This window comes from Homalodisca vitripennis, chromosome 3 (assembly GCF_021130785.1).
Source record: "Homalodisca vitripennis isolate AUS2020 chromosome 3, UT_GWSS_2.1, whole genome shotgun sequence".
Lineage (NCBI taxonomy): Eukaryota > Metazoa > Arthropoda > Insecta > Hemiptera > Cicadellidae > Homalodisca > Homalodisca vitripennis.
This window is the reverse complement of record NC_060209.1, coordinates 32,319,646-32,428,335: the sequence shown is the minus strand read 5'-3', so window position 1 is coordinate 32,428,335 and position 108,690 is coordinate 32,319,646. Positions and strand designations below refer to the sequence as shown.

Sequence of the window (108,690 nt, the reverse complement as noted above, 5' to 3'; positions counted from 1 at the left end):
TTATTCCATGTTCTCAATGAAACTTGTGTTGTTCAATTGTTGATACATCTGAAATATTTGTATATCATTTGAATAAAACTTCATTAAAGTTAAGTATTCATTTCTAGAGTGTGTTATTTTTTTTAATACAAACATCAAAATAACATTTCACCTACATATCTTACAACATAAAATGATAGTAACAATTTATAAACTGTACAGAAACTAGTTTATTCTACGTAAAGGATATTTAATTTTTACTTTTTAACAGATCATTTAAATTTAGAAAGTATAGAAATGTTATTTTAAAATATACGTGTTTACATATTACTACACACATTATAATGCTTACATAAACGTTACAACAATTAAAATACTAATTTGGTTTTTTAAAACTTTTAATTTTGATTCGTGCACAATTTTTTGTTTGATCTGATTGGCTTTGGAGTTCACAATATAACTATACGCAATTCTATCATGAATATCTTAATAACCTTTTCATTGTTTGGAGTATAATGCAACACTAAAATATATAACTCATTAATTAAAAATAAAAGAATGTATGCTTGGTGCCTTCCATTGCCGAGTGAAGTTCTGCCTGGCTTGTGCATGAAACAGGAGCGGTACACCGAAGTTTCAAAAAATAATCAAGAAATCAATGGAATGTTTATTTTATATTTAATTTATACCCAATCTTTTTGGCATTATTATTCCCAGAAGACACCTCTTTTCACATATATATATATATATATATATATATATATATATATATTTGTTTTGCCATCAAATTAAGGTTAAATTTACTCTTTTAAAATGTTTATTAAATTCATAATTTTGGGGAGATTTAAGTACTTGAGAACGTCTACTTATTTCACTTTATTCCGAAATTTATTCTTTTCTCATCAAAGGTTATAAACTAAAATAAATATTTTTAAATACAACAGTGTTTTTTTTTTAAATATTTTAAAGACTTTTTTTACTATTTTTACAAAACTGTTATTAAATATGAGAGGGGAATGGATCACTATTAAATAATTATTAAAACAACCAAAAACACAGTCAAAAATTGTTACTGTGCGATATGATATTATTCAAATGCTTAAACAGAACAGCTTAATTCATTAAATTGTAATTTTAATTTGAGTATTATTACAAAGAGTATAATACAACTATCTCTAATTTTTTGACATGTAACGAAAACTCGAAATAAATTTCTGAGATTAAAAACAGTAAAACATCTGTATTGCTCAAACTAAGATAATATTACTTTAAATATATTCATATATGGCATTAAGGACAACTTTTGAAAAGCTAAATAAAAATAGCTATTTTTTTAGAAAAATATGATGATAATAACAATTATCAGTGCCGCTGAGTGGAGGGGGGAGTAATGGGGCAGAACTCTCTGGTGCCCCACAGGGCCTCTAAAAACCTATGAAAATGTATGAGTTTTCTCAACATAAATATACTACCAATAGCTTTGAATGATTTAAATTTATTGCTTTTATAATATTAGTGGAAAATAAAACATTTTTGTACACATTTTTTTATTTTTGCTTTTTTAATAATACCAAGAAATATTTGTTTATTTAGTTGAACTAAGTTAAAAAAAAATTGTATTTATTTTATTGTGATTAAAAAAACATTTGGAATTGGGACTCTCAAACAGGCATATACTCCAGGTCCCTAAATCCTCTCAGGGATAATCCCCCTGATTATATCAAATCCGGATTAAAATATATTGTTAAATATCTATTAGAACAATTAACACAAACTTTACACCCTAATACAGCAATTGACTATATCCTTATATATAATTTTTTTTAAATCTAGACACTGTAAATATATTATTTTTATCCAGTTGCACAGTTTACAAATCAACATGGCATTGGAAAATGAAATAAAAATTTTGTTCATAACTACCACTGAAGTTACACATAAAAACACATATAACTTACAAACAAACATATGTCTGCTGGGATCGAAGTGAAGGAATTCTAAATTGCATTGCTGAAAGTGGTGTTATGGTTGTGTACCGCTCCTAACCTGTTACAACGGTCCAGCTGAATGGTGTGGGTGACCAGGGCAGTGTCAAGTCTATCACGTCCAAGCAGTACAACAATCCCGTGGGCCTGTACAGCGAGCAGACCATTGCCGAGACGTTGTCGGCCCAGGCTGAGGTGTTGGCGGGCGGGGCGGAGTACTTGGGTCAGTATCACTTTACGATAGCAATAACGACAAATCTTATACCTTATAAATTAATGAGCTTGATCTAATAGATATTGAAAACATATATTTTTGTTTTACATCTCATAGAATGCTTGTGACAATTTTAGGATTTCCAGATTGAATTTTTATAAGTAGTTACACTGTACTAAATTTGTAAATTTGGTGTATGTTAACTCCATTTATTGTCTTAGTTTTAAAAGTTTTTAAAATTGTCCCTTTCTAAAAAAAAAAAACAGACTCATGATGTTACATGGCACTGGCTTTATTTTAAGACAAATCCCAATCTCAGTTAGCGATTATACAGTGTGAGTTAAGAGTATGGATACGCTCTGTTTAGTTTGTCATGGATAAAGATGGAGGGATGGAACTCGATACACCTTTCTAGGAAATAAAAGTTAATTTTTTATTCATTGTTACAACTTTGCCTGTTTCCCCAAAATGGGATTTTGGAGGTGAGGCTTAAATTTTTAAAGTCTTATTAAGATCTTTCTCATTTGAAAGATTAATTTTGTCTTTATTGTTTACAAATGTATTAATTAATTTAATTAGTTGTGAAACCTTATACATTTTTTCAAGTTTCAAAATTTGTAATATTTATTCCAAATTATGAATCTCCCTTTAAACTATTCTTTTCAGAATCCATATATATATATATATATATATATATATATATATATATATATATATATATACAATGGTAGCACATTCACCGGCAAGTGAGAGATCCGGGTTCGGACTCCCGGCGGAGCAAGTACTTTTTGCGATTCAATGTTTAATTGAAATTAAATAAGGCAATTGGCATTTATACAATTTAATGTAAACACAAGTCGTTTGACAGGTATTTGGTCTTCCGATCATATGTTTAGTTTGCTTATTTTAAACGCATATGTGAACAGATACGGCCAAATACGAAATAATTGAATCGGAAAAAAAGTAAGCGCTCTGTGGTGTAATGGTAGCACATTCACCCGGCAAGTGAGAGATCCGGGTTCGACTCCCGGCGGAGCAAGTACTTTTTGCGATTCAATGTTTATTTGAAATTAAATAAGGCAATTGGCATTTATACCAAATTTAATGTAAACACAAGTCGTTTGACAGGTATTTGGTCTTCCGATCATATGTTAGTTTGCTTATTTAAACGCATATGTGACAGATACGGCCAAATACGAATAATTGAATCGGAAAAAGTAAGCGCTCTGTGGTGTAATGGTAGCACATTCACCCGGCAAGTGAGAGATCCGGGTTCGACTCCGGGCAGAGCAAGTACTTTTTGCGATTCAATGTTTATTGAAATTTAAATATATATATATATATTCTGAGAAGAATACATATTGATAATAAAATATTCAAGAGTTGTATTCGTATTCATATACAAGTATTTATTGGATAATAAATATTGAATACTATTAGTCCGAATGAACGAATACTGTAGGTTTTAATTTAATTTTTCTAGAGAAATTGTATTTATTTGAATTCATTTTGAGGTATTTGAATATGTGAATACACAGACTTTATTAAAAAAAAAAATATTCGAGTTACCATCACTAGCTTGAATCCATATTAAATAGTAGTTTCTCTGGTCACTGTTTTAGTAATTAAAAGGACAGAATATTTAGGTGCCAGCTGCGCATCTGAGGCTTCCTTTTTAACATGAGACTAATTAAGTTTAAAACTTCCCTATAAATATTAATTATCCGAAATCTATAAATGTTTCATTTACAAAACTTGGATTTTAGTGTTAGTAGTAATGGTTTATTATTCATATTCAATACAGAGTTTATTATAGAAAAAGTTAGATTTTTGGTACCGTAATTACATTTTATGATACACTGTAATAAGGTATTTAAAAGTTAATTTTAAAGTATTCTACAATATAGAGCCAAATTATAAATTTAATTTTGGTGAAAGCATTCCTCAACTGTACATTCCTCTGAATGTTGGTTAATATAATAATGTGTATCTTCATACTATTATAATCATAAAATAAACTGGTCTATTTTCAGTGTGAACTTCATGAAGAATGAGAAGACATACAACGCAACCAACAGTGAAGTTTTAAAGATGGTACAGGAAATTGATAAGGAACCCAAGGAACCAGAACCAGGTAAAGTTATTAATCATTATGAAAGTAAGAGGGAATGATAGTCAGCTGCTGATCGTGGAGGTTCCTTTCTAACATTGGGCTAATGTTTAATACTGAGTTATGGGTAAATAAGAACACATCTCAAATCCTAGTTGTTTCACTTCAGAAACTTTTATTTTAGCATCTCGGTGCTAATGAATTGAAAAAAATTATCGTCTTTTAATACTAAACTTATAATTTATATTCAATATAAAGTTTCTTATAAGAAAATCTATACTGAATATAAATTATAAACAATTAGTATTAATTGATAATCATATTTTTAACAATACATTATCATTAAGATATTAAAAATCTAGGTTTCTGAAGTGTATCATTTATGGTTTGAGATTAATTCTATTTATAACACAGTTTTAATCTATTTCCTCACGTTAAAAGCGTTAAAACCTGGAGCTATCGTGTATGGCCGACAGTTGGCTAGCGTTCACTCTAAACAGTTATGGATGTTCTCTTTTACATTATTAATTGAAATATGTAATTCACGCTTCAGTAGTATTTAAAAATCCAATGTGCATTGAGTTGCAAAATTTCTAAATAAGATTAAAAACAAATTAATGGACATGATTCAAAACAATTTTTTGATAACAGCATAAAAATTGTACGTAACATTGAATAAAAATTGAAATGATAATTTGTGTCACAGCTCTCACGTACTGACATGATAAGAAAATATTTTTAAAACTAACTAACTAACTAAGGCAAATAGTGTATATGTAATTGAACTTAAGTTATGTAGAATATATATATATATCTAATTTAATATAATCCAATTAAATACAAGGGTAGATCAAATATAAAGGGTAATTTTGCTCTTGTTCTTAGAATGCAGGTCCTAACTGGGTAATACAGTAGATACTGGGTTTGTGAGGATTGGGGAAAACTATTCTGGTTAGTGCTCCCTTCAGCATTGTCATCAGTACAGCCATGACTTTTTTGGACTATTGGAACTTTGTTTGTTGATTTTCTGCATGATCAACGTACAGTGAATGCAGCTTATCACTGTCAGTTGTTATGGTCAGTAAAAGGCCTATCAAAAAAAAAGAAGAGCCATGCCCATCAGAGATGTCTTCTCCTGGAAGAAACGGGTTAGAAAACCCATGAACACCCTCTTTATAGCCCTGATTAGTTACCTTGTTGTGACTATTTGTTCTTCGAGCTTTTTGAGAGCAATGAAGAAGTCGAGAAGCACGCGTGCAATTGGCTTAACAACTCGCCCTCAAACTTTCTCTGACCAGGGAATACTGAAACTTCCAAATCGGTGATAAAACACACGGTAGATCACACTGGAGAGTATATTGAAAAATTTTAAAAGAATAATAAGTGTATAAGGTCCTCAAATAAAGGTAAAAAAATAAATTACCGTTTATATTTGATTTACTCTTGTATTTATGTTGATAAAAATGTTCAAACTTAACGACTTTGTATATTTATTTAATAAAACAATTTACTGCCTTCAACAAGCACTAATCTTCAATATTAATAAATGGTTCTTACCAGTTTCAAGATTTAACAAAATTTATATTAAAATTAAAAAATTATAGTTAAAAGAAATTTAAAGTTTCAAAGTGTTTCATCTTTTAAGCTGAACAGGAATGTTTTGCTAAAAAAACTACTATAATCTTCAGAGATTTTTAAAAAACTTTTCTCAAAAATTCTTCCACTAAAAGGGTTTAGGAAATTAATAAACTCATCCAGGAATATTGAGAATGAAGGATTTGCACCAAATTGTTAAAATCATCTGGGGGGGGGGTGGGGGGGGGGGGGGGTGGGGGGGGGGGGGGGTGGGGGGGGGGGGGGGTGGGGGGGGGGGGGGGTGGGGGGGGGGGGGGGTGGGGGGGGGTAAATTATTGGATTTTAATTTTCAGGGTAGCAATACAATGGTATATAGCAGATTACGTATCTATATATTTTAACCTTAAAACACTTAAAATTAATAATAATGCACCATAAAACCTGGTACTAAATTATGAGACAAGGTCTTACTTTAATAATACAAAATTTTACTTGTAACAGCGTAAAACCTCGTGTGGGTTACAATATATGTATAGTACGTATAATATAACAACGTGAGATAAAATAAACATAGATTGATCATTTCCAATATGTAGTAAATATATTGTATTCAATTTCACTTTTGATTGTTTTCATTGTGTCCAAAGATATTTTGTCGAAACTCCAGTAACGTAAACCAGTATTTTTTCATTAAAATGTGAATTATTTGTGAATCTAGATATTAAATAAACAACATCTTTACAACTAAAGATATTACTGTAGATTACCGCGAGCTAAAATTCACGCCAATTTCGCACAGGCCAGAATGGCCCATGAAGACGGGCAGAATAAGTCTTAGAAGGAAAAGGTTTTGCCTTAAAAACTGCATAACAGTAAAAACTAAAGTAAATTGAATATTAATTAGATCTAGCTGTCAAATGATTCATTATTAACAAAATAAAAGCTTCCGATAACGCATAATCTTGATTATGCAAAACAGTTGGAAATATTTGAAAATGTTAAAATATTACTTTTAATTAAATAAAAAAAGTGTTTTGTTAACATACCTTTTGAATAAGCAGGGGTGCTCCAAAATCCTTCCCGCCTTGAAGCCGGAAACCCCACGGTTGGGCGTCTGATCTTGAAAGGCGCACAGTAATGAGCCCTGCCATAAGGATCACTGACACTTAATTTTAAATTTAAAGTACGATTATAATACTGGAAATTCGCTCCTGTTATAAAATATACTGTAGCGATCGTTGTGTTAATGTCGAAGGTCGTAGCGCGACTAACTTGTCTTATTTTAACTCACTTTAACCTGAATGTCCGCTATTTTTGAATTTGGAACCCAGACTGCTGTTTTGATTACTTGCGCACAGACTAAAAGAAACTGTTCTGCGCATATCCTTTTACCATGCAGCAATGACGTCATGTCCGACTACCATCGATCTCGATGTTGTGTAGTCGATTTTACAATCGATGGTTGCCTAGTAAATTAATAAATAATATGCAATAATTTACATAAACCTATTGAAAATCAATTAGTATACCAAGAAGGAAATGTGTAAATTCATATAAATCAAATTACAGACTTGTTTTACTTAATAAATTACGTTAAAAACGAAACGTGTTGAAAAAAAGTATAAAACTTTAGTTTTGTTACATTGGCAACCACTGTCAAAAACTTCAATGACGTCAAGATCAGCTGGATCTGATGTTTAAACATATGATTATGTTTGCGTTTGTGTAGTCAATATTTTATAACTAACCTTAATCCTGACTGAGTTGCTATTTACTAAAACATTTATTAGATTGATACGTTATTATTGTATTAAAGTTATAGTTTGTGTGATTTGAATGTATGTTCATATTGTTGTGCATGTATAAATAACTGATAAGTTGTAAAAGAAGAAACTTTTAGGGTTGAGTAGCCTACAATGGCTGAAGAGGTATCTGATGATGGTTTGACAGACTCTCCAAAGAAAGGTAAATTAAATAATGTAGGATTTTACAAATAGGCTTTAGGGAGACAACTGACATATTTATGAACATGAAATAACAGTGAAACTTATTTCTGTACTAGGTTTAGAGTGACTAAGACAGTCCTAGGACCAGGGATGTCAACTTGACTGTAGGAAATAATAGGACAGAGGTTTTTAGGGGCATAGCTCTACAAAAAGGGGGCCCATATTTCTGCTTGCCCCCATGCTAAAATTGTAAAATTTAATGTCTCAAAATGAATTTATGCACTTATCCAGCATGTAAAAACCAAAAGAAACTCTGTTAAAAACAAATGTTAAATAAATTATGATTATTATAGGCCTACTTAAGTATCTTCATTATGCACTAATAGTAGTATCATCACTTTAATCTATATTCTTGCGAAATGCTACAGTTAAAAAATGTTTTATTGACTAACTGCAGTTTTAATTTTTTGTGCCGCGTTACAGTTCGATGCAGAATGCTGGGAATGTGAGCTGACGCTTTTGATCTAGTCATTCAGTTCCACTTATAGACACTTGCTGCATCGCTTACTCAAGTATTTGAATATTCTGGACAATTAGTGTCCCGTTAGGAATTGTGTTTGGGCCCAGGAGGTTTCTTATGAAGTTGGGACTATTACGAACAAAATACGGACAGTTGGGAATCCTGCTTTGGACCCTGGCACATCGGTAAAAGTTTAGTGACATATTTTAATAATATTTATGTTATTAGTGTTTAATTTTTAATATTTAATTTCCAGAAAGTGTGTTTAGGCTCTGATAAACCATATATTGCAAAATAATTATTATTACTAGGTTCTATCTCAATTAGTCCATCAATCTAGAGGACTGGGGAATCAGGATTTGCAACACCCCACACTTCTAATGCCCTGGAAAAAACAATCTTCCGAGATAGTATTTAAAGTAATTACGTAAGCACTCGTAACAGTTAGATTTAAGATTATCTAGGCTATTTACCTGCATACCTACCTATATGGTGTGATAACAAATAGTAGATAAGAAGAGAGGATTACTATGTTACCTTAATTTGAAATGTTTAAATTATTATTTTTAGTTGACTTTAACCTTCAGATACCTTTAATCATCTCAAATGCTTTAATACATTAACTTCATAACACATTTGAATAGTAACATACAGTAGACTCTCACTAATCCGACAGATATCAGTCGACGGTATTGCTGTATTAGTGAAAACGCTGAATTATTGGAAGGCCATAAATAAAAATCTACAAAATGTGTGTTTTATTACACCGAACACAATTCAAAATTACTATTTCAGTTCTCGTGTACTAAATTTAAATGATAGGCGTTAAACTTTTTTTGTATTCTTTTTACGTACAGTATGTAATAATAGGTTTTTTATCAGTGTTGTACCACACTAGAAGTAAACATTACCTTAACTTATGGTAGGTCTATTCCATTGGAGTAAAAAACTTCAGATTTTCTTTTGTTTCTTGGCTTGAAAAGATACTTTTAATACTTTCTCTTGAAGCCTCTTTAAAACAAGAATATCACTAACAGATATGTCATTTTCTTCTGCCCACTTCACAGTAGTTGCAAAGGCATTCGTTGCAGCATTGGGCTAAAGTCAGTAAAATAAACCACTCTTATCTGCGTTACTTGATCGGGAGTAAGTCTAGTTACCCAATAATTTGCCTAAAACTTTTCCTTCAATGGTTCAACTACAGCAACATCACATGATAGATTTTCACCCGTTGTACTTAACAATCAAATTCCGAAACACTTTTTGAATTTTTCTAGCCATCCTTCACTTGTGCTTTAAAATCGTTTTTCCCCATTATTTTCTCATAGAATACCTTTGTCTTTTCTTAAGGAATCTTCCTGCTGAAATTGGTGTATGTCTGTTTTGTTCTTGAAGAAACTAAGCATATAGCTATACTCAACCAGAGTAAATTCGCCTTTTTTCATTGTTTTCCTGAGACTTTTCTCATTGTCACTGCTTTTGCTAAAAAACAATTTTTTCGGTGTTTTTCTGTATGTCATGGATTGTTGCGGGACCGACACCATATTCTGTGATGTTAGCAAGCTTATTGCCTTTATCAGGTTTCTTTAAAATCTCGCTCTTCTGAAGCAGAGTTAAAATTTTATGTTTTTGTACACACTGAGATATTTTTAACTTATTGCCTTGAAATATAAAGTAAGTATAAACTATAACAAAAAGCACAGTAGCAATAACATGAATATCAATGGTTCTGTTAACGTGAACACAGGGTAAACCACGAGACAACCGAGCAATCGTAGGTTGTTTGTTAACACAGTTTTCAGTAACGTGTCTCAACTTGAATCCCCCACCCACAGCCGTCAAAATACGCCGGATTACTGGAGTGCCAAACTGGCGCAGTGCCAGATTACAAAGGGTCTACTGTAATTGAATAGTAATTGTAGAGAATTGCACAGTATGAACTCTGATTTCCGTATATCTGATTAGCTTCATATTATAGCTATACTTTTTATATTTGGTGTATGATTCCATACCTAGACAATCAACTTGCAAAATGTACATATGATGCCAATTTTACTTAAATAACTAATGTCTAGACTATGTAATGCAGATGCTCATTTTCTGTAACTTATTAAAGTCCTTTATATTTTAAGTAAAGCTTTTAAGTTCAGCATAAACACATCAGAAAGTATCCTGGAGACAAACAATAATTATTGTTTGGTGGTCTATGACATTTCTATAATAAAAAAAAAAAAACTTAAGTAGCAATTAAAAAGTTAAAATTGTTTTGTGGCCTATGATATGGGCAATTTTGTTGGTTAAAGCATGCTGTTATTTATCTGTAATATGCCTATTAACAAATTAACACTATAGTATGTCTGGTGTATTTTGAGAGTTGCCAAGATCTTTCAGCATATAACCGCAGTGATTGTGTTAACTGCATGAATTAAAACTAGACAAGCACAGTAATTTAATACATTAAGTAGTAAAGATCCCTCAATACATAGCCATAGTGAAGGCTTTAAGAGGCTTGTATTTTCCAGTGATAAATGTATCTCTCTGTAATGTAAATTTGAAGTATGTTTTAATGTAACATGTATAACAATTTTTCACCAGTATAGTAAAAAAGTTATAAGCATTACTTTTAACATAGCTTTGGTGGGAAAGGTTTTTCAATGGGAATATTGAGTTCCGCTCCACTTCAACTATCTCTTTTTTTTTGTCGAGGGGAAAGAGGCAATAGTCTCCGCACCTAGTCCTAAAAGGACCTTTGTGCCTCTTTTACTATGTTTAGACTCTCATAATCTGACACTTATACAGAAGCCAATGAAATTTGTGGGCTCCTGTTCTCTGATATCCTTAGGATTAAGAAGATACGCCCCTAGGAATGTTTGCCTAATTTTACATATGGAAGGACAGTTTAGCCACGCATGTTCCACTGATTCTTTTGCTTCTCCTCTGAGTCTGCATTTATCAGTCTGGTTTAGAACCACCTTCATCAGATCTTTCCTAAGGGACCCATGTCCTGTCAACATCCCTAACACAAGCTGTATATTCTCCTTACTTTTTTCTAGGAGAGCTAACATAAGGAGAGATACACATTTTTTATTGTCTTAGTCCAGATACCTTTATACAGTTTAAGGATCTAATCCTCTTTTCCCAACCTTTTACTAGGGCTTTGCTGTAGGAGATCTCCACATCCACAACCACACCCTGGCTCTGGCCCTAACATAAGGGTTTCTGTACCTATTTTGGCAAGGGTATCTACTTTTTCGTTTCCCTTGAATGCCTTTGTGGCCCGGCACCCAACCGAGTGTAACTTTGTTCCTCTTTGCCAATTCCATTAGTACATTCTCACTATCTGAAAGGATTATGAGGACTATTCTCCTCCTTTTGGTCTCATTTGTATGAGTCTTCTGGCGCATGGCTCAATCGCCATGACTTCCGCTTGGAAGACCGTGGCTTATTATCCCAAGAGTACTGCTAAGTTTATTCCTGATCCATACATACCAAACCCTGCCCTAGAATCAAGGCGTGATCCATCTGTTAATACTACTTCTGGATTCCTTTAGTAGGGTAGGCCTCCTCATTACTCCATTTCTCCTTATCTACAATAGAGACTAATGGATTTTCAAAGGAGTATTTCTTAATCATACTCTTTGATATGTAGGTTATCATTTCAGTCTCAGGAAATTCCTGCGTTATTATCACGTGTCCTTCTAAGGAAGTAGGCTTAATCACCTTTGTACTCAGATGCTTCATGGGTCTTCTTCACCAGAGTAGTGTATCCCAGAACTGCTTCAAAGGCCAAAGTTGGACAGGAGCTTATTGCCCCAGTGATATGTAAGCAAGCTAGCCTTTGACCCACCCTCTACTTAGTGGAGTATCTGAAATCTGAGACAATTAAGGTGCACCTGATGAGACAATGAAAACAACTATCTATCTAGATTACACTTGAATTTGAAGTCCAGGTGTCTCTGATGTTGAAATGATGGAAAAAGTTTGTTTTGAGTTCCTTCTTGGCTGGCTTTCTGGATCTCTCCAGACAAACATGGACTCCAGGTTCCAGGAGTCAAGTCTGTCCCAGTGTCAGAGTTTCAGATACTCCACTTAGCAGAAGGTGAAAAGGAGCTGACACAACATTTGCAACATTACTTTGTTACAGTGTATTCAGAAATTACTATATAACTCATTAGTAAGCACACATATAGCCAATATCTTTTTATAAATTAGGCTACATAAATATGTATAGTAAAAAGCATTTGGATTTCAACTGTTTGTAAATTTTATGGAAATATAAAGTAAATATGAAATGATTGCAGGTCCTACATTGTCAACAAGCACGAGTAGTTTCGAAGCTCTGGACCCACATGATCCAAACCTCAGTCGCCTTGCTACCACAATGTTCCAGAAAACAGCTGACTACTTGCTTGGTGAAATGACCGTTACACATGTAGGTCCTGTTGTGTTCATGTGAAACCTAATTATTTCTACATTTAGGACCTATTTTGTCTGGAACATTTCACTTTAAATGTTCCATTTTAAATGTCTACCTTTGGTAGACTGGAGCATGTGCGTGACAGTTAGGTAGTTAGTTAAAATAAGTTTCTGTTACCCATTTGTAATAAAAAATATTAAAAAAACCAAACAAACAAAACGTAAGTGTGGTTGGTATAATGCATAAGTACCTTAAATACACCAGGCTTATGTACCATACTTCTTCAATATTAGGTTTTAGATAACTAGTTTTAAGTGTTTGTATAGATCGGATGATACTGGAATTCTTTATTTTTAATAACGATAAGTTGTACTATTTTGGGTGAACCAACTGTACAAGGAGGATCAAAAATTGCGCATGTAAGGTATAAAAGACCTCAGCCTATCTATTATTACAAATATTTTATCTATTTAAGTGAACTCTTCTCAAATTATAGAACTCATTTTGTTCAGTGTGAGTTTTGTAGCCACTTGATAAACTAGACAGATTTCATGTTTAAAATTAAATAGTGTAGTAACATTTCTGTGTATGGAGGGGAGCGGAGCTGAAAAATTCAGGAGCAAGTGGTGAAAGTGTACAGTAAGAAGTGTTTTTGTTTTTCAGTAACTTGTAATTCAATGAGTTTAATTGAGAACATGAAACAACGAAAGATAACCCAAGTCAGGAGGACTTTCTACCATGATAGATTTGAAGATGACTTTACATGTAGGAATTTTAAACCAAGCAGCAATTGATGAAATAGCAACATAAGAAATCCACACAACCAAAAAGTTCAGTAATTGGTCAGAAAAATGATGCCCACAGTTTTTTTGAGATGCAAAAGATAAAAGGAGTATCCTCTGTTAACCTCAGTTTTAAAATAAAAATTAAATCAGTGATGATACAGAAGTGTTATTATATACAACTGTAATCTATGAATTATCTTTATATTTTTAACATAGTAACCAAACAGATTTAATTTGAACTTGGCAAAAATGAGGATGAGTCATGCACTCGAAATGACACCAAATGTCAGGAGGCCACAACACTTGTTTTGGTTCACTCTTCCAAGTCCCTTTCAAAGTGTCTCAGTAGGGTCCAATTCATTCCATGCTCCATAAAGGCAAAGAGTAAGATGCTTTTAAGAATCTCATAAAACTGTAGCTTTGATTCTCCTCATTGACAAAATTTAACAGACTTTATGTGGCTTGCTTGGAGAAGTGGTATTGTGTTGACTACTGTTTGTCTCAAAATTCACATAGGCAAACCAAAATATTCTTGCCAGTAACAAAAATTCTCGCATATGTCTGAAAATTCTTCTTCAAAGTTATACAGAAAAAGAAACTCCATGGCAGATATCATTCTCTTAGATTTTTACTTATCAGTAAGCAGATAGTAGTCATTGAGTAGTATTTTCAGTTACTATCTTATGTATAAGACAAAAATTTCAAAAAAATGATAAAAAAGTTCCCAAATTGAGAAGCAATGGTTCTTACGAACTTTTCGTACACTTTGTTCAGTAGATCATAAGCCTGCCACTCCTTTCTTCATTGTGAATGTTCTTCCATTGAAAATATCTGACCCTCCTGATGGGTTCAATTCTGATTTTTGGAGGAGGCTATCTGAGCTTTTTTTTACCATTATCATTACTGTAACATGTAATTTCATGCATTTCAGTACAACAAAAATTAAAATGTTGATAAAGAACTTTACTCATACTCACAGTTTTGGTTCATAAAGTTAAATTAATTTTATGGCAACAATACAAGAGTGAATAATTTTTGATTATGATAATTTTCAAAATCTTGGAAGGGGCCTTGATCACCATGGCTCCTCATCTGATTAACAGACTAAATCTTCAATCATAATGTTTGGACCACAAACCACAAACAATTCACAATGAATCTCAGCTTCTGAGTGATATTTCACCCAAAGTAATGATGTTACACAACGCCATTTTTCTATTATGGAACTGCCATATGTTTCGACGTTATAACTGGGCAACACCTGAACATACAATGCTCTACCTTACACATTTAAAAGCATACGGAACCACTGTAACACCGATGTCAACATTGCGGCGCTACCCTCACTACTTCTCGTGTTATCCATAAATCTCTGTTACTTTCTGGATAACCCTCGCAACTTACTGATTGTTATCTTGACAACAAAGACTACTATACTAACAGATACTATATTCATCTTCCAAAATTTAAGACAAGTCATAGTGTAAAATAGATAAGGTTGGACCAGCAAAGGTGTTCTTCTACTCAAGACAACACTTAAGTCCATCAGTTTCACGTATCGTTACCTAGGCTTCCATACAGGAATGTAGGTCCAACAACTTCTCAGCCTACAGTTCCAGACCCACCCTTTAATGATAAGTTCTTGCTTTCCAATTTGAAAAATAGAGTTTCAAAGGAAAACTGTTTGAAGGCTTAGATTCTGAGAAAGTTCTTCTTCTTCTATGGAGCGGCCTACTGCCATGCACTTAAGCCTCAAGGGCCTTTTGCACACCATGAGGCCTACCAGTCTATGATTTCAGCAGTTCCACAAACCGCTGAAAACAACCTATCAGGTTCTCCTGGGGAAAATTCACCACCCTTGTCCAAACTACCAAAAATGGCATACTGCTCCCTTGCTATTGAAGACCATCAAAGGGCAAGTGTTTCGGCAGTTTCATTCTGCTCATCACACATTCTACAGAGCGGATTCTCCTGAAGGATGCTCCGACTCTGTGAAGATGCTTCCTCATGTGATCATGTCCCGTGATCAGACATATAACCCGAGAAGATGTTGATCTATTTAGTGAGAGAAGGTCAGACGTCACTCTCGAGGAAGGCGACTGTAGTACCATTCTGCTCATTCTCATGCCCGGATGTAACCTCCACCTTCTCTCATGTTCAGTCCTCACCCATTTTGAGACAGCAAGACAGCCCCAAAGGATTCACACTTTGGAATACCGCAGAACGGTTAAGGGTGAAAGTTACTTTAGAACAGTGAATTGTAGACCAGAAAAAAATCATTTTATTATGAAGGCATGTCTAGTCTGTAAAACAGTTATGTAGTTTACAGTTAAAGGGTGTGTATCTAGAAAAATTAAAAAATACATTAGTTTAAAAACTTATTCATCCTGACTCATACTTAAAACAATTTATATAAAAGTTAGAGCAATAGTTAACAAAAACTTGAAATTGCCTGAACAGGTTTTAATTCAGAATATGTTGCAGGAGGATTATAAACTTCTTGAAGCAATGAACCAAGCAACAGTCACAAAGTATTCGGATATGAGACAAATAGCTGGCAACATCAGTCGTACCATGGGAGAGCTCAATGAGAAATGTAAGTTGAATAAATACACACTCAGAATCCAAAACATCCTTAATCTTACAACTTCATAGGGTTAGAACATATTATATAGGTTGCGCACTGAACTTTCTGGTGGTTGAGTATACAACAGGTGTACTTACTTCATATAACAGTGCAAAAGCTAATCAATCAACTAGTATCTTTCAGACCTCACTCTTATGTTTTTGTGGTTTGGTTCCTGATATAGGTGACTGGAAAGACAATGTTTTGTACAGGTATATTGTACGAAACTGAGAAACATTATAGAATGAAATAAAATAGTTAGATCCGAAGTCTGTTCGAAATTAAAATATTGAATACAGACGTGTTAGAATTAATACCAACTCACCAACGTGGTTTTCCTCCTCTGGCACAACACGGCTGGTGTATCCTCTGTTGGGGCTCCCATAAAGTTGACCCAGTGTCCATGGGTGGATGGGCAGTTGGCGACACTGCTGACGAAGTCAATGGCATTGGGGGAGGACAGGTGGCACAAAGGGAGTCATTTGTCTTGGACCAAAAAAGATTCCACCACAAATCTAACGAGTTTTACAGTATCTAATTGGAGAGCAAGGAAGGTTTTGAAATACCCAGACTTGATGAAATAGACCGCTCCCAGAAATTCTAGCGAAAGAGAGACATTATGGAGGTCTTGGTCCAACTGCACCGGCCGGTCAATTTACCAAGTTCGTTATGCGAATCAGGCTATGTCACTTGATGTTAATTTAAATTGGTTTGGCCAATGGGGAGCATCACCTGATTCCACAGCAAACATTGCAGGAGCTATATTGCACTGATAGTCAGATTAACCCTTTGCGATTGGCATTAAACTTATATGATTATCCTCTCAGATCACCTGACCATGGCTGTTCTCTGCATCAGGTTGGTCAGGTCATAGATTTATGACCACGTCCTGTTTCTTAGCTCCGTGGGCCACTTTTTTTCAGCAAATAAAAATACTTCTAAAACAGATCAACCTATAACAAATTACTTGGTTTGTTTTAAAGTAAATAATAAGTATCGAATCGATAAAGTTTCAACCTTAAAGCTAATAAACTTTGCTAATAAAATTTGAGTATTTCATTTAAATCTCAGTCATTTAAAAATCTATTGAAAGTCAAATATTTAAATCGTGTAAAGTGATGTACATAGTTACGCAAGCACTAAGTGTTGACACAGAATACAGCCAGCCACTGTAACTCTCACTGTTTATAACTTTATTTTGTGTTCTCAGACAAATCCCTGCAGCCATACCTAGATCAATTAGAGGATAGTGTGACAAAGTTGGAGCAGGCTGCATTCAAGCTGGATGCTTACACAAGTGGATTGAAGCAAAGTTCAATGCCCTGGAGAAAAGACAGTTGTAACTCTCACTGTTTATAACTTTCTTTTGTGTTCTCAGACAAATCCCTGCAGCCGTACCTGGACCAAATAGACCAGTTAGAGGATAGTGTGACAAAGTTGGAGCAGGCAGCATTCAAGTTGGACGCTTACTCTAAGCGGATTGAAGCAAAATTCAAGGCCCTGGAAAAGAGATAGTTGTAACTTCCATTGTCTATACTGACTGTAACTTTGTTTTGTACAGTGATTACACTTAATATGTGCTTTGCAATGGAACATTATTCGTTTGTAAAATTTGTAAATAATACGTAATGGTACTCGTCAAATATTGTGCTTTCACATCATGTTCTTTAAGTACTGTATTGTACCGCATTCTATGAGTCACAGTTTTCAATCCAAGTACCCAAAATTAAGAACCATTTTTTATCAGGATACAAATAATCAAGAATGTATAAATAACTAGAACATTGGAATTAAAACTCTAAAATGTCAAAGAATTGCTGGATTGCATATAATAAGTATACTTTATTGCAAATGTGTTAACGTTTTATATTATAAACGACAATGTGGAATACGCAATTATACCCAATCAGTCACAATATTTTGAACACGTCAGGACAGCATACATAGGCTGTAATCTCTGTTCTTGAATTTAAAGTTATATACCGATGTTGGAGATTACACGTTATTGTTCCACGCTATCGTTCTTTTGTTCCACTAATGTGTGTAACTTTTCACACAATTGTTTTATTTGTTTTGTGAACATTGTGTGGTTGTCAGATGTTTGTAATAGGCATTCTTAGGAACTAAGAACCAACACTGTGTTAACAAAAGACATACTTGTTTGTTCTCTGTACTTGTACTACTTCAAAATAGCAAAGTACACTTGTGTTCACACTATTGTTGTGTCTTTTGTAAGTGAAAAATAGTTAATTAAAATTGTTAGCAACCATATTAGCAAAAGCTTTATTGAGTGGTAAATATTTATATTATTAGTTCATTACAAATCTATGAAGGAAAGTGCTATAAAACATTATATTGTATTTTTTTACAAAAACCTGTAGTTGCTTCTTGAGTTAACCCTGGTTCACTATACTGGCCTTCATCAACAAATGACCAACAACCTCAAATAGTGAAAAGAGAGCGGGTAGAATTGGTATAAATTGTAGAGTGGTTTGTTCTTTACCTGTGATTGATAGGTTGCTATTTATATTTCTAGTCTTGGCAATACTGATTGTACATCTGGCATTTCCTTTGGAAACTGTACATCTGTATGTTTAGTATTGCTTCCATGATGACTCTTAAACAATATCAGGGTGTCATATATAGGTATCATTAGGGTAATGTGGATTAAACTGTTATCATACACTATTTAATTCCCATCTGCTGGTATAGTATTGTTACTGTGGGGTTTATTTTTTATATGCAACTCGAATTAACCTGTGATATTTTAGTCTGTAATTATTTTATTAACATATATTCAATGTTATTATTGGGTTTGTGGTATTTAGATTCAGAGTGAGTTTACCATTGTACCATGTGTAAATATTTACTGTAGAATAAAGTTTTTTTTTTTTCACTACCACCTCACGACAGTGATGACTGCGACATGTTCAACGTGATTTGTGTGAAAGCCATGGTAAATGGCAAGTGAAATTACTTCTACAAAATAATCAAAACAACACGATTATCTAAATGCCAAATACTTAGCCGAGTTGAAAGGCGCTCTAATCAAGCTACCATCTACTGAAAGTATGAGAATCTCTAGTCAGCGCATCCCAGGACCAAAAGACAAGACAGCTCCTAGAACAGTAGAAGATGGAGGGCCATAAATCTACAAAGTTTCTGAGACATATCTGCGCTCTTGCTGGTATGATGGTCCTGACAGTGTTTAGAAGCCACTGTGGTTGAGTAGACTGCCAACATCAACACAAGCCATCGTAGCGACCCAAAAAAATGCTGATCAAGATACACTTGCCGTTTTTGCTGATGGAGTGTTAGAAGCTAGCCTAAGTAGTGGATGCTACTGCCATTACCAACACCTTGGAGGCTCTGATGTAGAAACTCACAGTGTTGATGACAGCAAAGATAAGTGAAGTCGCTAACACACTTGAGTCAAAGGAAGAAAGGTGAAGTCAAAGGAGACCAACATGATTATCATACTGGCCGCTCTGACTCGTGGTCGATTTCTCATCCGAGATCTAGTTCCCGCTCCAGCAGCCAACATCAAAATGGCATGTGCTGATATTACACAAGGTTTAGAGACATGAGCAACAAATGGACTGAGCAACCCGGAGGATCACTAATGGTGGCTAGCTATCCCGTACTAACTTCATCCCACCATCTCTTTATTAAGGACAGAGTGACCATACAGAAATCCATCTCAGATAAAAAATAAAAATAACTCATGAACATTTTTGTGCGATTATTTTTCATAGCTTCGATGTGGACTAATGTGACAAGAATGTTTTGTTGAGCTTAATGCTTTCAATAGCATCGAAGCACCATCCTACATTATTGTAAGGAACTGGTATAATGTTCACTCGCTCCAGGACAGATCTCTTGAAAGTCATCCAAAATCGGGTATTAAGCAAGAAAACGTGAATGTTATGTTTCAACTGATTAGGCATGTGACTTATCTTAAAATTGAGGAATCTTTGGGCACTAGAATGACAAACATAACAAGATATATATTTTTTAAGGAGAGGCAAATACCCTTTAAACCTTATTCTGCATGTCCTCATGGGCCACTGGCCTGTGCGAGGATCTTACCAAACAGAATAAGGGGTAGAGTCGATACAGTACAAGGTTGTTGGTACTAATAACAAGTCCAATGGTCACAGATAAGATTTGAAGCTTCGCTATCTCTATCTCAGATCCAAGTTGTCCTATTCCATTCACCCATCAGCACTTCCAAGTTCGCATGCATGCGTTTTGCATGATAATTTGGCCGTAAACAAGGTTTATTCACTTTAAATTTTGTACAACCTGACAAACACTCAAAGGAAAAGCCATGTTAATTTTAGTGCAAGAAAATGATGAAAGAATTAGCTCAAGGTGTATCCGCCTTTTCTATCCCTACCACTGTTGGACAGTCTGAATTATATGCACTTTTTTCTGCTCATTGTTACACTCAACCTGGTCTACTACTACCTTTATGGTAATGTATACATTTAAAAAAAATTTTTATTACAGCATAATATGGTGCTTAATATGATGTTGATTAGTTGGAAATTTTAAATATTTATTCAGACAAATTAAAACTAACTGTTTATTTAATTCAAAACATAAAACAGTAGTAATTGAGAAACACTTTTACTTTTTAGCCAAGAAAAGCCTTTTTTGGAAAGTTATTGAAAGATTTAAATACATTTTTTATACAATTCCCTTATATAAAGAGGCAATAAATTGCCATTGCCCTAAGCGCAACGCAGCTGTTTGAACTTGTAAAGCCAACAATTTTACATTGGTCTTATGGGTAACCATGATGGCAACGAGAAAATGGTAGAGTAAACAAAGTGAATAGTAATTTGACATTTTAACATGTGATATCAGTGGCATAGGAATGTCTCATAGAACTTGGCTTTGGGGAGGGCAATGAATTTTTTTGAAGAACACACCATCCAACGGGGTATAGAATAAATCTAAATTTGATCAAATTACATTTAAGAACTGTATTTCAAGCAGTTAGATGGATGCTATATGAATATTCTTTGGAGGGAGGAGGGATCTATCTCCAACATCTTCCTCTAGTTACACCAATGGGTTACAGTAATGTGATGAGGCTTTGTTGGAGTGGTCAGCAAGACTTTTTTTACGTTCTGTTGGATCCTTCGAACTCAGTTTTGTTAGATTATGTTGAGTCAAAAATATATAACATTATTATATTAAACATACGAGTACAATTAAAAGACAAACATTTGTATAAAAGTATAAATATACAACAGTATAAAAATATAAACCATATGGAGGAACATGTACTTGGGGAAAATAAGAGGCAACATGAATTTTGTATATTTTATTTAGCTATCACTAAGGGTTGTTGTAAAATTCATCTTTTATTTGTTTGTTTCTGTATTCTTCAGCAAATATTAAGACAGTAAAAGAAAGTGTTTCCCATATTTTATCTTAGTTAAAAAAATGCATTGAAAAAATAAAAAAAGACGGTATTGTTATAATAAATTACAAATACTCAGACATAGTTTTCACTTTTTTTAATTTTGAAGGATAATTTCAATTTTAGTCTTCAAATGACAGTGTGTTCTGCCTTTTATGCTCAACACTATAAAAAAATACTTTTGGTTATTTCAATAACAATTTTAGGTAAATACACAATTTATGTTTACCTTCATGTTAGTATTTACCCGCCCCACATCATTGGAATGGTGCATCAAAAGCTGCTTATAACAGTTGTTCAAGTGACATATGGATCTACCCATATGAGACCGAAAAAACTATCGACTGTAAGGCTCTTTGAAGACGAGACAAATCTAATAAAAGTTGTTTTTGGATGACGCACATCAAAGCAAGTGGTTACCTATTACTTCAGCATTACTGTCATGTTGCGACAGTGACATTAGAAGAATGGTAAGATGGTCAACTCAGAAAAATTCACAGATTTACATTTTTGTGAAGTATTTGGAAAAGTCAATATGAAAATATTTAACATAAGTACAGTAACTAAATAAACAAGCACAAGGTATATTGTACAATATCTGAGGTTTTACAGTAAAACTGTTCTTACACTACTACAAAATGAAAAAAAAAACAAATCCACTTACTTTCTATTAAAATAAACATAAAAAGGTAAGACTTGTATATAAAAAATAAACATACCTGTATCACTGAACATAGGAAAAAGAAAAAATATATTAACCAAAACAATGGAGTATTAAAGGTCCTGTCGGAACGTAACTAAAGAGATACCCCATATATGGACAGGTTGCATTTTTACTTTCTGATCCTAAATCTAATAGAGCTATATCCAACTTCCTTTGAGCAAGAGGAATCAATGTATCAATTTTTAAAACAGTAAAACATGTCTATCAAGAGTTTCTAGATTTCTATCACACAGACAGATGGGCTGCCCTTCTTTCTTTTTAACCTTTAAATTAATAGAGTTCCTTAGACCAAATCTATGAAACAAGTTTCATGTCTCAAGAACCTTTCTGTCAATGGTTATCATACAGACGGATAGACAAACCACCAGACATACTGGAAGAATGTCCGTTGTCCTTTTGACCCCAAAATCAATAAGAGTTCTTTCTTGGATCAAGAGGAATTTAAGCACCAGTTTCAAGTGCCTAGGATTTTTCTGTCAAGGGTGATTGGGTATATGATCTGCCCTTTGACGTTGTGGGTCCAAAACCAATAGGGTTCTTCCTTGGATTAAGAGGAACTCATTTACCAAATTTCATATCTCCAGGAATTTTCTATTAAGAAATATCACAGAAGGACGGAAGTAAAAGTATGAGGATGATATGTGCTCGGGACTTGCATCCTGTGCAGTGACAACGCCTGGACTGGACTCCAAGCAGCTTTTGGGTATGTTTGAACCCTCTTCTTTCCGTTCTTTATTTTTGTATTTATTAATACCTCCCCCACCTGACGAAGAAGATAGATTCCAATACTCAAAAAATTGTGTTATACCTTTTATAACCTATAACGATGGCAAATGTCCGAAATCCTGTTATCCTTTCAATCCTTCCATCGTCAGTAACAAACTTTAAACAAACGAAAAAAAAAACTTATTACATTGGCACCAAAATAGTTGTACTGTCTTGAGATTCCTAATATTCCAGATCTCATTCCAAATTGAAACATGAATAAGCCCAAAGGCATCAGCGGACACTCCTACTGGTCAACCTGACCTGTTGTTGATGATAGCCAATAGGAAAAGATGATAGCCTTAAAGCATATCAATTGCTTTCATCAAATTGAGGAATACTAGTACAAAGTTATAGTTTAATGTTATATGCTTGAACAAACACCTGGAAAAAAACATGTATATAAACTGCATCTCAGTTTGTACTTTTATTTCATCAGACGTTCCATGACAGAGAAACAATTAATAGCTTGCATTTCTCAATTATTTCACAACTAATTACTTAGAAACTTAATATCTATATTTCAAAGCTTCTTGAAAACAGTCTGATTCCACTATGAGCTACGATCCAGCTTAAAGGATCCATTATGGCTTTACTCCAAGATCTTGATGGGAATTCCACTGGAAGAAAGTTCATTTTAATAATACGAAAGTATGTTTTCATAATACTTACAATATCAACAGAAGTGTCAGTCCATAATAGACTATGGCTACTTTAGAGTCAACTACTTTTTCCCTAAGTGTTTTAGAAAAAATAATATTGAATTCTTGTTCCTGGTATAACCAAATCATCAGAAATACTATTTTGTTTTTACTTTGTAGAATTTGTAATGTAAAATTACCTTGTATTTTTTGGACCGAATTTCATTAAGAAACTTAATAAGGTCAGTTCAAATTACAAATTAGATTAGTCTGTTGATGCTGAAGATTTAATGAACAACTTTAATCAGTTATAGGAATGTTTGATATATTTTTGTAAACATTATAGGGTTTCTTCTAAATTTACTTCCCACTATCTTTTTAGCTGACTAAATGAATGACGATGTGCAGTAACAGTGTTTCTCAGGTGAGTTCAGAAGTTTATAGGAGCACTTATCATTAGAAGTCATACAGTCTCTGAACCCATGGAGCTAGGATCGTCCAAATTCTTAGAGGCCAAGACTTTCAAGAGTGGTTTATTGTAATTATTGTTACAGCAAAAATCTTTTACTCTACTTGTTCCTGAGATTTTCCAGGTATATTCAAGTTGAAATCATCAGAATGTAAACATAACTTGCTATGTAAACTGTATACTTATTTAGTAATTACATTCTTCAAAGGTAATATAAATAGAAGAGGTTTATTATTAATGTCTTGCAGTACTCCTTTAATGCTTTGTTTCAAGATCAGTTAATATTTTAATATTGATTTATAATTGGTTTTATGTGAGATCACAAACTGTAGTCTACCAAAGATGTATGATCAAACCAACACAAAGCATTACCTCTAACCCCAATCTCGCTTAACATTGACAGCTTGATACAGTGATCAGCACTGTCAAATACTTTTGATAGGATCTTAAATATCCCGACAACCTTCTCCTTTGTCAATTGAATTAATGATAGCGTAAAAGTAATCCACTTCTAAATGTTATAGTAGATTTAAGTTTATTAAAGTCAAACTGGTCTAAAATATTTTGTTTTTCTAAATATGCTATCAATCTATTTTGAACAATTTTTTCAAAAACTTTTGATAGAACTTGTAGCAATAAAATCGGTCTGTACTGTTTTAAATAAAGGGACAATTCCCTTGGAAATTGGTACAATTTTGAATATTTTAGTAACAGCGGGGATAGGATGGCGCCTTATGTTCAGTGTAATGTATTTATGCCTTCCGATCCACATAGCTTAGCTTTTACCACAGACAGTCGATGTAGGGATATAGTTTTTGTTTCTCTGTCCTTTTATATTTTCACTCACCCGCTGAGCAGAATAACTTCCTCTGTTTCACAATATTGTAATATCTGTGTCAATCTAGACTTAAAAAAAAACTATGAAAAACTGTTATCAAGGTCTTCTTTTGAAAAATCTGACATTTTATTCTTTAATATATATTGTAATATATTCATTATATCATAATGGCCTATACTCTTGAAGACTGCCGCCCCCCTCCCAGGACTTTGCCACCACTCCCCCTCCACTTATCATTGAATCTGGTAACCTAGTAAAACAATTAATTTATCCAAAAAATATCCCTACATTTGCACTTGGGAAACGATTGCCGCCCAGCAACAACAAATTTCACATTATTAACCACAAAAATAGCAGCACACCATCCAAAGAACATATCCTCTTACAGAACCTGCATTTCATGCCTCGCAACCTTGTCCCAGCACAATCTGGCCTCTGGCCAAAATCATTGTCACTGAACAGTTTCGGTTTTTATAATGTATAGTTTCCCATGTGATGTTGCTCAGATTTTGAATTGGTTGTGGCACATGTTCTGGTTCAGTTAAGTGTAAATGCCTCATGTTGGTTACAGGATGTGTCGTGGTCAAAGTCACAGGTCAATAATGTATTAGGGCTGGTGTCGTGGTTCCTGATCTAAATTATTGTCATCCAATGTAGGTGGGAAAAAATGTTGTGGTGTTAATTAAATAAAGCACAACTCCGACAACACATGTTTTTTTTCACTTCACTGTTTGTCAATTCCCCAAGAACATTTGAATATCGTAATTTGATCTCTCACATCACCTCTGTAAACAGTCTAAGGTTTCACGTGAATAACTGCTTGTAATTTAATATTGCTTGATGTTTAATCTCTGTATTTAATTGGTTTTCATACTGTGTTCGGTTAAAACAGTATTGGGTGGATAATTTCTTCAAGAATAACTTCAAGGTGTTTCAATCTAGAGTTTAATTCTAAATGTTTTCGTGGAAAACGTTTATTATGCCACTAAATCCATAGTTGTTTATGTTATTCCACAATCTATCTATTTATAGATGGAAAATACATGTTGCTCATTAAATGATCACCTATATTTAGTTAAGTTTGTGATTAACTGCAAGGTGAGTCAGCTGGTGTGTAAATTTAAGCCTATGTATTCGTAAGGCTGGTATGCAGAAGTGGCTTCAGTCCAGATTGACTACTCTGCCAGTTAGGTTTAGTGTGCAAACGTAACTAACCACATATAGGGGAATCGGTTTTATCGTAGATAATAAATTACTGTTATTATTTGCTGGTTCTATTTTTTAAACAAAACCCATCACGTCGGTTTCCAAAACTTGTTACATAAATGTTTTGAGGCGTCAAATGCTACCTTTGCACATATATAGTACATGCACTTGGAAAGAACAAACCTGTTCTTAACATTGAACGCTCCAGACTCTTGAACAATAGTATAAGGTTGTATATTCTTTAACAAATCTATTATACAGAACAAAACTATAAATTTGTGTACTATAGCAGCTACCGTCAGTATAGATGAGTGATAATAACACACTTTAATTAACTATTAAATAAAGACCGATTTGCGTATGCATGTACTATTAGTTTGTCTTAATCCATCAAATAATTGGGCATTTCTTAATAATATACTAATATAAATTAAATTAGTATATTAATTAGCATCCATTATAATTGCACACGTCGTCTGTTAATTACTATTGAACATCTGATGGTTTCCAATTGTGCAACTTCCATTCAGAATACAGTGTTAATCATTCCAGTATTCCTTCATTGTGGTCTTTAATGTCAGAAAGTACTCACTCACTTTTCATTCGTTAAACTCAAATGAAGTACTATAGGCATATTTGTTTCTAATGTAAAAATCTTCTCTTTTTCTGAAAAGAATATCCACTGTGAATACAGCGAATAAATCATTTACTTTGAAATTTATGCACATCATTTGCACGTATTACGTAAATTAACTGTCAGCCCAGCTGAATTCAGATTTCAACAATATTCTTTTCCGGCGTTGTACTTTAATGGTGCGCTCCACCACTCTGATGACCGCTGATGCAAGGGTTTTAAATCTGCCTCATTGCAGGCTCATTTCTTGAGCTATTACACACATATTGATGTCATTTAACTAACTAAATGTTTGCGTACACACCTAACCTTTTGAAATTCCAATTTCGATTCAACTTAACCTGCACATCAAGTGTAAAGTTTTTCAATTGAGGTTATTTTCAACGTTTCATAAAATAAAAACATGAATTTTTATTACAAAATTGGAATATATATATACGGGCGTGGAGTGGAATGTTGTAAGCGTAAAACTGCAAAAGTTTGTAGAAAAGTTCTGTACTTATTAGGCAGCATGAAAGGTCTGTAAGTGCTATTCAACGCTCTGTCAGGTGGCGCGCATGGCGGCTACCACCGGAAACTGTCGGCAACTCCCCCACCCATATCTCATGGATATTTCCCCTCATCAGCTTGGCTAGGTTATAACGTGTGGCCTTTCATTTAGGTTGTATCAATCGTGTTTACAAGTATGATATAGCTTCAAAATGCCAAATTCAAGACTGACAAAGAAGCGCCGTTTGCCACTGAGTACAAAGAGGAGAAAAACTGTGGCCAATATCTAAACGATTTATATTGTGAAATATACATTACTTGATTATATTTTTTCTATTACTTTTTAATATTGAAGTGCTTAAAAAAAGCAATGTAAGTGACCCAAATAAAATGGAACAGCACAAATTAACCTGTAAAGCTAACTATAGCGGATCAAGTTGTGGCGGTTGGAGCGAAAGAGATCTGTAAACGTTCCGAAGGCAAAATTAGGATCAGATTCACAAAGTACTTGGGTGATGGGGACTCCAAAGGTTTTTTCAGTCTTAGAGAGCAAACCTTATGGACCTAATGTTAATATTGAAAAGCTTGAGTACATAGGCCACGTACAGAAGCGTCTTGGAACTCGTTTACATAAGTTGAAAGAGGGGAATAAAGGCGTAAAGTTGGATGACGAAAAAGGATATGAAGGTAAGGGACGCCTCTCTAAAAATGTAATTGATAAGATGCCGGCATACTATGGCTATGCTATTAGAAATAATAGTTCAAGTGTTGCTGATATGAAGAGAGCCATTTGGGCTACATATTTTCATAAGCTTTCAACTGACGATAGGCCCCAGCACTCTTTATGTCCATCTGGTCCTGACTCTTGGTGCGGTTTCAATAGATTTATAGAAACAAATGAAGTGTTAAGCACAAGCACTCTATACCTGAAGCAATCATGACAGCCATAAAGCCAGTGTACAAAGATTTAACCAAGGATGAACTACTAAGGCGCTGCCTACATGGGAAACCCCAAAACCCTAACGAAAGCTTTAATAGCTGTATTTGGCAAAGGTTACTCAAGAGTGGGTTTATGGACTTGAAACACTGACACTAGGAGTTACTGATGCAGTGATAACATTTAAGGAGGGGTCACTTATTAAAGCCAATGTGTTGGACAGAGCTGGAATAAAACCAGGTAAATTTACGATTGATAAGATAATCGACCGGGAAAGAATGTTAAAGGCAGACAAGGAGACCGAAGATGAAACTAAAAAGAAGAGAGTGAGAAGGAGAATTCTGAAGAAGAAAAAAGAAGATGAAGAATACGTGCCAGGAGGATTTTAAAGGTAAATTTTAACCTATTAAACATAAGTTCTTCTTTAATCACGTGTTCTGAAAACTTGTTTTTTTTACACAGCACTCATCTGCACTGTACCAACACAACACACTAGGATTTTTAATTTCTGATCATCCAAATCAAATTTATAAAATAAAAAACTTTTTCTTACTTAAATTTTTTATTTTGCCAAACAAGTTAGTCTGTGATGTTACTGATAGGATTAGGTGAGGACATTATTGCAAAATTTGAAGTCAATTGGCCCAATAGTTTGTCAAATAAGTTTACCTAGGTTAAGTACAGCATTGCCATTTAAATAACATAGGAGCACGCTAAGCGTTATTCTCCCATTAACGCAGGAAAAAGTTCGACAATTTATCTGCATTATGTTAAATTAAGGCTGCGCTCTACCACTCTGGTGAACGCTGATGCAAGAGTTTTGAATCTGCCTCATTGTAGGCTCATTTTTTGAGCTATTACAAACATATTGATGTCATTTAAGTAACTAAATATTTGTATACGTGCATTAGTTTTTGAAATTTCAATTTCGATTCAACTTAAGCTGCACATCAGGTGGAAAGTTTTTAAATGAAGGGTATTTTCAACGCTTCATAAAATAAAAACGTGAACTTTTATTAAAGAATTGAATACAGACATTCGTAGATTGGAATATAGTAAGCGTAAAACTGCAAACGGTTTATTAAAAAGTTCTGAAGTTAAGGTAGAATAAGGCAGACATGAAAGGTCTGCAAGCGCTATTCAACGCTCTGTCAGGTGGCGCGCGTGGCGGCTACAGCCGGAAACTGTAGGCAACTCTCCCACCACTACCTGCTGGATATTTCTCCTCGCCCGCTTTCGCTAGGTTATAACGTGTGGCCTTTCAGTGTTGGTGTATCACTCGTGTTTACAAGTTCGATATAGTTACAAAATGCCAAATCCAAGACTAACAAAGAAGCAACGTCTGCCACTGAGTGCAAAGAGGAGAAAGAACCGTGGCGAGAATCTTAGACGCTGGCGTGAAGAACATACAGGGAAGAATAACATCAGGTAAGAGAAAGGGGGTTTTAAAGAAAATCACTACAATTATTTATATTGTGAAATATACATTACTTAATTATATTTTATTTATTAATTTTTAATCATGAAGTTTTTACAGTAGTATACCTAAGATTGTGGTTACTACCAAATATAGTAAGCCTTAGATCATTGATATAAGTCGGAATGGCAAACAGAAAATTAATGATAATTCTCTATAAGCAAAACATTAAATTTATAAAAACGTAATTGTGAGGTTTAATCGTAATGAACTATTCTTTTGAAACTAATTAACTAAATAAAAACAAGTATAAAAAAATCTTTGTCGCATGACGAGATTGATCCAGGGACATAATTTTACTTACAAAACGTAACTAATTACATTAGCAGATGCTCATAAATTTTATAAAAATTTACAATATTGATAGTAAACGTTTCCATCATGTTTTATAATAAAACTTGAGTGGTCTAGACTATATTTCGTAATCACCAAAGAACACGAACAGTCCAGAAAACAGTAAAGGTAATCAATCAACTCAAAAGTGTTATTTTGTAATGCACTGAATAGCATACACCATTTCTTATTCCAGCTTGGAAGCTTCCAACGAAAGTCAACCAGAAGTCCATCACGGCACTCCTAAAGAGGATGAACCCTCGTTATATGTAGAAACTTCCAATGAAGAGACAATGTACAACACTACTTGCAGGTAATGGATACTTCACGTCTATTTTCACACGTTACGATCTTTTCTCCGTACGTACCTTCAATTTTGTTGATTTATCATATCTATTCATACATTAATAATCAAGTTGCTATCTTGCACAAATGAAAAATTGTAGTCAATATTTTGTTTTTAAAAATGCAACACTGTAAAACAAGTTTGTAGAAACCATGCGATCATGACAGGCATTTCGTAAAGCTACGACCCCTGTTACGAATCAAAGAATCAACATGCCTTTGGACAGTTCGAACTGACAGTAGGCCTACACCAAAACATATTTAAATCATAAGATAAGAAACTTTGTCCCAGGAACCTTTGATGACGATATATACGATACGAGTATACGATATAGAAACTCGTAACACGGAGTTTTTGTTGTTAGTATGACTCCCGGATGTGAATAAATCGGCTTTATGTTAATAAATACATGATAATAAAATATATAGTATAAAATCACTCTAAATGAGCTTGCTCTCGATATTAAATTCTCATTTTTTATCCTCTGCCATAAAAATTTCAATATTTTACAAACCAGTCATGTTTTCAAAAGGACCTGGGGTTTTAATGATTTGCGTTCACCCACTTAACGCAGAATCACTGACTGATTGGAGAGCTTTTATGTCGTCGGAAAGCCCAGAGATCGATAGTGAAAGTCAGTGGCGGATGCACTGGACGGGCACCCCCTCTCCACAATTATATGACCTACGGCATTATTACAATAATTTTTTTTACTGGATTTTAAATGTATAAAACTGTAAAATAAACGAATAAACTGCAGATTATCTCTTATATCAAACACACTGTATAATAACTCAGCATTATAAATTAAAGAGTTAGTTATGTGCGAATTAAATGGTAACTCCTTGTTACTGTCCTTTAAAAGTTATGTATAAAATATACTAATTGGTTTGGATTTAATGTTAGGACGATAGTTTCAAAGATCAGGAATCAGCAGTTACAAAACTAAAGATTGGAAACAAGGGGTTGTTTGGAATTTAAAAAATCGTATTGCAATAAAATATAACATTAATGACATCGACTATTTGGATACATAGCTATTTCCTAATTAGTATTTACCAAATACATCAAATAAAAATCAATACTTTTAAAAAGTTTGTACCGTTTTGGTTTTCTAGCCTGTTAGGTTTTAGCCAACAATAGTTTTAACGTAGATACTAAAAGTGTCATATAGCCTACCTACATACAGTAATGTTTCAAAAAGTCTAAAAATAATTATATGTAAAAATAAAGATTTTTGACTGAAGTAATAAATTTTTCCACAATCTGTCTTCATATAAGTTCTACAGATAATCTACATTTTAATTTAGGAAATATTATTCAGCTTTAAAATTAACAAAGTTAAACTATGAACAGCCTTACTTTTCTTAAAGTATTTAAGTAACAACAGTATTCATAGTAATTAACGTGTGCAAATAGTTCTATTAAAGTTTTCTGTAGGCGATATGACAAGTAGCTGGTTTACTTACAAAACATATTGACGTTCACCAGAAATACGTAGTACAATCTTAGTTCAAAATGATTACAATATGCATAACCACATTTATTAAAATCATCTATAGGAGCTGATTGATTCGATTTTGGTGTTAATATTAATAATTTTATTATAAGTTTCCATACATTTTCCAAGGCATAACTTACTCCGAAGAGGGATTTTTAATTAAAATCCATAATACCCGGGGGCATTTATGCAGTTGAGTATTTACCCTGAGTTTGTAAACACCTGACTATTTTACACCCCTAATCTAAGGCACCCCAAAGGCGTCCATGTTATAAAATTTGCGATGCTTCCGGCCTATTTCCCTTTCTTGTATGGGGTGAAAGGTCTGTCACTTCCCATGGAGTGAGAACTAGCTCTTTACAATTCTGGGCGACCCTGTCATACATATTAGGGGTGTCACCCGTAATATTTATGAATGTACTAACTCTGCTTAACGATAAAATATTCCTAGGAATAAGGCTTGTACAAAGAAAAGTTAGTATATTTATAGAAAAGTAACTATAGTGACTACTAAGACAAATAAAATGGAATGTAACAAGGCTGGGCTATAACACTATAAACAAGCTGGATTTTGTTAGATATAAATAACCGCAATTATTATTAAGTTAATACTTCAAAGCACCAATCAATAATGTTTCCAAGAAACACCCTATTAGCAATTTTGAGTCTTGGTGTATTACACAGGGTATCAAATATTAGGTGCCCTTAAAATTTACGAGAGGCACATATCCCCCCACATTTTGTCCCTAGTTACGCCCCTGACTACTAGCCCCCTCCTACCACAGCAGTCGTTAAGTGGATCGCACTCCGCGACACTTCTCACTTCTCGTTGTCAGTGAGTAAACCACATCTGCGCGTGTCTCTACTTCTCGCTCTCGCAGGCGTGTGTGACGTGTGTTGTGTGTGTGTTGTGTTGCGGCGCTGCCGTTTCTCAGAACAGTGTTGCCATTTTACTCGCGCGTGCGCGTTCGTTTCACTTACACACTACGTTTACTCTACTTCTGCAATGAACGATCAACTCGACATAATCCAGTGTTTGAAGGAGAAACCCTTCTCCTCCCTGGCATTACACGAGAAGATAGAAATAATGCAGGCGGGAAGGCCATGTCCACCCTTGACCAATATGATTTCCCGCGTGAGAGATCGATACAGAGAGTACAAGAGACAGTTCAGAATGACTAACTACGCTTACTTCAACTGGATGTGCGGCAGCGAAAACTTGATGAAATTATTTTGCTGGCCGTGCTTACTCTTTGGCACCAGTTTCAGTTCAGTCGGGTAAGAATCAGTTGTAGGATTGAGCTGGTGAGGTTAGCTTATTAGTCCTCTAACCTCTAAATATGTTATTTCCACACATCGGGTTTGATTTTACTCATTATTGTATGTTTACAACCTAATAAGTTAATTTTATTTCTGTTCCGCGCGTTGATTAAATACAATCGTTTAACAGTAGATACAGGCCAACTTGTAAATAACTATATTGGTTAAATGTGAGCATTCCTACAGTTACTGATCAGCTACTACATTCCGACCAATTATCAGGTGCAATAAGCTTGTTATTTCATGCCCTTACTTGCATGGTAAACATGCAATACGCACTTTTTTATTCCTTATCTCACATCACATTATTACTGAATTGCGATTGTGTTGTGAACATTGTCGCAGCCACTCCCACAGAGACTCAGTCTTTCAGTCATTGAAACAGCGCTGCGTAGCGACGGTGTGTTCAACTACTATTGCTACATTTACTATTGCACTGCACTGAAGTGTCCGCCTTGGTTTATTCAGATGTAGTATTTGAGCTCCTGTTTTTCGCAGATACTACATGGCGTAACACAGTTGTTCTCTTTATTGCATCACAACTTTGCAGTACTCAATTGTCTGTATATTGTCATAACCATTCTGGTTTATAGAGAACCTCAAAACAAAATACTAAAAGTAATTTTGTGATGGAAAGAACATTAAATAACCGAAACAAATTAGTTAATGCAGTAGGTTTTGGTCAGATTTCGTTATATGCCCCCAACGCTTAAACTTTTTTTAATGAATCTTAAACCTTATAAAACGATGTAGTTGAGTGTCATAATTACCATTGCATCAATCAACAAGCATTCTGGTCGGTATTGTTGTCGCTGTTATCTTATCTTTCTCGGGATTCCCGATTACGGCAGGCCGCGCGGCATCACAACGCTTCATTTCAACTCTGTTATCTGTACAGTTAAGTAGTGTACTTCGTTTAGCGTCAACATTATTCAAGATGGATTTACCTTCAAATATTTTCGAAGTTTATGAACTGACGAAGTCAAAAGAAAGGTGCGTGTCATTTTTTCAGAATATAGATATTTTGCCAAGAGAAAAACTTTGTGAAAATGGTCATAAAATGACGTTAAGCGTTACGGATGGTCGGGAACGTTGGCGATGCAGGAAAAACACGTGCCGTCAAGATATTCAATTAAGATCCAACACTTGGCTGGAAAATTCGCGTTTGGGCTTCGACAAAGTGCTATTGTTCATTTATTGTTGGAGCCATAAACTTACGAGTGTTGATTTCTGTGAGCGGAAACTGAAAATTAATCACAACACTATAGTCGATTGGAATAACTACTTACGAGAGGTGTGTGCAGCTAAATTACTAGCCAATCCGCTTGTAATAGGAGGTCCTGGACTAACAGTGGAGATTGATGAATCTGTATTCGCCAAGCGTAAGTATAACGTAGGTAGGGTGCCAAAAAAACAGTGGATTTTTGGTGGTATTTGTCACGAGACAAAAGATTGTTTTTTGTTTGCTGTTGAAGACAGATCTGCTGCTTCGCTTATGCCCATCATTGTTGAAAGAATTGCTCCAGGAACACGTATCGTGTCCGATAAGTGGCGATCCTATAATGGAATAAGGAATGCTAATAGTAACTACGATCACAATACTGTCAACCACAGTGAAAACTTTATTGATCCTGAAACTGGTGCTCACACAAACACTGTTAAAAGAATGTGGGGCGTGGCTAAATCAAGCTTTCGGCGTCAGTATGGCACTCATTCGAAATTGCTGGACAGCTACCTTTGTGAATTTATGTGGCGGAAGCGACTCACTGAAGGCACCAACCCATTTGAAGCTATACTTCAAGACATTGCGGCTTTTTGGCCACCTCAGTAAGAACTTTCAGTAAAATTGTTTTTGTTCAATTTAGTGTGGGAATAAAATTACTCATTGATTATTGAGTTTTATCTTCATATACTAGCTTTTTTTCCTAGCTAGTAACCCGCGCTGATGTCAACGAAAGAAAAACATCCCTCGAGATAGTACCTATCAATAAAATATCAAATTCTAGAGGGGCTGATCAGAAATATAAATTGAATTGTAATGGAAAGGCAATTATGTACCGTGTAAAAAACTTAAATAATCATGTGATGCCGCGCGGCCTGCAGTAATCGGGATTCTCGAGAAAGATAAGATAACAGCGACAACAATACCGACCGCAATACCTGGAAATGCTTGTTGATTGATGGAATGTTAGTTCTGTTACTCAACTACATCGTTTTATAACGTTCTAAGTTCATTGAAAAAAGTTTAAGCGTTGGGGACATATAACGGAATCTGACCTAAGTTTTTTTAGGAGTAACGTACTTTTTATGCCGTTTTTGTTGTATAATTTTTATTAGTATTTGGGATGGGTCTAACTGTAGTAATAAAACTAAAAGATATAAACCAGGATTGGTAATAACCTAATTCCTTGTGTAGTCTATGCAAGCTGCTGTTTATAATTAAGGGCATAAAAATTCGGCGACCGGACCATACTGAGGCATGTTTCTGTAGGTCACACTAACCATATACTAAACCGTCATGATAATTCTAAATTCAATTAGATTTGTATTATGTTCTGTTCCATAAATGTATTATTACGAGAAAATTTGTATAGGTCATATTTTAATTTTTGTATGATTTCTAATACACCGTAATTTATTTTAGTATAGCTGACATAAAATAAACCTAAATTTGACAGTTTTAATTTTGCATTTTTGCGTACATGATTTTGAAAGGACGGTCTACACTTTTTATGCTCGTTAAAGCACTAATTAAAATTATTGTTAGATGTAATATAAAGTACTATGCGTTCTACGTAACACTGGAAAATTGCGGTTATATTCACCAATAATACATCTTTAAGTATATTTTGAAAATTATTATCAAAATGAATCCAAATTCTTTTAAAATTTTTCTCGTAAAGTTTATACTTTAGGCTACAACTAAAGTATCAAGAAAATTTAAAATTGTTTCGATGCACATTAATTATATTTTTGAAATAAGACGCATACCGTATTCTACGATTAAAAATAAGGCCGTGAAAGTGATTTGAGGTTAACTTTGTTCTTATGGGGTTGATATCAAGATGGCATGCAGTACAGTCGGCTTCACACTGTCCTCCAGTATTTTTCAGAATATTCTCAGAGAATTTCCAGAGAGTTAAGCTAGCCCTGTGTGTATACTTTAATGACGTTGCTAATGCATGAAAATGTTATTTTGAGCAATAAAGGATTTTGATTTGATTTGATTTGAATTAAATCGTACATGCAACCTTCGACAGAGATTTTGACAGTGACACTGATTGACTGGTCTTTTCACGTCCAGTCTCGTTGCTTTGCCGCCAGTCTATTTTGACCGACTTGCAGTGTGGTGGGTGATTCATGTAAACATAGCTTTAATGACGTGTCGCATCGTTAGACGGTCGCCGTAAAAGAGTTGGCTTCCTTATACGTTGAGCGGCAAAATTGCCGCAATTTTCAGATGCTGAATATAATTTTTAGAATGATGTATTCCATTGTTGTTTGTTATTTAAACCATGTTTTGGTACTTGTTCTGTTTTCTTTTAAGTTTCTAATTTTATTATTTAGTTGTTAGTTGGAGTTTAAAATAGTAAAAAATGTCTTTTTATTGCATGTGAACTGCTTCTACTATGAATCAATCAATCAATCATATTTTTATTGCGTTCAAACAATGTTACATTGTATTTGCAAATGTCAATAAATAAAGTTAAAAATCCTGCAATTTGCTATTCTAAGATTCATTTACTGCTCGCATACATACATTACATTACATTCTCCCTCTCATTCATACATGGCTTCAGTATCGGTACTAAGTTACGAAATTTAGTGATCACAGCGGCGTAACATGAACTCATCTACAGAGTACACTTCAGACACTAAAAGGTCCTTTAATCGAACTTTATACAGGGTTGGGTTGTTGAAATTTTTAATGCTCTCAGGGAGATTATTAATTAATCTGACACCAGCTTGTGAAGGAAGTTGTTCAGTGCCAGTGTTCTATGATGTTGCATCTTGTAGCTGTCCCCACCTCTAGTATCATACCTGTGGACGTCCCTGCCACGCACTAACTCACTTCAGAATCGGCAATACAGAGCTACATCCAAGATATAGAGGCAGGGGAAAGTCAGAAAACTATGCTCCCTGAAAGCATTGCGGCACGACTCTCTAGGATTCAATTTGCACATGATTCTGATGACTTTTTTCTGAAGCCTGAAAACTCTGTTGAATCTGATCCTGGTACATCCACCCCAAAGGCGTATGCCGTAGGTCAAATGAGGATATAAAAGGCCAAAATAGGCCATCTTTAGAACGTCAAAAGAGCAAACCTGTGCCAAATTCCTCAGGGCAAAAACGCCTGAAGCAATCCTTGCACATACATGCTCAACATGATCGGTCCAAGTTAATCCTCTATCGAGATATATTCCTAGAAATCGAATAAATTCCATGTCCTCTAAAAGAGTGTCCTCTACCATGACAATGGGTCGAATTTCGTTAACTTGTTGACGGAGACAAAAACTTATATAATTCGTTTTTATATTATTTGTTTTAAGATTTAAGTGCGAGAAATACTGAATACAAGAATTCAGTTCAACAAAAGTTTCTATTTCCAGAGCGGTATTTGATTTTGCTCTGACGCAGAGAGTCGTGTCATCCGCATATTGGACTATCTTTCCATTCTGAATTGATAGTCCAAGATCGTTCACATAAACTAAGAACAGTATAGGTCCAAGGATAGATCCCTGGGGGACCCCCTGATTCAAAGGAACTCTTTGTGACTGAACATTGAAAATTTCTATAAACTGATATCTGTCACTGAGATACGATTTCAACCACTTCAGTGGCAGACCACGTACCCCATACGATTCCAGTTTTCGCAAAAGAGTAGCATGGTGAACACAATCAAAGGCCTTCGAAAGATCGAGAAATACACCAATTGTGTGCTCCCGACCCTCAAAACCCTCCACCATCACATCCACAAGGCTTGTGATAGCATCAATTGTTGACATGTTTTTTCGAAATCCAAATTGGCTTGAAGACAAAATGTCAAACCTATTGAGGAAATCCATGAGTCTTGCAAGAAAAAGTTTTTCAAATACTTTACTTCAAACTGGCAGAATTGAAATAGGACGATAGTTGCTTACGAGGCAAGGATCGGCCTTCTTGAAAACTGGAATCACTTTGGCTGTTTTTAGCTGGGCTGGAAACACTCCTATTTCAAAGGACATGTTAACCAGTCTTGTCAGTGGTTTCAAAATGTGATTTAGGCAACGTTTGATTAGCCACATTGACATGCCATTGATGTCTCATGATTTTTTTGTGTTGAATCCCCGCATCACCCCCGCCACCTCGTCCTCGCTAGCAGGAGAAAGCACCATGATGATACCGGTCCTCTTATAGGTTCCAAACTAGACCGACTGCCGCTCAAAGGCAGTTTCGGCACCGCGGTTGCAAAAAAATTACTAAACTCCCTGGCCACTTCTTCAGGGGTCTGTAAAAGTTCATCCCCAACTGTAATTTTTATTGGTTTCGAAAATTTGGAAAAATCTGGTTTTAAATTTGAGTTAATAATTTCCCATGCTACTTTCGATATGTTATCTGCTCTCTTCAGTCTACTTTCAATTTCATATGCTTTAGCTGCTTTCCTGTAAATTCTCTTATAGCTTTTGGAAAAGATTTTAAACCACTCATCTTCAGACTCCCTAAATATGGAGTAGTTAAAATTTTTCTCTTGATTTGAAAATGCCCTGGGTAACCCATTGGATTTTTTTGAAATTTTATTTTATCCTTGAACATTTTGAATGGGCAAGTGGCGTCAAGATGTGTGGTTATGCAATAACTAAATGCGTTGAATGTCTCATTTGGGGATTTTAAATTCTTTAAGAAAGTTCAGGATTCTTTTGAAAGAGGCTGACAGAGATGATCAACATTTCTGGGATTTAGAGACCGTTTGAGTTTTTTAGTTTGGTGTTCGGGTTCCGGCCTCACTCCAAGGATGGTAACCTCCTGCGCAAAATGGTCAGCGATGGCGGTGTCCAATACAGAGACCACAGCAGTAGAAATGTTTGTGATGACATTGTCAATGGCTGTGCTCCATGTAGTGGTCACTCTAGTGTAAGTTCACAGCCCACTCCAAACCGAATGAATTCAACACGTCTCGAAGCCGCTGGGTCATGGGGTTGGTGTGGTCTAAGACATTGATATTGAAATCGCCAATTATAATGAAATGCTTGGACTTCAGTTGAAAAAAGGACAAAAGTGATTCGAGTTTCTCAAAAAATGTATCGGTGCACCCTCTGGGGGATCTATACAGTCCGACTATGTTTTACCTTTTCAGGGGATTTTAGGGAAAAACTTATGCCACTAATTTCAAAGTCCAATTCAGAACTATAGTTTGCTTTAAAAGGCTCAAACTTTAAATGATTTTTTACAAAAATGGCCACACCTCCCCCTTTGAAAAGACTGTGATGAAAAGAGTTTGCCAATTGATAATTGTTAATTTTGAACTGAGAAATTGAATTAATGTTGTAACTTTGCTCTGTAACAACAAAAACATCAGGATTCAATTCCTTGCATAGCAGTGACAGTTCACTCACTTTGTTCTTTGCGATCTGGGCATTTTGATATACCACAGAAAGCTTATTTAAATTAAATTTAGGGTTTGTTAGTTTTGCATGATGCCAATTTTTGTTGTGGTTTACGGTGGTATAATACGAACACAATTATTATATTAATTTAATTTAACTAAAAAAATGTTGAATATAAATAATTGTCTAGAGAGTTACCGGACACTCTGTATGTATATATATATATATATATATATATATATATATAAAAATAAAGGAAACAAAACAAACAAAGGTATATATATATATATATATATATATATATATCACCAATGCCGAATTATGTGGTATACAGCAAACTTGTATGCATCTTGTATAAACATTTAGTCTTAATTGGATCGTTTTCAAGTTATGAATTTTCCAAGTTTTTGGTTGAAAAGCAGTTGAAACGCAGAAATAAAATAACTAAATTTTAATATAACTCCCGTTATTCTAGCTCTATTAATTAGGTTGCGGTCAACTTTGAAACTCAGATATCCGTACTTTTTTGTCCGAAAGTAGACATCTTGTATTTGCATTGGTCTTGATTTGTGATTAAACTCAGAAATATTTTGTCAATATTTGATTAAAGTTTATTCTTCATATAAACTTTATTTGTTGCTGGATATTTTAATAATCCCTGTATAAGCTTCCTACTGATTTTGTGGTAGATCGGTTTTACTGTAAACTGTATACACTCTGACCTTATTATTGCCTTCCTTTTATTAGTTCATACGTTCTATAAAATAACGATTTTACTACCAAATATTTCAAAAATTTCCTGGGAGAGGAATATCAGACCACCCTACTCATACGGAGGGTTTCAATACACCCAACTCCCCGGTCTTCTAGTCACCCCCTTCCCCCCCAGAGAAGATTTCTGGTTCCCCTCTGATGGATATTCCTCGCCAGCGTACAGGGCAGTACTAAAATAAACAACCACAAGTGTAATAAGTACGATTAAATCTTACCACGTTCTTAAAACAAATTGCAAATATAAAAAACTTTTCACGATGTTAGTAAAATAATACATAAAACAAACAAAATAAAAAAAAGATTCATACTGTGTAGGAATTGTTATCCATATTATTTTCTACACGCCTCTGACTAAACTTTTGTTTTCTGCAGGTCAAAGAAAAACGTGTGGGTGTCCTCAGGGTTTAGCAACCTCGCAGGCCTCATCAACTCAGCCAAGAGCCATGAACTGTCAGGGGTACATGCCATCAACGTCAGTAAGATGGCAGAATTTGAGCAGAAGCGACTGAACGGCACGTGCGACGTCATGGATGTAAGTAACACGAACTGTCAGGGATACACACCTTCAACGTCAGTACATTGGTAGAATTCGAGCAGAAGCGACTGAACAGCACGTAGTACGTCATGGATGTAAGTAACACGAACTGTCAGGGATACACACCTTCAACGTCAGTATATTGGTAGAATTCGAGCAGAAGCGACCGAACAACACGTGGGACATCATGGATGTAAGTAACATGAACTGTCAGGGATACACACCATCAACGTCAGTATATTGGTAGAATTCGAGCAGAAGCGACCGAACACAACACGTGGGACATCATGGATGTAAGTAACATGAACTGTCAGGGATACACACCATCAACGTCAGTATATTGGTAGAATTCAAGTAGAAGCGACTGAACGCCACATTGGACGTCATGGATGTAAGTACCACGAACTGTTAGGGATACAGGCCATTGACGTCAGTACATTGGTAGAATTCGAGCAGAAGCGACTGAACGGCACGTGGGACGTCATGGATGTAAGTAACACGAACTGCCAGTGATACTCGCCAAGGTAGATTTGTAATAAAATTTATTAAGCTCTGTATCTCTACCCATGTACCATCCTGTTTATGCTCGTAAACATGCTGAACGAAAATTGGTATGGATGCTCTACACGGTATCGGATCTACCACTAGACCGTCTAGACACCTACCTAGGGCCGCGGCCTGAGAGGCCGCACATGTATACAGGGTGAATAAAGAGTTAGGACCCCCTCCCTTGTAATGACTCATTTCATACACCCATCTCACATTCATTTCAATATTTAATTTAATTTAGAAATTTATTAGTAATAATAATTAAATAATTAAGGAATAATTAATTATAAATTGTCTCAAATTTTAATACAAACAATAATAAATACAAAATTAAATATATCAAAATTAATCAAAATTCACCTTATTACATATAAAACTCAAAAGTTATAAAGTAAACTAAAGTCAGTGATACAGTGTGCAGGGATGATTGTTGAGTGAAGAGAGCAGAGGTTTAAAAGTGGAGAGGAGAGGGGGATATAGAAGAAGTGAAGCAAGATTATTATTTCAAATAAAGAAACTGGTTAATTTTATTCAGCAGTATTTGATTCAAAAGAAAGTTTAATTTATTAAATTCATATTATCACTGAAGTACAGAGAAGCAGAAGACAGACATTGGGTGAGAAAATTCCTTTTTAATTTAACATTGATCCATTGGAAGAACATAAAACCCAGGAACATTCGATTTGGCTAACAATCCAAAATTAATATAATTAAAATTTAACAAAATTATTTTTCAAATTACAATATCTTTTATTAAAAACAATACCTAATATTTCTATTTCATTAAGCCAGCACGACCACCCTGCCCTAAAATTTAAGAACTGTATTTAACAAAATTTACCATTATTGTATCCTCCATCTTGTTTTAAAATTCAAACCTGTATGTCAATTTATCGTCATTAAAGTTCACATTTGTATCATACTGAGTTATTTATAATTTATAGCTATAATCATCAGAATACAAATTAAGTTTAACCATTTATTTAAAGTGTATAGTAGTAGTATATTACACCCTCTATATTTTTAAGTTTATATAAGGAGATATACTTTGGGTAGTGATGCATTGTGGAAAGGAAGTTTCATTTGATAATTTTGATCAATGTTTTGCATCTCCCTCAAGTGACCACTTCAAGAACATAATCAAACTTTAAGAATGGTAAAACCCAGAGATCGCTATCTCTTTCTCATCCAAAATGATCTAATGTTACCAGAACAATATTTGTAATAACTCACCACGTTGTCAGATCCAATCAAATGTTCAAACTGAAGCACTCCTACTATTTGGCAGTGGAACAAGCGTGGGATGAGCTTCTCTCTCACGTTTTGAAAAATCTGAAGTGATATTTGGTTGCAGGCCTCAAAAATCCTGTTTCCTAAACCTTCAAGTCTTCTACGGGTGTTTTGTAAAGACTCCATTAACATTTTGACGACCTATTATTTTGGATTGGAAAGGGTTACCGATCTCTGGTTTTTACCATTCTTTAAGTTGGTTTATGTTCTTCAAAGTGAGGGGCGACTTTAAAAGGGATTTTTTTACATTAGAAATTTTGAGTTGCCCCCAAAATCCCGCATTTTTAGGGGACACAAAAATGTTTTGCAAATGAAATTTATTTTCCACATTGCAGCACTACCCAAACTATATATCCTTATATAAACTTTATAAAAACATAGACGGAGAAGGTCCTGACTTTTTATTCAACCTGTAAGGCATTAGAATATCATTGCCTACTGTGTAATGATCACACAAAATCACAGCCCGAAATGTATTATTAAGTTATGTAGCAGAACATAAGTTCTGCAGTACGCGTTGTATTTTTGCAAATGGTTTATTTTACACGGGATACTATCTGTGCATAGTATCCAACGGCTCAAAGAGACGGCTAACGGGGCTCTGGTGAAGCTACGTCAGGTCTAGCAAGCCGGTAGTGGATAAAAACTTGCTTTCAAAAATAAGAACAGCCTCGGAAAGGATGGAAATTTACGGCAACGACCCGGCAATTGTTTAAGGTTAAGATTTGGTACAATAAATGTTTGTGACGCTTAGGAACAAGTTAGAAGAGGTAGTAGAGATGATGAAGAGAAGAAGAATAAACATAATGGGAATCAGTGAAAACAAAGTGGAAAAGGTAGTGGAAGTAGAGAAGTGGGACAGGGATACAGGATTTGGTGGTCTGGAGGAGAAATTGGAAGAAGAAATGGAGTAGCTATAGTCATGGACAAAAAGATGACAAGCAGAGTGATGAAAGTGGATGTGGTAAGTGAAAGAATTATTAAGGTTACGGTCAGAATGGAGGGGGAGATAATGGACATAATACAGGTATACGCACCACAAAAACAGGATGCACGGACGATGAGAAGAGAGAGTTTGAAGAGGATCTGGAAGGACAAGTAAAAGAAGAGAGAACAATAATAATTGGGGATTTTAACGCACAAGTGGGTAAGTTTAGACAAGGATATGAAGAGGTAATGGGATGTTATGGAGTAGGAACAAGGAATTTAGAAGGAGAAAATTTACTGGATTTTTTGTTTAAGGAATGATATAGTGATAGGGAACACCTGGAACAAGAAAAGGGATAGCCCACAAATACACAAGATACAATTGGAATGGTGAACAGCCAAGTTTAATAGATTATATATTAGTGAGGAAATGCCTGCAGCCATACATGGCAGATGTAAAAGTTATACCAGTGAAAGTATGGGAGGAGATCACAGGCTGGTGGTAGCTGATTTTCAAAGAATGAGGTTTGGAAAGGATACATGCAAAAGACTAACAAAAATCAAGACATGGAAGTTAAAAGATACGAAAGTTAGAGAGGAGTTTGTAAATAATATTAGAGGAACGATACCCAAGGGGGAGGTCAAAACAGGAGAGGAGGAATGGACAAATTTCAAGAATGCTATAGTCAAAGCTGCAGAAGAAAACATGTGGACGAACTTCAGGTAAAAAGAAGGGATAAAGAGACCCCTTGGTGGAATGAAAGAATTGCTGAAGCAGTTAAAAACAAAAATAGAGCTTGGCGAGAATGGTTTAAGGATAGGTCAAACGAAAAGAGGGATAAATGGAAGAGGACTTGCAAGGGCATCAGCAAAGATGATGAAGGAGGCAAAGGAGAGGACATGGAAGGATTTTTGAAGAAAAACTTAAATCACAACTTTCAAAGGAAATAAGAAGATTTTTTATGGGGTGATAAGGAACAAGACGAAACCTAAAGAAATGTTGACTAAGGTGGTGGATGTTTCAGGGGAAATCAAATGGGAGGAGAAAGAGGTTTTGAAGACGTGGAAAGAGTATTTTAAGGAACTACTGGAAGGAACAGAAAATGAAGAGGAAAGAAGAGATATGACAGAGGAGACAGAAGATGAAGAGGATTTTAGTATGTGCGAATTGGAAAAAGCGGTTAAAAGAGATGAAAGAGGGGGAAATCTGCGGGAATAGACGAGCTGACGGCTGAGATGATAAAGGCGGCGGGCCCATTGGGAATTCAATGGTTGTACAGAGTGATGAAGAGTGATTTGGAAGGAAAAGAAGATACCAGAAGACTGGAAAATGGGAATAATAGTGCCGATTTTTAAGAAAGGCAATAAGCAAAAATGCGCGAGAATTACAGGGGAATAACTTTGTTGTGCCATACACAAAAAATTTATGAAAAAATATTGTTGCAGAAAATTAGACCAGTACTGGAAGAAGAAACAGGAAGAGAGGAGCAATGTGGTTTTAGGAAAGGTAGGTCAACGGTGGATGCTATTTTTGTGATGAGACAAGTGTTAGAAAAGAGGTGGGGAATACGGAAAAGATACAATGGTAGCGTTTATAGACCTACAGAAGGCATATGATAAGGTACTGAGAGAAAGGATATGGGAGAGTATGAGAAAGAGAGGATTGCGTGAGGGAATAGTAGAAAGAATAAAGAACCTGTAGGCATATGTAAAAAACAGGGTGAGAATTGAAGAAAAAATATACAGAAACTTGTAAAACAGAGAGAGGAGTAAGGCAGGGAAGCATATTGTCACCTTTCCTTTTCAATATTATAATGGATGAAAATTATTCTAGAAGTACAAGGAAACAGAGGAGCAGAAGAACTTAAGACAATAGCATATGCGGATGACATAATGATATGGGAAAATAGGGAAGAAGAGTTAGAACGAGAGTTAAACAAATGGGCAAAAGTGGTGAAGAAATTTGGTTTAGAGAATGAACATACAAAAATGTAAAGTAATGAAAGTAGAGAGAAAGGGATGGAAATAACAAAGACGTGTTAGTTGAAGGAAAAAAGACTTGAAAAAGGTGAAGGAATTCTGTTATTTAGGAAGTATCATAACAGATAGGGGCACAATAAGAGAAGAGATAGGAAACAGAATATGGAAGAGTGGAAAGTTTTTCAATATGGTGAAGAAGATTGTGTGGAGTTGGAAACATTGGGAAAGAATCAAAAGTATTGATGTATAAATTCTTATTTCCAACCAATTTTATTATATGGAGCAGAGACGTGGACGTGGACTAAAAATGATTTAAGCAGATTGCAAGCTGCAGAAATGAGATTTTTAAGAGGGATAGAGAAGGACTACAAGAAGAGATAGAATAAGGAACGAAATAACCAGAGAAAGATTGAAGGTAGTTTCACTGCAAGAGACAATGGAAGGAAGAAAGAATACAGTGGATGGGGCATGTGAAGAGGATGGGAGATAATAGAATTGCCTAGAATAGCACTGGAGAAGGAGGAAGGAGGAAGAAGACCAAGAGGAAGACCGAGAGGAAGATGGGAGGACCAAGTGTGGAAAGACATAGAGAGAAGGGGACGACTACCGAAAATAAGGTGGATGAAGAGGAGACCTGGAAGGATAGACTAAAGTGGAGGAGGCTGTGTACGATGACCCGTGAGAACGGAAACGTCTGACGATGATGATGATGATGACTTATCTGTGCATACCCACTATACAGTAACTCACTTGTTTTCCATGTAGTTTTTACATATTATTTTATAATTTAAATGCATCGTACAATAAAACTTGTTAAATCGATGTACCACCACAGTTGTATAGTACTTCTACTAGCACTACCAAAAGAGCATTTTAGAAAAATAAATTTGAAAACATTAATGCTTGGTCTTTGGGGCATACTGAATTGACGAAAGTAACGTACGTAGCAGTTTTTGTGAGTTAGTCCTACTAAAATGTGTGGACTTCGCTACGGTAAGAATTAGTTCACACATAATATGCATGTGCACTAAATAGATAAGGTTGGTTTGGTTTTAAGCGATAAATTTATACATTTTACCTTCAGCCTTATGTTGGTATATTACCAGCAGTTCCAGATAATGCTGTACGGTACAGGGTGATCACGTACAATGGATATATACAGGAAACTGTAAATGAGCTACCATTGTGATTTTGGAAACAATTAAAGTGACAGCAACCCTTAAATGGGTATTAGAAACGTTTAAAATATGTATTTCTTTTTAACCTGCTGCTATTTTCTAATGGTTTAGTTAAAGTTTTTTCTTGCAGAACGTTCTGAATTTTATTATCTTCCATGGAAAAATTATTTTTTTAAACTTTTTCAATCGACACCTTTTTTATTTCCCTCAATAAAGAACGAATACTAAAGCTCGAATTATTGAGATTCCTTATGGAGAAAACATTGAGAAAACGCTTTTTTAAAGATATTTTAAATGTGTAAACGGGAAAGGAGATATAGTCACGCTCAAAGAGTTTACGATCCTTCTAATTGTATGAGCACAAAATGACGCTTTGTTCAATTGAAGCCTTTTCTTTCTTTTTTTTCTCTTAGGGCAAGAAGCTTATAAATTGCACTTAGTCCTGTAAGAACCTTTGCGCTGCTTCCAGAGTTATAGGATGTTCAGGATGGGTAAGGTTAGGAAGTAGGGGCCGCCTCCTATCGAGATCCATGAGGAAGAATTAGGGCACTACATCTCAAAGTCATCCCGGAAGAAGGGAAAGCCAGCTCTGAACCAGCCTCTCCAGTCAAAGTAGGCAGGGGGTGGCACACCCTTGTTGAGGTTAACAAGAGCCTCTGAGGTAGGGGAACAAACCCCACCAACTCCAACAGTCATCTTCCACAGTAGACTAGACCTATCGAATTGCCCATGAACCCCAGAATCTCAACATTTGCGGTTAGTGATGTGCCGCTACTGGACATCCATAAGGTTGCCCAGATTGAAGTGGCACACCGGTTTTTGCTGTGCCTAGTGGTGGGTACAACTGGTAGGTATAAACCAGCCAGAAGTGAAGGTATGAAACCAGCCTGCTGGGTGAAGCCTTTTCTTTACTTGAAACCTATCCAGCTATTAAAATAAGGTTGTGTTCGCGAAAAAATGCATTTTTTAATGAATAATATTTTATAAATGAACTGTTGAATTTGTGGGTATCTCGTTTAAATTTACCATCATTTTGATATAGGAAACTATTGGCCATAGATCACATTTTGAACAGTGTTCTAGTAGAATTCTATATTTTGTGGTGCTCTTAAGTTCAGGTCTGAGTGCAGCTATATTTTTTATTCTGATTCTGTTTTTACAATCTTCAATAAAGAACGTAATGCGTGAATTTGATTGCAACGTTAAGACATATAATAAAATTATTTAACTTTCCGCTAACACCTTATAGCACAAAAAAGTCAAAAAATGCATTTGACATTTTTTGTCTATCTACGAGTGGATTCGGATATTTTTAATTTCTCATAGTTTTAAATTCTATAAGAATTTATCACAGTTTGAAATTCTATAAGAATTTCTCACAATTTGAAATTCTATAAGAATTTCTCACAGTTTGGAATTCTATAAGGAGTACTTAGATTTGAACGTAAGGGATATGCCAATGTCAAAGTTTTTAAGACTCTTAAGTTAAGTTAAAACGTGTTCATTCGTTTTACTATCAGAATCAGAATCAGAATCAGAAACATCTTTATTCATATTAATACACATGGTGTACATAAGAATGGTGTCAATCCAATATAATACTATAGTAATAACATTATTAACATTAAACATCATTGTTAACAATAGTAACAGGTTCACAATTCATTATATAATACAATAGTTTCATACTTAAAATTATTAAAATTACAAATTAAAATTTTAAAAATTAAAGTTAAAGAAAAAAAAAAAAAAAAAAATGTAATAAAACTGTTTTTATCCATGTTTTCCACCATGGATTTCAAAAAATTCAGAAAACGAATACAGGGGAAGGTTAGTTAAATATTTTTTTTAGTTTAACATTGAATAAATTATTATTTTCCAGTAATTTTATGTAGTTTGGCAACAAGTTGAAGAATTTAGCTCCCATGTATTTTGGTTTTTACAAAAAAATTCTAAATTATGTCGGATGACTGCCATATTATTTCTATTTCTTGTATTATATGAGTGGTTTTTACCACATTTTTCAATATCATTTATTCGATTTTTTCACTGACAGTATAGTGTGATATATGTATGCACTATAGACAGTCATGATTTCTAATTGAGCAAAGTGGTTTTTTACGGATTCATTCCATTGTAAAGCCGAGCATAATACGAATTGCCTTTTTTTGTACAGTTAGGATTGAATTTAAATTTCTAATTGAAGTTGATCCATATAGGGCAATACCAAAAACAATATGTGAATGAATATGGGAAAAGTATACTGACTTCAAAGTATTGTTTTGTACATAATTTTGATATTCTTCGAAGAGCATAAAGACCAGAACCCATTTTTGAAAGTACACTGTCTATGTGTTTTATTCCATGACAATGAGCTATCCAATGTTAATCCCAGAAAATTTTTAACCTCCTCGACTTTTGGCTATAGAAATTTGATCCATTTGTATACTAGGATTAATTTTGTTTCTACACCGGTTAGTATTAAATTCAATATAGTTTGTTTTTGGTTGGATTTAGAATTTAAATTATTTTCTTGGAAAAATTGATTTAAATTGGATAGACTAAGAAACGCATCCATTTCAATGTCCATACTTAGATGGTGCGCTTATTCGCAGAGTGGCATCATCAGCATATAAACATAATTTTTCCAATTCAGGAAGACCTTTAAGGTAGCAGAGAAATAGCAGAGGTCCCAATATGGAACCTTGAGGAACCCCAAAAATGGTTTGTTTTAAATTTGATTTGTAGTTGATACTAAAATTATTTTTTAGTGTTTTTTGATGAGCTATTTCCACAAATTGTTGCCTATTTTGTAAGTATGATTTAAACCAATTGTATTCATTTTCTTTAATACCTAGTAATGCTAATTTAGACAGTAATGTGGTGTGTGACAAACACTATCAAAAGCCTTATGTAAGTTCCATGAACACTCCTATCACTTTATCTCCTCTATCAATAGAATTCAATCACGCCGCCTTCTAGAAAACTCAGTGGCAGCTGTGACAACAGATTTCCTTTTTCTGAAGCCGTGTTGTATGTTATCAATTAAATCATTTTCTTCTAGATAAACTGATCAACTGATCAGCCATTGCTCGCTCAAAATATTTTTGACATAACTGGTAGCAAAGCAAGTGGCCGATTAATTTGCAGCATCCATCTGATTCGCCTTTTTTGAAAAGAGGTTTAATTTTTGTTATTTTAAGTTTTTTCTGGAAAAATTCCAGATAATAAGGAAGAATTAATTATATGAAAGCAAGGGATCAATTAGAAATTCCATTACACTTTTAATTAAAGGTACTGGTATGTCATCATATCCAGTGCTATAACTGTTATTTAAACTGCTAATAATTTTTACCATATCTTTTCTATCAAGTAATCTACATTTGAACTGATTTGTATATTCTTGTATATTAAAGCTTGAAGTGGTTAAATTAATGTTTAAATTTACTTTGTCCCTAATTATGTTAATATAATACTCATTAAAAACTTCACAAACTTTTTTAGGATTTGTTATTGTAATATTGTTTGTGCCTTAGTTGTATGTTTTTTATGTTTAATTTAGGCTGACCAATTTCGGAATTAATAATTTTCCAGGTATCCCTTTGACAATTTTTGGATTTTTTAATTTTTGTATCATAGTAACTTTGTTTTTCTTGTATAATTTTTCTTTTTAAAAAGGTTGTATTTATGTTTGATGAGCTCAATTATTTCTTTGTGATTTATTTGTTCTGGCCCAGATTACTTTCATGGATTAAATTCCTTTTTTCTATTTTTAAATCTTCAGTAAACCAGGGTTTTTTATCTAAGTGTTTACGAACTTTTTACTATTGGAAAAAAAGTATTAAAATATTGTAAAAAATATACAAATAAATATGTCATATTTCAAATTATCATTAGCTGTATATAGTTGTAACCATTTCTCTAAGCTTAATGCTTGTTTAAAATTTTTCATATTTTCATCAGAGAAAATCCTGGGAGTATTTGAATTCATAGTTTGGTGGCTTTTTTATACTAAAGGTATGATCGTATACCCTAATGAGCTGACCATCGTGATCCGACAACAAACGTATTCAAGCACTCGGACTTGTATCTGTGATTGTTTAAAATTTGTTAATACATTGTCAATAGCTGATTGTGTATTTCTGGTGATCCTGGTGGGAAAGTCAACCAAGTTATTTCATATCATACTGTTTTAGAATTTGCTCCAATTTTTTCTGAGAATTATTTTTTTCTAAGGTATTGATATTAATGTCTCCAGATATTATTATGTATTTATACTTATTAATTAGGATGCTTAAGAGGTAGTTCAACTTTCCCATAAATATATCTATGTTTTCACTGATTGGAGACCTATAAATTCCCCCCAACAATATTTTTATTTTTCCAACCTGAATTTCAACCAGGCACAATTCAAAGATTTGATCCTTTAAAAGGGATTTAATAGCCGGAAACATAATTTTTTTTACCTTCATAATGTTTTTTTGCTAAAATAATTTACACCTCCTCCCATCATACTATCTCTAGAATAGTGAGCATAAATGTTATAGTTAAGGACATTAAGTCTGTTAATTTCATCTATTTTCATTTTGTGTTCTGTTATAACTAATATGTCTGGTTTTATTTCGTCAATTGTTAATTTCTAATGAATCAATTTTGGGAATTAAAGAATTTATGTTTTTGGTGAATATTGTTATACCAATAGGGAGTGTTCTCAACATTATTCATTACCCTAGTAACATCCTACTATTGAAATTATCATTAAATGAAGCATTGTGCACAATGCTTTCACAGATTTCTACATATGGATCCTCCATACATGGGTCCACCATTACTAGAACTAATTTCTAAGCTAACAGTTTTGACATGGTCTTGAAAGTTAACTTCATTGTTTACATGGCTTAATGGTGTTCCTCTAAAAAAAAGATTTTGGCTGGAGGGTGAAGGATGTGCTTGAGTCTGTTTGTTTGCATCCACAGCTGGACTTTTCTGATTTTTTGTGGCTCTTCAGCATAGCTGTCCTCCCCTGGCATTGTTTTGGCTTGTGTTTGGCCGCAAAGATCACTAGCCGATTTTCTATGTTCCTCTGATTCACAGATGGGTCCTTTTTACTAGATACTAACTCTTTTAGCTTGATGTTGAAAACTCATCATGACTTAAACCGTTCCTTAATACCCTGTATGATTTTTGAAAGTAGGATGAAATGATTATTTGAGCTCCAGTTTGCTTTCGGAACTCAAGAAGGTTCTTTGCAAAGTGTTCTAGCTGAATCCTGTCCCTCACACATCCTATTGGGGAGCAAATGAGTTTTTTTCAAATTGTTGGCCAAAAAAGTATTTTGTCATAAGTTTAAAAGCCTTGTTATAGTTGGTGACTGTAGGTTTATCGAAGAAGTGGTCCTTTGTAATCAATACTGAAGATTGCAGCTCCATCGGTTACTTTCTGCTGAGCGAGATGGTCTTCCACACAATGAACCGTTGCAGGTCTCCCAAAGTGTCTTCTGAAAACCACCGCTACGCCAGCACTCATCTGTCTAGGGTCTTCAAAATCTGACGAAATGCTGTGCGCAAATCCAACTCTCTGGTTCCTTGTAGTGTATTCTTCAATTAGACACTCCATATTTGTTTCCACAACTTCGATTGGAGGGCTCTTAACTGTTCGTTTTGGGCTAGAGTCCTGGTATACTTTAAGTTTACCATGCCAGATACAAATTTTATGAATGATGAGATGTGCCAACTTCACTTTTCCTTGTTGGTTGAGGTGGAGACCTTGTCTTGTGAAATGGATTCTCTTGAAGTCATCCAGACATAACAAATGTGCATTCTCTACTCTGTAAGCTAGTTCAGCAATGTAGTTGTTTACTTCTCTCAGTCGATTGTTTACTGGGTGCTTAAGAGGGTAGTCGTATCTGGTTGGGATTTGTCGTTATAAAGGCAGGCCTAGATTTACTAAGTTGACTGAGTTTAGACTCCAAATCCTTGTATATCTCGGAACAGTTACCCTGAAGACTGTTATTACTTCCACCAATGATTACAACTGGATATTTTTTCTTGAGTCATTGCTGAATCAACCACTTGACCAAGAGTTGTTATAGCTCTTACATAGCCGAAAACATTAAACTTACCTCCAGTTATACTTTCAATTTCATTAGCAAGGCCCTTCCCTTGGCTGTCTGAGCAAATAGTTAAATTTGTTTTGGGGTACATTACCACACATTTTCTTGAAAATACTTTTTTTTTATGATTTTGAGTCTTTGTTATGCAATTTTTACCATTAAGTACTTTTTTTGAAGTCCTGGGCTTGTGGAAATTTTTGAAGTTGGCTGTATCTGATTCTTTTTGTGCACTGAGGTTACTTTCAGATTTAGATGGTCTTAGTAAATCGTAACGATTGCTTGTGGGTAACTGAAATTTGGCTGGGCCTAGCTGCTTTTGTCCATAATGCCGTGAGGATGCCACTTTGAACCATTGACTGTCGCCTCCCTGCCTTCTTTCTCCCCTCTCTAACACATTGGTTGTGTATTGTCCCTCTTCATGACGTTTTCCAGGCTTTTTGATCATTAAAATCATATAGTTCTTCTTTTGTAATTTGTAAAGAGCTGTAAAATACATACGCAATTAATGATCTTTTGGTTATTACTTCTTTTGCATAAGAGTGGCATTTTGCAAAAAAGCCGAAGTTCAAAGCTGAATCCATGGTGATGTCTTGAACTAGGGATTCACATTCCAACATACAAAGACCCCGCAGTCAAAGCCATTCGACTGCTGAGGGCTCTTAAGTAGACACAAACTCGGAGGTTTCCATGTCAAGACCCAAGTGACTTGCCAGTTTCTGTGCTACAATTTTTGCTGCCGGTAGGTTAAGGTTGTTCACTGAATCCAGGTAGAAAAACTTGTTAGCTGCACGATCGTAAACTAATGTGCTCCAATGCGTCCCATGGCCAACTGTGTACAGATCCTCTGAATCATTTACTGGCATAATAATCACGTTCTTGGATTTCAAGTCGTGATGTTCCGTTAAGAAGGAAGAATCTGTCAGATTTTTTTAAGCCGTGTACAATCAATGGGTTGAGAATAATACAGGACTTTTTCTGAAGAAACCTGTTATTCAAAATTTCTAGGTACGGTTTGTATTGTAAGATCAGTGAGGTATTTTTTTACTTAATAGCTCTTTTGTACGATCAAGGTTATTTTTCTCCGTTGTACCACCCCTATCAGTCAGGAGTTCTGTTGTTAGATCACGCACAGCCTCCTCTGCATCACTTTGGTTTGATTGGGATTCTTGTGGAGTTATGCAGGAATCTGTTTACACTTTCAGTTCCATTTAAACTCTCAATTGGAGTGGTGATTGACGTTTCACTGTTAGGGGCTTTGACTTGTAGAGCTTTCAGCAGATGACATGGTGCGACCCTTCTTTTTCGCACCAGCTGAAAAATTAAAAAGCGTTAACATCCAGTTTCAGACCTTTTTCCTTATGTACTTCTCTAGATCGCCTTTGCTGCGTACAGTTTTTTTCCTCCTGGTGTTATGTACGACGACGTCAATTCTCCCTGCTGTTAACCCAGATGGGCGCTTCTTTTCCACCCGTTCCCAGCCTGGTGGTACATTACCTGACAAGCTGTTTGAGGGAGAAGCCATTTACAATTTTTGTTTTCTTTTAATATCATTAATAACTAAAATCAAAATAAATATATTTAAAAATAATACAATGAAACTAAAATACAACTTCACTCAAGACACAAGAAAAAATATTTTGTCAAAAGATAACTAAAAAATGGCTTATATTTAAGGGAAAAAAAATATTCTAACTAAGTTTCAGAGTAAAAATTTAGTTTACAGTTTTAAGTTCATTAATATTAAGTATCAAATTGTAATATTTTATCAACAGTTTTAAACTATGAAAACTATCTTTACAAATTATATTTTACAGTAATTTTTTATTACATAGTTAAAACAACTTTTTATTCCAAAAACATTTTATCTAAATCAACCAAATCTTTTTATCTAAAATTTAATTACTATTTACAGTTTTATACGTTTATAATATATGTTTATATTATAAAGTTTTAGAAAAATAATTAAAAAAGCAAATTGAAATATTCTTTAATATAAATATTCTACTTAGTTTATGCCAAGTCAAATATATAAATTAGTGACAAATTGACTGTGATTTAAATAAATAGAGTACAACTACCAGCTAGTAATCTACAAAGAACAACAATGATTTGGAGAAAGAGTCTGTCAAAGCTATTAGAGATAAGCTGCAAACTGGTGAACAATGTTGTAGATAAGAAGCCTGCAGTTGTCTGGAACAGGTTGTCTGTATGACGTCACAAGGCTGATAGTCAGTTTGAATCCGGCAGTGCCACTGGTTTATAATAAAATATGTTTAATTTAAGTTTTGAGATTTAAAAAATAGTTTTTTTTAAGTAGCTTTTGTAATCAAAAGACTTTTTTAAATGTAATGTTCTCTGTGTGACTATGTTTTAATGCCAATTAAAGCCAATTAAGCACTTCTCTTCCACATCATGTTTTAGGCCTTTCCTTGAGTGAGTTAAACTTTAAATAGATAATTCCTAATTAATAACTGTTCAGTCAATGAAAATTTACTACTTACATATGTAGTTACATATTAGTTTCACTTATTCAAATAACACTTCCACTTTGAATACCACTGATTTACAAGTTAAATTTAAGTTTAAACAGCTTGAAATTGTATCACTGTTTCATGTTAATTCATCATCCATTCATCACTATAGTTTTGTTCAAAGTCTAAAAAAAATGGCTAAATCATATCAACATCAAAAGGTATTATATTTACTTATGAAGTTGTGGATTGTTGAAAAGGAAAGATGCTTGTTATTGTTGCTTTTATTGAACCCCTGTTTATGGACCCAACAAATTAGCCCTTTGCGCAAGTGCAGTGAAGGGCAAAACTTTGATACGACTGTAGCTTTATAGCTATTTTATTAAGTTCATATTAAACGTACGAGCCCGTATATTGTAGATCGGCTAAAGTCTTGGTTCTGGAAAGTTAATATTTTACAATACATGATTTGAACATTGTGAAGAGTTGTGAAAATTTCTGTGTTCACTAATTGTTTCAACCCGTTTCTTGTCAGCAGAATGAAGAGGGCAGAGGTGAGGTTTTCATCAAAACTGAGACTGAAACTGATTTCGTTGTCTCCTACGATGACCCCCTCCGCAACGTCACGGACATATGTGAAGAGAACAGTCCTACGTGTCAGAACATGCCACCCGACAAGAAGAGGAAGTCCTTTTCTTCACCTATCCCTCCCTGTTCTTTGAATGCAGGATTTAAAACCGTGTATCCAAGTGGTTCATCTGCAAACTTAGAGACGGAGTTTGATCTGTGGGCCAGAAGTGTTGCTCATCAACTGAACAACATGGACCTGAAAACGGCTCTGCAGTTGCAGTTGAAAATGCAGCAACTATTGACAGAAGATAGGATTAGTCAAGACTAATCCTCTGGGCTAAATCCTCCTGGAAGATGCCCTCAGACATCCTGTAAACATGTTACGAGTACTATGTGATAATTTTAAGAAGTAGATTTAATACAAGTTTAATTCTTTTCCTAAGATTTTGTTTAGTTTATAAATTAGTTTTATAGTAAAATGTATTGTCCATTTTTAGAAATGAACAGTGTTATTATGTAAATATTTGCATTGTACAGTATTATTTTTGAAGAATCAATTAAAAATTATGAGGTTATTTCTTTCAATCCCCTTTCATTTATTTCTCGGACATAAGATCCGACACAACACATGTGTCACATTTGTTTCTTGGACATGTTTGATGAAACTTTGAAATGTGAGTGGCTTCATTGACATAGTTTATTTAGGATTTTATTTAAGTATCCTTTCTCTTTACACAGTGTCATATTTTCATTCCATATACAAGAAAGTAGCCAGGAAAAATATTGGGGGGGGGGGGGATGGTGGAGATCCAGACAACTGATATTTTTCCTAGTAGACAGAGAGTAACATCCCATTTTGTTCCTTAAACAATTCTTGACCCGTTTCTTTGTTGAGAACAATCTTTCAGCAGTACATTTCAGTAATACTGAATTATTTAAGTAATAATAGTAACCTTTACTAAAAAAGCAATTGATAATATGAGGGGGGTCCGAACCCCTTGGACTCCCTTGCTGGCTACATCCTTGTAAACTCGTATAATAAACAAGCTAGGAATACTCCACACGTGTCGCGTAACATGCTTTGCTTAAGTTGTTTGCAAATTTGAGATTTGTCCTGTGGACAAATAGACAGACACTCGTACAAAAACGCAGATAAAAGAGAGCTAGCATGGCGATTGGATACGTACCATCTTAGAACTCATTCTTCTCTTTGTATAAATGTAGTTTCATGCAAAGTTTTAACTTTAAGTTCTACAAAAATTTAATTCTATAGATGAAACCTTTTTCGATATATCTTGTCACATGATAAATTCACATTTTGTCATTACTTTAACAAAAGAGTGTGGAGAGTGTGCTACAACACAACTTTAACATTGACTTTTCACTCAGTTTGTTTACTTCATTAATAAAAATGTCACATGTTAAATCTCATATGGTTGTACTTAGTTTATTCACAAATTTATTCATTCTGCTATTTTCCTTTTCTGTCATAATAACAATGTAAAAATATTTGCTAATGTTGCAAATAATCCCATACAAAGCCCCATGGAGTGGATGCACCATCCCTGAACTCAGAACTTCGATATAATCAGAAGAATAATTCTCATAATGTTCCTAGTGAGTCTTTTTTGGAATCAAACCATGGTGTGAGTTTGGTAACTTAGGCCTACCAAAGTTTGCAGTTAGGGTGAGTGATCCAATTCCTTCTCAATCTATATCTGGTTCGAAATTGGATGTAAATTTTGTGCACATAAACACTCAGTCAATTAAAAATAAAGTTAACGAGTTGGATGTTTTCCTTGAGGATGTCAATTGTGACATACTTTGCATTAACGAACACTGGTGTGTGGACGATGAAATATTGCTTTATCAACCAGCAGGTTTTCTACTAGCTGCTCGTTATTGTAGGCCTACTTCATTTGGCGGAGTGGCAATCTTTGTGAAAAACACTTTTTTACATGCGTTTGAAGTTGTTGACATCCATTGCCTGTGTGAAATTAAGCAATTTGAAGTCGCTGTGATAGTTTTTCCTACTTGGCGCTTACTGAACTGTGTCTGTATATCGTACACCTGATTCGTCAGTCGACATCTTTTACAGAGAAGCTGGCTAATCTTATTGACTTTGTAAATAAATACAGAAATTTCATGATGATAATTGCGGGGCGATATAAACATGGATCCAAAAAGTGACGACCCTAAAGTGCAAAACTTTGTAAATATTCTACGATCTCTTGATTTTGTCTGTTTAAATTTCCAGCCCACCCGCCTTGCCTCCTGTCTTGATAATTTTATCACTAACCTACACCCCTCAATGCTTACCTGTGAAATTAACCAACCTCATCTTTCTGACCATTGTGCATTATTACTTTTAAATTATAATATGCAACACCTAACCTCATCTTCTGAATATTTTCAAAATAGTCCACGGTACATTTGAAACACATAGGCCGTTGAGCAAACCTTGTCTAGATAGACTTAAGCATAGGTTAAGATCTGTAACCTGGGATAGCATCTTTTTAACAGTAACTAATGTTGAGTTAGCTTTTCAAACTTTTCTGCAAGTTTTATCTGATGTGTTTGAATGAATCATGCCCTCTAAAAAAGAAAAGTCTTGTCAACCATAGTAGGCCTAGATATAAGTCAAAAAGCTTAAAGTTGAACTGGTACACTCCTCTGCTAAGGGAAATAAGGCTATTGCTAGACTTAAGTCATGAAAAAGGAAGGACTGATCCTCAGTGCATGGCAATTCATGGTAGGCTTAAGAAAATGTATAGGCAGGAAATTATTTTGGCTAAAAAAAGAGCAAATGAAAAGTTTATTTTTTGAGTCACACAATAAATTGTAAGGCTGCATGGAAAGTTATAAACGCTGAAACAGGTCGTGTGCCTAACAAAGCCAAAGAAAAAATCCCAATAACAGCTGATGATTTTAATAGCTTTTTTATTAATGTTGTTAATGTGTTAAAAAATAGCTGTGATATTTTAGATGTAGCAAGTTCTGTTGATATGTTGAAATCGTCAGGTATTAAACCCCCTGGCCTGTGTAGTTTTAAGTGGACAGTTGTAAATAGTAGAGATGTATATAGTTCTGTGTATAGGTTAAGTAATTCCAGATCAGAAGATGTCTATTGGACTTTCCAACTTTGTATTAAAGGAAATATTAGATGTTATAATCTATCCTTTAACACAGCTGATAAACTGGGTGCTTACTGATGGAATATATCCACAGTGCCTTAAAATAACAATAACGGTACCTTTGCATAAGAAGGGTGACAAAATGAATTTAAACAATTATCGGCCTATTGCCCTAGTACCCGTTATATCAAAGTTAATAGAGACTATTGTGAAAAACCAATTGGAATATTATTTGAGTACAATAATTTGATTTCTTCATCTCAGTATGGGTTTTAGGAAAAATCTGTCAACTGTTAAAGCTGTAGATAATATTGTCTCTTATGTATTGAATAACTTTGAAAATAAGGAAGAAACAGCTGCTGTGTTATTAGACTTAAGTAAGGCATTTGACGTTGTACCTCATGATGAACTCATTCAAAAATTGAAATATTATGGTCCTGGAGAACAATGCTTTGTCTTTGATTATGTCTTATTTGAGCAATAGACTTCAGCTTGTCAAAGTAGGTGACCAGAGATCAGGACTTAAGAGGGTGGCAAGCGGGGTTCCCCAGGGCTCAGTCTTGGGCCCCTTCTTGTTTTACTGTCTTCATTAATGATCTCCCTAAATTTGTCCCTGGTAAAGGTTGTTTTTGTATGCTGATGATACTACTCTGTTATCATCAGACAGAGACTCAAAATTAAATTGATGTCATTATGGGCTATATGAGGGAAAGGTCCTATCTCTGGTTCTCTGCTAAATAAATTAACTGTTAATAATAACAAGACCGAGGAAATTGTCTTTAGTTTACGTAATGCTGAAAATAAGTCTGTAAAACTACTTGGTATCAATTTAGACTCAAAGCTTAACTGGGGAATCCATACAAACCATTTATGTATTAGATTAGCAAGAGTGATATTTCTACTAAAAAAACTAAAATTGTATACAAGTCTTAATCTAGTCATTAGTGCATATTACGCTTTTTTTAATGTACACCTTCTGTATGGGGTTTTTAACTGTGGGGCAACTCTAGTGGAGCCAAGACTGTGTTTAAGTGGCAAAAGAAAGCCATACGCTGTATAGTAGGAATTAGCGACAATGAGTCCTGTAGGGCCATTTTTTTGAAGAACTGGGTATACTTACGCTTCCATGTATATATATATTACACAGTTTAGTTTTTGTTAAGGAAAATCTTTGACTCTTTCAATCTTAGAAGCTTTAACCATGAATACAACACTAGAATTAAAAATACAATTGATGTAACAATATGCTAGGTTAAGTAAAACTCAACAGAACTATGCAATAACCGGAGCTAGGCTATTCAATAAGTTACCATTAAGTGCTAGATCAATTTCTGTTTGGTAGGTTTAAGAATGTTGTTTGCAGAGTGGCTCAAGAGAAAAACGTTTTATTCTGTAGATGAGATTTTTAATGATAATTTTTAGTGACTTACAATTTTAAAAACTTTTAACGTAGATATAGATTGTATTTATTTTAGGCTCTGTAGGCCTACTTAGTGATATTTTTAATATCACACTTGACTTTGTCAATACAATTTTGTAATTGTTGGACGACAATAAAATGATTCTGATTCTGATTCTGATTCTGATTCTGATTCAGTGCTGCCAACATATAAATGAAACTTCATGCAAAATGTCAAGTCTGATATGTAAGTTTGGTTTTGAGGTATCTGTGGACAGACATCAAATAATCCAAAATACAATTTTCCACTAATACCCATTTAATTATTCTTAAACTAATCTTAAAACTTTATCTTAGCTATTTTTAAGGTTATGCACTGGTAAAATGCTTCTTAAACATATCTTATTTCTTCTCTGTTCTGACAGATTTAAAAAATAGGTGCTGTGGTGTGGTTAAGTTTATGGATTTATTGCGCTGTTTTATAAAACGTATGGTTTTACGTTATATCTTACGTCTTAGTATATGTTTTAGAAGTTGACCCTGATGAAGTAAAATTTCGGATTTGTCTTCATCTTCTGATTTACTTGAATAATGTATCCTACAAACTTCCATACAAAATCCAATGCAATTGCCCAGATCACCATCAAATTAATTTAAATCTGGAAGGTCTACTTGTATGGATCGTAACTTTTTATGGCAATAAGGGTCATGAGTAACTTATGGTTAGAAGATGTACATTCCAGAGTTCCAATATTCCTTCAAAATAATAAAAATTGTATTCATAGCATATCTGCTGATTTATACTCAATTTGTAAGTCCTTACTAACTTGTGTTATTAATGAATACACAAGTAGTGGTATATAGATAGTGGTAGTATTGTACTTACAAAAATAAAACAAAAGTACAAAACCTCTAGATTACTGATTTTACCATTTAGAAATATAATTCTTAGAAGTAATAAAATTTACTCACTGTTACACTTCCCTGGAATTGTTTGAACCAAAATTGTGTAAGACATATACAAAATCATAGCCTATTAAAACGTGTTTTATATTTGACCTGTCTAAAAAATAATATAATGTGCTTTCAACCTGTGATACATCTGAAGTTATGGAATAACCCATTTAATTCATTTTATAACATATTTTAACAAATGTTCACAAAAAAGGAAAGTCCACAACCAAAGTAGGACACATTTTGTTTGGATCAATTTCAGGAATAAAATAAAAATAAATAATAATAAAATATTATTAAAAAGTAAATGTTAAGCTCATATTAAAATAAATTCGAGAACTTCATGCGGAATGCAGTAAAATGCCTTTCCGACCATGTAATGTCCTAGTATTGACGAGTTAAATAATTTAAAACCAGTAAAGTAAGCAATTGAATTTTGATATATTTGAACCTATTTATTATATTAATTCACTGACTACTTAAAAAAATTTTAAACTATTGCTTTTTTTCTAATAAACATGCAGCTTGATACTAATTATTATAACTATAGAATTTTTTACAATAAAATTACTAAAGAAAACAGGATTTTTCCGGCAATTTGCTATCATTTTAGTGATACAACAAATCAGAAACACTACGTTTCGAGATCTGCAATATGATCTCTTCCTCAGATAGATAACTAACCTTACACATAACTACAATCTAGTTTAAAATAAACAAATGTTACCGGAGCTTTGTGACACACACAAGTCAGGAATCACAAGCATTGTGTTATGTGTTAGTTAACTCCATTAACTCTAAAATGTGCTCTTAATAAAAGCAAAACACAACATTAGTTATTAAAATCGTTTCTGCCATGACGATTGCCATTTACTATTGGCCTCTGGTCAGTTTTGGTTTATTATGCGTCGAGTGCAGATATACTGTGACCTGTATTCTATAGCTTAGTTTTAATACTTGATGTTGATTTTTGTGTTTTAAGTGCAAGAGTTAGTAAATTAACTCTCTTGTGTCGTCTTGTTTTGGACTGTCTATTCAAAAACCTTTAAAAACAAACAGAATTTTATTGACGTCAACAAAAACTCGTTTTATTTTGATGTGGCTTTAATAACTGAGATACAGCCATTCCTTCTTGAAACTTAGATCGGCCGATGTATTAACACCTTAAGTGATAACGAAAAAAAAAATACAAAACTGTTTGAAATTGCTACTGACTGAAGAAAACACAAATTTTTATTGGTCTAGTTCAATGGTTGGAAACAGTAGAAATAAAACGTTTGCTTGAATGCAGATGACCACCATGTGGTTGATAACGTGAAATAACACTAGGTTGAAATTGCTAAACACTAATATAGGATGTACATACTGCTAACAAAAGGTCAAACATGTAATATATATATATATATATATATATATATATATATATATATATATATATAGATTTTCGCAAAGCTCAACATTTGGATGAATGAAGTAAGGTTTTGAGAAATATTTTTAACTAGAAAAACATATGTTGCTATAGGTTAGCTCGAAGATTACATGATCACTGCCGAATTCCCATCATCCTCTGGAAAGCTGCAAGTTACATGAGTCTCACTGTCCCAAGGCTCGCACCAATTTTTTATCTTTACAAGAATGCATCAGTGAATTCGGCATTGCTCATTAGTTTGTCTCGTGAGTTCATTCTATTCAATTACCAACTACTACTTCTAAATATGGATATAATAACTGGTTAGTATTTGTGAATATTTGTCATATAATAATAATAATTCTTTTATTGCATTTTGACAAGACATTGCATTGCAAAAGTCAGGTTTATATTATTAGTTAAAATCCTTACTATACACATTCATACTTACAATACTCATTCAAACTTACATCTCTTGCCCATTCACGTTAACAATCATTCAACATGAGATTCGGGGCTCTAACTAATTAATATTTTTTTAAATTTTGATTCTAATTCTCCCAGCAGCCAGCCATGAACTCTTTGACAGAATAAAACGCATTCGACACCAGTAGGCACTTCAGAAGAACTTTAAACTGGTTTAAATTATACAACTGTATAAAACCCTCAGGGAGCCGATTGAGAAATTTTACTCCAGCCTGTGACGGCAAGCATTCGATAGCCATTGTCCTATGCTGTTGTGCACAGTAACTCTCCCTGCCTCTAGTTTCATAGGAGTGAACATCAATACCCCGTATAAGAACACACTTTGATCGATAATACAGGGTGACCTCCAATATATAGAGGCAGGGCAGAGTCAGCAATTCAAGCTTCCTGAAAGCATCCCTACACGACTCTCTGAAGTTTAATTGGGAAATTATTCTGACAGCTTTTTTTGTTGTCTGAATACTCTTAATTAATAGATTGTATTTGGCACAGCTGCCCCAAAGCCTTAAACCATATGTCAGGTATGGATAAATCAGGCTAAAATACGCCAAAGACTGACTTTTTGTGAACAATAGTTGGCAAGGTTATGCAGGGCGTAGATGCCTGAAGTAACACGAGAACAGATATAGTCAACATGATTGTTCCAGGTTAGAACTTTGTCGCGGTACATCCCTAGGAACTTGGTGGAGTCAGTATTCTCTAAGAGCTCATTTTCTACAAAAACTTCCGGGTGGCTTACATCTTCATTTTGTCGGAGACGAAAGTTGATGTACATTAGATTTTGTACTGTTTGTTCATAAGTTGATCTCAGAAAAAGTTTGAATGCAGCAATTAACAGCTTTTAATTTTTGTTTTAAAAGTGTTAATTGGAAGGTTTCTAATGTTCAAGGGCAATTTATTAAAAAGCTTTATACAAACAAAGCCAAAAGACTTTTGGGTTTTACTCAGTCTAGCATATCTTACATCCAATAGATCTTGACCTCTGGTATTGTAACAGTGGATTGAACCTCTTGAAATAAAACTATTTAAGTTTTCCTTGACATGGGTGAGACTGTAGAAGATAAATAGACTAGGTACCTAATGTGAGTATTTTAAGCTCAGGAAATATAGTTTGACATGAATCTCTATCCCCCAGACCTTTTATACACCTGACCACTTTTTTTGCCACATGAAAACTTCTTGAGGTCCACTGGAATTAATTAATAGGGAAAAGATAAAATAACTTTATATTATAGTGAATTCAAACAATTAATATAAAAATTACAAAAGAAATTCATATTTTATAAACCGTATTGAATCAAGATATTAAACTTTAAACACATTAAAGTTTGTGTCCGAGATTTAAAATTAAGGAATTCTACTTCCGTTATCCCCCGCTTTCGCCCTTCATCATTCTCCTTTCTTTATTGGTACTCCAACTGTAAACACCTCGTCTTATTTGTTCATGCAAATAATCAAACTTGTTTTGTATTTATTGGTTCTAAGTAAAATAAATAAAAAGAGTGTACATTTGTTTAATGTAATGTAAGAAACAAATTTTCTTATAAAAAGATATATTTCTATAGCGAATTACAAAAGAATTGGTGAATTTGAGCAACCACGTGTTGAGTAAATGTAAACTAATTGTAATAAAGTGCTTTTTTACAAAGTTAATGAGTATTAGAGCACTTGAAAGTATATAGTGGAGATTAAATATTTAATAATTAACAAGAGTGGAAAGATGAGTATACTAATGAAGATGACTGAACTCTTATAGAACATTCAAATATTACAAATTGAAAACAGAATAGATATACTTGGAATTTAATTGATCTTTGCCAGTATTAATGCGAGACTTAAACAGGCATATATTATAGTGAATAATATTTAATTGGCAAAGAAATACTTTCAGATATAAAATAAGAATTTCTATTTAATAACATTCAACAATAACCACCTGATACTCTTTCAAATTTAGGTTCAGCAATTGTGTAACAAATTGTCTCTATTATCTTGGAGTAAACAGTACCTACTTGGTAAGTGTTGAAATTTAGTTTGTTGGTGTTAATTTGATTCATTGAACTCTCAATTTATCCAAAATGAAAATATGTAGAGAGCAAAAGGGATAAAATAAATAAACTAACTATAATTTTAATTACAATATTATTTGTATTTTTTACTTAAGTGTTAAATTTATTTTAATTATATATTACATAAATAAATATATGACCAAAGGGACAAATTAGAGTTGATGGAGTGTAGTCAGAAAGAGACGTCAGTAGTTGTTATCTCATACAATTTCAGTACGAGTTATACTGAGATTATATCTTCTTCATTAGTATCTTGCAGAATTTTCTCTACATGTTCCTGAAAAATAATTATTATAAATGAAAATCTTATTCATAATTCCTATAAACATTTCTGGAAAATGTGGAAAGATTCCGCTAAGACACACAGTTGCAGCATATGAACATTTATACTTTGCTATAACAAACTGCAGACTCCATTTCAATATTTTCCAAAATGCATTACTAAGTCGTGTCTGTAGTTTTCAAATCAACCTTTTTGACAACCTAGACAACATTCGGTAGCAACTATATTAGTTTGAGGCTCTCCGTTATTTACGTCCATTTCATAAAACTAATCGTATTTTAATATTCTATTAAAATGAGTAATGTTTATTGTATAAACTGAGGGAGGAGGCTTTGTTGTGTACAATTCTCACATACTCTATTAAACTTTTTTCTTCTATACCTTTCACGTGTGCATGTCTTGTTTTCATACATTGTCACATTATCAACCAGCAACATATGAGGTTGAAGTGAATTATGCAAAGCCTTGGCAAAAACTTTGAGATGAGCTCAATGATTCCTTGTTGAGCTGTTGAGGCCAAGTCCTAAAACTATAATCTTGCAACGTTGTTACAGTCCACGCAGGGAAACATGCCAAATTGTGGTTGTAAATTGTGATAACTGTGAACATGATTAATTTGTATATACAAGTGTAATACACAGAATGTTCAAAAAATTATTAATAAACATTTTGTTTTCTTTGATGTCTTCACTAATTTGGATTACACTATGTTAAAGGTAGTATAAAAGCTGCTATTTCTATTAATAACTGCTATTTCAGACCTGCGAGAACAAACTTTACTGTACAACAATTTGTGTACCTGTTACAAGACCATAACAAACAGTTGTAGATAAATTAGAAAATAAATAAAATAATGGTGTGTAAGATCATTATCTAAACAAAGTAGTCGTCTGTCTTATCTATTACAATTTAACACTACAACAAATTTATTTAGAATGTTGTTCAGTTACAAAATGATTTAAATGAAATATAATTTAACTGTCACATACAGGGTGACAATTAAGTCTGGAACCTCTTTTTTAATTTTTGAACCACAATAGAAAGAAATACCAAAGTTCACACGTGCTTACTGGTGATAGTAACGCACACATCTGCTCAATTACCGACCGGATAATCCCTTTGGGGGGACGGTCCACAAGGAGTCAGACAAAATTCTTAAATAGCAGCATAGGTCAAGTTTGGTATCAAATTAAAGGTCTTACTTAGCAGAGTACAATGCCCGCAAATTGGACTTCAAAAGGTGGATTCATTCAGTAGTTATAGCTATTTTTGATTTTAAAACAATTGAACAATGTAAAATTATTAAATATTACAAGTAAACACCAATTTTTAAAGTATCTGTGATCAAAGTAAGTGTTCAAAATGTTCCCCTCCCATCATCTGACAATGTAGTAATCGAAGCCAGGAATCAATAATTATTACCAATAACACAACTACTGTTAGAATGTGAAAGTGGCAGATTGAGTCATACACAGCATCCACAGAAACGTAACGTTTGGGCAGGTATTATAGGAAATAAAATTATGGGCCCATTATTTATCAATGGTAATTTAAATGGTGAATCGTATCTAGCTATGCTCCAAAATGAGATAATTCCTGCACTACAAGCTGCTCTTGGTCGACAATTTTCAATGAATTTATTTCCAACAAGATGGCGTGCCACCACACTTTTGCTCTCCTTGTTAGAGAATACTTTTGATACAAATATTCCTTCACAAGATGGATTGGAAGACGTGGTGCAGTAGATTGGCCTGCTCGTTCCCCTGATTTATCTCCGCTGGATTTTTTTTTTGGGGATAAATCAAAGATAAAGTTTATCGTACTAAGCCTCGAGATTTTGGCGCACCTAAGAAAATCTCATAGACCAAGAAGCTCAAGATATTCCTCGTTGACTACCTTCAAAAATGCAGTGGATGGCTTTTACAACCGCCTAGGACATTGCCAGACGATGGGAGGGGAACATTTTGAACACTTACTTTGATCACAGGTACTTAAAAATTGGTGTTTACTTGTAATACTTAATAATTTTACATTGTTCAATTGTTTTTAAAATTCAAATAGCTATAACTACTGAATGAATCCACCTTTTGAAGTCCGATTTGCGGCATAGTACTCTGCTAAGTAAGACCTTTAATTTGATTACCAAATTTGACCTATGCTGCTATTTAAGAATTTTGTCTGACTCCTTGTGGACCGTCCCCCAAAGGGATTATCCAGTCGGTAATTGAGCAGATGTGTGCGTTTACTATCACCAGAAAGCACGTGTGAACTTTGGTATTTCTTTCTATTGTGGTTCAAAAATTAAAAAAGAGGTTCCAGACTTAATTGTCACCCTGTATAATGCAATAACACTATACAGCACTTTTTCTTCCAGATTTTATCAATAGTTGATTTTTATAACGTAAAACTAAAAGACTTAGTGTTTATAAGTTTGTACTCGCTGGGTGACAAAACAACCTATTGATGAATTAAAAAGTAAGAAAAAGTTTAGGGTCGGCAGCTGACTGGTTTGCAAAAAATAATCCATTAAGCTATTAGTTTTTAATGCAACTATAGATTATGCTAAAAATAAATAGAAAGTAGTTTCATTTACTTTTATATTTTAAAAATCTAAAAAGTGGTTCTTTTTCTAATAACGTACATATTTTTGTGAAAAAGGCAACAAATAATAGAACTACTTACATTGGTTTGTGCGGCTAGACGAGCTGCAAAGAAATGTCTTTTGCTAATCTGAAACAAAAACATGTATGAATACAAAATAATACTATAGATTTAGATTGTATTTTTTACTAGTCGATCATGTTGGCTAAACTCAACATCACATATCTGCAAAATTCTGACTCGTCTTCAGGTTAAGAAAAGCTCTATAATTCATCGCTTAAAAATATTTGATCACTAAGTTATTTATAGTTATAAAATATTATAAATTGCATTAAATTTTATACATAATAACCGTGAAATTAGAACATTTAATGTAATTTAGAACATATCAATGCACAAACAGACCAACACAAAAAGGGACTTTAATTTAAACTATGTGTTGATAATTATAAACTTTCAAAAATTGCAAAGAAAGCATTTCTCTGAACATTTTCATTTAAAAGTTACAAAGATAGAATTTTAATTTTGTACAACCAAAATTCCTTTTATTTTCATAAAATAAAACACCTTAATAATGAAATTTTTACCATTTTACCCCATAAAATTGTTCTAGCCAATCTGCACGAAAATTCTCATTAAAAAAATTATTTGATTTAGTTTGATGTTAGATAAATTGACACTTTACAAACCGTACTTACTGGTGGAAAGTAATCCTCTTCAGCCAAAAGTTTCTCTGGTCGACCCTCAATTGGTAGGCCAACCCCATCATCACACTTGTTCTCTATTTCTCGGATCAGTCGATACACTGCAGAGTTGGCTGCGTCAAACTTTGGAGGTTCATACTTGCGGAAATTCAATCTGCAAACAATTTTAATTATTTTATCTGTAACCAATCTATTTTTATTTATAATAGTAAATAGAATTCAATTTATTTAAACAGTCACATCCAAATAGAACAAATACACTGTTAAAGTATAGAAACATAAAAGTAAACCATTTACTTTAAATGATATAATTGATTACTATTCATGTTTCATTTCCAAGCTTCAAATTTAATATGAGCATATGGCAAATTTAAAAGGAACTAATTGTCACCTGCGACGAAACTTGTGTGCTGTTACACACTCAAGTTGAAAAAGGCAACTGTAGGAAGAGAAATGAGAGGGCACTAGAGGAGACAACGATGTTGTTATCGATCAGAAAGATAGTAGGGTAAGTTTTTTGCTTACTGCTTATCGCATAAACGTTGTCCATGGTCAATGCGTAATTAATACACAATATTATTGTGGTATACTGGTTGCCCCAAAATTGTCATTGTGAGGGAAATGAAGAAATAATCAGCTATTCCTTCTGTTTCCTTCTTCCCTCTTAACTTGTAAAATTATAACACTTTTTAAGTCTTCTATAGGGATTTGTAATATTAGGCTACTTGAAGTTCTATTTATGAATTTTAAAAAGCACAACACCCCTTTTCAAAATGCAGAATGAGGACAACAAACAAGACTTTTCATGCAGGACACCTTTCTGAGAAGCTTGTTAAATTCATTAAGATAAAATTAGAATAAAGGATACAAAACTGAATATAATTGTATGAATAATACAGGATCTGATTAGACAAAATTTATTTCTGATCAATCTATCTAAAATTATGGTTACCTTATTCTCTGAATGGATGAAAAAGTACTCACGTTTCATGTGAAATAAGACCTACATTTATTAAAACTAGGTCAAGTTACCAAATACAGTACTTACCCAATAGTAGAGCCCACAAGGGCCTCTGATTGGTTGATGATGATCTCTTCAATGAAATCTTCATTGTACACGTCTCTTATTCTACCAGACACTTACCCAATAGTGGAGCCCACAAGGACCTCAGATTGGTTGAAGCTGATCTCTGTGATGAAGTCTCCATTGTAAGCATCTCTTAATTTACCATGCACTTACCCAGTAGTGGAGCCCACAAGGACCTCAGATTGGTTGATGATGATCTCTTTGATGAAGTCTTCATTGTAAGCATCTCTTAATCTACCAGACACTTACCCAATAGTCGAGCCAACAAGAACCTCAGATTGGTTGATGATGGTCTCTGCAATGAAGTCCTCATTGTAAGCATCTCGTGGTTTGTACCACTTTCGGCCACCAGGCAACACAATAGGCCTCTCCGCCACGGTGCGTGGAAAATTCCTGATCATTGGAGGCTTACACACTGATCCCTCCTGAAAATATACATCTAGTTTACTCCTGTATTCTGTACAAGGACTATTATTATTAGAATTTGTTTACACTGTTAAATAAAACTTTTCATCATAAAAGTCAGATTGTGTTTACACGTACATATATCTAGTTTTTATGTTATATACTCTAGGAGAGCTAATAACAGAAGACATGATGTATTAGGCAAGAACGGACAGCAAACACTTTTTTAAAGACCTATATTTTTGTACGCAAGGCATAATACTGTTGTTACAGTATATCTAAAACGCTACACTGAATCATTTTTAATTCTCAAAAATTTTGAATATGTATAATGATGAAACTTCAAATGGATTCCATTTAATATATTTATAGTGTTCAATACATAAATGTACCTAATCATATTAAGTTTTAATTGTGATTTGCGTTAACCATAAAATCATGATAGGGATTTTCCAAATGCTTAGAACTAACTCTAGAAATGCTTAGGTTATCTTATTGTTCAGTTATGGTGCTGATTCATGCGTTGTTCATTACCCTACTATCTTGTATGGCTTAATTGACTTACAAAACATTTATATTTTCTAATCAAACTACTTCTGATAATAAGTTATAAATAATTGTCTGAATTTGAATGGAGTTTTCACGTATTAACTGATGTATGCACTGCCACTTTATTTTATCTGTAAGATTGTGCACTATAAATTATTTATGAAAATAATTGAAACTTTTAGAGTAATCAAACTATTAAAATATGACTTGTTCAATGCATACTTGCCCATAATTTTATTTGACCTAGATGTATGTTTCATCTTCAAACAACATCTTAACATCAACATTGGTCATGGTAAATGTAAAGGTAGAACATCAGAAATGTAATGTGGTTGAAATGATTAATTTTAATGTCTGTTTTGAGAGTAATAATAATTATTAATAATACCATTCTTTGGATTATATAGTATTTAGCAATTCCATATAAAAATTATGCAAATTACCAATAAAGTAAAATTGTTATTTTTATGTTAACTTAAAAATCTAATTTGCTATATTACCCAAACTTACACCATCTTCTCTTTGGCGTTGCTTTCCCATATTTTTGCAGTTTTCATCATAACCATTTGGAAGAACGTTTGTTTCTTCTAACTCTGTTGACTCACAAATGTTTGTCTCCTCTATTACTTCATCAACAGTTTCAGTCTTTTCTTCTTGGACATCTTCCTCTGCATTCTCCTCTGTCTTTTCTTCCACAGTAACATCAATCTAGAACAGAAAGCATTCCATACCACTTACATTAAAAAGTACATCATGTTACTTTATGTTCTTAATACATTTTTGATGAAGAAACTACAGGAAATGTAAATTTATAAGATGAGATGAAAACTTTAATTGTAATTATCAAAAATACTACATTACTACATCAAGTGGACTGTAGGTCAAATATTGACAAGAACTGAATTCTCAGTTATATCAGTATTTATTGGATGGTAGTTGGATTTCATAAGAACGAGGCTTGATTATAACAAGATTTTTGTTTGTGTAAAGTAATGAATACAAATAAAATCTTTCCCCACAGTGTTTGGTAAACAATCAGTTGTATTGCTCCAGGACCTCAGAACCAACTAAATTGTGTAAGTACATAACCTAGTATTTTGTAAAGTCGATAGATTTATTTCTCCAAATAAAAAACTCAATTGTCAGCCACACTAGCTTTGGTGGAAGTCGAAATGTAAAAAAAGATTATAGATGTTAAAATTGTAAAAAAGTTAAACAATTTTTTGTCTACTTAAAACCAACTATGAAACACTTAAATAAAAATTAAATCAGCATTGAAGAACCATATGTATATTGACTATTGACTATATATGTTAGCCATATAGTTTTGTGTTCCAGGATGACGGTTTCTACCACATAGTGAGTGACAGTGGGGATGCAGTAGTGAACACGCAAAGTATTTTTGATTAGAATTTACTAATGCATATAGCGTTCATATGAAAATTAATATAATAGGAATTAAAGGGCAACTGAAATTTATGTAAATATGACGTTTTATAGTAATGCCATTGATTACAGTATCAATAAATAAACATTTGGTTATCTTTTTTTATTTGTTTTTACCAATATAATAGCAATATATTAATGCCATAAAGAATTTCACAAATAATTTACAAAGTCATGTTACAGTGAATGGAATAAAATCCCATTAAAATTAACATTTTAGAATAAAATAAAACAATAATAAAAACATGACACGTTAGAAAAGAAATTAAAGAGTTGTTAATTTTACTGCAAAATCTATTTTTTGTCTAAATTTTATTTTGCCCCAGATCTATTGCACACATACATTGTACAGTTTATTCAAATTGATTTCAAATATTTTACTGTTGTACCATCGTAAACATTAAAAAAATGACACAAAACAAATTACATACCTTCCACTGAAGATGTGAGTTTGAACCTCGTTTATGTTCTAGAGCTTCCTCTACCTAAAAAATGTCCAAATAAGTTTACACTGCAAGTTTTACAATATCAAAGTTATCAGTGGTTACTAAAATAGTGCTTGTGTATAATATATGTTCAGCAATAACTATTATAGATAATATAACTAATATAATGTTTCGTTTTATAAAACTTTATGTAAATATCCATGAGTCTATCTTTGTCTTAGTTCCAGAATGCAGTTTCTAAAATATCTAATATACATTTAATAGTTGGGGAAGAATCATTTTATTTAATTTAGGTATTTTAACTGTTTTTAATCTCTATATATTTTATTTATTGTTTTATATTCATAAAGATATTTAACATGTAATGTAAGGAATGAAATCCATGAACAATCTACAAGGCATGGTAATCGTCTTGATGTACTCTTTACAAGATTGGAAAAAATTAGATCTTGCCATACTATACGTGTATTTGACTATATAATAAGTTACTGCTCTCAACCAAAGGTTTATCTTTTAGTCTCTTTAAATGTAAGTTACATAGATGACTGGCTGCTCATCCCTTCTACAGTATCGATGAATTTTTAAACATGCCAGATTCAGAAATAACTGTATTGTAAGTCTATTAAATATGTAAGATTTATATATTTTATTTATAGATTTAGTTTAAGATTTGATTTGCTATTTATCAATGCTGTTTTAATTTAAGAATTACGTATAGCAAAATAAGTTTTATCATAGCAAAAATGATGACCATGTCGATTGCTATATGCCTAAAGACAATAAAGATTTTGATTTGATTTTAGAGCAGAACTTTATTACTAGATATTAAGAAATAATATATTTCTTAATATCTCATTTTTGAAAAATGCAGATATTTACTTAGTAAAAAAAGATAACTAACAATCCCTGGCAATCTCTCACCTCCTTTTTATCTGCTGACTCCTTGGCCTCAACTATCTTATTGAGTTGCTCTTGCAGAGCCTGCAGGTTGGCTTGCAGCATGTTAGGCAGCTGCTGTATCGACTCTATCTGTTTCTGGATAACTGCTAACTGCCTCTCGAACTCGCTCTTGTACTCTGTCTCTTTAGTGCTCTCTTGTTCCTCTCTCGTCACATTCTCTTTTGTTTCCTCCTCAACTGAGTCTTCCTTTTTGTCTTCAGATCCTTCTTGGAACCGGACTTTCTGAAAGTTTATCTATTTGCAGTTTGCACAGGACAAAAATCTAATACATGAGAGTTTGAAATATCAGATCACTAATAAAATATAAGTTACTGAAGTTGTAAACGATTCCCTGCCACTCTTGACCAACTGAAATTCATACTACCTACAATTTTACGGCAGCATATATTAAGAACTGAGACTATTTAGTCCAAATGTCTATAGAATGTAGTTTCACCATCGGTGTATAGTTACCAGATGTGTTTTAAAATGGCAATAAATAGATATACGCTACTTTCCCCCTTAACAGTTTTATTAAAAAATTTAAATATATATAGTATTCCTAAATATTTGTTGTGTTTTTTTTACAGACAGGTTTGTAGAGTTTAGATATATACTTTTTTATGCAAAGAAAAATTGTTTTTAGTGGCTTTATTCAATAGACAATAGACAATAGACAATATTCTTTTAATGACATATTCGTAGAGAACAGTACATTGTGTCAATACAAAGTGTTTTAAAAACAGGTTCAGGTGTTAAAAAATTCTTTTTCTGTGTAGTAAGGATTTTCTTGCAGCCATATGGTTAGTTGATTCTTGAGCCCCTTGATTGGTTCTTTCTTGAGATGTTCTGGCAGATGGTTGAAATAGACTGCACCTTTATATGATGGCTTCTTCCCATATAGACTGAGGTGGTGAGGTGGTAGTGTGAAGTTCGCAGCATGTCTAGTGTTGTGGCGGTGTATGTCTCTGTGTCTGGTCTGTGCTGTGGTGACTGCATGTAGGACAACTTCTCGAATATGGAGTGACACAACTGTGAGGATCTTGAGCTCCTTAAAGGCATCTCGACAGCTTTCTTGTGGGGCAATGTCTGCAAGACACCTTATTGCTCTTTTTTGTTGTATTAAGAGCCTTTCCATGTTGGCATTACTTGTTCCCCCCCAGGTTGCTATGCCATACCTGAGGTGGGATTCAAATAAAGAAAAATATGCTGTTTTTGCTGTTTCCAGGCTACTTATTTGTTTTAACCTCCTTATGACATAGGTGCTGGAGGCGAGCTTCTTGCAGAGGTGATCTATGTGGGCTGTCCAGGCCAGGTTGGAGTCTATAGTTACCCCAAGGTGTTTGGTGTTATTTTTGGATTCTATGCCCGGTAATGCTATGTTGGCGTTGTTCTTATTTTTTGTGGTAAAATTTAGCTGGACTGTTTTCTTTTCGTTCAGGACCAGTTCGTTTGTGGTGCAATATAGTCTAGTAGTGTTGAGGGTGGTGTGTATGTTTCTGGTAAGTGTTTCTGCTGATCTATTGGCCAGTGTGAGCACTGTGTCGTCGGCGTACATTACTGTATGGCAGTTGTCCTCCAAACAGCCAGGAAGGTCGTTAGTGAAGAGGAGGTACAGCACAGGGCCCAGGACTGAACCTTGTGGGACTCCTCGTTGCGCAGTGGTGGGTTCAGATTTGATTTTTTGTTTGATGCCATTTTCTGTGTGTTGTATCTCCACAAGCTGTTTCCTGTCATATAAGTAGCTGTAGAACCACTTAGCCTCTGTCCCAGTCACTCCAAGGGTGTTTAACTTTGTGAGTAGTCTGTTATGACTGAGACAATCAAAGGCTTTACTGAAATCTAAGAAAAAACTTGTTACAGTGTTTCCCTCTTCTAGTTCGTCGATTACATGTTCTACAAGTTGTATCAGGGCAGTAGCGGTTGACCTCCCCTTTAGGAAACCGTGTTGTTGGCCTGTGAGGAGGTTATTCTCTTCTAGGTGGAGGAGTAGCCTGTCGAGGACTACCTTTTCTATTATTTTAGAGAAAGTCGGGATAAGTGAGATGGGTCTGTAGCTACTAGTGTTGGTAGTTTCGCCATTTTTGTATTTTGGATAGACTTTAGCGGTTTTTAGTAGATCTGGGAAGATTCCTTGTTGGAGGGATTTGTTTGTGATATCTGCCAGAGGGATGGTTAATTCTTCTACACAGATTTTCGTCAGTTTTGCTGATATTTCATCTATACCCGAGGAAGTTTTTGGCTTCAGGGAGTTAATGGCATTTTTTATGTCATTGTGGGTTACTGGTCGAAATTGCAATTCATAATTTACTTCTGGCAATGGGTCTTCGTTTTGTGGGGTGTTAAGCCTGTTATGGTGGGTTTGGAGTGTTCTTTCCGCTACTGTGGCAAAAAAGTTATTGAAGCAGTTTGCAATGTCTGTTGGGTCTTGGGTTGTTCCATTGTCGAGTTGTAGTTTCCATTCTCTGGTTGTGTTAGGTTTCAAATTTCAATTCAAATTTTTAGTTTTTATATGTTGTCTACTAAGTCATTTTCACTATCCATCTCCGTGTCATCATTAGGCAAACGAAGCCAATGGGCTATTTGTATATCAGATATTTCCAAGATACAATAGATACTAGAAATATAACCATAAAATACTCCACGCCGGAAAACATACAACACATGGTTGCTGTCTGCACTGTGTGACTACAGCGAACTCACCCAGGTGCAAACTCTCATGACATAGGACCAAGGAGTGCTGACATCTAGTAGAAAATGCCGGAACTAATTGTGCACCATGGGGTTGTCATAGACATGCTTCTTGCACAATATTATGGCAAACAACAGGATAATCAGGAACAATAATAACAATGCATAATATTACGTAAAAACTGTGAAGTGGTTAAGAGTTGAACTTACTGTACTTGCTACTTTTTAAAGAACTTCAAATTTAAAGAGTATACTTGGGAAATATTTACAAGTTACAAGATTATAGTTAATATCATTAAGCTAAACATAAAACTTTAGAGAGATGTTTCATGTAGACTACCCTCCAACTCTACATTTTCAATTGCTAAACCCCCTTTCAAGGCATGTTCCCCTCACCCGAATCCTATGAAGTGAAGTTTGGGTGAAGTTTTATTTGACCCAAATCAAATAAAACACTTTTATTGCTGCGGGACATATGCTAATGTATGATAATGACATGGGTAAAATTAAACATTTTAAATTAGTTTGTTGTTAAAGAAATAAAAAACCAACAATGTAACAGGTATTAATATTTTAACAGAATTCAACACACAAACACCCCTCAACAGATGCTATTTTCATTGCCTTTAATTACTAATATTTTATATATTGTTCAGACCATTGAGAAAATTTTGGAATAATCATGCTCAAGAATTTTGAAGGAGGCCAAGTTTTGAGTGACATTTGATTTATGAATGTTCTCTTGGGCATGCTTTATCTATTCTACAAGATAATTTACAACATACAAAAGTCCAATTTAAATATTTATGAAAAGGATAAACAATGAGAAAATCCTTAATGTTGCTAGAACTTTTATCATAAAAACTCCCTTTAAGCACTTCAATCCCTCAGGGGTATACCTAAAACTGATTTTTATTTCCTATAGAACAAAAAGAATCCCCAGTTCATACCCAAATTCTTGTTTTTTCTTCATTTTCCTTTGTTTTATGACAGTTTTGTGAACTTTAAATTTTAGGTCCATTAACCGAATAATTCAGACTTTAGATCGCACTGTAGATTAGTAATACGAAAAGGACTAAATTAATAACATCTGGTCTAAGAACACATCTACTCAGCTCTGATCAGCTAAAAACTGAAAATAAAATCAGAACTTTTCTACAGTTTTTCACTGACAGGAACTGGCCATGAGCATGTTAAGCTATAAGTCTTTTAATTCAGTTAATTACCGGGAAACCATACAAATTTATTTCTGCTAATTTCCTTTTTCTAAACTAACAAACCTGAAAGCAATATGAATATTCCTCAATCTGATGAGACAGGCAGCGTTGATAAATCAATTCCTAATTGTAGTTGGAGAATTACACCAATTGAAACCATTAAATAACAATGAGAGTAAAACAATATATAACTTGTTTCAGCAGGATGGTGCCACCTGCCACACTGCCCGCAAAACAATTATGTTACTCCATGAACGGTTCCAGGATCGTGTCATTTTTTGGAATTCCGACCATCTATGGCTACCAAATTTAATGTGGAAATTCAACGGGTTTTCGTCGAAGTGGAAGTGGAATCTTGTTGTGTAGTCATTGAATGTCATGGACAGAGTTGTTGCGTGCCAGCACAGTAGAGAAGGCCACATGCATGACATAATATTTCATACATGAAATCGGAAGGTTATATAAACATTTTGATGTATTTATTTTTAGTTTTTTATTAAAATAAATCTCTTAATTCGGTATACAAAACCAGCAATCTTTTTCAATCACCCTTTTTATTAAAAAAATCATAAGTTAATTTTAATGTTACTTTGAATTTAACAAAACAAATCCAATTTGAGTGATTGTATTGTAAAAAAAAAAAAATAGCTTAGTGTTACATAGTAATTCAGACCAATGAATGTAGCAATTCTTTGAATCAATGGCGTACAGAATTTTTCAGCCTGAAATATGATTACTCAAATGGCAAATTTGACAAAATTGGCAAATATTGAGTGATTTAAATGATCATGCCTAAATGTGCACCTAATAATAAATATCTATTTCGAAAACATTACGCTTATTAGCAGGAAGCAAATTAACTTGTATTAAGTTTCATATTCTGTTAAAAAAATATAACACAATCATAATCCTCATATAATATCAAGGAACCTTTAGTTTCTAAAGAAATAAAATGATCACCTCATCAAAAACACTTTCTGTGGACACTGCCTCTGTTATAATAGGTCCATCCTCGTCTGACACTCTCAGCAAGTTCTCGTCATACACTCGCTCTTCTCTCGAGTCTTGTGTTGTCAGTTCCTCTACTATATGTACACTCTCTGACCATGTTGTTGTAGATGACTGTACCGTCTCTTCATGATGTATACTCTGTTCTTGTATATTCTGTATGGTTTTACACATAATGATTATTTACATGTGCTACAAACGCATTTCAATGTATTGATTTTAATGACAAATACCATACGAACGTTGTTCATGCTTTTGTTAGGAGATAATTAAATATTTAAAAGTTAAGTTTTACCTGTGTAATTAATACAAACAATGTTTTTACTTCACTTAATGATCATTTTGAAAACAAACTGATGAAAAGTTTAGACTAATTAAGATGATGAAAGATTTAAATTCAAACAATATTAGTTTTTACTCTATTAATAAATAATAATCACAGGTTAGTATACTATGAACTTATTACAGTATAGAAGAATCATGAACTTATTCACAAAATAATATATTTTTAAAGATTAGTTTTTTTTAATTGTACTACATCTAAGTATGAGTAAAGTAAGATCAATATATTGTTCAAATAAAAGTATAAACACAGACAGAACTTCTACTAAAAGAAAATGTAAATAAAATGTTAACTGTTAAGTTCTGAAGCAGTGGATTTGTGTCGACAAAGGAAAAGAAGGAATTAGTCCAGGATGGAAATTTTAAGTACTCTTTCTCTATTTTATAATCTGTACAATACTAAATACATATACATATTTAAATATGATCATTTTCAATGCAAGTTAAATAAATGGAAATTTGTAATTACGAGGAGTATTAGAAAAATAAGGTTCCCCATGCCACCGAGACAGAATGCGATATATTGGGAGAAATCTGGTAACACTGTCTTACTCACCAGCTGACCCTCTCTCTATCCATACCACTCGCGCCTCGCTACGTCCAACAGTGCCGGCCTAGCTGCTTTCGAAGATGGAGCTCCCTATCATTGTTGCCGCCAGATGCGAAATTCGTGCTGTGATACGTTTTTTGAATGCAAAACAGATTTCACCTATTGAAATTCATCGTCAGTTAATCGAAGTTTATGGGGAAAACTGCATATCTGTTCAACACGTTCGGAAACGGTGTAGAGAATTGAGTGAAGGCTGCATGGAAATTCATGATGAAATCCGAAGTGGACGGCCTTCAGTTTCAGATGGAGTTGTTGAAAAAGTTGAGACAATATTGGTTGAAGATCGGCCATCCCCCCTACAGCCCAGACCTAGCCCCAAGTGATTATCACTTATTCCCAAAATTAAAGGAACACTTGGGTGGCCAACGCTTCAGTACCGATGATGAAGTCGAGAAAGAGGTTACTCGATTCCTCAAAGGATTGGCGGCAGAATTCTACAACATGAGGATAGAAAAGTTGGAGCATCGTCTACAAAAGTTTTTGGACAGAAACGGTCATTATGTGGAAAAATAGCTTAACTTTTAAGTTTTAAATTGATGTACAACACTAGGTAGAAATATAGAGCTGTCTATTTTAAAAAATCATGGGAACCTTATTTTCCTAATAACCCTCGTATAACTTTGAAATGTTCTATTGTTTGTTGATATATCACAATAAAAGAAACACTATTGTTACTTATTGCACAGCAAAGAAAAATGTAATGTGTAAGATAAAAATGCAATTAATTACATTTTTCTTGTTCACATTTATATTAAATGTGAAGATCAGACATAATCTTTGAAATTTGGATAAATAGACGAATTCATAAGAGTGATGAATATAATTACACCTTTACTAAAAAATCGGGTTTGGAGAGTCTGCTGTGTAGAAAATAATAAAGAAATGATTTTTCTGAGATGATTATTTAGCTCTGATTGCTGTTAGTGTGTGATATATTTGAGCCACAACTGAATATAAAGTATGTTTTTGTGCATTCAACATTTTTTCTATGTAGAAAATATTGTTTTAGACCTTATGTGACTATTTCAACCATATTATATCTTGTATTAAGGTTCAAGGAGAATTATGTTATAGAAATGCAACAGAATAAATCTACATGATATGGTATTAAACAACACTTAAGACATTTTAGTAAAATTTTATGATAGGTGGGAGAATACAAAACAAATTGCCTTTACAGTTTTTTTACCTAAATACACGTAATTAAATTATTTGAAGACATTTACTGTTTACACAACTGTTATACAATATCAAAGTGTCATTAATCTGTGATTGTTTTCTTTCTAGTGTATTATCTGACCATGATTTATAATAATATCAAAAAACTTTCTACGCAACTTTCCAGTAGTAAATCATTCAGCTATAGTAAATTGCTTGCAATCTCTTTAAATATTGGAGTATTATGATTATTGAAAACAATGAAATAAAAATATTATATATTTATCCCTAAATAATGTTTATTGTCTGATTTAGAATATTGGTTTCATTAAATATTATAGTAATTGTGTTTTTATTATTTTTAGTAAATAACAGTAAAATAATTTGTGATTTTAAATTTGAGTATGTTTAAAAATACATGAATATTGAATGTGTTATAATACTTTTCTGTTAATTACTAAATAAAATATAACCACAAAACTTGAGAAAAGCAAATTTGGAGTTTTAGATTTTCATAAAAATGTATATGAAATACAAAATTGGCTTTACAGAAAATAAATAATTTTCTTTTTCCTTAAAAAGGTTAATTTACAATTTTAGTTCAACCTTTACACAGTGATATTTTTTTTAATGATACTACACACAAAAACACTAGTTAACATGCACATGCCACTGGAATGTCTGATGTGACCTGTGGAGGTAGAGGTTGTGGTGGCTGTGGCTGTGGCTGTACTGGTGTCTCCGGTAGTGGTGATTCAATCCGTTTTTTCCATGGCAAATCTTCTACCGGTGTCAGTTTTGGTTTAGGTTTGGGTATTGGTCTCTTTGGTGTTTGTAAGAATGTCGAGAACCTCTTTGTTGGATCCTTTTTCAGTTGTTCCTCCTCCGGTTCTTCCTTCTTTATACGTTGTTCTTGCAGCTCCTGTGAGCCAGATCATGGTAATGTGCATATGTGTGAAACTAACAACTGACATTCGCAAGGCAAACACAATGTACATAGAAGATTATATATCAGAGTATAAGTATTGTTGTGTTTAAAAACCTTTATCAATATCTATTAGTCCTAAAGCTTTATTGTCCGTGGTTAATAAATTGCATGCCTATCAACATGGTATCTACAGTAGTTAATAAATCAAGTTGCATGAATGTAAGTTTATAAATTGTAAGTATGACTGCTAGCTTAGCTTAAACTTAAACCGTAAAAATATAACTTTGTTCGAAATCCCTGAGAACTATTTGTAATACTCAATGTCAAAATATTGTCTGTAATGCAACATGTGGTTTACAAAGTCAATATAATTGAACTTTTTCGTTATTCCAGGGAATAAACTATATTTTTATAACACAAATAATTTATACAACATTTAAAAGGTAAAATCGCCACTCCAATAATCCCAAACAGCTGAATTTTAGAACAATGAGTTATAGATAGGGGAGAGCGGGGCAAGTTGATACGTGGGCAAGTTGATACAGATGTGACTGTGAGCTAACGCGCATGCGCAGGGCGGACATGAGTCAGTAGAGGCTGTTGTTTACCGAGACGCAGTGCCACACGGCGTCCAGCTGTCAACAGAGTACTCTACGTGTTTTTATTGTTGAAATTGTGTTTTCATGAGTAGAAAGTAATTGTTGGCTAGTGTGTTTGAGTTGGCGTACCAGCAAGAGGATAATATTCAGGAAGTTCACTGTTAGCACAGTTAAACACCTGTTTCTTGGTAAGAATTCCATGATTAGTTTCATATTTCTGGACTTTATATTTTAGAGACTTAAGTTAGAGACTTAAGAGACAATTGTTCAATGGGGCAAGTTGATACGCGTAGCTGGGGCAAATTGATACAGTGTATCAACGTACCCCAATATTGTAAAAATTAGAGTTTTGTCTTTTCTTACAGAAACATGGTGCAGAATTATTACCAGGAAGACAGATCGAGGGAAAGTCCCGGATGAGAGCTTTGAAAAAGCCTATGAAGCTGTCAAGACCAAAACCATGTCTTTGCGGGAAGCAGCTGTAGCCTTTGAGATCGACTAAATGACATTGTTTAGATTTATAAGAAAAAAAGATGAATCGCAAAGTCAAAACCGTTACAATGGGGTATGCCAAACCAAGACAAAATTTTTCCAGACCAATTAGAATCTCAACTCGAAGAGTATTTAATACACTCTTCAAAAAATCTACTACGGACTTACACCACACAAAACATCAAAGTTTTAGCTTACGAACTTGCTATGGCTAATAGGAATATCATTACATTACCTGATTCATGGATTAACCATAAAATGGCTACAAAGGACTGGTTTAGCTTATTTATGAAAAGACACCCTAGACTATCAATCAGGGAGCCTGAGGCTATGAGCCTTAGTCGCGCTACCAGTTTTAATAAAGTCAATGTTGATCTATTTTTTGACAATTTGAAGAGTACTTTAGATAAATACAAAATTGAACCTAAGGATATTTGGAATATTGACGAGACCGGTGTGCAAAACAGTTCAGAGGCCAAACAAAATCGTAGCTCAGAAAGGGAGTACGCCAAGTAGGGAAAGCTACGTCAGCAGAAAGGGGGCAGACTGTCACTATGGTATTGGCTGTCAGTGCCATCGGCAACTCAGTTCCTCCAATGTTCGTATTCCCAAGAGTATTCTTCAAGGATCACTTCATCATTAACGGGCCACCAGGATGTATTGGAACTTCCTACCCATCCAGATGGATCACATCTGAATCGTTTTTGACGTTCATTAAACATTTTCACGGCCACGTAAGATCTAGCAAGGGCAATCCCTGCTTGTTGGTTTTTGGATAACCATGAATCACACTTATCTATTGAAGTGCTCAACTTCTGCAAAGAAAAATGGTATCGTCATGTTGTCTTTTCCCCCCCCCACATTCCCACCGCCTGCAACCGCTTGACAGGTCAGTTTATGGGCCTTTCAAAAGATTTTACTTCGCTTCATGTCGACGACTGGATGGTCAACAATGCAGGGAAAACTGTAACAATCTACGACATTCCTGGCATAGTAAAGATGGCACTCCCTAGAGCAATAAATCCTACAAATATTATATCTGGATTTCAAGCAACAGGAATCGCGCCATACAACAGAGAAGTGTTTACTGAGGATGACTCTTGTCCAGCGCAGTCACGGATAGAGAGATGACTTCACAAGACAGCACTGTCAAGACTTCTCAAGCTGGGACAAGCAACGCTGATGATGGTCTACACTCCAAAGTGAACCGAACTGAGACTACAACTGCAGTTCCATCTACAAATAAGGATGTGTCTGTAGGCGTATTCACTGTAAGCCCTCAAGAAATCCGCCCCTTACCCTAAAGCTGGAGAGCGAAAAAAAATATCAAAAAAGGGAGGAAATCTTTAAAATCCGCTATCCTTACTAGCACACCAGTTAAGGAGAGGCTGTGGAAGTGGAAGCCAAAAAAAAAGGAAGCTAAAATGGTAGCCAAGTCAGAAAAACGCCAAAAAAAAGACTTTTTAAAATGATAGAAGAGTCAGACCAAGGAGAAGAACAAGGTGAAGAAACAGAAATGCGTCCCAAAGAATAAAAATGAAGGTTGAATCAGAGTCGGAGGAAGAGAACGACGCCCTGTGTCTCATATGTTTGGAGGCCATTCTCCGAATCCAAGCCAGGTCAGGACTGGATACAGTGCATTTCTTGCAAAAAATGGGCCCATATAGAATGTGGGAAAGACTGTAAAATGTACACTTGTATTCACTGTACATCTGACTTTGTAATCAGTGATTCTGAGTAGGTTATGAACACAATCTCATAAACTGTGTGTTTAAAATAGTTTAATAATATGTCTTACGTTACCTTTGTACTATATTCTGCTTAATACATTTTTTCAATTGTCTATTAAGTGATTATTTGCTACCTTAATGTCTATTAGCTTATTATTTTATACACTTGTATCAACTTGGCCTCTCGCTAGTATCAACTTGCCCCCCATGTGGGGAACATTGATACACTTTACAGCATTAAACAAATATTTTAATTTTGGGAGATATATATAGTTAATCAAAGCGTTCAATACCATAGAAAAGTGCACAACTAATTGAAGTATAATATCAGTATTTTTTCCAATTACAAAATAATTCAAAACAAAAAATGTAAAAAAATAAAATCTGAAGTTTGTCTCAACATGCCCCCGCTCTCCCCTACAGATAGTTCTATGAGACTTCTGTTCATTTCCTAACATCAAGAACACACTAGCAAGACTCTAAAGTAAGTGGTTTTGTATCACATAACTTCAGTTGTCGACAGAGTCAACAATTGGGTATAAATAGGTTTGCATTATTACAGTGCATCCTAAATTGTGACAACTGACATGAAGGTTCTATTTACAAGTAGCATATTTGAAGAAGTTATCAAAAGTCTGATATAAAAACGATGAATATAGTAGCACATGTGCAGTTCGTCATCTTCCAATGGTCAGCACTGAATCATTATTCAGCAGAAGTTCAAGGTCAGTTCTTATCATCCAATTGTATAGTTAAACACTTGCCAGCTCAATATGCAGCAAAAATGTGATTTATCGCTATTGCCTAATTTTATATTGAGCATGCTATTTCTCCTTAAGACTTATCCTAGCTGAAAATAAAACAATCAACAAGACTTAATACTTATTTTTGTTATGTATCATTGTGTTTGTGTGCAATATTAACACTTTGACAAGGTCGTTTTAGTGTGTTCTGTGACTGCTACGGAGGGGCTTCTTGAACAAAACCAGTAAGCATATACAAAGGTATAGTAAAACCTCAATATCTTAGCTAATTATGGATAGATCTTCATGATTTTTCACTAAAATTCTCTTATTGATACTTTCAACATACTTTCAACAAATCTGATATAATATATTGTTATTGGATTATATTTGTATGTTAATATTTATTTTTAACCTTCCAACAACAAAGAAACGTTGTCCATGCAACAGTTAGTTACGCCCAGGCCCGTACTCAGTCTGGTTTTTTCCGACAATTTTACTGGAGCCCGGACCTTCTCCGCCACCCGTCTATTTGCAATGACTTTGTCGACAGACAAGACAAGATCAATCTAATAATGTAACTCACTACTGAATCTAACTATCATTAACAAAATAGTTAGATGTCGTCAATGGGATAACAGTGGAGGGTGAAGAGGTGTGATGGGGGCGCGATGGTGGGACATGATAGGACGCAACCGAATATCTTTTCCGGGGTCCACCAAAGTTGAGTACGGCCCTGGTTATGCCATTCTCTTTATTTTTCATTATGTGTTATTATTACTAGGCAAATGTGTTCATTTCACCAAAATATTACAATGAAAACTGTGTTGAAAATATAAAAAGTTTCTCAGTGTTTTATGTTTACATATATTATATTCCAACAGTTATAATTACATATTGAGTGAAAACATTTGCATAAAAACTACCAACCTTAAATACACTAGATTCTTTAATGAAGTCTGTTTTGGGTATAATCTTTTGAAAGTTTATGCTGAAACAAAAATGAACAATCACAGTAAAGATTACTATAGTGCATGCACACATAATAAACTTACAGAATATCATATAATTACATGATGATATCCATAACTCTCCTCTGATAAAAGAAAGCTAGGAAACTGCTGAATAAGTCACTAAAATAGTTTATTTCATTACTGAAGTATCAAACACGGGCTCCAAATAGTGCCCCTATCGTGCTTTATGCATGATGTAACATCAAGCATGAAAAATCTATCACACTGCATGAAAGCAAGAGTTATCAGTACCTTACACTACACTATAAAAATCACTAGTTCTTTTCTAATTGTGTATTATTCTCTATTTCTTTTGAAAATGAAATCACGGGCGAACATGATATGAATTTTAGAATGAGTGGAGGTGACCTGTGTAGTAGTCTGGTACTGTTCAATGTCAACTTATCTTTAAAAATGATCATTAATTAACAGCTTCGTTACCAGGAACTAAAGAACCAACAGTTTAACTTAGGCTCTGAAACACTTTGGTATTTGTTTATTTTAACACAAAGCCAACTCTCAATTCTAATGTTATCTGAGTTCCTAATCAGCCTTGGTCCTAATCCAGTATTGCTCTAGTTATTGACTAGGAACTTACAGACATATAGACAAGAAAATTTGGTAATAAAATCTCCAAAATTCCTGGTTTTCAAGACCAGTAGTGGATTTGCTAATATACCCTCTAGGTCCAGTCCAATGTGGCACAAATTAAAACTGAAAGCATATTACAATTACTGACCAGTTTAATTGCAAATGCATGTATGCTGTCTGACATGAACTTTGACGACATTGTAAGGGAAAGCGTTTTGTTGAAGAAAGGTAGAACAATTATTGAATAGTGACATATAGTTTACTTTGCTGTGCACTAATGGTTTCCTCATGGTTTGGTTATTAAAAAGTAATGTTTTTTTAAGTACTTAATGTGTACATAATGAGTTCTTTTCAACCTTAAAATTTAAAAAAGTCAAATAAATGTTTTATTTTACCCGGCGAAGTTAAGGCTACTAAGCCCTGTCTGAAACTTAATCCTAGGACCAACGGCTTAAAGATGACTTCCTAACCACCAGCAATGGCCGAGCAAGCGGGCTGTTTGCAAAGACAGGATCGCTCAGCGGTCACCCATCTAAGCAGCAGCCACGCTCAATGTTGCTTGTTTAGGATAAAATAAATACCAATAAAACTATCTTTCAGAAGAAAAAGAAATTTTAGGAATTAAAAAAAAATTTTTTAGTAGAACAACTAAAAAAAACTCATTAACTTATTTATAAAAGGGGGAGAAGAGCGCAAAGTCTTTTGAACCTTGGAAACCAAGAAAGCGAATTCCGCCACTCTTCAAGACGCAAATACAGGATAGCACTACACCACGAGTCCCAGTTCGTTACAAATAATAACTGTACTATTATTATATTTTTCAATTGCAATGATAGACTGTAATATAAAAAAATGTATATTGTCGTAATATGTATATTGCACATATTATATTGTGAAACAGTATTGGTAACTAAGTAAGATCAGTACATGGGAAAGATATTACGTAGGTGCTAATGGGAAGGTACATAGGAAAGATATTAAGTAGGTGCTAATGGGAAAGTACAAGGGAAAGATATTATGAAGGTGCTAATGGGAAGGACATGGGAAAGATATTATGTAGGTGCTAATGGGAAGGTACATGGAAAAGATATTATGTAGGTGCTAATGGGAAGGTACATGGGAAAGATATTATGTGGATGCTAATGGGAAGGTACATGGAAAGATATTATGAAGGTGCTAATGGGAAGGCGTCTAACTAATAAAGCAAGTCAATATCAGCTGGCTGTTCTATTTTTTTTACATATTGGGTATTTTTAACAAGTGTTATCTAATACAACTTCTTTAATAACAAAATAATACGAAAAAATATTTTTTACTATTTGTGTTTATGGCTAAGAAATGAATGAATGAATATGCCAAACATAAATAATCTTATAGGGTTTATGAAAAACTTTATGACTAGTAACACAAAAACTCATTATTATTATTTATTATATCCAGCTTTCTAATAAAACAAGATAAAGACAAAAAATAAATTTCCAATCAAGCTGTTCAATACTTTATTATGAACCCAGTACAGGTGTACCAATTTAAAACTAATAAATGTCAATGTATTACAATAATATTTTAATAATTTCAATCATGAATTTATACAATATATGAATTTAACAGTATGTAGCAAAGTTAAAGGCTATAACATTATGATGTGTCACTAAAAAGAAACTTTATTACTCAGCAATCATTATGTGTTAATTTCAGTTCATGCTGTAGCTGTATTAATTGTTTTAATTTAGTGATATTAGACAATAGTTTATATTGTTTAAAAAAGATGCTAAAACTAGAAAAACTACCTCTACTTTGCAATTTTAATTTTTTTAGTTTGATGTAATTGTATGTTTGATATTTAATTGGAATTAATGATTTAACAAAGTTAAATGGACCGGTGATAAAATGTGGAGCCAGACAAAATGCAAAAATTGTTACTGACTTATACAAATTTAATGTTGTTATATGCATTAACAAAGATTTACTAATCTTCACTAATACTAAGGACTATTTAACTTTTTAATCATTATTAGAAATCATTATGAAAGAACCTAGTTAAGTTAAACTAACTCATCTAAATTATCAGGCGAACACAAATTATAATTACCATGAGAGATTCAGCGCCTTTATACTTCATCAATATGTATTACATCTCTGTATTGAGTATGCCTGTTATGCTTTGGCTCCATATATAAATGTAGTCAATGCGTAGTAATTGTGGTTGTTAAAACAAACCCACAATTCACCGAAACTATGAATTATCCCATTGACAAATAAAAAAATGTTCACTCTTCTATTTAATGATTAACTGACTTTTTCAACTAAGTAATTTAGAGTTTTTTTGTTTTGAAACCAACTCCACTAACAACATGCCGTGTACATTGCCAATTCAATTAAGCATAAACATTAGAAAATTGAACACACAAAAGGGGGTTTTTAAGAAAATTAAACACTACTAAACTTCTATAGACCCCATGTGTCAGGAAAAGATAAACAGTATAAATAAATAAAGGCAGTTGCTGTCAAGTTTGTCAATACCTATATTTTATTACAACTGACAACCAATGAATTTGTTCTATGTTGTCATGAAAATGACCTCCTTTCTAATGTCTGACCTTGAAATTTATCTGGAAATCTCTTTTCACCCCCATTTTTGCTTAAATCATCTTCTGTCCCCTTTTTGTTATTTTTGCATTTACTGTTTTGTGTTTAATGCATACATAGAACAATGAATGGGATAAGTAACGATTAGTTGGCAACTAAACAAAAACTGGATATATATATATATATAATGCAATGATCACATCTTATTATGATAGCTGACGGGTATGTGACTAAGATTTTATTTCTGAACTGTTTTGTGAATTTAATTCTAATTAAATTAAGTAAATTTTAATTTAGGTTTTATCAATTAAGATATTGAGGGGAGGGAAGAGGAGAACTTTAAAGTTTAGCTTTCATTAGCTTAAATGTCTATCAATTCTCCCAAACCTAGTAATTAACGTGATGTGATCTTAATTTTTAAGTTCATTCTTAGAATTTTATAACTTTTAAAATTTAATTTTGTTACCACAAGTATCCAAAACTGATTTATTTTTATATACAAGGGCTATCCAGAAAGTAGATTTCGTTTTTATATAAACAAAAAACAAAGTACAGGAACAATATAGTATCATATACACTTGAAAGTGGCACTAAAATACTATTTTTCAACATAGTCACCATACAAATTTAGGGACTTCTTATAGCTATGAACTAGTTTTTAAAATTCCAGTGTTATAACATTCTGCCACCTAAAACTTCAACCAGGCTGACGCACTCTACATTCAGTAATCACATTGTTCGTATGAACTCACAGATTTGGTGAAAAATCTCAATTGGTTTATTGTTCTTAGTTAACAAAAACTGTATTACCGACTGCACTTCACTACTGACAGGATTTTCAATTTGGTCACACATTTAAAACTGCTATTGTAAAACAATGAGGAGCGAAAGTAACCTCTCACTAGCACGTCTGGATAGCCACTGAACTGATAAATGTCCTAACATCAAAATGGTTGTAATAGTTCTGCCCCTAGTGGCTACTGAGCAAAACATAATCTACTTTCTGGATAGCCCTTGTATATATTTACCTGTAAAACTTTAACATAAAAAGTTGTTTTCAAGTGTTTTTTTTTTTTGTTTTATTACAATGAATTATTAATTTACAAATAACAAATTTAAAAATCATGAGCCATTTCTATAATAGTCACAAATTACTTTTGATTACTATTAAATTATTAAAAGTTTCAATTCTAATTGCTATAATGATGAGGACTATTTAAAACTACAGGATGGACAGCAACTGCAAATTATATTGATTTTTAAAATATCAATTTTATCTGTATCAAACCATACCTCGCATAAGCACTTTTTAGTTCACTACAAAGCCACTTTTTACATTTTACAATTTTTTTGGATTCATCAAAAATATATAAATTAAGATTGAAAATAAGACTCCTAAAATTGTTGCTCGTGTAAAATAGGTGGTGTTGACAGTTTCTCTAGATTTAACAAGCCCATCACTGTGAAAGATAGTAGTGTTATTGGGAGTTAAAGGTGACAACTTCACATAAGTCACAGGCTCTGTGTTGTTGGCCTTATCTACTGATAAGGATGGCCTGCTGTGTTGTTGAGGAACTGATACCTGGTCCCTGTAAGGAGTACAGCATCAGCAAATAAACAGAAAAACTCAATATTTCCTTTATGGAATAATACTGTAGGATCTTTGTAAACTAAATGCATTGAAATTTTATCTATACAAGTAGTCAAGATTTAAACACACTTATATCTTGTACAGGAATATCAAGATAACACAATATTCTTCTTCTATTCTTCTTTATTATTTCAGATGTCAGTAAAGAGTATTTCTCCATTGAGTATTTTGAAACAAAGAGTATATATTTATATACTCTGCTACAAAAAAATAACACTGATATTTAGAAAGTGATATTATAATACTTTTTGATACTTCTCATCTACCCAAATGCATCACTGACTGTTATTTCTTCATTTAGTTTCTTCTATGAAAACAAATTAATTAGTTTTAATTTTTAATTATGGAAAATAATTTATCCTCATTACACACATAGTAGATGAAGTTAATGTAAGTATTATTTGTTTGCTCATCATAAACAATTTATTTGAAATTTTATAAGGATAATAAAAATTATTTACCATAAGGAGTTTAAAAATGTTTTAAAGCAAGAAATTTCATATCATACTAGTTATACATCAGCATGAATTGAAATTAAACAATCAGAACATAAAACTAACTCACCCAACAATTCCTTGATCTAAAAGTTCTGCTTCTCCAGTCAGAAGCTCTGTGATCTTTTGTTCTTCCATTTTCTCTTCAAAAATATCTCGCTCAATGTCTTCAGGGCTTAATATATCTGCAATACCCTCCACATTATACAAAATTACATTGCATTTTTTGCAAGAGATTTAAATTCAGTTCAAGGCAACCAGCTCATATTATTATCAACCTGATACCTATGACAATTTTTTAGATTTAGATTATAATGCAATAATACAATAACATCCCATAAGATTTGTTAATCGCATAAAAGCTATGTATATATTTTTTTAATCTATCTAATGTGTTCTTCAAATGAGAATCGGATTTTTCAAATAAAAATTGGACTATCTGTTTCTTTAATAAAACAATGTTTTAGTATTTTAGATATCATTACACTTTTATAGCCAAACAATGCAGTATTTAGTGCTATGGTATACAACGAATATTTAAAATACACTTTACATTAGAACTTTTTTCAAGGTGTACCTGTAATTTATAAGTTCACAAACATACCATTTATTTTTTAAAGTTATACATTAATGTTTGATAGCTCATAAACATATAGTAACATATTGTTATTATTTATTGTGAGATAAAAATCCTATTTTACTAATAAAATGTTTGAATGGATCATAAAAAATTAAACAAGCTCAATTTACTACAAACAAGTCATAAGCAAAAGAAATAAAAAGAAGGATACTATCTTTCTACAAATAAAATATGCCTTTTCGCTGTCATGAGAATAAATCTTTATTTTTATAACTTTTACAAGTATTTTATTTATACGGATTTAAGATATTTTATTTACATTACTACAACAGTTCACATGTTAGTTGATTAAGTTTAAAGAGCGTCATATTAACCAACAGAGAATTTTCTCCAATACAATCATACAACTATTCTCTACACATAATACAGCACAAGTAATATTAGACCTAACATGTAGCAACTCTGATATTTTTAACTGGAGATCAAGTACAATATGAACATAGGAGTGAGTAGCTTCACTCACCTTCCATTTTGTGTTCAGAACCTCCATGAATGATGAAGGACTCATTAATCGTCTGTGCAGTCTCTCCTCCTGATTGGTTGGAGGCTGACAGAACAGTGGAGTACTGGGTAATCACCTCCTTAGAGTAGGTGAAGGCTTCTCCTGGACCAGACATGCCTCTGGCTCCGACACCATTCTCCCGCACCTGTGACGCTCGCTTCGAAGAGCCTCTCCGATCTCTGGAGGCGGATCGAGACCTGGACCGACAGCGACTGGAGGACCGTGAGGGTGGAGGAGTGACGGGCAACTCCTCAATAGCCGCTATCCGACCTTTAGGGTTGATCTTGACATTGAAAGCTGCTACCGTCTCCTCTGTTTCTTCCTCCTCGTCTGACTCAGGGGGAGGTGTAGGCTCTTTGACGATTGGTGGGGGCGGCTCATATGGCGGGAGAGGAACAGGCTTTGGTCGTTCTGTGGGTGGTGGGGGAGCGATACCCATCAGCTGAAAAAATAGGAATTTTTCAAATATAGCAACAGGCAGATTATGAAAACTAATTACATTAACTTAAAACACACTAACTTCAGGTGTTAAAAAATAAAATTGTGGGCTGACAATAATTTTATAATTACGGAATATTGAGGACTAAAATGCATATAAATAAATAAATGAAAATTTAACATATTTATTTCACTAAATCTATTACATTTTAATAATAATCCAACACCAAAGAAGAAAAGCATAACAGATCTACTAATGTCAAGTTCAGCTCCTATTTTACATTCCGCTTAGTACAGCGTTTGTAATGTGACGCTGTCACAGACTTGACTCATGGAATCAGTCAACGTCTGTCTGAAGAGGTCCAAAACAGTTAGAGAAAAAGAAGCTCAAAACAAACTCTTTCCATCATTTTGACTTCAGAGACACCTAGGCTTCAAAAACATGTAATCTAGATGAAGAGGTGCTATCATTGTCTCATCAGGTGCACAATAGAGTGTACTTGAAATGATGCAAAGAGTTCGTTTTGAGCTTCTTGTCACCGACTTTTTGTATCTCTTCAGACAGAAATTGGCTTCAGATTCCAGGAGTCAAATCTGTGACAGCGTCAGATTTCAGACACTGCACTAAGCGAAAGGTGAAATGGAACTAAACTCAACATTCGTTCTAAATCAACATTTCCCACTATAGCTATGTTATGACAACTATCTTTAAAAAATACTCTGATGGTTAAACACAGCCAGTTTCCATATTAACTGTAAAAAGATTGTATCTGAAAGAGATAGAAACATAATGATATGTACATTATACTGTAAAATAAATGTCACTTTTTTACGGTTTCTTTGTTTTTTATTAAATTGCTTGACTTAAATTTGAACCTGTTCTCAGATAAAGTATGAAACAATTAATACAGTACATAGGCTACTCACCGGGTCAACGTAGTCAGGCAAGGGGGTGCCTCGGCCACCATGAGGGCCTCTATATAAAATAAATATATATAAGTAAATCATCTTTTATCATCTCTAATTTTAATAAGAAGTTTAATAAGAAAAACTGTTGTAAAATTAAAAAATCATAAGTATATTATTTAAAAGACAATAATTAACACAACATAAATGTTAGAAGATGGATTTCACTTTGAATACGCTTTGAGCTTGTTTTACACTTGTAGGAATAAATTACTTTAATTTGTCCAGTAAAAATGAATATAGTGGCAAATTACCTTTTTATATTCAGAATGAGGGTGTCCCCAGTGTGTACGATGGCATTCTGAGCATCTTTGTGCGAGAATGTGTTGATATACTTGTGATTGATGGCATATACCATGTCACCCACCCTCAAGCCAGCCCTCTCTGCGTGGCCCCTGCCCAGAACCTGTCATCATTAGACATGTACATACATGTACAAACACGACTAAGCAATTACAATATACCCTTCAAGTAATTAATTTTCCATTCATATTTCTAACACTTTATTTACATCACATTGTTGCCATATTTAATTTGATATTTTTATACATAAAGCCCTAGATTGTAAGCAGGTTTACAGTAATACTCCAACCCTACAATACAGACTAATAGTCCAGAATGCTGGAGCCAATTCAAATTGGACAAGAACACAATCTATTTTTTCGTGAAGTCTGTGGAAAGATTTCCTTTAAGAAAGGAACAAACCACCAGCAAAATGAAAGGATAGCAAAATGTTTAAAATTTATAAATAAAAAATAGCAAATTATTTTTTGTTACAAGTTATATATTTATTTAGCTTGACACACTTCAAACCTATCTAGCATGTAATTCAATCATCAAAAACCTGAATAACAAGACTTAAGATTGTGATTTTCAGTCTCTTTTTATATTAGGCACTGAAATGACTATTATTCACTTTTTAAAGTAAAATAGTTATTTAGAAGTTAAACTGTGGAAAAATTACCATTTTGTATTTCTAACCCATTTGATAACCTCCAATATTGACCTCCACCAAAAACTAGCGTGGCTAACAATTAATTCTTTCCTTCCTTGGCGTAGGAAAAATCATTCTTGATTTTCATAGAAGACTTGGTTTTATTCTAAGATAATACAAGTTGGCTTTTGCTTCCCAGACAGCTACTGATGCGTTATTGTTGTTCCATTATAAAGAACTGCTACTCTATTTATTCATTATTTGCTGAATTTTTGTGCTTTTTGTAAGTGCAGTTAGCTCTAAAAATTAAACGTTCTGTAAATAATACAATCCTTTAAATATTAGAAAATGTAACATACGTAAACCACTTAAAATGTCTCAGGTAAGCCTGAAACACCAATTCCAACCAATTAAAAAGTAATTAGTTTGTGAAACAATGATACAGTTATAAATTATAACGTTTTGTTGAATGTTAATTATGTTAATGTTATATTCATATTTATAGACCAAAAATGTATTTACCTAACATAACAATCTTAAGTTAGTTTCTGTGTTCTATGAAATAATGGGAATAGAATAATTTTACTTTGCAGAGTGATAGTAATGCAGTTAAGGAAGAGGAAAATAACCAGATGATTGGCTCAGTGATAGTTCTGATTCAAGTAAAGAAATAGTGAGTGTGAAATATGATGTGAAACAGAGTTTTATGCATTTGTGAAATGGATAGATAACAAAGACGGATTATTTTATGTAACTCTGACAGTGTTTATGATATCGAAATAAAATTTATTTTTGGATGGTTAAAAATATGAAACTAAAGATATTTGATATAAGAGATGCACGTTATTTAAAAATTAACACAAAATTAAAAATAATATGACATTTAAGATGTCATTAAAATGATTAATATAATAAAACAAAAGAAATAAAATAATTAAAAAACTAATTTTTATTTTATGATTGGTATAAAACTAACTAAAAATTATTAGAATAAAAAACTGTTTTAACTAAAAATTAATGTGCATTATGTATTTAACACAGATTACCAAAATTAGTATCAACAATTTTAAGATTTATATGATTTTGTTATTACAAATCTAGTTTAGGAAGATAAATCAAAACTTCCATGTTCAAAATCTAAAAAGCACGGCTACAGCAATAGAAAAAATTTCAAGTGAAAATTTTCAAATTAATTGGATTTACTGTGCAGTTGAAAGGCTGTACAACCTAGTAGGCCAATGGGTTATAAAGGATTATCATGATACAATTAATTTTATATCATAAGTTGTGTTATAAATAATCTATTTTTTATATTGCTTTCTTTAGTTGTTATATTATTTTCAATAAATTAATATGATAAATTGTATTGAGGGTAAGTGAAAGAGAGGACTTTATAGTCCTAACTTCGCCTTCAACAAAATCCATGTTTCATTCATTCATTCATTCATATTTACAAATTACAAAAAATTGTTTACGTTTTTTAATCATTAATATTTATTATACACTTAATGATTCATTTAGATTTTGCTAAAGTTGGTTTCATCTTCATCAGATATTCCACATATTTAGAAATTATTCTCGAATGCTTGTGATTTGTTCACTGTTCCGTCTGTATATATCAGATATTCCACATATTTAGAAATTATTCTCGAATGCTTGTGATTTGTTCACTGTTCCGTCTGTATATATCAGATATTCCACATATTTAGAAATTATTCTCGAATGCTTGTGATTTGTTCACTGTTCCGTCTGTATATATCAGATATTCCACATATTTAGAAATTATTCTCGAATGCTTGTGATTTGTTCACTGTTCCGTCTGTATATATCAGATATTCCAAATATTTAGAAATTATTCTCGAATGCTTGTGATTTGTTCACTGTTCCGTCTGTATATTCTGCAATCAATGTGATTTATCCGCTGGACAGTTGACAGGGTAATGGATGGACCTGTCTCAGCACGGATGTGCCAAAGAACACGACCGTTGGTACAATCAAGGCTTGGTCACATACCTGAGCTGCCGCCAATCCGTGTCAATTCCAACAGTGGATCCTAGGCTTATCTATTTCTGCACAAGGGAACCACTTTTTTCCGCATCCTACAACTAATCACTTAATCGCTGTGAAACCTAAATATAGGACTTACAGTCCCAAAATAAATACTTGAGCTTAATTACTAAGAGCTTTCTTTTAATCTGAAAAAACTGAAGTATTATAACAAGTTTTTGTAAGGGAAATGCAAATAAATTTAAATAAAAACTAAAAAAAAAACAGATTAATGTATTAAAAAAATAATTTTATATTTTGCAAATATCTCTACATGACAATATTTTGTCCTACAAATATGATACACTAATTTACCTACTGTATGGAAAGTAGTATCAAACATTTTATGTAGAAGAATACACACTTGAATTCCAGGATAACCTTTATCTGGCAGCTCTTTGATCAATAATGGAACATAGTTAGCCATTTTACAGGTTTTTGTAAAATCTTATACATGCCATTATTTGGTTATCTAAATACGGTTGATGCTGGACTGCAACTGTACAATGCAAAGCTAGTATTATTACATATATTTGGTGTGAAGCAGATATTTCGGAAATAAAACATTTTTACAATTGAATTTCTTTAATCAAAAAGAATATGCATTACAAATTATTTAACAAAACATATTGCTTGGGTCTAGTTTTTAATAAATTATTTAAATTTTTGCATCTTTAGAAAATTATTGCATGTCAGCAATCTATTTGCAATGATTTAACTACTAAGTCATTAACAATTTAGAAAAAAATCCAAAATTATACTTAACAAATAATGTTTTACTAATATACAAAACAATTGACAATATATATTTGTTGATTAGTACAGCAATTGCTTCTTTCTTATTTTGTAAAACTAGTACAAATCATACAAGATTTGTGGTGTAACAAGTAAAATACATAAAAATGCTTTCAGAGACGTTTTATAAATATTTACGTTACACATATTTCATGAATTTTAAAAGTTCAGGAAGCTGTAAAGAAGATTTCTATTTGAAAAGTAGTAAGAGTAATAACTAACAATTGTAAAAAAAAAACACTCCAAGAAATAAAAATATATTGAATAATTCATTTGTAATAGTTTTCAAACAGGAATTTGATCCATAAAACAGCTGATGCCTCTCAACTGACAATAATGTTTGTTACTCACGGCTTGTGCAATCATATCTTTAAAGTGGTCTTGCTCGCTTATGCATTGACGGATTTCATTGAAAAAAGTACTATTGGAATTCTAATAAGAATTGAAAAATAGTTAGCATCTTGACAATTTTTTATAACTATACTGGGTATTTTATTTTCTTACTTTAAAAATGTTCAGTAGGCGCCATTTTGTTAATATTAAAGCAAATCAAATAGTTTTTTTAGTTTTCCTTTCATTTATCATAAAATATATTCAGATTTTTGTGTCTATAGCTTTACTAGTTCTAGAGATAATATTTTTTATAAAAAATATTAAATGACTGCTAGTGGCTAAAAGACAGTCTCGTATTAACCTGTGTTAACAAGACATTTTTTGTTTGAAATCATGATACTATCAAACACAAAAGTTTGTGACACCCTTTTCTGAACATCCTGTATATTTTGGATTTGTTGGATGAAGGAAAGCATGAGTATCGGTCCTGAAGCAGTAGCAAATTGATAACTGTTCAGTTACTAATCCAACACTCCAATCTAGTGAATCAAGCATGCATCTATCAAAAAGTTTTGCATTATTCTTGAAATTGTTGGTTTGAATGTAATCAATAAAATTGTAGCTTGATATCATATCTATGTACAATAGGGAGTTCTTGTAAGAATGAGCCTATGCTTGTCACCAAATTAGTCTTCTTCCCTAAGGAGAGGGGCATGGAATGTTGTGAGGATTTTCTGCTGTACTGTGTGGAAGGAAGCACTACCCAGATGGTCCTAACATATGGCAATTAATTGTGCATCCTTTTAAAAACTGTCAGTTGGTTTTTATCTTTCAATGACTGAGAAACCCCCTTTCTTGTATAACTACTGTGAACAGTATTTTGCAATCAAATTTACTTAGTTCTGGAAGCAGTCTCTTTGTGTGATTCTCATATTCATCAGTTACTTTTTATTGGTTTGGATGTTTTAATGTAAAAACAATGTGTTTTGATTATTACATTTGAAAATTACTCAGTTCTAGTAAACCTTATATACTTTACTTATTTGCTAAATAAATCACATCACATTAATGCTCATTATAAGTAAAAGCTTGGTAAAACAGTCAGTTACTCATTAACCAAGTTTTCAAATTGAAAAAAAAAACTTAGATTATATCTATAAACGTATAAAAATAAGTAATTCTTCTGTTAGTTATCAACTGATCGATATTGATAAGGATGCAGTGTGGTGATAACACTCAGCTGTTACTGTGAAAACAATTGTCAACAAAATGATATTTACCATGTGTTACTTTTTTATGTGCCTGGTCTGGTCACTTCTTTTATGGTAAGATATGTGAGTAATAATACAAATTTTCACTCAAGATATGATTTTTAGAAAATATTCCCATAGAATCTCACTAATATACTAAAACAAAATAAATTTTAGTAGACTATCTGTTTGTATTGTGATCTAGTTTTATTGTAGTTACCAACACAAGTGTCAAGCATGAGAAGTAACTTCTCTCAAAGGTCTATGACGCCAGATTGACACAACACGTATTGTCATCTTGGCTATTTCAACAACATATTGCCTGCAGGCTCCCCCTCCAATTGACTTCTCTTGTGCCATCGGATGTAGATAGTCAGTATCAATTTTAGTGGAAGTTATAAATACTAGCTCATAAGAGAGTAAAACATTAAGAAGTAAATACAGAAAGTAACCTAAAGTTCCTGAAGTAACGCTGTACTGAGCGGACTTTCTAAGGTATACACATTTTCTTTTGGTAGGCAAGTGTCAAGCAACTCCTTTTCAATTCAGTGTAGTAATTGACGTGACTAATCACAATGTGATACCAGTTTTTCTTCTTCTTGTAAATGTTGTTTTGATTTACAAAAACCCCTTTCACTTCTGTTTTTCACCTCTTTGACTTAACCAGAAGTTTTCATGTTCCTCTTTATTTGTGGAAGTAAAAAGAAAGAGGTGCAGAGGAAGGTCAATAGATGTGTAAGGGAGTTAACATTGTTTTATAATATTAGTCAGCACTATGACATGCATTATGATTTGCATTGTCATTGTAGAGAATTTTGAGACATACATTTTACTGTAAAATTCCTTACTCATCATGTAATGCATAATGTTTAAACCTTTCAAAATATTTGCTGGTCCTAGTTCAAAGTTGACCAGAAACTTGTTAATTTGAATGGTCTATTTTAAATTTTCAAGCTCAAGTGTACAAATCGGTACACTTCATCAGGTCAATATTTTCATCACTTAGGTACGTTGATGAAAATCCACTGTGAGCTTTGTTGTCAATTATTTCAATTTAAATTTCTTTAAAATTAAAAAAATAAATTTAAATTTGTATTACAGCTCTTTATTTGCAAGCTGCTTTTGTTCAGTTTTAAATGTAAAAGTCAATAATGTCCTATTTTTCACTGAGCGAAGTTAAGGGCTAAGGAGTCACTTAACCTCTGGACCAAAGGTTTAAAGGTGACTTCCAAACCATCACCAATGGACGGGCAGGCGGACTGCTTGCAAAGACATGATCGCTCAGTGGTCACCAATCCAAGCAGCAGCCACGTCGCTTGACTCAGTCACCTTGTGATAACTGCTGTACCCGTTACACTTTGCCATATTAGCAATGTTCTTCCCAAGAAAGAAGCAACATTCCTCCATAGTGCTCTGTTTAGCCTATTAAGATAGGGATTTCTGGTCCCCACCAACTGCCTACGTGTTGCATTTGTCTGCTACCACTGTTCAGGCAGTCATTGCCATTGTCCATTTATACCAGCCTACTTTATAAAAACCATAGTGCAGAGATACAAACCTATCAGAAATAATAGAAACACAAATCATACATTATTGAAATGATGTGACATAACAACGTACTTCTCATGATTAGGGTTTGTACTTCTCTTGATTAGGGTTAGGCCTACAGTACAAAACCCTAATATGTCCCATGTGGCACACTGTATTGCACTTACTGTTCAGAAAATAAATTTAAAGTGGGTTTCAAAACAGAATAATATTGTGTATTTCAACAAATAAAACATAGCTAAATATTGTGGGTAATATCCAACAGTATTTTATCATGTTCTTGAATTTTGGAACATTTAGCTAATTAAACTATTAGGTCTACATGAACACATACGATTATTTATCTATGCTATGACAAAAAGCAAGGAAAAAGTAAAACTGGTTTCACAAAAATGTGTGCTTTAGCCAAGTTTTACCAATTCATCCATCCAATCAGTTGCCTTCTCAACCAAGCCATCGACTGCACTGAATAAGAACAAGTAGTACAATACTTAGAAAGTATAAGAAAGTATACTATGCAAGATTAGCATAACACATAGAGGAATACTGTACCTGAAAAATTTGCTTAATTTACAATAAAACTAAACCAAAAATTAAATTAAAAACAAAATCATTTTTTTGATTTACAAAACATTCATTTTTCAACAATCAGCTGTTAGTTAACATGTTTGTTAGTGTTACAGCTTTGTGATGGTAATAAATTCTATCAAATTAATATAGTTTAAAAATATAAAAATAACTGATTAATTATTTATGAAAATATTGTAGATACTAACTTTAACAACATAGAAGGGAGTTCCAAGATCTGAGCCTCCTGTAAGTCTGAACCCCCAGGCGATGTTGGGATCATCTCGCTTCATCACTATTTCTGCAGCAGTCATTCTGCACAAACACAAAAAATGTTAGATACTAACTTTAACAACGTAGAAGGGAGTTCCAAGACTATAGTTCACGACTATAGTTACGCTGTAATGTTTGCTGATGACACAGTTTTGCTGTTTTGTAATAGCACCACAGAGCAACTAAAAATCAAAAGTTTTATATCTGTTAACTTAGCACAAGAACACTGTCATAAAAATGACTTGGTTTTCAACTAAACAACATAGACCAAACAACTTATACTGGAAATAAAGAACCCCCAGACGAGCTATCATCTCACTGCCAAAACTTACAGCAAGTCTATACAACAAAACATCTGGGTGTAGTTATAGATGAATCCTTGTCATGGACTACCCACATGGAGTTTTTATGTAGCAACTGGGTTCAGATTTGTATACAATTCGAAGAACTAGAATAATTTCCACTGTAGAGATAGTTAAAGCCGCATACTATGCACTTTTTAAAAGTCGTGTAAGATATGGAATTTTGGTTTAGGGAGGCACATTATGAGGGAATCTCCAGAGAGTTTTAGTCCTACAAAAGCGTGCTGTAAAGATACTAGCTGGGCTGAAGCCAAGAGAGTCATGCAAGGATGCATTCAGGGAATGGGGAATACTCACAGTACCCTCCATCTATATGATTGAAGTAATCATGTATGCTGTACAAGATAATCTACCGAGATTTAACCACATCCATCAACATAATAAAAAACATTCCCAACAGTTTACCCTACCTGCACATCATCTAGAACTCTTCCAGAGAAAGCCGTCCTGTGCTGGAGCAAAGTTTTTTCCAATGCCCTACCAACAAGTCTCAAGAATAGTCTACCAACAACTCTAAAGAAGAAACTGAAAGACTGGTTCATTGACAAATTTTTTTACTCCATTGATGAATTTTTGTACAGAAATTATGAAACTCTATAAATATTTAACATTGTATTGTTTTAACTTAATATGACACACTTTCTAAACTTGATGTTTATGAAATAAAGAGATTTTGGTTCTGAATAAGCAATTTTTACTCCTATCTGTTTATAAGGTGGATTAAACCATTTCAATTTAATTTCGTTATAATGTAGCAAATTTTTAGAATGTTGAAATTGGTTTGAGTTTCTAGGCTGAGTAAATGCCAAAGTAGCCATACCATTATATCTATGAAAATTTACAATAAATTAAAGGTACTTATGGATAAATATCCAATCCTGCAATTTAAAAACAAGTTTTATAACTGGCTATTAGAACATCCCCTTTATAAACTAGATGACTTTTTTGTCATTGATCCAATAGACTTTTAGAACTTTGCACGAGGCCTGTTACAAATCACCATTTTTGTTAATCATGTTTTGCTGGTCTTTGCTTGAAGGATGTATACTTAGCTGATGCGGAGAGAGGCTGTTGTTGACGGAGTATTTGATGGGTACTGTTTGGTATTTATATTGGATAGTATCAGTTAAATGGAGGGTTATTATGTTAAAATCATTATGTTGATTTATGCAGGGAATTTTATGATTTGGATTTTCACAAGGTGTAATCTTACATTGTATTAGTTATGTAAATATTTTTAGGTTGTAGGTAACATATAATATTTGTAATTTGTAATCCTTTTTAATATTGTGTTTGATTGATTATAAAATACTGATTGACCATGTTTGAATATGTGATGGACTCATGACTAAGCTTACTTAGCAGCTAAATGACATTGTCAATGATCTTTTGTGATTCTTATGGCAAATAAATATTATTATTATTATTATTTGAGTAAGTCTTCTTGAAAACAAGGAAGTTTAGAAGTGAGAAACGTTTTCAAGAAGGACATTGAAATGTTGAAGATGACAAGTGTCCTGAATATAATACGTAGCATATTAAAAAAAAAGAAATCATGACAATGTCAAAACTTAAAGACATTGTTATGAACAATCGCTGAATCATAATCAGAGAAGTTACTGATAATGTTGACATATCATTTGGCTTATGTCATGACATTTTTTTATGTGCCATACAAAGTGAAACATGGTTTTACACATATGACATGGAAAACTAGTCTCAATTGTTCCAGTAGAGAAGTTCATTACATCACCATCAATAAGGATCATTATTTACAAGTTCAGACCTTATTCTGTGAAGCAATCTGAAAAATGTTTGGGATCTGAGATGAAAAGTTTATGGTTTTTGCACCATGATAATGCAACTAATTAATTCACTGTTTGTTCCAGAATTCTTTACCAAAAACACTGTAACAATGCCAAAGCCTCCATAATTACAAACATGGTTCTATATGACTTCTTCTGTTCTCAAAAATAGAGAGAATGATGAAGGGATATCTCTTTCCACCCTGATAACATAAATAAAGAATTGTTGAAGAAGCTTGAAGTTACAATGAAAAATGTGTTAAAGAAGTAGTTTGAAAGTTGGAAGAACAGTTGGCATAACTAAATAAAGTACTTATGTAATAAATTTTCACTAATTAAAGAATTGCGGATTTGTTTCAATATTTTAAGTTTAACTTCAGTTCTGAGCTTTTATTGAATTCAAAAGCTCAAACTGAAGATACGTATAAGCTAAATATATTTACTAACAGTAAAATAATTATTTACATATATCGATTAAAAAGTACTCAAATTAACTGCCAAGGTTTCCAAATAAACACTCCTTAAGGTCCTCTCATACTATAAAAACATCTCCTGGCCAAGTATAGGAATACAGCTTGATATTAAATTCACTATTAATTCCTACACAATTTCAGACTTCACAGTTTCTGTTAAAAGTTCTGATTTTATTAAACTTCACCACAAAAATGCGGGCAATGCTGTAAAACTGAAAATTATCCAACATTAAAATTTAAATAAATCAAATAAATAGATTTGTTCAGATCATCATTTTTGCCTTAATGTGTAGTGTATTTGTTTCTCAACAAAAAACCCAATCATTAATCAATGTTAGGTTATCAGTAGAAGCTGTAGTTTTTAGAAAATTGGGCAAATGTCCAATAGCTTACCTAACACCCAAGTTCAAAAACATTTTCCTAGCAACTGTTTGCCTTTTTTCATAACTTGACTACGTTATTAACTTTGCAGCCTTATAAAGTATAGTATAATATTTTTTTAAATCACATTGCATTATAATATGACATTTTTATTATATATTATAATGATAACTTTTGAATACAACGAATATCGACACAGATTTTATGTTTCACAAAAGGATCTTTGACTTTTAATGTTCTAATGTTAAATGTTTTAATGTTGATGGTTTGTAAATGTCTTTTTAAATTTAAATACGGTTTGTAAAGATGATTTAAATTTGAATAAGTAATACCGTGGATATACAGGATAGTGTTAAACATAAAAAACATACTTATCAATGCTACATTATAAGTTCATTTGCATGTTTAAATCATGTTAAGATAACACTAGTGATGTGAAAAATTTTGATTCATTCAAATGTTGGAAAAAATCAATTCAATCATTTTTGTATGGGGTGAAGTTTTGATTCAATTGTTGTGAATGAGTGAAACCTGGATCTGGCTATTCTGGAAACTATCTTAGTTACCCAATAGCCCAGAACTTCAAACACTACAACTTTTTTATTGGTCTTAGAATAATTAAAAAGTTTTCATTTTAAAGGTATAATTAATATGCTTTATAGTACTTTAATGGTTATTCAGAAAAAATTACAAACTTTGATGTATATCATTGTGTAAATATTCAAAAAGTATATACTCAGGAAAAAACTAAGAATTGGTTGGATGCTTTTATTAATCATATGCTTAAAATGAATAATTTCCCACAATTTTACAATTAAAAGTAAGGGTGTAAAAGTGTAACACTGATCTTATGGGGTTAGACTCAAGGTCATTTCACTACAACCACATTTTAGAGCCGGCTGTAAATACTAGCAGCCATCTTGACTTTAACCTCATAATAACAATGTTAAACCTCATTCCCTTTTACGATCTTATTATTAGTCATAGAATTATGGGGGATATCTCAATATAATTCATATGCTCTTAATGCTTTTTTTAGATTTTTAAAGGTTATTCTGAAAAAATCCTAAGGGTGTTTATATTTAATTGTTTAAATATTCAAAAAGTACATACTTTATAGGAAAATCTTAAATGCTTTAGGAAGTGTAGTACTTATATCCTACGATAAAAGGTAATGACGTAAAAGAATCCAAGTGAATTTTCATATTTAGAAAAAAATGCCTTAACCATATTAAATTGCTTTAATTTATAATATTTCATTGTCTTGAAAGATATTGCATACATTTTTGGACCTCTTAAGTATAACTTTCATTTTGTTAAACCTTAGTGGAATTTTATACTTAGAAAGAGGATACATTTATTATGAAACCTATGAGTATATTTTGTAAAATGTTAATATTTTCAAATTTATTAAGACTTATTTTAATTTTTCCCGTAATTTTTCTTGTAACCAATTTTATACACTTTTTTGTATTAAGTAAGAAAAAAAATCATTAGTCACATTTTACTCTTTGAGTGTGTAAAACCCAATGCCGTTGTTGGTTAATTATGACTACTACACTCCCAGCTGATTTACATGACAATAAAAATTTGTTTGTTTTCGTTGATGTTACAGATTCTCACAAGAAACAATGTTACTCTCAATAAAACAGTAAATTCAATATTGTCTAACTGTTGTAAGATCAATTTAAAATCTTTGACAAATATCTAAGTAAAGATGCTGCTTTCTTTCTAATCATAATACAATTTGTTATTGACACAACAATTTTTGCAACAAATTAAATTTTAAATTATATAACTTATCATTTACTTTAAGATTTATAATCTGTTGTATTTCCAAAATAAAATTGTATAAACTTACCTGTCTTATTTAATAGTTTCTTCCAACAATAAAACCAGATTCCTGAAAAAAATTTAAACTTTTTAAAAATATTAAAACCCGTTAATTTATGTGAACAAAGTAATATATTTATCTCACATTTAACCCTAAATCATTGTTCATTGACTGCATGAAAATATTGACTAAAACTGTTATCTTTTCAACTGATTTTAAATTTAGGTTTTAATTTTAAAATTACTTTAACATTAAATATTACTTTTTTTAACAGTAAAATCAAAAATCACAATGTATAAAATTAAAATTATAACACTTTAATCATAAATTTTATACCAACACAAATCACATAACTATTTGAATAGACAATTAATTGTTCTGGATGATATGTTAAATTTTTAAAATTGTTTGTTGTAATAAACAAAATATTTAAAAATAAAGATTGGCCAAATAAAAATTGTATAGGATATATATATTTGTTGTAAATCTATGCAAGTTGAATTAAATTTATTTAAATTATTTACAGTACCCAAATAAAAGATTCAACCGAAACAAAAGCGTACCTTAAAAGAGGAGGCGGGAGTGTGACATGCTCCTGTGACTCTCCGATCAGAATTAGAGCATTTGATACCTGAGCAATTACAGCTACAGCCCTTTCTGCTGACATCGGCCCCACATCAGCACTATAATCCTCTGAGTGAAAACATCCAACTCTCTTTGGTTATACTTTTTCAACAAAATAAAATTACACTAAATCTTACATTTGCAGATTATCTATGTGCATACAGTAAAGAAATAGTCTATTTAAATTACAACACATTACTTTGAATATACAGTTTATTATTAATGCATTATAAAGTAATTATAAATCCAGTAATAATTATCTAGAATTAATCCAAAGATATAATCAAAAAGGACATAAAGCCTAGTTTCGTACAAAGGTTTTATATTCCTTCTAATCATAATTTCTTCATAGTAAATGTTCGTTTCACTTACAATAAATTAAACATAGTATTAAAATTTAGTATCATTTAAATAACTTAATAATTGTTCACAGTATACGCACAGATAAACTCGAAAGTGCTATAATAATATCAGACATACTTGTTGTGACAGTAATTAATGCAGCAGCCTGACAGCATGATGAAACCCTGAACATGTTTAATCAGCTTAAGATTCTAAATTGATTAAATTCCTACACATATATTAGGAGTGTAACACCAACTATTAAAAGTGTAATTTCCATTTGTAATTAAAGAGTTACATTTATTGGCTGATTTTTTCTGAATAAACTATTGAATATGATTCTTTTTTGGAATATAACCAGAATTGTATGGGACAACTGAATTCATTGTACATGATGCAACTTAGGTTATATTCTAATAGTCTCAAGAATTGAATAGATTTCAAGTTATACCCAATTAGAGACATCAAAGCTACGAGGAGTGTTTCAGCCCTTACAGTTCTATTATTTTAAAATTTGTATAAATTATAGAGTAGCATCTGAAATTTATGAAAAAACCCAGAGGGAGAAAG

The 108,690-nt window shown here is 33.3% G+C and overlaps 4 protein-coding genes across 8 annotated transcripts in view; 3 read left to right on the top strand and 1 right to left on the bottom strand.

The window, feature by feature from the left end:
* Positions 1–4,326, top strand: part of LOC124356781 (PDZ and LIM domain protein Zasp-like) — a gene marked incomplete at its 5' end in the record, with an annotated part of 6,199 nt that extends 1,873 nt beyond the window's left edge. Inside the window, 2 exons of the mRNA XM_046807981.1 lie at positions 2,043–2,187; positions 4,212–4,326. Coding sequence (XP_046663937.1) covers positions 2,043–2,187; positions 4,212–4,216 — 150 coding nt within the window. The remainder of the gene's footprint in view (positions 1–2,042; positions 2,188–4,211) is intronic.
* A 3,226-nt stretch (positions 4,327–7,552) lies between these two features.
* LOC124356780 (biogenesis of lysosome-related organelles complex 1 subunit 2) lies at positions 7,553–18,531 on the top strand. The gene is made up of 4 exons (XM_046807980.1): positions 7,553–7,828; positions 12,631–12,761; positions 16,016–16,127; positions 17,536–18,531. The coding sequence occupies exons 1-4, from the start codon at positions 7,780–7,782 to the stop codon at positions 17,670–17,672; spliced, it is 429 nt and encodes a 142-aa protein (XP_046663936.1). The 5' UTR covers positions 7,553–7,779; the 3' UTR covers positions 17,673–18,531.
* A 14,255-nt stretch (positions 18,532–32,786) lies between these two features.
* On the top strand, positions 32,787–56,826 carry LOC124356778. 4 transcript variants are annotated; one of them, XM_046807978.1, is made up of 3 exons: positions 32,787–33,229; positions 41,002–41,161; positions 56,207–56,826. In XM_046807978.1, exons 1-3 carry the CDS (start codon positions 32,958–32,960, stop codon positions 56,567–56,569), a joined length of 795 nt encoding a protein of 264 aa, XP_046663934.1. In that variant the 5' UTR covers positions 32,787–32,957; the 3' UTR covers positions 56,570–56,826. The 4 variants fall into 4 exon arrangements, with proteins under 4 accessions (XP_046663934.1, XP_046663935.1, XP_046663933.1 ...); XM_046807979.1 differs by lacking the exon at positions 32,787–33,229 and adding an exon at positions 34,046–34,264; XM_046807977.1 differs by lacking the exon at positions 32,787–33,229 and adding an exon at positions 34,271–35,098 and having other exon boundaries at positions 56,210–56,826.
* Positions 56,827–65,745: 8,919 nt separating this feature from the next.
* Positions 65,746–107,832, bottom strand: LOC124356777 (titin-like). Of its 2 annotated transcripts, XM_046807974.1 has the most exons (17): positions 107,718–107,832; positions 107,182–107,223; positions 102,236–102,341; positions 94,808–94,959; positions 94,515–94,563; positions 93,111–93,591; positions 92,078–92,192; positions 86,600–86,660; positions 81,869–82,099; positions 79,020–79,223; positions 74,134–74,394; positions 73,198–73,251; positions 71,831–72,028; positions 70,616–70,791; positions 69,274–69,433; positions 68,657–68,704; positions 65,746–65,968 (listed from the first exon to the last, which is right to left on the bottom strand). In XM_046807974.1, the coding sequence occupies exons 3-17, from the start codon at positions 102,338–102,340 to the stop codon at positions 65,912–65,914; spliced, it is 2,352 nt and encodes a 783-aa protein (XP_046663930.1). In that variant the 5' UTR covers position 102,341; positions 107,182–107,223; positions 107,718–107,832; the 3' UTR covers positions 65,746–65,911. The 2 variants fall into 2 exon arrangements, with proteins under 2 accessions (XP_046663930.1, XP_046663931.1); XM_046807975.1 differs by lacking the exons at positions 79,020–79,223; positions 81,869–82,099.
* Between the last annotated feature and the right edge of the window lie 858 nt (positions 107,833–108,690).

Excerpts from the sequence above, each read along its gene's own strand:
- LOC124356780 (XM_046807980.1), top strand. The coding sequence starts at position 7,780 with ATGGCTGAAGAGGTATCTGATGATGGTTTGACAGACTCTCCAAAGAAA. Across the intron at positions 7,829-12,630 it reads GACAGACTCTCCAAAGAAAG|GTCCTACATTGTCAACAAGC; the intron begins GTAAATTAAATA and ends AAATGATTGCAG. Across the intron at positions 12,762-16,015 it reads GTGAAATGACCGTTACACAT|GAGGATTATAAACTTCTTGA; the intron begins GTAGGTCCTGTT and ends AATATGTTGCAG.
- LOC124356778 (XM_046807976.1), top strand. The coding sequence starts at position 34,332 with ATGACGTTAAGCGTTACGGATGGTCGGGAACGTTGGCGATGCAGGAAA. Across the intron at positions 35,099-41,001 it reads GCGGCTTTTTGGCCACCTCA|GTCAAAGAAAAACGTGTGGG; the intron begins GTAAGAACTTTC and ends TGTTTTCTGCAG. Across the intron at positions 41,162-56,206 it reads GCACGTGCGACGTCATGGAT|CAGAATGAAGAGGGCAGAGG; the intron begins GTAAGTAACACG and ends GTTTCTTGTCAG.
- LOC124356777 (XM_046807974.1), bottom strand. The coding sequence starts at position 102,340 with ATGACTGCTGCAGAAATAGTGATGAAGCGAGATGATCCCAACATCGCC. Across the intron at positions 68,705-69,273 it reads AAGAGGATTACTTTCCACCA|ATTAGCAAAAGACATTTCTT; the intron begins GTAAGTACGGTT and ends TTTTTGTTTCAG. Across the intron at positions 65,969-68,656 it reads GTCTAGCCGCACAAACCAAT|GAACATGTAGAGAAAATTCT; the intron begins GTAAGTAGTTCT and ends ATTATTTTTCAG.